Raw genomic sequence first — 124,791 nt, forward strand, 5'->3', positions numbered from 1 at the left:
TTGAACAGGACTCTCACTGCATACAATCATCATGCAGGCTGAGGTGAGGATTTCTTGATTTGCTGTATCCTCTTAGACATTAAAGATGTCTGTTTTGTCCACAGATTGGGACCTTTTCAAAGCCTTAAAGTCCAGCTTCATGTGTGGAGAAGCCCTCGCAGAATGAAAAGGTTTTTTGTCAAGCAATGAGGAACCACACCACCCAGTGAAGTGCCATGACACAATTTGTCACTCTTCGTGTTTCCCATCTTATCACTGCTTTGCCGCTTTGATAGACAGCATATAAGTAATGTTATTATTTACAGGCTGCAATATTTGAAAAGCAAATGGAATCTTAAAAATGCACGAATAACTGACACATTTTGTGCGTGTATTTTATTATGCATATTAAAACATTGCAGGGGCACATAAGACGTCTATTCCGTCGCACATTACATTTTCTGTAATAACAGCACGAATAATTCCGATTCTCCGATCGCAGCCCTTCTTTGCTTTGTCAGTAATGTCGGGCGCCGTACGGTCCAGTTCTGCTAAAAAACGAGTTCCGACTCCGGAATGAAAAAACAATGGATAGCGCCGTCCACGTGTATAGAGACAATGAGGCCAATCTGTTCATTTCATTTACCCACGGCATGCACGGAGCTCATGTTAAAATTGTATAAATGTCCATTTATTTCCATTATAGCATGCAAGACATGAATCGAAGGTTTTTTTTTCCGCAAGCCGCGCTGCGGGCCTATGTGCTTTTTTTTTATCGCCACCCTTTCGCAATACTGCAATTCCCAGGAAGCCCCGGACTGCCGGTTCGCTCCCATTTCCGGTGACGTCAGGCTGGCTATAACTACCCCGCTCCGAGCATTCCAAGCCCTATTGTTACATTGTAACAAATCGGGGCAGCTGGAGGGAGTCGGGCTTCGACCCGCTTTGCCTTTTCAGGTCGGGAGGGGAATTTTTTGTGCTACAGAAGCTGACTTGCACCGGGGAAGCATTGAAACGTCCATACAAAGAAAAGGAAAAAAAGGAAACCAAATCCAACACCCCGGCAACAGTCAGCAACGAAGCGGATCGCCCATTTTTTTTTAACTGAAACATCAAAGGCTTCGGGGAGAAAGAAAAATCTACAAAATATAAAAATTACAAAAATAAGCTTATACATAATGCATTGCGGAGCCGCCCCACTTTTATAAATCATCAAGTAAGGAATTCCACTAAAAAATTCCCCCCAGCGGCTCTCTCCTGTCTGCCCCCGGTTAATCGGCGCATTAGCATTACTTGTCCTAATAAACAAGCATACAACAACGGCTCCGTTTCTTAGAGAAATGTAATCTGTTTTTGTCTCACGTTGAAACATTTACATAATTATATATCTATAAATAAATATATATTTTATTGGGCGATCGTTCGAATATTTGCTGTGATTTTTTTCCCCTTTTTGTTGAAAGTCAAGCCTTTCGTAGCTAGCGACACGACTTCAACGCATATTTATTTTTTGTCCTATTTTTTCTTGCTTTTTCTTTTCTTTTTTTTTCTCTTGGGGAAATACTTCGTTCTCCAATCGGGAACACAAATCACCAAAACGAACCGGGAGAGAAGACTTCCAGGGACAGCCACTCTACAGACAACCGAAACCAGTAAGTACAATCGTTACGATCGAGGGGGGGTTGAGCGCCGGAGGGCCGATCGGCTGCACCGCCCGCTGAGTGGCCACAGGAATGAGGGGCACTCGCGGAGAATTATTTATAGGAGAAGACACCCCCGTTCTTCTCCTCTTTACGGCGTGACCCCCAAAAATTCCCCACTGGGTGAAGATCGCGAAAGCCTGTGCGGTGCGTGACCGCGAGATCCTGCACCGTCTGTCCCTTGGATCTGTCTGCGTGTGTGTGGGGAAGTGAGGGGAAAAAAAGTTCTCCAGGCGGCTGCTAAGGAGGCATTAACAGCACTTCGAGGACAGCGATAAAAAATGCATATTCATTTAGAAAGCTAATATGTTGCTTGCAAATCGAGAATACAAAAATTCATTTCGTGTGTAGAATGGAGAGGTCATCGTGTCAAAGTCTCTCCACAAAGGATGAACGGGGTAGCCCACCTGAATGGTTGGGCTTTGCTAACAATGAATCAGTAACTCGTTTTCCGTTTGCACGTTCGCTTAATAATTTCATTTTGCTTAAAGCTGTTTGTTAAATCCTAAATTAGATCTCACATGAGACAGAAGGGGAATGTAGGCCGGCAGATCTTTGGAGTGTCTGCGCAGCTAAATACCACCGACCGAACACTATAACATGTCTGGTTATCTGTTTTCTTACGTTTTATTAGTATTTTCTTTAATCTGCAATCTCAAAAATGTCTTGCCGATTAGAAAAAAAAATCTCTGGACAGTCTGTAGATGTGAAATATTGTGTTTTACAATTATGTGATTACATTAAAAAAAAATCACATTCTAGAATCTGTGTTGGGTCACACTGAGCGACTCCTCAAAGAACATGCCAATCAAATCTCATATATAGCGTCTTTCATATAAGCTTTACCCCAAATGGCTGAGCATGGACAGGTCAAAGGTTAGGGTTTGAAGCTTGCTGCTCCAGCCACTAGGTCAGAATGTTCATCATGGTTTATCTGTCCATCCTTTCCTTTGGAGACGTCTACGATGTCAGTCCGTATGTTGAGTCAGTAAAGTTGAAGTCGAAGGGAATGTCGGGTCAGCCGACTTGAGTCTTGGCTGCTGTCATAGCTGGTCAGACCACAAGTAAACTTCGTGAAGGCCACTCCAGCCGCTAGGTCAGAATGTCCATCACGGTTTATCTGTCCATCCTTTTCTTTGGAGACGTCTATGAGCAGTCCTTATATTGAGTCAGTAAAGTCGATGTCGCTTTACACGAGTTGAAGTCAAAGGGAATGCTGGGTCAGCCGACTTGAGTCTTGGCTGCTGTCATAGCTGGTCAGACCACAAGTAAACTTCGTGAAGGCCACTCCAGCCGCTAGGTCAGAATGTCTATCACGGTGTATCTGTCCATCCTTTCCTTTGAAGACATCTACGAGCAGTCCTTATATTGAGTCAGTAAAGTTGAAGTCGAAGGGAATGTCGGGTCAGCCGACTTGAGTCTTGGCTGCTGTCATAGCTGGTCAGACCACAAGTAAACTTCGTGAAGGCCACTCCAGCCGCTAGGTCAGAATGTCTATCACGGTGTATTTGTCCATCCTTTCCTTTGGAGACATCTACAAGCAGTCCTTATATTGAGTCAGTAAAGTCGATGTCGCATTACACGAGTTGAAGGGAATGTCGAGTCACCCTACTTGAGTCTTGGTTGCTCTTATAACTTCGTGAAGGCGTCTGCCTGCTATATAGAGTGAGGTGCAGCCACCTGATTGGCTGTTTGGCCTAACAAGCAGGTGGTCTTCATAAAATAGGCACACACACATAGTATGAAACCCTGTTACCCTTGCTGCCTGTTTCAGGGACTGTGGTCTGGATGATGTAGGGGAGCTTCTCCTTCAGCGTATCCAGCCAGAGCATCGTACTCCGAGGTAAAACCCTATCCCCGAGTTCCCCTATCCTATAGTTTACAGCAGGGAACGACACACAAGGCTTGAATCCTTCAAAAATGTCACTTTTTTTTTAACAGCTTACAAGGTGTTTCTTTCAACTTGACAGAGAACATAGCAAGCAACCAAATTGACCCAACAACTGCCTAGTACTGTATATACTGAACTCTCCAGCCCGTATGTACTGATAACTCCACCCACGTTCAGAATGATCTGCGGTTTTACACTCTCATCCCAACACTCCACCTCCCTCATCGCTCCGGCGATCGCACTCGATCCTCCAAGGAGGAGAAGCATCGGTGATCATGCTCGATTCATCCCCTCCAGCGCTCTGGCGGTCACACAACCACCCACTTTGATAATTGCGCTCAGCTCACAGTGAGGAAGGAGACCACCTCACTCCCTGTGCTTAGATGATCGCACTAAATTCATGGACCCCAGTGGGTCGCAAACACACTGGCCTGTTAGCAAAAAAAATAAAAAAACTGGGTCGTGTCACCACAAAGGCTGGGAAACGCTGTTTTTCAAAACAATGTGGGTGACTTTCTTAAGGACCACCTTCAAAGCCGATGTCACGTTACACGACTCCTCGTCGAAGGGTGCGTCACACTGGCTGACTACCATTGCTGATCTCTTCACCGGACTAATGGTAGTGTAACGTAGTGATTCTTCTTCTTTCGACTGCTCCCGTTAGGGGTTGCCACAGCGGATCATCTGTCCGAAAGCTTTAAAATTCAAACCTTGAGGTTGTAGGTTCCAATCCTACTACTGACACCATGTGGCTCTGATGCTGTCCTAATGTGCTCTCAAGTCCGAAATTCCACGTGGTGCTCTACCAACTTAGGAATACGAGTCGGAGAATTTGAACAAATCAAAGATGCCCCGAGTTGTGACGCAACACTGGCCTTTCACCTTACTCAGTTGTTTAAAATAAAACACGTACCGATGCCAGGCCGATGTGCCATTTTTTTTTGGTCAAATTGCATTCGGAATGAAGTGAAACACGTTTAGTACGTTTATTTTGCTCCTTGTGACCACGAAAAATTGCCATTAAGTATTACGACCCAGTAACAAATCAACAGCAACCTTGTGTTTCTCCGAATGGTCCGGATGAAATCCCACATCAACGCACTGAAGTGGGAAGGTGAAATCTCACAACTCGGGGGTCCGAATAATACGAAAGCGTGTGAAGGGACGCATGAGTGAGTCACTTCACCAGCCTGTGCGCCAACTGGAAAGCAAAACCAAAAGAAATCGAACCAACTGTATCTTAAATATTATCCAAAAATCACTTTGGATAAAGGCATCCGCCAAATGACATGGCAATAATAATAATAATAGTAATAATGTCAATTTACACAACAAAAGATTGATGGGCACGTCAGATTTTATTAAACGATTGCTGTCTTTTCAGCACGGATGTGCTCATCTCTTTTCTGATAGCAAACGGCTTGTTGTCCGACGGAGCCGGTGTTGTACGAAGGGTTAGCAGGTACGATGAGTTCAGCTTCAATTTCCGCCATTTTTTCTTTCTTTCTATTCAGTACATGGGACATAAAAAACAATCTGATAGGCTGGGACTCACCTTGACAACACCAAACAGGTTTGATTTTGTCTTCAGTTTTAGGGGCGGCTCTGTGTGCATAACAGGTGACAGCCAACAAGAGCTCATCTGGAAGTACAATGCATATAATGAAGGAATACGTTAATGCAGGTGTTTTGGACCTCAGAAACAGAAGAGAGCCTCGTATGTCTGAAGACTTGTGTTTAACATATCACGACAGAATCAGCAGTTGATGAACTCGCTCCCAGGCCGACTGAAAATCGTTGGGCATGTCAAAATGGCTGACCATCCAGTGCCCCTTTTTGTGCTGCCGGACAGAGCCGGTGCTGTATGAAGGGTTAACAGGTACGATGAAGTTTGGTCGCAGTCTCGGCCGACTTTCTATTCTGTCGTGACAAAGAAAACATGAGGTATCGGACTGATCGGCTTGAAGTCCAAAACACTTGTGTTCCTTGTTTCTGTGTCACTGCAATCTTTGGGTTGTACTTCAGGATGAACGTTTATTGGCTGTCCGGTCTCATGCACACAAAGCCAGAGCCTCCGACTAAAGACAAAATCAGAGCTTTTATTTGTTTAGCTAAGCTGTCCCGATATCTCATCCAGATACTTATTAAAGGTTTCGGTTTCAGCTCCGTGACTTGGTAGTTTGTTTCAGACTCCCACAGCTCTGTGCTTCCTGGCTTCAGTTTTAAATGCACTTGCCCTTAATTTCCATTGATGTCCATTTGGGGCGGTGATTCTTGATTAAGCTGAAAGAATGTTTTCCTGAATCTCCTTTATCGATGCCTTGGAGGATTTGAAATTCCTGGATTAGGTTCCAACGCAGTCTCCTCTGTTCGAGAGGTTTCATTCTTTGAGTCTGTCACAGTAGCACATGTCCCTAAGTCCCATGATGCACCTGGCTGCTCTCCTGTGCATGACTTCAAGTCCTGCTTTGTCTTTCTTGTACCAGAACTATACACACAACACTCCAGACATGGTCTCAGTAGCGTGTGACACAGTCTAACAGCCCTTGATTTATATTCAATACTTTTTATGATATAACCTAACATTTTGTAAGCCTTTTTAATCAGTTCTGCACATTGGTGATGAAAGCGTTGTATCAACATTACCCCATTAATCCTTTTTAGAGATCTCTTCCTGTAGCTCAGTGTCTCCCATCTTGTATTTATAATTGACGTTGCTTTGGCCCACGTGTAGCACTTTGCACATTTCTAAATTAAACTCCAAATGTTTTCTCATTTCTGAAGCTTGTCCACTTCTTCTTTATTTTCCTTTGCTGCCTCTTCAATGTCTGCCATCCCTCAGATTTTTGTGTCATTTTATATGTATATTATTAATCAAATAGATACACATCCTCCTATATGTTAACATGCTCAGAATATCAATGTGGCCATAAACGCATATAAAACATTTTAGTATTTTGTAGGTTTAGCGTCTTTCTAAAGGAGCCAGCATCAGGGTCACCGCTGAGGGGTAAAACCTGTAGGGGGCACGGCTGGGATCTGCACTGGCAATCGGAAGGTTGCCAGTTCAAATCCCATAAATGCCAATAGGGACTCTGCTCTGTTGGGCCCTTGAGCAAGGCCCTTAACCTGCAATCGCTTAGCGCTTTGAGTAGTGAGAAAAGTGCTATATAAATGCAAAGAATTATTATTATTATTATTATTATATGAAGTTGTGAGATGTGTCAGTTGAAAAGGAGCCATTGCAACGACCCCAGTGAAGGTCCAGCTAAAGACTGACGTACCCATGGATACCCCCTATGAAAATCTGGCATTAGAAAGTCAGTCTGAGCCTTTATTTAGTTTATATTTCATTATGCTATTAGTAACCCCTGCTCAGACAAAATGTCATCCAGTTGTATCTTTGACGTCCTGTCACATTCGTCTTCCTTAAAAAGTCAAGAGACCATGAAATGCTAAAGCAAAAAAAAAAATGCTACACATAGAATTGCCACAGCTATTGTATCTGGGAAGCTCAAGGTATTGTACTGTAAATGGAAAATCCACAGCTATTTAAATTAGGAAGTGCATGGCGCTGTATATGGAATATTCACAATTATAATAAGCTTAAGGTGTTGTATATGGAATATCCACAGCTATAGTAAGATGAAGGTGCTCTATTTGGGATATACACAATAATAATCAGCTCAAGGTGTCGTACAGTATATGGAATATCTACAATTATAATTAACTCGTAGTGCTGTATATGGAATATTCACAATAATGATAAGCTCATAGCTCTCTATATGGAATATTCACAATTATAATTAAGTCATGGTGCTGTATATGGAATATTCACAATAATAATGAGCTCACAGTGCTGTATATGAAATATTTACAATTATAAATAATAAGCTCACAGTGCTGTATATGGAATATTCACAATAATAATGAGCTCATGGCTCTCTATATGGAATATTTATAATTATAAATAATAAGCTCATGGTGCTGTATTTGGAATATTCACAATAATAATAAGTTCACAGTGCTGTATATGAAATATTTATAATTATAAATAATAAGCTCATAGTGCTGTATATGGAATATTCACAATAATAATAAGCTCTTGGCTCTCTATATGGAATATTTATAATTATAAATAATAAGCTCATGGTGCTGTATATGGAATATTCACAATAATAATAAGCTCACAGTGCTGTATATGGAATATTCACAATAATAATAAGTTCATGCTGCTTGCTATATGTGGAATATTTTCCGCCACTGTAATCCGTCAGGCTGTGTGACGTAGTTGTTTGGATGTTGGACTTCACACCCCGAGGCTGTGGGTTCAGATGCCCCTGCTGACGCTGTGTGACCACGAGCAGATCACTTCACCTGCCTGTGCTTCAATTGGACAAACAATAGAAATGGATCCAGTTGTATCTCTCAAATGTTTTAGGTATCCTTAGATAAAGGCATCAGCCAAATAAAAAAAAAAAAAAAAGTCCTAACAGTAAAAATTATTTGTAAGCTCAACACGCTGTATATGGAATGAAGAGAGCTGCTGGACTTTGGAAGATCAAGGCACCATATAATGGAGATCCACAGCCTTGTATGTTGACGCTCAATTCAGGTAGTAAACCCACAACACAACACAAACTCCAAATCAAATTCAAATCCCCTGTTCTGCGCTTCATCCCATAATCGATACGTGAATGGTGGGACTTGACCACACATGCTGCTGTTTTTATTCCCACTTGTAGCCTAAAATGCGGGGTGGAGTTGAAGTCGGTGACAACTGGAGGGCCGAGTGCTTATGTTGTGTGTGATGATGAAGGCTTTGTGTTGTTATCAGATCACTGACTTTGAGGGCAGAGGTGAAAAAGTGAAATGTGTTTAAAAATTCTAAACTGAAGGGGACGCAGTCTGATTGGACGCCCCTTTCCTTGGTGCCCGGCTTAACCAGTGTGCGTCATAAACTTATGGTTGTATTTATTCCTTTTGTATGTTTTCACCTCATTGCTAGCAGTCATTTGCCTCAAACGTTCAAGTGAACGATTTGTATCATAAAAAATGATGGCAGCAGACTTTGTCACATATGCAGTTTTTATTATTGTGCATACTAATGGTCGTGTGTGTGTGTGTGTGTGTGTGTTACAAGTGAACGTCGGGACCTTCACATGGCTGCACATCAGCGAGCATTTCCTTATTGGCCTGCGAGAGATGCAGAGCGGTCACACTCGGCCCACCATGTGGACGGCGATCTCTTTGTCCTTCAGGTTCTTGACGTCTTTTGCTGGTGAGTTGATAAGCACACGTCCGGTAAGTGACTGCGTTTAAAGTAAATATGAGAGGCCTGCAGCAGTCCAGCGGTTCATTTTAATGTTTTGTTAGAATGACTAAGAGGAGCTTTGAAAGCGGCCATTTGCAAACCACTCTGCTGAAGAGCTCTTTAAAGTCAGACAAGGCCCCTAAATGACCAGACAACGAGGGGTCTATGATCTCTGCAGGCTAAGGATGGAGTGAGTCGGGCCAAATCCATGAATGGTGAGTCATTCTGAGGAGTGCCTCTGGATTATCAAGGCCTTTTTACGCTGTTTCTGAGCACTCCAATAATTTTGAGGGTGCAATGAGCCTTAAGTCCAGATATTGAGAACGGCCAAAATGATTTTGAAAATGCTAAAGTGATACGGATGTCATATTAATTATAATCCAGAGAAGCAAACCAAGCGTGTGGTCATTTTTCATGGTGAAGACCAGAGGTGACAATGCAGCAACTAGAGAAATAATTGAAGAAATTCATCTAAAAGAAACCGCCGTGTGTGCAAAAACACAGCTTCACTGAAACACTGAATCGCAGCCCTCTGCTCCATTATTTGAGAACGTTCAGAGCAGGGGTGTCCAACTCTGGTCCTTGTGGGCCGCAGTGACTGCAAGTTTTCATTTTAACCATCTTCTTAATCAATGAGCCATTTTTGCTGCTGATTAACTCGTTTGGCCTTCATTTTAATTGATGTGACTCAGACCCCCTTAGTTGTTTCTTTTTCCTTAATGAGCAGCCAAACAATAATGAGAAACAAAACATGGACCAGCAAACCTGAAAATAAAGAGAGGTGAAGGTCTTGGTCAGGTTGGTCTGCTCAGGTCACCAAAACATCTTGACGGTGGTCTTAGAAAAACAGGAAATCAACAAGTCCTGATATTCAATAATGGCTTCAATTAACAGCAAGAATTGGCCTCTCATTACGAAACTGGTTGGAGTGAAATTGGTTGGAGTTTGATGTTCCAGTTTAGCTGGTCATCTGTCGGCTCGTTTCACATCTCATTTCTGTTTGGCTGCCGTTCAATGAAGAAACAAATCAATTCAGAGGACTGAATCCTTAAAAACACGGCTAGTAAAATGAAAGGGAAAAGGAGTTAATTAGCAGTGAAAAGGGTTAGAATGAAAACCTGCAGCCACTGCGGCCCACCAGGACCAGAGTTGGACACCCCTGGTTTAGAGCATTTAGTGAAAACGTGGAATGTAAATCCATTACCTCGATACTCACAGCTGCAGTGCTTCCATTTAAAGCAACTGAATGATCTAGCAAAGTTCAAAATTGTTTAGGGAGATGAACAAATGAGGTGAACAGTTTCTTTATTTCATCCGCTATCAGAACCTTCTTGCCACCCTGTCTGACTTTGGCATCAGTGGGACCACCCACAAGTAGTCAGAGTACTATCTCATGTGCAGATCCTGGTGCGGAGAGATGTCAGGGGTGCCCCATGGATTGGTTGCTGGGTCCTCTCCTCTTCTTTCTAAACACAACCTCACTGGGCTCCTTCATCCTGCCCACTGATATGAGGATGATGCACAGCTCTATCTGTTGTTCCTACCAGAAGACTCCACAGTATCGGCATATTGCTGTATTTCACTGATATTTCAATCCACACGATGGAGCATCATCTCCAACTTGGCCTGGCAAAGACGGACCTCCTTGCCATCTTGGCCAGCCTCCTATCTTTGTTCAGTTTGGCTCATTATTGCTAACATTTGTCAAGTCAGTATGTAGCCCTGAGGTGGTCATCAGTGACCGGCTGCCCTTCACAGACCATGTTGCTCCAGTCTTGTAGATTCATGCTATTCAACGTCTGCAACATCAGACCGTATCTGAGTGAGGATTGCGTACTAACCCCTAGTTTCTCTGCTGTTCTTTTTCTGTTTTTTTCTTTGGTGGTGATCTGCACCATCACCACCACCTGATGAGGGCACCATGCAGTTCCATTGATCGATTGAAGGCCAGATGTCCACATGACATACAATACAATACAATACAGTTTATTTTTGTATAGCCCAAAATCACACAGGAAGTGCCGCAATGGGCTTTAACAGGCCCTGCCTTTTGACAGCCCCCCAGCCTTGACTCTCTGAGAAGACAAGGAAAAACTCCCAATAAAAACCTTGTAGGGAAAAATGGAAGAAACCTCGGGAAAGGCAGTTCAAAGAGAGACCCCTTTCCAGGTAGGTTGGGCGTGCAGTAGGTGTCAAAAGTAGGGGGTCAATACAATACAATATACACAACAGAACAATTCCTTAAGACAGCATAATAAAAATTTTAGAATTACGGTTTAACAGTAGATGATATGACATAATTAGGTTTGGATATTTTTAGAGTCCTGGAGACCTCATCCATCTAGCTGCCTCCCCATTTGGCCATGCCACGGCTGAAACGTTGCTCCGATGAAAGGACCCCTCTTTCCCATGATTCCTGTGATCCTCCATCAGGGATGACTTTACCTTTGGCAGGCAAACAACTTGGCAGGTGGGCCGTGGCACCAATGGCCACATTTGGGTACCGAGAAAAGAAACAGAATAGGTGAGGGTTAGTATTCAAATATAATTATCACCATGTTATAGTGCTAATGACTAACAACAGAGATGCAGTATGTACAGTTAATCAGCAGCTCTAGTCAGGATATGCTAAACTGAAGTAGTGAGTCTTCAGCCGGGATTTAAAGGCTGAGACCGAGGGGGCATCTCTTATGGAAGCAGGAAGACCATTCCACAGTTTAGGGGCCCTGTAACTAAAAGCTCGACCTCCCACTGTTATTTTATTAATCCTTGGAATCCTAAGCAGACCGGCATCTTGAGATCTTAATGTGCGCTCAGGTTTGTAAGTCATGATAAGTTCAGACAAGTAAGCCGGACCTTGGCCGTTTAATGCTTTATATGTTAAAAGGAGGATTTTGAAATCTGCCCTAAATTTAACTGGGAGCCAGTGTAAAGATTTAAGAACTGGGGACATCATCATCAAATTCTTTCACGTGAAGCCTGAAAACCATGACGACTGATTGAGATCATTTATGTTAGGTAGATTGCCCACTCGGGTGGGCTTGGCAGGCTTGTGGTCTTGGAACCCCTGCAGATTTTGTTTTTTTTCTCCAGTCCATCTGGAGTTTTTTTTTTTTGTTTTGTTTTTTCTGACCTCCTGGCCATCAAACCCTACTTTATTCTTTATTTTTATATCTACATTTTTCTTTCTTCATCTTGTAAAACACTTTGGGCTACATCATTTGTATGAAAATGGGCTGTGTTGTTGTTGTTGTTGCAGCACAACTCCTGGTCCAGGTTCTGATCTTGTCACAGGTAGACTACTGCAGTTCTCTGCTGGCATGTGTCACCAAGCCACTGCAGAGCATTCAAAAGGCAGTGGCATGTCTGGTGTGAGGTGGGCACATGTCACTCCTCTTTTTAGATCACTTCATTGGCTTCCTGTAGTGGCACACAATAAGTTTCAGTCCTTGATGGTTGCCTACAGGTTAGTCAGTGGGTCTGCACCATATATATGGAGACACTTGTGAGATCCCAGGCTCCTCCTTGGCCACTCAGGTTTGGTGATACCACACACAAATCTCAGTCCAGACTCTTCCTGTGTAGCTCCTGGCTGGCAGAAGAAAATGGTCACCTCTGTCTGGACTGTTGACTCCCTTAATATGCTTGAAGACTCTTGTGAATTTCTGTCTAGTAGTTAATGGCTTTGATAGGCTCTTGTAACTAGTTTCCATTTTGCTCTCTTCATTTGTGAGGATCAGTTTTGTAACCTTGTCCTGTCACACTTGTGGGATGGTATACTGAAAAATCCCCAATTAAATATGGTACAGAAATAGCATTTTGGTATTTTCAGTACCAGCAATAACCACCAACCTTTCTCTCAGACCACCCTTACTGCTTGAACATGCCTCATGCCCCTCAAGGAACATCAAGATGTTTAAATAAACGGTACATGAATATTCTTTTTTCTTCTATATTTCACCCTATACAATCTCTTATATTAGGAGTTTGTTTGTTTTTGCATACCCCTTGGGGTCAGCCATTGTACAGCACCCCAGTGGCAATTGCAGGTTAAGGGTCAAGGGCCCAGCAGAGGAGGATCTTTTTTGGCAGTAACGTTAATTCGAAACGGGAGCCTTCCAGATACCGGTGCAGATCCTAAGCATCAGAGTCACTGCTTAAACATAAAATAAACAATAATACATTAAACATATTGACTAAATGATCAATGAGCAGAATAATATTAACAAAAGTAATCAGAATAAATAAGCCAAACTGAAAAACGAATAAGAGAGAGATAAGGAAAAGGAATTTAAACATAAGCCAGGGTGGAGCCCCGTCTGAAAGATAACAATAGTCAGTCATTGTGCCCCACAAAACACCGTTCTTGTAGAAAAATGTCCATAACTGATTTAGAGATATGCTTTGATTTCATACTTTTAAGAAATAAGTTTATTTTGTTTAAAATATACATTACGTTCATCCATTAACAATCTGATATCTGATATGTTTGTGGAGTTTCGAGCGTTCCATTATGAAAGGAATTGCACAATAATTTGTAAATAGAATATAGCAATTTAAAGCACTACATGTAAAACATTTCAATAACAGATCTGTCTCAGTATCCAGTTAAAGGTCACGGGATGCTGGTGTGCATCCTGGCAGCAAAGGAGCAAAGAAAGGAGCAGCTGTGGATCAGGAGCTAGTCTATCACAGCAGGCGCTCGCACACCGACACATTTTCATTAGAACAAAAAATAAAATACAGTAGATTGTTATGAATGGGTTCATTAATTATTATTAATTAATGTTGAGCCCTTGTTTAGGGGGGAGTTTGAGTCCCAGATTCTGAATCTTCCATTAGACTTTGATTTCAGATTTACTTTTATTGGTACTAATTATTTAGCATCGTTTTCGGCTGCCATTCTGATTATGTACGCTCACGTCTATTTTGTCTTCCCGTCGTTAGGGCAGCTCCTGTGTTGCTAGGGGGTGCGTCTTCAGAGGTCACAATCCACGTTAATGTTGTGTTGGGTTTCAAAGGTCACCCATTCTTGAGATCATTTCTCTGTCTGAGTTTACGGATTCCAAAAACCCTTTTGGATGTTCGATTTTGTGATTAGTTATTCTGTCTGCTTAGTTTCTTTTTGGTTTTGACTGTTACCTTTGATTTGTTTTGTTTTTAACATCGATTTTTGCTTCTCATTTTAGATTTGACACTGTACGGTGGATTTCATGGTACTGACCCTTTTCTGACCCTGACTTATGGCCCTTTTCCCAGTTTTTTTATAACGGGGACCCCGCTCACTCACAGCATGGAGATCTTCTAACATATTAAGAGTGTGAAAGGATTCAGACAACACAGGAGAAGGTTTGGGGGCTGCTGCCCGTATACTTGAAGTATGGCTGCCAAAGATGAAGGTTTGGTTCATAATAACTGGACTTAACATATCTCAGTCCACAAAATGAACAGACAGACAGGGAAACATGGCGGCTTTATAGTCAGGCAGAGGAAGTGACATCATCGGGAACAGAAACTGGAAGTGATGTCCTTGGGGGCAGGACCGTAAGTGATGCCCTCAGAGCTGGAACTGGAAGTGACGTCCTCAAATCCAGGCGAAAGTTCCCGTGGTCGGTCTGTCGATGAAAAGAGAAAGGGTGAGTGCATCCTGTCATCCCCTGATCTGGCGTGGAATTACCTTCAGTTGAGCCCTTTAGTTGCCTCTCATCTGCATGAGTGTGACCAAAACAAAATGTGTTCTGAGGCTTTTCAGGTAAAGATAGATGCTTGAGGTGAGGAAAGAATTGGAACGACACAGACAAAATGAATTGGACTTCCACCATGTCGCCACACACAGAACAGTAGTAGTGATGTCCACCATGGTTTTGGCAAAGCAAATCCCCTTTTTTCTTTAGAGAATATATTGCAGTTTCACACCATTTAGTAACAGCTTTGAGGGCTGCGAGTGATCCCTTAAGGTTTACGGACATTTCGCCCCCCACATTTTGCTCCTCACTTTTCACCCCTGGCACATCTCACTCCCAGCATGTTTCGCCCCCCACTACATTTTGCCTCCATGATATTTCTCCCCACCCCAGTAACTTCTAATACCCACACCCAGACGTTTTTGAGTGTTGGAAGTTTCTAGAAAAAATAAAGTGAATAATCGTTCTCAGCGTTCAAAACCGACTTTCTTAATTTAAACATTTTTGTAGCAAAATGATAAAAAAAAGTTAGCAATAGTGCATTACTTAAATGAAACGCTCTGTAAACATATATACATTATTGTTTTAATTAAACGAATCCAAACAATTTTACAGTGGAACACGTTGATCTGTGAGTCGTATAAGAGCACGACCTGAGTGAACTTTTTTTATTTTCGATGTTGGGTAAGGTTTATAAAATTTTTAATTGCAATTATAGATGTGTACTTAAATACCGGGGTAAAATATAGTGATGGTGAATTGGGGGGGTGGTTGGTGTGAAAATTACCAGGGGCGAAATGTGTTGGAGGTGACTTATCCGGATTGGTATGCTGTACATTTGTTACCTTTGTTAGATTATTTAATATTAGTGTTTAGGTTTCTTTTTAAATTTATTACTACATGTATCACTTACCTATTACTCATATTTATTTATTAATTTATCTGTTATAGTATAATATAGTTCTTTACCCGTCTTCCGCTTGTGAATATGCTGTTATTTCATGCCACTGTATGATACAATATGCTCAATGGATGGAATGACAATAAAGCTACTTGGCTCGACTAAAAATATAACACATTTTCCTGGAAACATTATAATGTGTCATCTCGATGCATGCCTAATAATCCAGGTATGGAAATTCTACAAAGTTGGTTCTGTTCATCTGGACATAGTTTTTTTTTTTTTTCCCCCGACATGTTTCACCACTCATCTAATGCGCTTTTCCACTGCATAGTACGGCACGACACGGTTCAGTTCAGCTCACTTTTGGGGGGTTTTCCACTGGGAACAGTACCTGGTACCTGGTCCTTTTTTTAGTACCACCTCAGCCGAGGTTCCAAGTGCGCCAAACCGTTACCAAAACGTGACGTGTAAACTCTGCTGGTCACTGATTGGCCGGAGAAAATCGTCATTACTGCGTCACTGGCTATTCTTTTCTTTAAAGGTACAAACACGCGGAAGTTTGTGTCCCGTCTCTCCATCGCTGGACGCAGTTTGTTGCATAAGTGGATGAATGTTTCTTCAGACATTCGAAAGTTCTCCAGCCACTGAGTGTTTGTAAAACTGGGAACAATCACATCCCACCACTCTGAAGCACGGTTAAATGTCCAAACAGATGGTCTGTTGCGGCGACTTTTTTGCAAAATGTGGAAGATCTGTAATATACAGAATCAGCATTTTAATGTTACACTGGCAGTTAAGTTCATTTTATGCTTTGCAACAGTGATAAAAGTTAGCTAGTGATGTGCTTTTTTTAGATGCTTACCCTTGCACGTCGTCGAGCTAAAGTGTTGTCGTTGTCTGCGTGTTGTTGTAAAAGTTCCACGATGTCACGGCAGTAGAGGCGGCGCAACTATAACGACACGTGAATAATCCCGCCCACTCTAAAGCGGTACTAAACTGCAGTCGAAACGCAAACCGAGCCGAACTGAGCTGTACTGAACCGTGCTGTGCCGTACTATGCAGTGGAAAAGCGCCATAAATGACTTCCTCAGTCTCAGTTGACTGCATGTTTCTCCAACCTTATAAACAGTACCTTGGCCTAATGACCAAACTAGCACCGTTCACTAACAATGACCCATGTGATCAATGATATGCAAATTGTCCATTGATCAATGGCCATGAGCACTATTCACAGAGAGCTGGGGAATGGCTGCAATCACCGCATTGTAAGATGGTGAAAGATGTACCTTTAGGCCCCCTCCTCGGTCCAGAGATGGTCGTTCCTTTTTCACGTAAATGGCCTCTTTGACTCCTCGCTCAAACCAGCATTCCTCCCTGTCCAGGATGTGCACATGTTTGTCACTGAAAGAGTGACCACTGTCCTGAAGATGTAAATAGACTGCGTAGTCCTGGCCTGACGAGGTAGCTCTTCTGTGTTGTGCCATCTGCTTCGCCAGTGGTTGTTTGGTTTCCCCGATGTATGATTCACAGCAATCCTCTTGGCACTTAACTGCATAAGCTATGTTACTCTGAACCAATTTTTGCCGTATCGTGTTTTGTGGTTTGAAAGCCACCGAGACCTGGTGTTTTGAAAAAAATGTGTCTCAGCTGTTCCGATACACCTGACACACAAGGGATCACCACAGGTTTTCACTTAGGCAGCTGTTGTCCTTCCTCTGTCCTGGATTGCTTAGAGCATTCTTTAGGTGTCTTCCCTGCTTTGACAAAAGTCCAGCTGGGATAACCACATTTACTCTGGGCCTTTTTGATATGATGTTCTTCTGCTTCCCTGGCCGCTGTGTCTGTGGGTATGGTGTTTGCTCTGTGTTGTAGAGTCCGGAAGATACCTATTTTGTGCTTTAGCGGATGGTGAGAGTCAAACCTTAAATACTGATCCGTATGTGTTGGTTTACGGTACACATCAACTTTCAAATGCCCCCCATTGCTGATGGAAATTTCACAATCTAAGAAAGCTAGCCTGTCAAGTTTCATCTCCTCCCTGGTGAATTGGATGTGTTTGTCCATTGAGTTGATGTGGTCAGTGAATTGTGGTACCTCCTGAGATTTGATTTTCACCCAGGTGTCGTCCACATACCTGAACCAATGGCTCGGAGGTGTCCCAAGATAGTATAATAGCACCCTCTTTTCCACTTCTTCCATATACAGATTGGCCACAACAGATGAAACTGAGGAACCCATGGCGCACCCATGTTTCTGCCTGTACTACTGGCCTTTGTATATGAAATATGTGGACTGAAGACACAGTTCCAAGAGCAGATACACTTGGTCGGTGCTGGGAGTGGTCCTTTTACTGAGTGTGGGGTCATCCTGTAATCTCTTACGGACCACCTCCACTGCTTCCGTAACTGAAATGCAAGTGAATAGAGATGTAACATCATACGAAACCATAGTGTCATCTGCCTTTATTATGACATCTCGGACCTTCTCCACGAAAAAAAACTATGTCTAGATGAAAAGAATCAACTTTCTAGAATTATAATGTGTCATGCCCATATTGTGGCACAGTAGGTAGTGCTGCAGCTGGTAGGATTATCACATGTAGAGAGTCTTCTGCAATTCTTACTTGTGTGTCTGACCATCATGCAGCATGTCAGCGCTGTCAGCACCATGATTAGTGAGAATAACAATTTCACCTTGAAGCGTCTTTCTTAGTTTACCTGAAAAATATTTTGGGCACTAACCCCAAGCGTCTGCCCAACTCGGAATTCTCTGTACTTACACTCACTCTGAGTGGGACTCAATCCGTTTTTGTTAAACGCTTTTTAAAATCCGTTTTTGCCGACCAAAAGTGACGACAGAGCCTCAAGATACATCAATAACCACATGACGTGATGTTTCTGGGCAGTTTCAGACAGAATACACTATTTCAAAACTTGTCCGCTTACATGAGAGACGGAGAGTATTGAGAAACGCCTTCCCTGCAACAGCGTCATCCAGCTTTTATCAGGAGTCTGCTGTTATGTTATATGTGCACCCTATGGGTGTTTCATTAATTAAAGCCCTCCACTACTACAACAAGCAAACAGGAACTATCAGGGCCGGTCCTAGCATGTTTGGTGCCCTGGGCGAATACCCCTCTGGCCCCATGAAAAAATACAGTGCAATAAAACAAACTATTGGAATGTGATGTCTAACAGAGACAAAATCAAATGTTACATTTTCAGTAATCCCTCCTCGATCGCGGGGGCTGCGTTCCAGAACCCCCCGCGATACAGTAGGTGAAAATCCGCGAAGTACAAACCATACGTTTGTATGGTTATTTTTATATATTTTAAGCCCTTATAAACTCTCCCACTCTGTTTATAAATATTCTCCGCACAGTTATACAGTAAACCCTCGTTTATCGCAGTTAATCCATTCCAGACTCTACCGCAATAAATGAATTTCCACGAAGTAGGATTCTTTATTTATAAATCTAGTATTTTTGCAGTTAGAGCATAGAAAACCTGTTTACGACCTTCTAAATACGTTTTTTAACATTATTAGAGCCCTCTAGACATGAAATAACACTCTTTAGTCAAAAGTTTAAACTGTGCTCCATGAAAAGACAGAGATGACAGTTCTTTCTCACAATTAAAAGAATGCAAACATATCTTCCTCTTCAAAGGAGTGCGAGTCAGGAGCAGAGAATTTCAGAGAGGGAGAGAAAAGTAAACAATCAAAAATCAATATGTGCTGTTCGGGCTTTTAAGTGGAAGCACCGCGATAAACGGCCGAAAAGGAAGGGAGCAATGTGAAGGTAGTTTTTCAGCATTTTTTAGAGGAGCATCCGTATCTTTTAAGCTAACAGCCTCTGTGCAAACAGCCCCTCTGCTCACACCCCCTCCGTCAGGCAGAGAGAGTGAGAGAGACAGAGAAAAGCAAACAATCAAAAATCAATACGGGCTGTTAGAGCTTTGAAGTGTGCGAAACACAGCGCTGGAAGCATATCGTATATCATTGAGGAGTTTTATTTAATACGTAATATGTGCTCTGATTGGTAGCTTCTCAGCCATCCGCCAATAGCGTCCCTTGTATGAAATGAACTGGGGAACCAAACAGAGGAAGCGTGTACCATAAATTAAAAGACCTATTGTCCGCAGAAATCTGCGAACCAGCGAAAAATCTGTGATATATATTTAGATATGCTTATATTTAAAACTGCAATGGAGTGAATCTGCGAAAGTCGAAGCGCGATATAGCGAGAGATCACTGTATACAGCACCAGAATATTTCGTTATCGTGTAAAGAATTTTCACTTTAGTACCATCTCCAGTCATCAGTTCACCAGGTCACTAACAACTACATAAACCTTTTCTTTCAGAGCTGCAGTCAGTTTATTATTTCAGGTTATTTTTCCCCGCCACCCACTCTCCACTACGCGAGTCATTTGCATTAGTAAGTTAGCACGCAAACATACAGTATAATATCCATACAAAAAAACTCTTACTAACTCAAATCATTTTATCAACATGTTCAAAATCTCATTGGCGATATTTTTCCGTTTTAAAGAATCTTAATGTGCACTCCAATTATGGCGAATTTACTAACCTATGATAAGGAATAAAGGGAGCACACGCATTGAGCTGGCGTCAGCTTCACACAGGAGGTTTTAATCTTCCTGTTTGCTGCACTCTGCTCTATGCTGCTCGTGCAAGAAGCGCCCGTCTAACGATTTCTGCGATTTTGCACAACCCAGGAAAAATTAATTGTAACATAATGGGTTTGGATTGACAATATTATGAATGAAATGTGCTTTATTTGGAAGCACTCCGCCCCCTCCCCTTTCGACAGGGTGTGTGTGAGTCTTCAGCACAGCAGCAGCAGCAAGCAGGCGCACCGGTGGCCCTCGCGCTCACTTCCTGCATATATGGGTGTGATAGAATTTAAAAAACACATCGGTGCAAATTATAAGTCTATATCATAATGTCTGGTGCTTTTGTGTTTGTTTTTATTAATTTTTATTTTGCGAGCTGGTTATTAGATGCCGCGCCAGCCATCCAGAGAATCCCCCGCTGCCGCCCCTCTCCTCCCTGTGCTGCAAGCAGCAGGCGCACCTCGCAAATGGAGGGTGCCCTTACTCCCCGCAAATGGGCAACAGAAAACCGATCGGTGCCCATGCAGTCCCAAAAATGCGCTGGCATGATGTTGGAGCAGCATGGGCGCGTGCAAAAAAAATTTTTTTTGTAGATGCCGCCCCCACCACGATGCCACCCTGGGCAACAGCCCATGTCGCCCATATCAAAAACCGCCACTGGTAACTATTATACGTACAAAAGAAACACTGATTGCATTCAAATTAAAAAACGTTAACAATAAGTAAAACAGAAGCATTTCAGTATTTAAAAAAAACATGTTTTTGAGAATGTTCACAAAAATCTATATACAGTATATAATTCACTAAGGCAAGACACCCATCGAAAGCATGCCGGAAGGGGCGTGGATTCACTAAGTCGCCGACAAGTAAGACACCTATGGCGCATGCAGGGAGGAGCCACGCCCACCAACTTCAAGACCATTGGATACGACGACAACTCGCAGAGCCACGCCCACCAACTCAGACGCGACGACATAGAAAGAACGGCGTCATTTATATTCGTCTGTCGTAGAGGCCTCATGTACCTCCGAGCCACCTTGACTGTTAAACGGTTTGCGAGGGGTATCCCATGGGATCCTTAAAACAATCCTTTACAACTGAGGTTAAAACACAATGAAGTAAGCAGTCTTTAAAAACCGAGTTTTCGGTTACAACGCACGACCGCGTGCACCACAGCAAACTGTTTTACACGCTACATGCGGCAATTTGCATCCGCGACAAACGTGCGTCTTCTTCGATGCTCCTGCACTTTGTACACACCGCCCTCCCACCTCGCTACCACCGTGGTCGGGTGTCTTGGTTGATTATATATAGAAAGGCAGCCAAAACCGCACAGAGCAATGAAAAGTCTACGTGAGTCACAGGTACATCTGGACTGTGCAAAGACGACGACTCAAGTGACGAGTTGAAGGTGGGCACATGAGCGGGCAGTGCATACTGAACGAGAAATCAGCAGACTAGCATGACGGAGGGAGCCGAGTGGACGTCCTTCTCCTTTCCTCTCCTCCCATTCCACCCTCCGCGCCTGAGCACCGCATGGACGATTGTGTGTTGGTTCGTTCCATGCATTGTTACAATGTTGCTTTTCTTGCTGATTTATTACATTGCAGATTTTTCAAATGTTAATTTTCTCCCTGTGCTTAAAAATCATTGGCTAGTAAAACATAATAAACTAACTCAGCCATGTACTCCAACTCATGAACTTCTCAAAGCACCCAGGGTAGGGTAATGGCAGAGTTCTGAATAACAGTAACGTAGCATGTCATTATTTTCTCACGGTACATCACAGTACTCTTATGTGCGACAAAACCGTCTCCCAACCAAAAGGGAAAGTGTCAAAAGGAAGCTGGCCAGAAATTCCAGTGTTCACTTGCGTAAGAAGGTGCCTTATACACAATCTCGTCCTATTGAGTAAATGACTGTTACTCCAACATTGAACTTACTTAAAAGGATTATACATACTATACACGTTGCTGATTAACTTTTATTGAACTATTTCAATAGCATAAATGACGGTTGTTCACAAAAGTTGTTGGCTAACCCACTAACACCACCATTAGCTTGTTTGTTTCTCTGCGTCATGTTCTGAATCAGTCTGTTAACTGGTTTTACTATCCTTCCTACTCTTGTTCTGATGTGCCCCACTGTGTTACTTGGAGCTCTATCGTGTCTCAAAGTGATCTCAGACATTGTTCCTCTAGCTACTTGGTCCTCAGGATGACTGTGGTTCAGTTCTGGCACTTGTGTACCATGCATACAATCTGTTTCATTGTTGTTGACCATGTTTGTCTCAACCCCAACACTGTGACTCTCAGCATGTGGTCCAGCATGACTGCTTACATCACTACTGTCTGGCACAGCATTGTCAGGGGATACTTCCGGAGGTTCAGATGATGCACGTCCTCTTTCTGGAGGAACCACTGAAGAAGTTGTCTCTGCTACCCAACTGGCGGTACGCTCTGTAGGGTCAAACTCCGATCCAGTTACTGAGGCAGTTCTATCCACATCACACTGGTGCCAACTTGGTTCAGAGTCACTGTCAAAAGATTCTTCATCTAATCAGGTACGGCTGACTATCTGTTTGCCGTTCTCCAGAGCAAAATGCGATGAGTACAGTAGCTACTAGTGCATCCATTTTGTTGGTTTTAATACTGCGAATTGTCTCACAAATGTAATGTTTTTTGTTGTCGGTGATGCCAATGAGTCTCGCACAAACGTATCAATGTGCACATGTGTGATGTTTCGGAGGACAGATCTGTTCTCATTATAGTTAGCTACAGCAGGTCACTCGTACTTATGGATGGGAACCGTCAAGACAGGCAAATTCAATCAGAATTGAGCAGTGAGGCTTGTAATGTGAACGTAGCCTAAGTGATGACAGAACAAATTGGCCATCAGACTACTGCATATGGCACGGTGCAACCAAACCGCCAATGATATGCCTGGTGATTTTGGTCACGTGAAGCTTCAGGGTAGTACAAGTAGCTGCAATCAAGTGGAAGGGCACGAAAGATGTCTGCCACCTAAACACTGTTCACACTACAGCAGCTGTGAATGTTTGTGTCAAAGGAAATGTGGAAGTCACTAAGCGCCGCGCGTTGGTAGTCCACAATAAAACAAGGGGCACGTTGATTGTGTGTGTCTGGCACTAATGTTCTTCCCTCATGTGCAGGCAACAGAAATAATGTAAGAAACCTGCGTCTACTGCCTCGATTACAACATCGGGCTGTGCATTGTGGCTGTCACATGAAGGACGTGTGCTGAATCTGCATCAGTACAGCCATGGACAGACATTTACTGCTTTATTTATGTTGCCATTTTGGCGTTTATACGTTTCATTTTTCATGTAATAACATTTTTTCCTGTTCAGTGTTTTTAGCTCATTTATCCAGGGATCGACAAAATGCTAAGGAAGTTAATATCTTAAAAGGTCATTCCAACCTGACCAATATCCAACACATCGGAAATTCCCAGCACCGTGATGAATAAGAATGTATTAAAATACAGAACTTCATTTTATTTAATAGAAAAGACCAATCTGTTCACCTGAGGCTTCTTCCGTGGCACTTCCCATTCCTAGTGTCTTGTGTTTGAATCCAATGACCAGTCGTGGTCAGTGTGGAGTTTGCACACCCTCAGAGCTTCCAGCATGTTAGAAAAACACTACGTCTCTATAGCTTTTCCTTCCACATCCCCAAAGACATGCTGGTTGAGCTGAGATTCTAAATTAGCCCCAAAAATGTTGACGAGAATGGGCCATTCAGCTGAACAAAGCTTGCCAATCCATTCCACCCAGTTACTCCAGACTATCAAGTCAAGATTTGAAGGTCCCTAATGTGTCCTGTGTATATTAAAAATAGCAGCGGCTCCAGCACTGCCCCTGCAGGTCACCACACTTAGCATCAGTGAGTTCTGATGAGGTTCCTCATAGCTATCACCCTCTGCTTCCTGTGTCTGAGCCAATTCTGCACCCATCTATTCCCTGAACTGCCCAACCTCTCTTGTGGCACCTTATCAAATGCTTTCTGAAAGTCCAGATAAATAATATCATCTGCTCCACTTTGATCGTCTCCTTTTGTTGCCTCCTCATAGAATTCCAGCATGTTAGTAAAACACAATCTCCCTCTTCTGAGCCCATGCTGACTGTTCAGAATAACTCCTGTCCTTGTCATGTGTTGCTCAATCTTATCCTTAATAATTCCTTCCATTAATTTTCCTGTGATGCATTTTAAGCTTACTGGCCTGTAGTTGCTTGGATCTGCTCAGTCACCGTTTTATATAATGGAATAATATTTGCCCCTTTCCAGTCCTTCATAATTTCCCCAGTACGCAGTGATTCCCTAAAAATGCGTGTCAAGGGATTATGTTTGTACTCACTAACCTCCTTAAGAACTTGAGGGTAAATATTATCTGGTCCTGGAGATTTGTTTGATTTCAGTCTATTTAATCTGATCAGCTCTTCTCTCTCTGCAATTTCCAAATCAGTTGTTAAGCTCCTTAGTAGTCCCTGTTACTGCTGGGAGATTCTCCACTTTTTCACCTTTTAAAAATTTTAGAGCACTTGGATCTTACTGTCTGTATTTTTTAATTCTCCCTTAGCATTCCTGATGATGCTTGAGGAGTCATGGCCACTTGCCATTCTTATGTATGTGGGCTTTGTGGTAAACTTGAGATCAGGTATCCTGGGGTATCTTATGAAAGGTGCCATAATGGGTTTACTGTTTTGTGCCATTTGCTCCCTATAGGGTGAGAGTTGTATTTATATACTCAGTGTTAAGTAGTAATAGTAGTAGCATTGTCACGTGTACAGATTACAGCAAAAGACTTCTGTGTCACGACTTTTCAATATCTGGTTTAGACTCTGCTAGGTGTGCATCTTCTCTCTTCTTCTCCTTATAGCTGTACAGCCAGGGTATCGAGGCACAACAGTGTTATGGCACATCTCCACTTTGAGAACTTAAGGGTTCAATTTCTACTGTCTACACATGACATTGTCCTTCTGGCCTTGTCGGACTGTGATGTCCGGTGTGCACGGGAATAGTTTGCAGTGTGATGTGGTTGGGGTCAGAATTAAGACCTCAGAATCTGAGATCTTGGATCTCTCCCAGAACAGAATGACTTATTCCCTTACAGGTAAGAGGTGTGTAGCGGCGCCAAGTGGAGAAATGACTCCTAGGGAAATGGAGACTGATTAAGTTATCAAGGCAGCAGCTTATGGAGTGTGTTAATAAAGCTCTCTGTTATCCTTTTAATGTTTATCTTCGCTTATGTTCTTGAACTCTGGGTATTATGATTTCTATACAATTGCAAAGTTCTGGAATACTGTTAAGCCTCATTGATAAATGGTTAAATCCCATTATGGGATTTTTTGAGGGACTAAATCTAATTGCAGCATTTATTTTTATTAAGGAAGTTGTTTGCAGTTACGAGAAAATATCACAGTTTTGGTTGCAATTTTATTTTTATGTGGGCACTGTTATTTAGTGTCACTAACATCATAACAAAACAATTGTTGATCGGGTAATCGGCCACAGAAGTTGCATTAGTTGACGTCGTCTGTGCACCACTATAAGAATCAGTGCATCAGTCGTGTCACCATCTGAGATTGTGGATAATGGAAAATAAATCTACTGTATGTTTGTGCAAAAGTTGGTTATGTTATTAAGATTTCCTGACTCGTCTCTTTTGTGTTCATTTCTCCTACTACGATTCTTAGGTATTGATGCTCGATAGGATTGATCTTTGGTTTCGACTTTCTGCTCGGTTGTGTTTCATCTCTTGGCCACCACCTTTAAACCTTTTAGGCCAACACTGGGTAGCTCACAAGTACAAGTGGCCAAAATGAGGTGCCTGCTCAGCATTGCAATGCTTCGCGCTCCTTGATAAGGTGAGGAGCTTTACATTAAAACCTTCTTCATTTCCACGTCCAGAGGATTCAGTTGAGGTGAATTGGCCATTTTTGTTCTAGAATAGTGGATTGGCGTCCGAAGTTTAAAAATCAGGCCATATTAATAGCAGATTTTAATTTTTGCCATCTAACTGAGGGTGATTATCCGGCTCTTCTGGTTGAGGTCATACATGATTTGACTGGTGAAAATTTGGTACAATATTGTGAACATCTAGAGCCTTCTCCCTGTTGTTGTCTTTTTATAATGTTTGCAGGACTCGGGGATCTCCTTAATTCTCCTCACCCACATCAACAGCTGGAAAGTGTTTTAAATGCCATGGCAAAAGCATTTCCGGGCTCTAAATTTGCTTTGACACAAATTCCGCCTGTTTCAAATTATGAACGTTCAGACCAGATAGACAGATACTTTAATAAGTCTATGGATCCTGTTACGGGATGGTGATTTATGTTTAACATCTCAGTTGGCTAACTTCTTATTGAAAGCATGGTGGGAGAGACTGATCAACTCGTAGGTTATGATGTCCTTAACTTAACATCAGTAAATATGGGCCCTAATGTTAATAATTTCCTTCAAGGGCCCTGATGTTAATCAGTGACTTCAGGGCCCTGAGGTTAACCCTAATATTAAATTTTTTTGATTTTACTTTTTTATATCCTTAATTTTTAAGTAAATATTTATAACCCTAATTATCCCTAGAATAATGTTTTTAGTAGATTTATTAAGTAAATATATTTTTGAATATTTAAATTGAGTGTTTTTATAAAACTGCAATATCGAGATTAGGCAGTCTGTTTGAACCCTTGCATGGCAAATCTGTTTTTTAAGCAGTTTTTTTTTTAGCCAATCTTAAATGTATTTAAAATATTTATTTATTTATTATAAACATAGTAAGGGATCTTTTTTAAGGATTTTATAGGGGTATGAGGTATTGATCATTAAAAATTTAATTTGATTACCAGACTAATATGCCAGAGCATGCCTTTATGGCCATATCCCCTACCCTAATCCTGACCATGTTGAGGTAAACACTCGGTGAAACTAATGTATTGCTGGAGAGTGCATTCACCTCGCCTTCAGGCAGGTAGGGGGATTATAAGGGAACTCACCCAGGGAGGTTTACATCCATAAATTCTCAAGGCTAGACATTCCTAACCCTGACCGTGCCTGGTTGTTCCACAAAACGTACTGGAAGAAGTTGCTGGGGATAGGAAGGACTGGTCAGACCAGCTCAGAGTGTTGCTACTGCAATCCTTGTCAAGAAAATCAAGTACAAAAATAATAATTGTAATGATAAACTGTCTGTTTGAAGAATTATTACTTTTGCTATTATCAACAAAATAGATTTGGAATTTTCTTAGGCAAGATAAATGATGCCGCCAGGGTCATTTACGAAGTTAGAAGTATTGACTTGAAGTTTACAGTGCAACGTCTTAGTCGCTAGGCCACATTGACTACGATGAAGGTAGTGTGTTGTTATATTTATTCATGTTGAATAAAAAACTTTATGTAGTGCTTTTCTGGGGAATAATAGATGCGATATACAGTGGAATCCATGTATATTGAGATCCTTGCACTTTCTGCACACTTTACTGTATTGTAGATTTAATTTTAAATGGATAAAGTTGCCATTTTTGCCCATCAGTCTGCATTCAATAGACAGATAGGTGTCTGGATAGACAAATAGAACCACCTTTGTCCTCAGGGGGCAAAATTTGGCTTTTTACAGAAGCTCAATAACTAAATAAAAGAATAAGATGGGTCAGAGCGAGATTTAGGGGTTTGAAGCAAAGCGGCGATTTGATCATTTCACAATGTTGAGGGGTCACATTCAATTCCCTTTGTCAACCTCTTGTCTCTAATGCTGCTTTCTTGTTCCATCGGACCGACGATAAATAATTTATATAATGTTCTAGAGCAAGGTGGCAAAAATACTACTTACTGAAATAACTTTTTTCAGTTTTAAAATGGAAGGCAGTTTTGGTTTCAATAAAAGAGATCAGAAAAAATAAAGTATTTTTCACTTTTGTTATTTGTTTATGGGCAAGTGAATTTAACTGGCGGACAAGTGGATTTTCTAAGTTTACTTGTCCATGGACAAGTAGAGAAAAATTTGATTTCCATACCCCTGACCGGTACGTTTTGTAACCAGTGGCAGTTTGTAATGTGGGGTGCCAACCCCCTCCAAATATTTTAAAAACTCTACTTAAATTAATTACATAATGCGAATTAATCATGAAATAAATTTGTTTATTGCAAAACGTGCCTGTTGTCAACACATGTCAACATTCATTAAAAAAATGGGTTCAATCTTGGATTTGTTTAATTTCTGTGTGAATTAAAAAAAAATTCTGTGTGAATACCTTTATATGTGGAGTGAAGGAGAGTCTATGTGAGTCCTTGATATTCTGGCCATCAGGTGACCTGAAGCAGCCCTTTAATTGGTTGCTTTCAGATTTTTCCGAGAATGCTGCTGTCTGCTTCCTGTACACGCCCACATTATTGGCAGCGAATTACTATTGGTTTAGGGTTTTTTTTTAATCTAATGTGATTGGACAGTCATAGACGCACTAATCCACATTCACGTCTGTGGTTCACAGTTCCTACCCACCATTGTAATTACGGATGAGCGAGGGCGAATTTAGGGAGATGGCATCTTCAAGTAGAAATCTGGTCATTTCTTTAATGAAACACCCCTTCATAAATCGTTCACTTGAAGAACAAAAGAAGATGAGCTTACACATGCACTTTTTCTCGCTCTTGTTATGACCCACGGAGTTAGCTAACTGGATTTGGTGTAAGTAAGGCCTTTTTTTTTTTTTTTTTTATGCTCTCCTGTTTCAAAGTGTCTGTACTTGAGCATTGAGGACAAAAATGCAAGCAGCACAAAAGTGGCCACAGTCATGTAGATCAGTGGTTTTCAACCAGTGTGCTGTGGCACAGTGGCGCACTGTGAGAGCTACTTAGGTGTGCCGTCGAAATAATAGCGTACTTCACCTGGGTTTCAACCTGAGAGGGGCAAGTTCCTCAGGAGGTCGAGACAGGACTATTTAGAGTAGTTGGCAGAAAAGCAGCTCCACGATCGCCATGTTACAGCAATTCGGACGTGTCTCCTGGCTGCTAGAGTCCATCTGCCCTGGGTGTGTGGTCACCAGTGAGCCCCACAGGGCTGGCAGACAGTGGGTATATGGGTTGCCTCAAAGGCAGAGAGGTGCGGGCAAAGGGGCGAAGCAGCTTGGAGATGCCACCCGAGCACTCACTAAGTGCCATGTCTGTGAACGCTAATCTTGGAGGTCTGTTTTGTTACTGGTTGCTCCGGGTGTCCCACCCTTTCGGGCAGTTGAGCACATGTATGAGATATAATGTATTTGTGTTTAGTAGAATACTGGTGTGCCTTGGGATGATTTTTGTTACAAAAATTGTGCCACTACAGAGAAAATGGTTAGATAACACCGATTTTTTTGGCAGGCTTAGTGAAATAACTCAGTTTAGGAAGAACGTAACTGAGAAATTTTCAGACCTGAAGGAAAGGGGGGCAACATTTATGTTCAAGGAAATCTGGTATCCTGATCATAAAGGCAGAATAAGATTTACTTTGGACTTGTCCTGTTGGTGTAGTACAAGACAGATTGGGGGGCGAGTTTTATTTTAAGATGTGAGGGGTCTGTGGATCTTACAGTGTGAATTTGTACCCAGGTGAGGTAAACCTGGCAAACTTGCATTGGACTGGGCAGACTGGCAGAAGTGTAGAATAGAATAAGGGTGGGAATGACTCTGTGGGTGTGCTAAATGATAAACTGGGATGAAAGACTTGAGAAAAAAAATCAGAGGTCTAGTGATTGTATGATGTGGATTTATGGAATACAATGGGAATGGCCAAGGACTGGGCACTTTATTAACAGAGGCAGAATAAGATTTGGATTGGACGTATGCTAATGGATCTCTTATAGTACACGTTATTGGAAGATTACGGAGATGGCAGTGCGGATGTTATGGTGTGGGTTTTGGCAGAATGGGGAACTGGGCAAGTTGTCAGAAGATTGGGCAATTTAGAGGCGGGTGTAATATACAAAATGTAGGTGTCATGTGCACATTGCTCCTTTTCACACCTATAGGGCAAGTTATGGGAAGAATAAGGGCACTGTGGATGTCACAGACTGTAGTTTTGGAGCACAGTAGAAATAGGAAAACTGGCATCAGATTGAGCAGTACAATGGAAAAGGTATAATACATTTTAGCCAGGGTCTAGTACGGGACAGGCCAAGATGTACACTGACACTATGATGAGGACCATGAGAACAAGTGGAATGACCAGATAGATAGACAGACAGATAGATGTGAAAGGTACAATATGATTGATAGATAGATAGATAGGAAAGGCACTTTATGATTAATAGATTGATAGATTGGAAAGGTGCTATATGATACCTTATACTAATTCATTGGAAATTATGGGATGGTGCTGAAGGGACTGAAGCCAGGCAGCACCTTTTTATGCAAAAAGTCATAGAGTCTGGATGAGGTACTGGGACAGCTTAGCAGTTAGCTGAACAGATGAGCTTGATGGGCTGAATGGTTTCTTCTCATATGTCATTTTTCTTAAGGCTTATTCATGCACTTGGCCAATTTATCATCTTTGATTTAAAAAACCCATAAGTCTTTGGGATGAAAAGCACCAAGAATGTACAAACTCCACACAGTGCCCAGGCTGGATTTTGAATATGGGCTGTCCTTTTGCGGAATTTGGTTTATCAATAAATCAATTACAATGTAAATGCAGATGTAAAATGTTAAAAATGTAAAATGTAACTCGGCTGCATGTTGCACCTTTGCAAACACGTCACCTTTCTGCTTACTCCCAGCAATCATTGCCCTGAAAGCTGCTGGCTGTGTGCTCGCTGTCATCCTTACCTCTGCACCTATTATGATTGACCGGCCCCTTCCCAGTTACCCATGGACAGATTTTATAGCACGACTACCACTGTTACATCTTTAAAAATTGACTTGAACTTTTGTGAGTCATTTCTTCATGTCCTTTCACTTCTGGCATGATTTACTGGTGTGAAGTTGCAAAAAAGTGTATTGGGATATATTACACAGATGAAAGAATGACGTCTGATCTCTAGCCTAAGCTCAGGACATTTTCAATTTACTGATCACTACAGAACATGATTGGTGTAGTTTGGGGGGATCTATGGGTGGGACGTACCAGAAAGGTATGTTATGCAGCCGAACAACTGAAGTTTCATCTACTATATCCAGAGTATTAGCTACTCTCGGTTCATAGAGCACCACAGAACAAAACTGGAGTAGTCAGCAGGATTTACTGCTGTGAAATTGTAAAGAGAGTATTGAACTGTGCTACATAGACCGTAGAATTTAGTTTTGTCTGTAATTTTATGAAACTTTCAATTCACAAATCACCACAGAACATGGTAGATATAGTTGGGAGGATTTACTGGTGTGACATACCAGAAAGTGTTTCAAGGTATACTATGTAGTGAAACAACTGACGTTTTATCTGTAGACAAAGACTGAGCTACCCTCGATTCACAGAGCACCACAAAACATTATTACAGTAGTCAGTAGAATTGGAAAATGAGTATTGACTAAAATGTACAAAACTCTAAAATTACTGACCACCAAAAGACATGATAGTTGTAGCAGGGAGGATGTACTGGTGTGATGTAGCAGAAGGTATATTGAGACATTCTCCATAGACGGAAGAATGAAATTTTATCCGTAGCTTTAGTTCTCTCTCAGCTACCACAACACAGGACAGGCGTAGTCGGCAGGATATAGAGATGTGATTTTATAGAAAGTGTATTGCGATCACTCTGGCAGCAGGCATAGAGATGAGAGCTAAAAGACACCCAGAGTGTTTTTTCATACATTTTTGATGATTTTGGAAGTCATCAGCATAGAAAGAAATCCCAAAGGTCCTTCAGGGCCACTTCTGGAAAGATAATGCAAAGGGAATTTTGTTTATCTCCAAGTTCCTGTTCTCCCTGCATCATTATCTGGTGCTTGAAGAAGTTGCTGTGATCGTCAGCATCAACAGAATTAGTGAAGTGGAAGCACAGAGGTAAACCATCATTGGCATTTAGGATGAGATCATAGAAAAGCAAATAAGCAGATTGTACGATAACACTGCAGTTCGTTTACTTTCACATTTTCTTCTCATGTTTGTTACCTTCTGACGAGATCCCATGGCAACTCAGTGTCGTGGCAGCCGCCAAAAAATTCCATCCTTCCCCGCAACTCAGTCGATGATTGTGTGTCTTAAGTTAGTGTCATGCAATGCTTCATGGGGGACCAGACCCACCAAACCCCGATTAAATATAACCATTTAGCATCTGTACGTAATGTTGTTCACACCTACTCAAAAGTAAAAAAAAAAATAAGTGGTGTCATGTTGGTGTAAAAAAAGTTTCAGATTTTCTAGCATTTTGGAATTTGGAATTTCAGATTAGGGACACTCAACCTGTACTTATTATGAAGATACTTTGGTGTTCTGCATTGATTCATTGAACGTTGTGTCTTCAATGCTAGATTAAGCATGCTATGGTCTTTGCTATGCAGCGCAGATTGGGTAGTGACAGGGATGCCCCAACCTCAGTATATATAACGTTGATCCCTTACATCACACACTTTTTACGGTTGTGTGTTAGTCATAGTAATTGAAGCTTGGGAGACACAGAGAGAGATAAGGACTCAGAGTACTGAGGACTTGAAGTATAACTTTATCTCAGAGAGGCACGGTGGGACAGTGGGAAGCAAGCCTCACAAGCTTGAATTAAATTTTCTTTCCACGTTAATCAGTCAAGCATAGTTGGCAGATGCTTCCCTAGCCCCCAGGCACACTTAAAAGACCACTACACCAATATGCTCCACTCAAAACTAGGTCAATTTTTCCATTACATTTCGCTGAGTTCACTGAAATTCCCAAACATGTCTGCATTTTCGCCGAACTTGAGGTGAAGTGAATTTAGCAGGGTTCGCTCCTCACTATTGAAGAACAGCAAACCTTATGAACACGTGCATGAAAAGAGTCTCAAGTTACTTGTGTCCACTGCCAGCTCTGGGTTACATCACCATGGTCTCGGTCCTACAGGGAGTTCTTGGACCCTCCTGATGGTGTATGAAATTGGCAAGTGGGGGAGATTGATACCCTTATGATCAGATATGAAATCAATGGCAACTGGAGTCCTCACAATTCCATAAGAAATCCACAAGCGTGAGAGGGCTTGAGTTTTCCGGCTGTATGCTCGTAACATTTTTTTTTCTATGTAAATACGTCCTGAAAATCACACACCTGAAAGTTAAGTGTGTTTAAACAGATTTGAGCTTTTGAGTGAAAGACAGGATTCTTGACCAATGAATTTGAGGAGATGGGCGGGGTCTTCAATTCATTTAATTCCAATGAAACCATGAGATTAAAGATTTTCCCAAGGCATCACTACAAACCATATGGTGTAAGAGATTCATTCCGTTACATTCTGCTATGTTTTGTTTAAATCCACAAAGAAGGTCCTCTAATGTGCTTGAGTACTCAGTTGAGGTCAACTGTCCTTCTGCAGGATGTCCACTTCAGTTTCTCGGCTGTAAATGGGTGTTGAGATACAGGGAGGTGATGTCTTTTGTTCTCAGTGGTCAATCTTTACCAACATTACTCTGTCTGGCTGTTTGCTGTTGTTGTTGTTTGTCTCCAGCATGGAACACCAATGGGTTAGAAGAAGAGAGAGAAGAGCGACAATACACACAGAGACAGCTTTGAAGGAGGCGTGCTTTGTGATCTCAGTGTTTCACAAAAGCATCAAGAGAGGGTGAGATGTTTCTGCAGCTGGGCGACAAACCTCTTCCAGCTCTTTTTGTCGTTTCCATTTGCGTAATTGTTACGTTCATCGAGCCAAGTGTCTCACAAAATCATGGGGCAGCCTTCGAGCCGCAGACAAGCATCTGGTTAATTACGCAGAAACGTGGCTATTTTTAGTTCCTCTGAATCAAGGAGAAATTTTTTTATTTTTTTTTTCAACTTATGTTTTATTTTGTGAGGCTTATGGCTTTTAACCTCAAGTATAGAGAGCAACATATGGAATGCAGTATTTCATTCTTTCATCAAAATAAAAATAATAGGCAGGAGACCTTCTGGTCAGGTTTAAATCAAAGAGCGCAGTGTCTGATCGCTCACAAATTCTGTGGTGAACTGAGATTGTGAAAATGGTGCCTCCCTAGCTTGGTCATCCGTGTCTCAGGTAGCTCCACCTGCGTGGCTACTGAGGGTACTGACTGCCAACTGCTGGCCCAGCAACACTGATGCAGCACTTGGGAGGGAAGATGCCCAACTGAAGATTGTCAAACAAACACTATGGTTGATTCAACAACAACAAGAACATTTATTTCTATAGCATATTTTTATGCAAACAATGTAGCTCAAAGTGTTTTACATGATGAAGAAAAAGAAAAAAGACAAAATAAATAATTAAAATTAGGGAACACTAATTAACATAGAATAAAAGTAGACCCCTTTAAAGGAATCAGCCATATAATAAATACAGTGGATTCAGGGTGTATTCGGACCCCTTCACTGCCTGCACACTTTATTGTATTTTAAATGGATACATTTGACATTTTTGCCCATCACTCTACACTCAGTAACCTGTAATGACAGTGGAGACATGTTCTCAGAAAGGTTTTTTACATTTACATTGACTTATTGGGCCGACGTCTTTATCCAAGGCGACTTACAACATTTGAGATATAATTGGTTCCGTTTCTTTTAGGTTTTCCAGTTAGAGCACAGGCAGGTCAAGTGACTTGCTCAAGGTCATTTATTGTCAGTAGTGGGGTTTGAAATCCAAACCCTAAACCAAAACACCACGTTTTTAGATTTATTAAAAATCAAAAACTGAAATCTCTCACTCATGGAAGTATCCTGACCCTTAATTCAGTACTTTGTGGAAGCCCCCTTCGCCTCGGTCAGTTTACTGTCTAATATATCCCAGGCAGGGTTGCCAGATGTGATTTGAGGGGGACTGTCCCGAGTTCAACAGATAAATCCCGCATTGCCCCTAAAAATCCCGACTGAACAAAAATTGTATGTCGAAAACAATTTTTTATTCAATTTTTATATTGAATATCTAGTTAAAGAGACTCACTACATTTTTATAGATAGCCTCGTGTACCACCGTTTTATAAATAAAATTTGTGACTGTCAGCTGAATCCGAGTTTTTGAATCATGTGTGCTCGTGTCATTATACGTTTCTCATGCTCATCATTCATTTTGAAAGTGAAGTGATACTGATGAAGACTTTTCGACTAACAAGGTAGGTCGTTCCTGCATATCTGCATTCTATTTGCATATATTGTGTCATATTATATGAAACGTAAAACATGTTACAAGTTATATCAAACATACCGGTACCTAAGTTTTGGATGAAAAAGAAATAATAAGTGAGGTTATATACAGAAGCATGCGAAATGTTTACCGTACATTCATATTTATGTTAGTTTAGTAATTAATTGAAATATTGCATTACTACTCATCAGTGGCATACAGAAAAGTAGGCCTGGCTGTTTCCAGGCCCAGCCTGATTGGCCATAGGCCCAGCCAATCAGTTCATTGTATATGAAATTTTCCGTTAAATTTTGTAATTGATTGGGTATTTGTCATTTTATCTTCCCTTTGGTTTTGAAGTGATATCTCAAATCCCATTGGTTTACTGAATTTTCAATAAATAAATAAATGGGGCGGAGTTACGGTATATACGAGGTGTGATCAAAAAATACGGTGAATGTTTTAAAAAAAGAAACGTTTATTGCAGTAAAAGATTTACAACTACTAGTCACCTTCAAAATGCTCTCCTCCACTTCGAATGCACCTACCCAATGCTTCTGCCACTTTGTGAAGCAGTTCTGGAAGTTTTCTTTCGAGAGTGTCTTTAGTTGGGCAGTCGTGGCTGCCTGGATGACCTCAATGGATTGAAATCGTTCACCTTTCATGGTCATTTTCAATTTAGGGAACAGCCAGAAGTTGCACGGTACCTGATCCGGCGAATAAGGTAGATTCGGACACAGAGTAACGTTTTTATTCAACAGAAATTGTCGTACTAGTAGGGATGTGTGACAAGGAGTGTTGTCATGATGAAGAATGGAACCCGCTCAACCTTTTCCTCGGTTATTGATGTTGAAGGATGTCCTGATCTTTTCTCGTCCTCAACTGAGCCAGATCCATTACAAAATCGATCAAACCACTTTGTAAACAGTCTTAATTGTTGGTGCAGTGTCACCATAAACCGATTTTAACATCTGATGGGTTTCCTTTACAGCTTGAAAAGAAATTTAATGTTAATGCGTTGCTCAATATCCATTATTAATAACAAACTTGAAAATCACACTTGAACTCAACAGTGGCTCACTAACGACTGACAGTATCAAACAAGTTGAAATTCGTCACAAACTCGGCTCTAGGATGGACCTGTCAGAACCGACATTGAATTGTTTTGGATGGTGCTCTGCATCAACATTCACTGTACTTTTTGATTGCATCTTGTATGTAACCTGATTGGTAGGAGTCATTAGACAGTTAAGATAACCTTGAATTGCTTAATTGAGTATTTTCGACGAACATCAAGAGAAGTTTCTTATATTCAGGGATTATTTCTGACAAGGCAAAACAAATGGAAATATCAAGGTTTTTCAAAAAGTTTCGTTTAGATGAAGAGGAACGCCCAAATGGGCACAAATGAAACACACAATATGCAACAGTGTGGGGCTGAGAGAATGACTGGAGCAAACATTTCAATCACATCTTCATCTAAGCAGACTCTGGCTTTAGCGGCGCCCAAAAGATAAGTAGGTTGAGACAGAACCAGTTAAAGATCTGTCAGCCATTGATGAACCAGCCACTCAGCCTAATTTGCAATCATTTCCGACAACTATGATAACGAGAAAGGCTCAATTGTTCTCTGCAAAATGGTAGGAACAATTCCAGTGGATCAATTACAGCATGGTATATTTGCTCAACTTTTGCCTGGTCCTAATAATTCAGTTATGTGAATGTACCACAGTATGAATAGTTGTGTTGTTTGGAAAATCCAATATATATAAAAGCCAAATACCACTGAGTCACTCATCACGAAATCTCCCGAACCATGAGGACTTGGGACTTGAAATTTGGAATGTAGGTTACCCTTGGCCCATAGGTCCTTGCTAAGAAACGGTTTTACTGCACCAAGCCTCAATACCTCTCCGAAATGTCCAAACCCGCAACATACAGTATGTATATTTTACAATACATTTTTCCTATTGCTATCCCGTAGTGAAGCATAGTTCTTTAACTAGCGTGTGTATATCTGCCTATCGGATGGCGGCAATTCACTACCTGCCTCTGGCCGCACACTCTTCGTTCTTGGTGAGCGGACGGCGCAGGAAGCATACTGTAGTGGAGGTGTCTGTGAGGTGGGCTGGTGATGAACTGCCCGTCGATGCCCCCATTCATTCTCAATGGCAAGTCTGCTTGTACTGTTACGCAAATTAGCAGGAAGTTGTCTCTTGTCAGTACATTGGACGTGTTGATGACGGGTGCCTTCCTGCTGTGATAGCGTGGACAGTGCTGTGCAGGAGAGCTCATCTTAACCTTCTGCCTTCACCCTTCAAGAATGTCTCTGAAACACAAATCTGATGCAAGTGCTGGTGATACAGTAAAGATGAGAAAAACCATCACCATTGAAAATAAAGTAGAAATAATAAAAAGGTCAGAGAGAGGCGAAACTCCATCATTCATTGGCAGAGCACTTAGTTACAGTCGGTCAACAATAGCATTTATTAAAATAATGTACGTGTTCTGACTTACATACAAATTCAGCTGAAGTACAAACCTACAGTCCCTATCTCGTACGTAACCCGGGGACTGCCTGTGTATATATATATATATATATATATATACTATATATAAAATCCAACGTCTGTCTGTCTGTCTGTCTACTTTCACGAGAGAACTGCTTAACGGATTTAGGTCAGTTTTTTTTTTTTTTTAATTTGCTTGAACATTCTGGTTGATTTTGCGACTTCTCTCATTGCAGCAAGTATTATAGTCCAGTTGCGGCACCAATTTATTCACATGAATCCGAGCGAGACGCAGCGGGCCGAGGGGAGGGGAAGGCGGCACCTCTGGAGTATTGAGCCGGGCAGGGCCCTACTCGCTCACGTGCCAGCCCTGGTTCGAGTCGCTGTACCTCTCACCAGCGTACCATGCCTCTGCTTAGCTAGCGATATCTGTTTGTTTATTGATTTTTAAAGTTTATCCTGTTTCAATGCTACGCGACTGAAGCCGCGGGGGACGGCTGGTATCCTGCTAAAAATGAGAACACCCATTTTTACACAGGCCCACCCTAAAATCTATTCCTGGCTACACCCCTAATTCTCATGCTAAGTGCTTGTGTAATTAAAATAAGCAAAAATCCAGATTTTTTTAATGTTATTATGATGATAAGCATTATTTCTTACGTTTCATCAAAAAGTACTTATATAATATTTGATTAAAAACAATAAAATATTTTAACATGTAAAAACTTTTCATCCTTATATTTAACTTTTTTTTTTTTGGTCGCTCGAAATGACGGCTGTCCCAATCTGTGATTTTTGGAAGTCATATCACCCCTGATCCCAGACCTTGACTTGTGCCGTTGTTATGAGGCGTCGTTTCCTTCATGTGGAAGCCCTTCAGTGTGTCAGGCATCAAGAAGTCGAAACCTGAAAAGTAAGGAAAGGAAGAGAGAGTCGAAAGGCATGCCTGAAGTGAACGCAGTTAAAATGCAATTTTAAAATGACATTTGGGAGCTGTGATTTCAAAGTTTTTCTCCTTGAAGTGTGGTAACAGTGACACTCTGCATGTGATACATTTGCCTGTCACATTTCAAGTCTGAGATAACACAGCAGCTTATAGAAAGGGAAATTCTGGGACTCCTGACACAACTGCATTTTTCCAAGGGTGCAAGAAATAATCTTGCATACAGAAGTAAAAAGAAAAATGAATAATGCTATTTGAAATATTAAACATGGAACTGTTTAACTTGTACATGAAAAGTTACTTTTGCCAAATAGAGAATTTGACAGTACAGTGTTTTTCGAATCTGTGGGCTTTGGTGGCATTGCAGATGGATAGCGGAGATGGGTCTACCTGCGGACCTCCGGATCTTTGTGATTTAGTAGCTCCACTGGGCAGCCAATTGGACTGCAGGATTTTGTCATCTGGTTTACTTAACTTGAGTCACATAACCCCTCCCCCAATCTTAACCCTAATGTAACCAGGTGTTATCACTGATTTGACCCTCTATCTGCAGCAGTCAGGTGTTATGTGGGCATCCCCTTGGCCTGGTCCAGCCACTCGGGTCCTCAACAATGAGTCAGATCACCCTCGGGGAATCGCGCCACATGGCTGTAGTGTTGTAACTGAAACTTCCTCACAATGCGGGTCATGCGCCTCATTCAGGACTCCGTGAGCAACACAAAGTCAAACCAGTTGTACCCAAGGATTCTCAGAAGAGACACAAGTTCAGTCTACATCTCAGGTCACTGGATAGCACCCATGTCTCACAAGACAGGAAGCACCAGGACTCTAAAGACTTGGACCTTCGTCCTTTTACATGGACATCAGGAGCACCACACACCCCTTTCTAATGACCTCATGACTTCCTCCATGCTCTCCCAATCTGACTACTGACTTCCTGTCTCTGGTGACTCTTCTATGAATGTCACTGCTGAGCTCAGTAAACCTCTTGACGAGGTCCCCGCCATCAAAGATAAATAATCCACAATAGGATTGTCAAAGGTATCAAAATATCGATAAGTGCTGATTGTAACATTTTAAAAATTCTTTCAATACTCATTTTTTTATGATATTGATCTTACAGCCTACGCTGCAATTGGACTTCTGGATCATTCTGGCTTTTGACAGTTGTGCCTTGTAGGCCATCACTGGACATGTCCTAAGTTGTAGCCCCATTTCTTATGGCATCTTATTTCAAAATTAGGGAAATATTAATAGGTGCTTTACTTCCACAGGGACGTTGTTTACAGGAACCAATGAGTTCCCATATAATGTGGGCCCTGGACATTTTTGTCGGTTGTGTTCCAACCACGCAACAGGAACGGTAACCTTTATGCAAAATATGTGAAGTGCAGTGCAATTGGGTGTTCATGGCATCCCCGCCTTATTACTTGGAAGTGATCTCGACTTCATATAGGAGATTATTGCGACCCATGGCGCTGCTCATTGAGGAGGTGGCTATGAAGAATACTGCAGTGCAAAGTTCTGCACAATTGGGAGGGTGGGATTTCAGGTGAGACCACCACACCTTATTACTTTGTAGCGATTGTTATTTCAAAGGAGAGATTACTGATTCAGTGCAGTGCATGGCCCAGTCTACCAGTGAGGCGACTATGAAGAGTGATGTGGGGTGCAATCAGGAGTTCACAGGAGACTCTCAGCTTATTACTTTCAAAGCGATCGTGACTTCATGAGGGAGGTTATTGATCGAATGCATTGCATGGTACAGTGATGAAGACTGATGTGGTGCAAAGTGGGGTGCGATCAGAAACTCACAGAGAAAATCTCTCCCCCATCTTATTGCATGGATGCAATGCATGGCACGGTGAACAATTGGGCTGGCTATGAAGAGGGGTGTAGTGCAAAATGGGGAACGATTGGGAGTTTTTGGGAGTTCACAAGGGCCGCTACATCTTATCGCTTCAAAGCGATTGCAACTTCACGGGGGAGATTATTGCTTCAATGTGGAGAACCAGGGAGGCAGCTATGACGAGTACGGTGCTCCATCTTCACTCATAACTCTCCAAAGTCCAAGCTACTAGCAGGTTTGTAATATGTCACCAGTGCTTCTGGTCAACCAGTCAGTACAATTCATTGTCTGAGCCCCACACACGATAGTTCCCGGATGAACGAAAAATACATACCCTAGAGTAGGCTCTAGAAGAGCTACCAGCAACTACAAACAGCCCAAGTTCCTGTGGTGGGAATGCTACAAAACTTCCTGAGTTTCTCAAATGTCCCAGGTTCCTTCAAAAAGTTCCTTCGGTGGGAAACTTCAAGTCAGTATACACCCATTAATTGTTGCATTTGAAGTATCAGTGTGAAGTTTGTTGTTTTTCTACCAGTTTAAATGTTTTTTTGTAGTCGGTTAAACGTTTAACACATTAAGATGGGGATTCCCAAGTATTTTTATCTGCAGGCCTTTATTTATTCTACGCTGATCATTAAGGGTCATCACTCTACTCTTTAGCACTGGGGCTCCATCGTTCCCTCAATTTTTACCCCTGTGCTGCCATAATGGGTTACTGTCTTTTAGAACATTAGAACAATCTGGACCAGAACAGGCCGTTCAGCCTAACAAAGCTCGCCAGTTCAATCCACTTAAATCTTCTAAAAAAAAAAGTCAAATCCAGTTTTGAAAGTCCCTAACGTCTTACTGTCTACCGTACTACTTGGCCTCTTATTCCAAGTGTCTATCGTTCTTTGTATAAAGAAAAACTTTCTAATGCTTGTGCGAAATTTCCCCTTTACAGGTTTCCAGCTGTGTCCCCGTGTTCTTGATGAACTTGTTTTAAAGTCACCGTCTCGATCCACTGGACTAATTCACTCCATCATTTTAAAAATTCAGTCAGGTCTCCTCTTCATCTCTGTAAAAGCTCAGCTCTTTTAATCTTTCCTCCTAACTCAACCCCTGTAGCCCTGAATCAGCCTAGTCGCTCTTCTCTGGACCTTCTCTAGTGCTGCTATGTCCTTTTTGTAGCCTGGAGCCCAAAACTGCACACAGGACTCCAGATGAGGCCTCACCAGTGTGTTATAAAGCTTGAGCAGAACCTCCTGTGACTTGTACTCCACACAACAAGGCGCTATATAACATCACATTCTGTTAGCCTTCTTAATGGCTTCTGAACACTGTTGGAAGTTGATAGCTTAGAGTCCACTATGACTCCTAAATCCTTCTCATAAGGTGGACTCTCGATTTTCCGACCGCCCATTGTGTATTCAAACCTAATATTTTTACTTCCTATGTGTAATTCTTTACATTTACTGACATTAAATTTCATCTGCCACAAATCTGCCCAAGCCTGTCTGTTGTCCAAGTCCTTCTGTAATGATATAACAGATTCCAAATTATCTGCTAATCCACCTATCTTGGTATCATCTGCAAACTTCACCAGCTTGTTACTTACATTCCTGTCCAAATCATTTTATTTTATTGCAAGCTATTTTAAAATGATATTTCATAAGTTTTACTATGTAATATAAGACGCTTTTCCAGGCTCACTTGCCTAAGCAGTGGCGCTGCTCCTCCTTGTGCTCATATTCTCAACCTGTTACATCAGAAATTGAATTATGGGGTGGCGACTAAAACGAAAGTTGGTTGGCGTTGGCTGGTTGTGGTGACCACATCAAAGATGGTGTCTGCATGAACGCAGTGGTGGTGGTGCATTTTCCTTTAAGCTGTATTATGAAAAGTGCTGCTCAGCACAGATTTAATGATTTTTTCTTTTTTTTTTTTTACTTTGATGGCAGCCCTTTTTTGTTGCAGTTTCCTTATACTTTTAGAAAAAGCAGCTTAAAATTAAAATCTGCATTTGTAGCCAATCCTCAACTATCACGCATTTATCTTTCATGACTTCAAGCATTTGCACAATTTTATTTGTAACTTCATTTTTCACTTTTGCGTTGGCAATGCCACACATGTTTGGGTTTGTGACTATGCACAGTAGAGAAAACAAAATGACAGATGCGTTGCATAGAAGTTTGGGGAACACCTACAGTAGTGTCCTAGGTGCGGTGGTAGCGCTGCTACTTTGCAGTAAGGAGATTGTGGGTTTGCTGCCCTGGTCCTCCATGCATAGAGAGCCCTTTGAGTAGTGAGTGCTTCACCCATCTTGTTCACCCTACCATCGTAGAGTAAAGAATTGTGTTGCAATTATGCCATCAAAGCGTAGTGCAAGTCCTGAACTCGAAACCCAAGTTAGGATTATGTTAATAAATACTGACACAAAACTAATTATTAACAAATAAAAAAAAGTGTTGGCTAATTTCGTTTTTTTCTATGATTTCTCCACATTTCAAACAAATCCAATAAGGCATTTTGAGATTTTGGGGTTTTTAGTTTTTCTGTTGTAGGGGAGGTTTTACACCTAAATATTAATATATTAAAATGTCCTTTCTTAGCGGATACCAACTGATTCAAATTTACCATCCTACCAAATTTCAGCTTTTTAACTAAATGGATATTGTATGTTTTTGATGAGTCAATCAACTTTACATTATATATTGTGGACGCTTGGGGTCGCTGTTGCCCCGTGAAACCCCACAAACAGACGTCCAGGACACACTTGTAAAAGTACCAAGAAGAATTTTAATATTATTTTTCTTCAAATACAGTGCATAAAACACCACACCTGTCACAATTCTTCAATAATAATATAATAATCAATAATCACAATAAATCCTTCTCTCCTCCCAGCAGCTCCATCACACTACCACCCAACTCCGGTTCAGCTTGCTGGGTCTGCACCAGTCCTTTAAATAGTCCTTGACCCAGAAGTGTTCCTTCTCTTTTTCTGGGTCAAATGCCACATCCTCAGTCCTCAAGTAGCCCGGAAGTATGGCAGGCTTCCGTCCTCGTGACTCCAAAGTACTTCCGGACTGTAGTAAGAGTAGGAGTCCCCGGGTTCTTTGTGAGCTCCCCCTGGTGGCACCCACGGTACCCAACAGGGCTGAGGAAAAGGACTCCATGTCCCAGCATGCCCTGAGGGAATCTGGGGAACCATTGCCATCCAGGGGAGCTGCCACCTAGCGTCCTGGGGGAAGCAGTGTCCTGAAAAGGCTGTTCTTCTCCCTACTTCCCGTTCTAGGATGTCCCAGCCAGACTGAACCTCCGGCCATCCATCACAATATATACTAGCCATCCCCCGCGGCTTTGCCCGTGTATTAGTGAAACAGGACAGCGAGTGGAGCCCCGCCCAGCTCTCTACTCCTGACGTCAGTCTTCCCTCTCTTTTTGGCCCGCAGCCTCTGTCCAGGATTAGTGCAGATATATCGCTATAGCAACCGAACTATGCCATGAGAGAAGTCGGAATCATCTTCTTCTTCCAGCTGCTCCCGTTAGGGGTCACCACAGCGGATCATCTTCTTCCATATCTTCCTGCCCTCTACATCTTGTTCTGTTACACCCATCACCTGCATTGCCTCTCTCACCACATCCATAAACCTTCTCTTAGAATTCCCTCTTTTCTTCTTGCCTGGCAGCTCTATCCTTAGCATCCTTCTCCCAACATACCCAGCATCTTTCCTCTGCACATGTCCAAGCCAACGCAATCTCGCCTCTCTGACTTTGTCTCCCAACCGTCCAACCTGAGCTGACCCTCTAATGTCCTCATTTCTAATCCTGTTCATCCTCGTCACACCCAATGCAAATCTTAGCATCTTTAACTCTGCCACCTCCAGCTCTGTCTCCTGCTTTCTGGTCAGTGCCACCGTCTCCAGCCCATATAACATAGCTGGTCTCACTACCATCCTGTAGACCTTCCCTTTCACTCTTGCTGATACCCATCTGTCACAAATCACTCCTGACACTCTTCTCCACCCATTCCACCCTGCCTGCACTCTTCTTCACTTCTCTTCCACAATCCCCTTTACTCTGTACTGTTGATCCCAAGTATTTAAACTCATCCACCTTCGCCAACTCGACTCCCTGCATCCTCACCATTCCACTGACCTCCCTCTCATTCGCTCCAAAAATCTTCTTTCTCACCCATTGTACACCCAGCTTGCGGTGCATATGCACTAACAACATTCATCATCACACCTCCAATTTCCAGCTTCATAATCATCACTCTGCCTGACACTTTTTTCACCTCCAAAGCACTCCTGATGTGCTGTTCCTTCAGAATAACTCCTACCCCATTTCTCCTCCCATCCACACCATGATAGAACAATTTGGATCCACCTGGCCTTACTCCCCTTCCATTTAGTCACTTGAACGCACAATATATCAACCTTCCTTCTCGCCATCATATCTGCTAACTCTCTCCCCTTACCAGTCATACTGCCAACATTCAAAGTTCCTACCCTCAGTTCCACTCTCTTTACTTTCCTCCTCTCCTCCTGCATCCAGACACGTCTCCCCCTCTTCTTCTCCTTCTTTGGCCAACAGTAGCCCAATTTCCTCCAGCACTATGTTGACTAACAGTACTGGTGGCGGTCGTTGTTAACCCGGGGCTCGACTGATCCGGTATGGAAATCTGTATTGTTATCCACATATTGATTTGGCAAAATTTTACACCGCATGCCCTTCCTGACATAACCCTCCCCATTTATCCTGGCTTGGGACTGGCACAAAGAAACACACTGGTTTGTGCATCCCCTGTGGCTGGGTTGCAAAATCAACCAGAATGTTCAAGCAAATTATTGAAAAAAAAAAGATCTAAATCCATTAAGTAGTTCTCCCATTCGTTAACTAAGCGGAGTTGAGCTGACGCCCCGAGGCAGACCCGTGAGTGAGGAGGGTCTCACCCCCCTCTCCACAGCCCGATGAGTCTCGCTCGGATTCACGCTAATAAATCGGTACCGCAAGCAAACTATGACACTTAGCGTGATGAGAATGTCGCAAAATCAACGGAATGTTCAAGGAAATTATAGAAAAAAAAATGATCTAAATCCGTTAACTAGTTCTCTCCTGAAAAATGGACAGACATCCAAACGGGTCTAAAAAACTATAAGAAAGTTTGTGCTTGGACCACAAAATTTTTAAAACCGTTTCTTAGCAAGCACCTATGGGCCAAGGGTAATCTACATTCCAAATTTCAACTCCCTCATGGCGCGGGAGATTTCGTGATGAGTGAGTCAGTGGTATTTGGCTTATATATATATATATATATATAGATATATATAGATATATATATATATATATATAGATATATATAGATATATCTCTATTATAAAAGAAAATCTTGAGATGAGACTTTTGCCAAGAGATTTTTTCAAGTCCTGCCCTCCTTTCCACCATTTACAACCACACTCGCAGTCCTCTTACCTCTCACTCGTGTGAATACTTTTGTCAGACACAGTTCCTGCACTCTCAGCTCTTATAAATTTTTATGTTTTTCTCACTTTAAGTTTCCAATAAAAGAAGACATATTATGTCCAAATCTTATTGAAAAATTTCAATAACTTGAAGGGTTATCAACAGAAGAAATGAGTACACGGGCAATTCTCGCACCGAGAAACGATGAAGTTAAACAAATTCATGTGAAAATTGTCGATACAAGTCAATATACAAGCTTTTTTTTTAATAAATAATAGGGAGATGTGAAGGATGTCACTTCCCACATTAAATGAGCACAGACCCCTGAGAAAAAAATGTTCTTTGCCATTTCGTCTATAGTTCTTCTGTGTTATAAGAGCAGTCCAAAGTGTCTTTGTCAAGCACTTGTAGCAGTGCACCAACTCCACATCCAGGCCTAGAGGCTCTTTGGTGTTGTGAAAGTCAATGAGCTGTTCCTTGGATTTGCTGATGTTAAGATGCAGACAGTACTTTCTATACCAAGGAACAAAGTTTTCCCCCCTGAATCTCCCTTATTAATATACCCCATAGGTGCAGAATCATCTGAGAATTGTGACCTGACCTGCTGTTATATTCATAGTCGGAAAAAAGAAGACAAGCCTGTTCCTAGTGGTGCTCCAGTGTTGCTCACACAGTCCTTGAGCCTCACAAACTGCGCTCTGCCTCACAAAGAGTCCGTAATCCAGGACCCCATAGGCTCATGCACCTGCATATCTCTGAGTTTGCTCCTTAACGGGGATGGCTGGATGGTACTGAAGGCACTAGAGAAATCCAAAACTGTCATCCTCACAGTGTATCCAGCTGCACACAAATACATTAACTGTTAACTAACCGAATTGCAAAGATTACTGGGGAAATACAGTAAAAGCATCAAGAGTAATCACTGGAGAAGCAAGCTGGGTGACCCCAGAACTCTGAGATGATCATGGTAGACACGGGTAGTTTAGTTCTTTCCATTTTCCTTTCTTTTGCTTTGCTCAAACTGGCTGTGTGTGACACGTGCAGCTGTTCACGCCGCATTATATAAATGGTGCTTTTCAGTTACCCTGGAAACCGCTGCAAGTATTGGGGTGGTGAGATAGCCTTGTGGAGGAGGAATATGGCCGAGTGAGAAGATGGTGTGGATGTCTGGCACACACCCGTCTCCAAGAACGTCTGCCTATGAATAACAAAGCAGTGGGTGCAGATCCCTGAAAACTTTCCCCATGAGGGTTTCTGTTTTGAATGGGGTGGTGACCTCCATTAGAGTCTGTCACTTTCAAGGGGTGTTATTGTTGTAGCTTAGTTTCTCATACAGGGGACAATTTGTTGCAATCTAACAAGAGGTTGAGGTCACCGTGTAGCATTTAATGCTACAACATCTAATCCAGGAAGCAGTGAGGGCAACAGTGAGAAAGAGAGGGATCTTGCAGAACAGTTGCAGTGAAACAACAAGGTACAAATATAAATATTTATTTATTTATATTTAAATAAATATAAAATCCAATGTCTGTCTGTATGTCTGCCTGTTTTTCCGAGAGAACTACTTAATGGATCGAGATCGGATATTTTTCTATAATTTGCTTGAACATTCCGGTTGATATCGCGACTTCTGACTTTGCACTAAGTATCATAGTTCGCTTGTGGTACCAATTTATTTGCACAAATCCGAGAGAGACACGGAGGGGCCCTCCTCACTCAGGCATCAGCCTCGGGGCGTATCTTACATCCGCTTAGCTAGCGAACTAGAGAATTACTGAACGGATTTAGATCAGGCTTTTTTCTATAATTTGCTTGAACATTCCGGTTGATTTTGCGACTTCTCTCATCACGCTAAGAATCATAGTTCACTTGCAGGAGCGATATATTCGCACTAATCCCAGACAGAGGCTGCAGGCCGAGTGGAGGGGGAAGTGTGACATCAGTAGTAGGGAGCCGGGCAGGGCCCTCCTCGCTGTCCTGTTTCACTTCTACGCGGGCAAAGCAGCGGGGGACGGCTATTAATTACTAAAATGACAGAAATGACATAAAAATACAACAATATGAGTAATAACTCATAAGTAACAAAACCAACAAAAAAACACAAAAATATACACAAACTCCCAACATTAGTAATTGAGAGTTAAGCTGAGCCGACATGGGGTGCTGAATAGGTGGACGAGCTGGGATAACAAGAAGTCCCATCTTTGACAGGTTGAGCTGGAGATGGTGTTCCTTCACCCATGTTTGCAAAATCAATTAAGACATTATAGCTGAAACTGCGTTGTCTTCTGGCAGGAACGATACCTTGAAGAAGTCTGGTGTTGTGCGTTATGAGCATAGCACTGATAGGAGGAACTATGTGACTGGATGAGGTGTATAAAAAGAAGAGGAGAGGGCCCAGCACCCATCCATGGGGCACCCTCATGCTTGTCCTGGTGCTCCCTTGACATCTATGCACCCCAGGAGACACGGTACAATTTGCTTAAGAGATTGGACTCAAGCTACCTGAGAGCAGTCCCAGTGATGCCATAGTCACAGAGGGCAACAAGGAGGATCAGGATTGGGCTGACTATATTGAGTTTGCTACATTTTATCAAAGTTTTGAGTTACTGTGGTCCGTTTATAACTAAATATTGGCTGAACAACGCCATTTGCGGGAGATGGGAAAGCCGTGTCCCATTTGCCCTGAATGGAAAGACACCATTGGTGGTAGGCATTGATGGACTGCACTGTCCAGGCCATTCCAAAGATTTTTGATGAGATTTAGGTCAGGGCTCTGACTTGGGTCACTCAAAGACTTTTTCCTTGATGTCCTCCAGCCGTTGTATGGTTGCTTTGTTATGTTGAAAGGTGGATCTTCTTTCTATCTTGAATTTCCTAAATAATGGCTGCAGGTTTTCTTAAAAGCTTTGCCCAAACACATTTCCTGAGGTAGTTGTCTCCAGCAAACATCTAGTGAGCTAATGAGGGCTGGTTCCATTGCAAATTGTAAAGTTCTGGCACAAATTTTCTTACATTCCAATTTGGGTCATTGGCTCAATGTTTTGTTGTTAAAAAGTGAAACAATCCATCAACCTCGACTAGTTAGACGTTGTGATTCTTAATCAGTGGTCTCTCTTTCAAGATAAATATTTTTGTTCTCCTCTCTTTTTTTTCTCAGGGACCAATGGATGCACTGTCAGTTGGTAGCCTAAAGAGGAAGTTTGAGGACGTGGATGTCGAGTCTCCGTACTCTACCCCTAAGGACTCCGATGACGATATCTCCAGCAGTGACAGCGCCGAGAGCTGCGATAGCCTCAATCCACCCTCCAGTACACCGTTTATACGTGAGCAACCAAAATGGACTATTCCTTCATTTTATTTTGTTACTATCTGGTTTTTGGTTTATCAGTTTTGATTTTTTTTTATTGTTTTGATAGTTGGAGTTTGACAATAATCTTAACTCCACCCATAATTACTTTAATTTAATGCAAAATAAAAAGTTGGGAGAGTTTACCATCTGATGAATGACATTCCTTTCTGGAGTAGGGCTGCTTCCAATTTGTAAAGATTAATCTACTGACAATATTAATAATATATTTGGTGGAGTGGTACCTCTGAGGCTAGGGATCTGCACCTGGCAATCGGAAGGTTGCTAGTTCAAATCCTGTAAATGCCAGAAGTGACTTTACGCCGTTGGGCCCCTCAGCAAGGCCCTTAACCTGCAATTGCTTCATCCTGAATGTGACGTTAATCTGCATCCAGTCCTGCAAGCAGGTCCTCCAAGTTACAGGGAAAACTTGGGGGTTGGTGGCGGTATTGGCAACTCAGCCACTATAAAAAACCTCACACTTGTTCCAGTGTGCTGAGGTGTCACCTGCTGCACTCTGGTCCCAGTCTAGGCGGTTCGTCGTGTGGTGAGTGCGGCAATGTGATTTCAGCACATGCTCCCAACCTCTGTCTCTCTCTGTATATACAGGGAGATTCACTCAAAATAGGCCCCGAATATTCTGTTGTAACTCACGTTAGGATGAAGCACTCCATACCTCGAAATAAGTGAAATTGATTGCATTACATGCGATGCTGGAAGTGGTTTCCGTTTTCTGCCAGACACATTTCGACACTGTGATCCATGTTCCAGAATGTATCGGCAAGCGTCTCGGGCCGTGGAGGGGATAGCAGCAATTTCACGTTGGATGTATTCCTTCAAATCTTCCACAGTGGGAGGCTTGTTCCGATAGACTTTTCCTTTGAGCAGACTCCAAAGCAAAAAGTCTGGTGGTGACAGATCTGGTGATCTTGGTGGCCAAAGCCCCTTTGAAATTACCCTGTTGCCGAAGAAGGACTCATTTTCTTCCATGCTCCTTGCCGATGTGCGACACATGTTGCTCCATCTTGCTGGAAGTAACCTTCACGATCATCCAGTCGATTCTAACATTGCTTAAAAAAAATTCGTACCCAATAGGTTCGCACCATGAAGACGTGCTGCCTAATACCGTACACCACCATCCTAATGAGAAGTCGAGTGAATGAGTGAAGTGATATGGGCGGTATGCACACAGAAGTTGCAACATCGCAACGGCTGTCCGACACCTACCTCATCGCTCTGATGCTGGGGCATCCCGGCTTGTTTGAAGCTCCATATACTGAGGAACACGTTGCACGTTGTTTTGTTCAGATTGCTTCATCCTAGCGAGAGTTATTTGAGTGAATCTCCCTGTATATATTAATCTAATGACTAGTTTTGTCCAAATAATCTAATCAGTCATATGAAAGTATGTTGTATTTGATTATATATCGAATAATTTTCTACATAGAGGTATCTATACTAATAAAAGGCAAAGCCCTCACTCACTCACTCACTCACTCACTCACTGACTCACTCACTCACTCACTCACTCATCACTAATTCTCCAACTTTCCGTGTAGGTAGAAGGCTGAAATTTGGCAGGCTTATTCCTTACAGCTTACTTACAAAAGTTGGGCAGGTTTCATTTCGAAATTCTACACGTAAGGGTCATAACTGGAACCTATTTTTCTACATATAATGTAATGGAGTTGAGTTGGACATGGCCGTGGGGGGCGGAGTTTCGTGTGACATCATCACGCCTCCTACGTAAGTACGTAGAGAACAAGGAAGAACTCCAAACAGCGATGAGCACAAAACGCCATTTCACAATTGAGAAGGCAGAAAAACATTATGAAGCAAATGATGCATACAAGCATATTCATAAGTACAGCTACTGCGGAAACAAAGCACGGCGTGAACCGTAAGTTTATATTAAATTAAGTTCATAGACAGGCTGCCACTAGCGTTTGTAATTTAGTGCCTGCCCATATAAGGCCATCCATCAGCGGCAATCCAATACAAACACTGCCGGTAAATATTCACGTGTGAAGGACTGTGCTTATGCAGAGGAAGATGAGATGGTCAGGGTGGTGTTTGGCACAAACTCATTGAAACTGCGAGAGAAACTTTTAAGTGGCGGGCCTTAGCTGACATTACACGAGATGGCACCAGCACAGCTGGGAACCTTCGATGCAAGAACACCAAGCGGCTCACGTGAACTGACGCAATGCACAGATAAAAAGCAACAGTTCCAAAGAGTGCTGAACAAAAACCGAATTACACAATTGAGAAGGCAGCAAAAAAATATGAAGCGTCTGATACATAGAATCATATTCATAAGTGCAGCTACTGCGGAAACAAAGCACACGGTGGAAAAAGTGAATGTCCGCTAAAGGAAGACAGTGTAAAAAAACCCGTGCATGCAGTTTGTCACATCTCAGATAAAGAGGAAGACGAGCTGTTTATTGATGCAGTAAGAAACTAATCGATGAATGAAACCTCTTATCTTTACAACGATTGACAAACACGGAATGTAACTTGAACACAACACATCGTACAAATACTGATTGAAAGAAATAATGATAATCAAATCCTTGATGACAGCAACACTCATAACACTCACAAAACAATTACTGTATATTGACAATCATGTTACGTTATTTTTAAAATGTTCCCTTTTTCATAACTTCTACTTCTCCACTGCGATACGGGTATATATATAAATGTATATATATACCCGATCTACAATACATACTCTAGCATAGACAAGCCACACGCTGTGGCTAATTGTAGAGTCTTAGCCTCTAATGCCGACATTCGAGGTTCGATTCGAGAGGGATGCACTGAGTATGTACGCGCTACCGATTCATTTTACCTTCACATCTCCTTGGTTTGGGACGTATGAAAAAATATTAGGTTAACGCAGAATCATGTTACGTTATTTTTAAAATGTTTCCCTTTATTAGCACAAGCACAGCTGAGAAGCTTCGATGCATGTACTCCATAACGCGTTAAAAAAATAACGCATTTAATCACACTTTCAATTCCAAGCAAGCGGAACTTTTGTCAATGCATGATTTCCTGGTACATCCATTACACTGATGCACACATCACAGCTACAAAAATGTTAGAGTCGGAATAAAGCGCGTTCCTACGACTGATCATTTCGACTACCCGAGCGAAGCCTTGATAAAAGCATGGTTTTGTGCACACTGAAAAGCAAGCAAAATTAGATGCATTACAGAAAGCGGACTTTGTGGCTCTTACTGGGGATCATTGGACTTCCGTGACCGTTAGTAATTCTAAATACATCTAATTACAAAATGTTCAATGATCACACTGTTTTAGCCTAATGTACAAAATAATTTTGGCTAATGTTACTCAGAGTTTAAAGATTAAGTTGGTCAAATTACCTTTTATGTTTCTGACTTATTTTTTAAGAAGAAAAACTGCACTTTATGTTGAAATTTTGGTTATTATTATTTAAAGACAATACTATTCTGAAAATCTACTTAAAGTACTTAAACTACCACTTTATTTTTAAGTCTGCCCAATTTTAACCAGGGATGATATTTTTGTTTCTGTTTTGAATTCAAATGCAGTTTAAAGGCTTTTTTTCAGAAATTAAAACAGCTTCAGTTTACAATATTCATGTCCATGTCTATTATTTGATTCTGTCGCCCACTAAAACACTTTTAAATTAAAAAAAAACATTTGCGATTTGGGGCAAATTTACGTGCGATTACATACGATTAATCAAGATTAATTCTTACACAGCCTCTAATTAATTGGATTAATTTTTTTAATCGAGTCCCACCCCTAATATATATATATATATATATATATATAGATTTGTATATATATATATGTGTATATACAGTATGTGTATATATGTATATGTATATATATGTATGTGTGTGTATATATATATATATATATATATATATATATATATATGCCAGCAACACTCATGACAATGACAAAACAATTACATTGTCAATCATGTTACGTTATTATTAAAATGTTTCCTTTTCTTTTTACTTCTCTGCTGCCAATCGCAGGTATTTTGCTATATATATATATATATATATATATACACAGATATATATAAAAATATATATATATATAAATAGATAGATATGACAACAACACTCATATCAATAACAAAACAATTACATTAACAATCATCTTACGTTATTTTTAAAATGTTTGCTTTTCTTTTTCATAACTTCTTTAACACACTACTTCTCCACTGCGAAGCGCGGGTATTTTGCTAGTTTGATTATATATCGAATAATTTTCTACATAGAGGTTAGTAGTACTAGGGTGTTGTACCGTGTTAGCCATTATGAATGTAGTGAAAAGTCAAGCAAAATGGCACCTTTTATTGGCTAACTAAAAAGATTACAATATGCAAGCTTTCAAGGCAACTCAGGCCCCTTCTTCAGGCAAGTTGTGAGTACATCTCGTCTGAAGAAGGGGCCCAAGTTGCCTCGAAAGCTTGCATATTGTAATCTTTTTAGTTTGCCAATAAAAGTTTCATTTTGCTTGACTTTTCACTATATAGAGGTTGAAAATTTAAGAATATCAAACAAAAAGCACTAAAATAACTCCCAACAAGAAGACAAACAAGACAACACTGTTAACAATAAAATATTCAAGTCACAATAAAAGTAAAATATGTTATTATTCATTCGTTATGGACTAGTGCTGATCGTTGAAATGTGGAAAAGTGTTTTTTTTTTTTTGCAATGAATAAGCTGTGTTCGCCGGTGACCTCGTTTCCCAAACATTTTCCTGGAAATTCGCTATGTGGCCAGCTTAGGCAAACATTTTTTTTTATTTTCACAAGCACCCTATGATGCTTTGCAAGGTCAGTGTGACATCCCAGAGCCACGGCAGCCACGCAAAGAACTTTCAGACATTCCTACGGTAAGATTTTTGCCGATTTGACCATAGCTCGGTCGCAAGCACAAAAGGGGAAAAAAATGCCATTTCGGCTACTGAGGTGCACAACCCCTTCCCACCGAGTTTTACTTCTCTGTAACTGCACTAGTGTCTTCCACATGTGGGCATCTCAGCTTCCAGGGATCTTCAATTGCTGCACGTGGGTTATCAGTGCACTTAAAAGGGTAAAAATGGGTCTCGCGAAGGTTGAGAAACATGGCCAGATATTAATCCAGCATTTTTTTTAAAGAAATAAATAAAAAAACTTGCAGCATTGTGAGTACTACCACCAGATATATAACACTCATCCCTGTGTGCTAACAGCAGCAGCAGCGCCACATGGCTAATTTTGCATGCATGTGCCCAGCAAACTCTCAAAACAAACCTTAAAGGAGTCGTCCTAATCCTAGCCCCCTGACCCCCAATCATCAGAAAACACAGGATACTACATGAAGTAATAAGAACAAAAGATTTATTAGCATTTACAAGGTGTTTCTTCTTGATGGAAAGAGAATGTGCGAGGAATCTGCACAGATACATGTAAAGCAAAAAAGACGTTCCCGTTATACTGGAGCCGTGTTTTGAAGCAGCGGGACAAGCTTGTCACGTGCTGCGGCTTGGTGGTATGACCAATGAGTATCCCAAGATTGGCCAAAGATTTATCATTTATTTACTTATTGCCATTTTGTGGGCATTTGTTATCTTTTATTTGTAGTATTCATTCCATCCATGTCTTTTGTTTCTTGAGGCATGGTGATGTAGTGGTTAGCACTGCTGCCTCACAGCTTAGATCACATGTTTGGCCACAATAATTGGTCCAGTATCATTGGCAGACCTTTTCCAAGCCCTCAGGGACACTTAAAAGACCATTGCACTATCAGTTCCTCCTACACCATTCACTTCAATGCATTTTACGTAGTTCGGCAAAATTCCAGAACATTACTTTGATTTTGCTGAAGTTGAGGCAAGTGAACTCTGCAGATGTGACCTGCCGCAGACAATTTATTTTCTGCCATTTACACACAGCTGTGACATGTGATATGAATGACCAATCGTCGACAACTACACATGATTTGAATGCTCTGATCCTCAACTATGCAGTAGTAATGAGACTTTCGATGTTCGTGGCTCGACTTTGGTGGGATCTTTAATAAAAGCAGGTTAACTCAGCTGTGACTCGGCAAGTATGTGTGCAAATCACAAATTTTATTAATGCAAGAGAATAGATGATAAGGAAACTTAAGATTTATTTGAAAGAAGGTATCCTTGAGTATGTAAACACACCATTATTGCTTTTGATTGACTTGTGGGTTTATTGCAGCGTACAAAAAAAACCAACTGTGTAATATGGCGGGACACCTCGTGCATAAGTGGCAGCCAAAACAATCCATCTTAAATTGAAATGGACGTAAGTCATAGACCTCATGAATTTAGCGGCTAGGTGTATTTGGCATAAAGCAGCTTAAGAATGTTTGTAAAGTATAAATGATAAAAGCCAAAATTGTATTGTGGGAGATGAGCGGCCTCTCGTACCTTTGTAGTCAAACCAATGCAGCGTTCCTGCCACAGAGCATGAAATAATTATGAGTTAAACTTTCCAGTACTTTGGAACAGATTCACACTTAATTCAGAAGGGGCAATAACAGGAAAACTAGCATTTTTTTTTAAATTCCCACTGCTTGTTATTGCTCTCATCACATTTCAGCATTTATGTTTTATTTATAACAATGGTGAGGAGCAAGACTGATAATACGCACATAAATCCGTTTGTTCAACTTAAATTCTTCACTCTTTCAAAAGTAACCTCCTAGATATCTTTAGGTTACCGCATAAATGCGCATTAATAATCCATCAAGAATTCTGTGCAACACACCAATGAATTCACTTGGAACATCTTCTGCTAAAATAAAAAAAAATGAGCTCTTTGTTTCAGACATTGGAGGCTAAATGAGAAAGTGCGAGAAAACCTTTACACCGTTAGACGCCATTCAGTATACAGTAACTCTGTTTTAGATTAGATCCTGAGGGGATATTCAGCTACATAGAACAGCAGAAACACAACAAAACAAGAACACAGACTCACAGGACAGATAACACATCCAATCATTTCAATAAATAAATAAAAATAAACCTAACTACTACATTTGGTAGAAGCATTGAATTGGCTGATAGCCGTGGGCAGAAAAGACCCCCAGAGGCTTATCTTAGCAGACCGTACTGGAATGAGCTTGTGGCTAAAAGTGTTTCACGAGAGAGCACCTCCTGGAGGGGATTTTTTTTTGATGGCATCCAATTTTGCCATCAAAAAATATTAATGAAAGGCACTTAGATCTCTAAGATTGTTTTATTAATGGTGGACTATTCAATACTGGAAATGCCTAAATTATTAAGCTTGTTGTATGTATATAATACTTACATCTTTTAAACTCCACTCATCACTGATGTCAACACAACAGTGGCCATAAGTCTGTCACTGTCCCTGCCAGGTTACAGGTGAAATATGAAGCCTGAAGAAATGCCAGGTGCCTGTCGCTGCCTCTGCCACAGATATGGCAATGTGAACTCGGGGCACCTCACGTGAAAGAGCTACACTTCAGGATACCTTAGCAAAGGCCAGAAACTTCCTCAATGCCTGCACTGCTGCCGACATTCAAAGATGGCGTTCCACACTCATCTTTGAAAGAGTAGCACAACTATTCTAGATACAGTAGATATGAAAGACACTGTAAGATAGATAGGAATGGCACTATATGATAGATAGATAGATAGATAGATACAGTAGATATGAAAGACACTATAAGATAGATAGGAATGGTACTATATGATAGATAGATAGATAGAACTTTATATCCAAAGAAGGCCTTTAAATAAATGAATGCATAAATGAATCAACTCAGTTGATTGAGCTGCCCTGTGGGACATCCTGTGACTTTGCGGGATTCCCTCAAGGTTTGCTGGATATCGTGGCCGGCTTGTACACTGGTACCTCAGGGTTGTGTTTTAGCTCCTACTCTGTTCAGTGCTTGCATGGACTGGGTGTTGGTTATGATCGTGGGGTCCAGCGGCTGTGGGGCATCTGTTGGTGAAGAGAGATTCACTGATCTTGACTTTGCTGACGATTCTGTGATCTTCACGGAGTCAATGGAGGCTCTGATCAGGGCTCACAAGAGACTGACCGAGGAGTCTGAGGGTCCTGGATAAAAACCAAGAGCCAAAAACCATCAATGTGTCTGTCTGCAAAGAGAGTGGCGACCTCATTGAGAGTTTTACTTACCCTGGCAGTGACATTCATGTCTCTGGTGACTCTTCCTATGACGTCAGTAGACGGATTGGGAGTGCTTGGGGGGTCATGAGGTCGCTCGAAAGGGGTGTGTGGCGCTCCTGATATCTTTGCAAAAAAACAGAAGGTCCGAGGCTTTAGAGTCCTGGTGCTTCCTGTTTTGCAGTATGGTTGTGAGACATGGCCTCTATCCAGTAATCTGAGATGAAGACTGGACCTCTTCAGTACTGTGTCTCTTCAGAGAATCCTTGGGTGCCGCTGGTATGACTTTGTGTTGCTCATGGAGTCCCGAATGTGGCACATTACCTGCATTGTGAGGGAGCGTCAGTTACGGCACGACAGCCACGTGGTGTGATTCCCCAAGAGTGATCTGACTTATTGTTGAGGACCAGAGTGGCTGGACCAGGCCAAGGGGATGCCCACCTAACACCTGGCTGCAGCTGATAGATGGTCACTTCCAGTGGGTGGGACTGGACCGTGTGTCTGCCTGGAGGGTTGCCAACCGCGACCCCAACATGTTTTGTCGTGTGGTGGGTGCGGCAATGTGCCGTACCAGTATATGTTCCCCAACCTGACCTGAGCTAACCTGATACGTACAAACACTATGGTCTGAACACACACCAGAATGACTAAAAAGACAGAAAATTTAAAACAAAGGAAAACGTCTGCATTGGCAGTCCCAGTCCTAGTGAGGTACTATGCAGGTATATTTCTGTTGGTATAAAGGAGCCCCCATTGCATTTCCTGATGTACTTCTGCTGAATGATTTGTTGGCTGAAAGTCCTCAGTGTTGGTGTGTCAGAGAGAGGATGTGCAGCCTTGTTCATAATGACACTCAGGTTTTTTTAATTCTCTACTACCTCCAGGGAGTCCAGAATGCATACCATAGCTGACTCTGCTTTTTTTTAACTAGCTTGTTGATTTGGTGGTCCTCTCTTGAAGTGATGTTACCAGCCCAGCACACCCCATTGGCCATCACAGAGTTGAAGAAGATGTGAAGGATGTCACTACCCACATTAAAGAACGTAGTCTCCTAAGGAAGAAGAGTCTACATTGCCCTTTTCTTTATAGTTCCTCTGTGTTATAAAACCAGTCCAACCTGTCATTGATGTTTTTCCTTGTCTTCTTAGAGAGTTAAGGCTGGGGGGCTGTCAAGAGGCAGGGCCTGTTAAAGCCCATTGCAGCACTTCTTGTGTGATTTTGGGCTACACAAAAATAAATTGTATTGTATTGTATTGATGTGGACCCCCAGGTATTGTAGAATCACACCACTACTACATCCAGGCATAGAGGCTCTTTGGTGTTGTGAAAGTCAATAACCAGTTTCTTGATTTGGCTGATGTTGAGTTGCCAACAATTCTTTCAGCACCAAGAAGCGAAGTTCTCTACCTGACTCCTCTCCTTTGTCTCATCCCCCCCTTATCAATAAACCCCATAAGTGCAGAATCATCTGAGAATTTCTGCAAGTGACATGACCTGCATTTATATTTCTAGTCGGAGGTGTACGGAGGAAAGACAAAAGGAGACAGGCCTGTTCCTGCTCACATCTGTATCAGAGACACAGTCCTTGAGTCTCACAAACTGCGGTCTGAACAACAGATAGTCCAGGACACTACAGGCTCATTTTGCTGATGTTAAGATGCAGACAATTCTCTTTGCACCAAGAAAACAAGTTCTCCTTTGTCTCATCCCCTTTATCAATACACCCCATAAGTGCAGAATCATCTGAGAATTTCTGTACGCGACCTGACCTGCTGTTATATTTATAGTCTGAGGTATATGGAGTGAAGAGAACAGAAGACAGGTCTGTTTCTTGTGGTGCTCCAGTGTTGCTCACGTAGTCCTTGAGTCTCACAAACTGCAGTCTACCCGACAGAGAGTCCATCATCTGGAACACCTTAGGTTCCTCCACCTATTTGTTTTTACTGATGCCAAGATGAAGACAATTCTCTTTACACAGAACCAAAGTTCTCCACCTGACTCCTCTCCTCTGTCTCATTATCAGTACACCCTATAAAGTAATCACGGTAGCCCTAGTAGGAGTGACTCCTATTCTGGACTTTATAAAGCTAGACTCTTGCGTGTGGTATAAAAAATTTTGATTATTTCTTAGAAGACAGTTTGTTATCAAGAAAACCAGTGTTGAATTAAAGGCAACGATGGAGATGAATTTTATTGATTCAGTGGCATAACGACCATGGAGTGCACAATTTATATACAGTAATATTGCCTTTTATTCATAGTTTGATCCAAATAAACTGTAATAGTAATGTCTTACAGCTTCTCAGGTGGTTTGTTTGCAAATATATTCTTGCATGAAGTTGTAAGGGCAAAAAAGGTTTTCTAGTTGGCACAAGGTGGACAAGGTCAGGTCAGGTTAGGGAGCATACACTGGTACAGCACATTGCCACACCACCACATGACGAAACAGCTTGGGATCCTGATTGGCAAAGGCAGACACACGGTCCAGTCCTATGTTCTGGAAATTACCCTCTATCTGCCATAGCCAGGTGTTATGTGAGCGTCCCCTTGGCCTGGTCCAGCCACTTGGGTCCTCAACAATGAGGATCCTGCACACCAGATCACCCTTGGGAAATCGCCCCACATGGTTGTGGTGCCGTAACTGACCCTACCTCAAAGTGCAGTTAATGTGCCTCATTTAGGACCCCGTGAGCAGCACAAAGTTAGATCAGTGGTACCCAAGGATTCTCTGAAGAGATGCAGTACCAAAGGAGTCCAGTCTTTGCCTCAGGTCACTGGATAGCGTCCATGTCTCACAACCCTATAGCAAGACAGGAAGCACTACAACTCTAAAGACTTGGACCGTCGTCCTTTTGTAGAGATATCAGGAGCACCACACACCCCCGGCCAGTGACCTCATGACCCCCCCATGCTCTCCCAATTCGTCTGCTGACTTTATAGGAAGAGTCACCAGAGACATGAATGTCACTGTTGAGCTAAATTAACAAACAACTTAAAAAATGATGTTCTACATAAGTACTTGTTTGGTCAGCAGCGGGTGTTCTTGTTCAGAGACTGAACAAGGAGAAAAGATGGTTATAAGCAGGATGATGCAATGAAATACGTTCAAAAGTGGGTCACTACCGAGAGGAAAAATAGATCAAAATCCCCAAAGCCTGAACAGCAACATAAACTAAATGTGAGTAGAGAGAGAAGAATATTTATGAGATCCAAATAGGCAAAAAGCAAAACCTAAAAAATGTTTATCGAGTTTTATCGAAATCATGGATGAGGAGAAGAACGTCATGCCGGCCTTTAACATGTCACACTGAAAACATCAGACATTTTGCCACCTGTGACCACGCCCCCTGGCAACCGGGATGCTTCCTAGAAACAGACTCCAACAAAATGATGACGGTAAAATAATAACAAACATTTCACCTGAGAGAGAAAAAAAGATCAAACCCAGCCAGTAATGTTCTACAAGAACTAAAATTCCCATGCAAGGTTTCTTCATGGAACCTTAGAATAACAAGAAATTAATTTAATACGGAAACAATTCAGACCAGCAGGAGTCTGTGCTTCTTTGAAACAGGAGCCTCAGACTGCTGGCTTGTGTTCCATGAAGCGGACACAGGTGTCTTTGGTGGCTTTTTCAAATTTAGTGCAGTTCATGTCAATAATGAGTGAGAGTCAAGATGCAGCGTAATGTTTTGTGAACGATACATTCACAATACTGATCTCCTATGGCTATCTTTAAGGAAGTGTACGCTCCTTGATTTTTCTGAATGTCAAACGTATCGGCATTATGATTGTGTGCTTGGCAATGAGTGCCAATACTGCAAACAACGCGGTTACACCAAAGGTGAAAAGCAGCCAAAATAGCGACGATAGCAATAAAAGCCAAGCCACAAAATAGTAATGCAATGACGCTGCCATCAGAATATTAAGAATTAATAACGATGGGAAAAATAAATCAAACCTGCACTAAAAATGTATATAAATTTTTGAGGTCAAAAGCTTCTGATGCTGTAAATTGTCTTCTTACAATAGAACACATTCTTGGTCTCCTTAAATATGTTCGCTCTACCAATATTCTCGTTCCTTCTCTCATCTTAGCTCAGTCTCTCTGTTCGGTTTCAGCTTGTGAAGATATCGTATTCTCGGATCTTTGCCACCAATGTTTGACCACAATTTCCTTCTCCTTGTTTTGTAGCTGCATCCATTCTGAGACGGCAAAAGTCATTGGGCCGGAAGAGTGTCCGTTTTGATGCTGTGACGGTGTACTACTTCTCTCGCCGGCAAGGATTCACCAGTGTGCCCAGCCAAGGGGGAAGCTCTCTTGGCATGGCTCGTCACCATAGTGCTATTCGGCGATACACCCTGGGAGAATTTGCACGGGAACAAGAGAGCAGCCACAGGCAGGTTCTGCGACAGCATCTGCGAGAGGAGAAACTCAATGCCCGGAAAATGAAGGTGCGTATGAGGCAGGCTAATGCATGATTAGGTGGGCATCACATGTTGTCTTTCAGTTTGTATCTTTTGACGTCTTCCATTCCCAAAGGCATGCACCTTTTCTTCCTACCTTTGCTACGGTCTGGAGCTGTTTGATGCTGTTTTGGACACCTTTTTGTTATATTTATATGGTAATTATTATCACAGCCGTCCATCCATCCATTATCCAACCCACTATATCCTAACACAGGGTCACGGGGGTCTGCTGGAGCCAATCCCAGCCAACACAGGGCAAGGCAGGAAACAAACCCCGGGCAGGGCCCACCGCTGGACACACACACATACACACACACTAAGGACAATTTAGGATCGCCAGTGCACCTAACCTGCATGTCTTTTGGCTGTGAGAGGAAACCGGAGCACCCGGAGAAAACCCACGCAGACACGGGGAGAACATGCAAACTCCATGCATTGAGGACTGGGGAAGCTAACCCTGGTCTCCTAACTGTGAGGCAGCAGCGCTAACACTGTGCCACCCAATTATTATCACATGCACTATATAAATAAATTATATTATTATTATGTACAGAGAATGATGAAATTCCTTCTTGTATGTGTTAAATTAACTTATTTAGAGTGGATTCAGAGCCCTTCTGTTAAATCTGCCACTTTTGCCCATCAAGACATTTAATAAACCATAGTGGCACAGTGAAAAACCTCTTTTCAGAATGGTCTGCAAATTTATTAAAAATCAAAAATTGAAATCTAATTTTTTGCTTTACTATTGAATTATTTATTTAATGTAACCAATAAAATCAAATAGTTAATTAGTTTATTGTCTGGGTCAGGGTTTTGCTGGTTTCCCTTCCCCTTTTCAGGCACTTGGCCTTAATCAGTTAAGGTACCTTAATCATAATTAATTTTCCAATTCTTCTGGACTTCTAGATTAACAGTCTGGATAATCTTTGCTGCTCACAGTGAAATAGGCAAAGCAGTAAGCGTTTTTTTGTGTTCATAAGAATTTTATTATCTGGCACCTCCTGACTTACCGGTATGAGAAATCTTCCACATATGGTATACTGTTCGACTTGTCTTGATGTCCAGTATGGAATTTTAAATCTATATAGATATAAAGGCCAAATACCACTGACTCACTCATCACAAAATCTCCAGAACCATGAGGACTTGGGAATTGAAATTTGGAATGTAGGTTACCCTTGGCCTTATAGGTGCTCGCTAAGAAACGGTTTTAAAAATTTCGTGGTCCAAGCGCAAAATTTCTTATAGTTTTTTAGACCATTTTGTTTGTCTGTCCACTTTTCACGTGAGAACTACTTAACGGATTTAGATCAGGTTTTTTTCTATAATTTGCTTGAACATTCCGTTGATTTTGCGACTTTCTCATTGCGGTAAGTATCATAGTTCACTTGCGGTACCGATTTATTAGCGCGAATCTGAGAGAGATTCATCAGGCTGTGGGGAGGGGGGCATGGCCCTCCTCACTCACGCGTCTGCCTCGTGGCTTAACCTTAATTCCGCTTAGTTAGTGAACGAGAGAACAACTTAATGGATTTAGATTGTTTTTTTTTTCCTAGAATTTGCTTGAACATTCCGGTTGATGTTGTGACTTCTCTCATTATGCTAAAAATTGTAGTTCGCTTGCAGGAGCGATATATTCGCACTAGTCCGAGACAGAGGCTGCGGTTCAAGGGGATGGGGAAGAGTGACGTCAGGAGTAGAGAACTGGGCGGGGCCTCCTCACTGAACCTTTTTGGATCACATATTGTGCAGGAAATTACACTCTTATGATGAAGAGTAAAGCAATAGATGCTTTTAGCAAAAATGATCACAAGGCCTTGAAGTTATGCAGGCCACATCAAACAAACCCCATTTAATGGGATATGAAGGGGTCAAAGTCACTCCTTTTAACAAACGCTTTATTAGTAGGGTGTTGTACCATGTTAGCCATTATGAATGCAATGAGAAGTCAGGCAAAATAACACCTTTTATTGGCTAACAGCAATATGCAGGACCCTCAGATTCTTGCCTGAAGACCATATTGTGATCTCTTTAGTTAGCCAATAAAAAGTGTCATTTTGCTTGACCTCTCACTACAACAAAAATAATAACAATATACCATAGTTTCTTGGACATTTTCATTAATCAGTATTACAGTAATTTCTAATAAATGTCTGTATACTAAATAAAACATCAACCTGGGTATTGTTAAGCAAAGTTTAAACACTAAAGTGCAAATCTTCACTGATACCAGAAACAGATTCATATTGTTTTCTAATTAAAAGCTTTGTACATAAAGACAATATATATCTACATTTGACTTGGCATGTGTACGCGGCAACACATTAATAAGCAGCAGGGACGGATTGACCATTAGGGCATTTGGGCAATGCCCAGTGGGCCGCGGACTCTGGTCTGGTCATGGGCTGGCCGTTTCATGAAATAAATTTTATGTACTGGTTACTGTTTGACATTAAAATTAATTTTCTAAACTACTAAAGATTATCTGTCCGGTTCTGCGATTTATATAGTCCTATATAATATACCGTATTATGTCATCAAGTTGTTTTAGTTGTCAGTACTCAACGGTGCAGTGAAACATTTGGTCAAAACTGCCTTTTGCCGATTTCTGTTTCAATTCTGCTACATTTCGGTTAACATATACATTATTGCAATTTATTTATCTCATATTTAAATTCTTTGGTACTAATAATTACATTATGTATTGTGCATTTTATTGTTCTCTGGTCGTTGGCATGAGTGATAATTAGTGGTTTTCAGCTGCGATTATTAGTATGATGAAATAAACTAATAAGCACAGGACAGGAATTTTTCATATCAGGACGGAACATTTCTAGTTTATCGTTAAGTTAATGGAACATTTCAATCATGTGAGGCTTTCAGTCTAACCTCGGTTATAATATATTAAATTGTAAATGAGCAGCTACTAGCCTATAGGGTACTGGCACTTGAACATGACATTGGCACTTGACATGTACTCTAATAACGTGTAAGCCGTGTTCCTAATTTTTTTTATTTCTAAGCATGTCGTCAAATTTTAAGTTGTGTCTAAACGAGTGTACAGATTAAACAGTTTCGATAGAGTTCATATCATAGGCTCATAGCAATAGCGAGCCGCGTACTCATCACAAATTTTAAGAATAATGGGCCGACATCGTCACCTCACTCATTGAAGGATGTCCGGGCCAGTTTTGTGACCCAGTCCGCTCCTGTTAAGCAGAAACAGTTTGGTTTTATTAAGTTCAGTGAAGAGATACAAAAGTGAATAAAAGAGTCCACTGCAGTTTCAGTTGATTAAGGACGTAGATGGAATTCTGTGTGATGTAAGGACTTTCTTATGAATTAAGGTGGCTTACACTAATTCAGAATTTTTATTTTGTATGATATACCCAGCGGTGTTGTGACAATGTCGGCTTTCCTCATTTTCTTTCCTGCTTCCTCTCTGTTTCTCTCCCATAGTTAACCAAGAATGGCACCGTGGAGTCTGCTGAGGCAGAAAGCCTTACTCTGGAGGATGTGTCTGATGAGGACATTGACGTGGACAGTGTGGATGTGGACGACTACTTTTTCCTGCAGCCCCTGCCCACCAAACGGCGACGCGCTTTACTGCGAGCCTCTGGCATTTCCCGGATCGATGGAGAAGAAAAGACCGAGCTGCGAGCTATCCGCCTCTCGCGTGAGGAGTGTGGTTGCGATTGCCGCTTTTACTGCGATCCACAAAGTTGTGGTTGCAGTCAGGCTGGCATCAAGTGCCAGGTAGACTCTTTGAAAAAGATGGCGACTGCGTGGACGGGTTTGTGGGATATATCTTGCTTGTTTTATGTATTTTCAATATCTTTCTTCCTACCCTCAGGTAGACAGGATGTCATTCCCCTGTGGCTGTTCCCGGGATGGCTGCCGGAATGCCGCTGGTCGTATCGAGTTCAACCCTGTTCGCGTGAGGACGCACTACCTACATACTATTATGAAGCTGGAACTGGAGAAGAATAGGCAACTGGCAACCTCTGCAGCAGAAGTGACCATCGCTACTACCGCTGCTTCTTCATCTCACGCTTCACCACAGACTGATGTTGCTGAAACGGTGACCTCAGGGGTTGATGCCGATGAACTTCCATCTAGTCCACAGTCAGAGCTGCCTCAGGACTTGGGCAAGGAGTACTCTTTACAACGGGACGGCTATGGGACTGACAGCTTTGACATGGAGAACGAAACTGCGGTGCTCCATCTTCAAAGTGCGGAGGAGTTTGACCGTCGAAGGGTTGAGGAAGAAGGCCAGGCAGGAGACATGTCGGCGTCCAATGGCTTAGGCGTATGCCTTCTTGAAGGACCCGGGTCACCTGATGACACGCAGGAAGTCATCAGTGAGGCTGCTACCACAGAGACTGAATTAGGAGCTCCAGTTATCATCCAAGGGGAGCTGCCCCCTGGGGCGTCAGTGCTGTGTTTTACGGAAAACTTGAATGGGTCCACCCAGGTGCTGGGAGAGCATCCCCAAGATTACTTGAAAGATACCTCGGTTCTCTTTTATCAGATCGACCAAGGCACAGTTCTTGGCTTTGAAGGCGGACCACTAGATGCAGGCTTGCCTGCTGGATACACCAAGGCTGAGGGTGCAGAAGGTGAGACAGCGGTGGTGGTCCACTGTGGGTCACCCACAGTGGAACTGGAAGGGAACTCCTCACTAGAAATGTATGCTCCTTTGGACAGCTGCTTAAGCGTCGACATGGGCGCCTTACCCAATGGGAGTATTGCATCTGATGAAGACCACTCAGAGCTGCTAAGTAACACGCTGGAGTCTCCGTCATGCTGCCAAGACCTGCCTTCAAAGAGCACTCACATTCTGGTCGGCTCAGAAGAGGACAGAGCCCCGTCCCCCACTGACATTTAAAATTCATATTTTGCAGAAAATTTGCACAGTAGCCTAAAAAAGCTTGTTGCCTAATAATAATAATAAGATGAAGAATGGTAATAATAATAATAATAATAATATTTATTATAGATGGGTTTTTATCTTAAAGAGAAAAATTCAGACTAGTAATATTTCAAACGAAGAAATCCTCCGTGCCAGTTCAGTGGCTTGTTGTTTCAGTCAAAGCTTCGGACATTTTACATTTCCAGTGAGAAAGTGAGACAAACTCGCTTTATTTTAGTGCTCTGTGATTGGAGCCATTTGTGAGTGTGTGTGCGTGCGTGTGTGTGTGTGTGCGTGTAAACGTGAGGCAGCATGTTGGGAGCAATCCAAAGATGTGCTAAATTTTAAACTTTGGCTCATATCCATCTTGGAGTATTTCGACATCGGCAGACATCCATGGTCTGTGTCGGAGTTTGTTTCAGTTACGACAAATTAAATTCAGTTTATTTTAACTCGGTTCAGTTTAGTATATTTCAGTTCACTCCTGCTTAACTCAAGTGCGATTCAGTTTAGTCTAAAGCAGTTTCATTCAGTTTAACTCGGTGTAATCTGCTGCCATCCAACTCACTTCTGTTTTTCACTCAGCCGTCCATTCCTTTCTGAACAGCTCTGTTCAGGTAATTCATTTTCATTTTTCTTCCCTTCAGTTACATTCACTTAATTTCAAATTACCCCAATTCCATTCTGTTTAAATCGATTCTGTTTAAGTTCATGGAGGAATGTCTCAGACACAATAAATAAATAAATACACAAATGAACAAGTGTATTGTGAAATGAGGCAATAATATATGTGAGCATAAATTATGAAATGTGTCATGAATTGTTTTTGTTGCTTATTTCCTTATGTACCAGCTGTGCTCCACGTCTTAAGGGAGTTGAAATCTAAGTAATCCACATGGACCTCAGTGTTAACATTTGAAGGGCACCAGCTATTGAAATGCATTTTGTAATACATATAGTAACAAAATGTATTGCATTTGTCATTTCAACAGATGGCACCTCACAACATTTGTAGTGATAAAACGCATTGTATTTGGTTTTCTAACAGATGGTGCATCACAAACATCTCTAGTAATCAAGTGCATTGCATTTGTCATTCTAACAGATACACATCACAATCATTTGTAGCAGTAAAATGCATTGCTTTTCTCATTCCAACAGTTGGTGCTTCACAGGCATCTGTAGTAATAAAATGCATTACATTTGTTATTCCAACAGATGGCGCTTCACAGGCATCTGTAGTAATAAAATGCATTACATTTGTTTTCTAACAGATGGCACATCACAAACATCTATAGTAATCAAATGCACTGTGTTTTTCTTTTTTTTTTAATTTTCTTTATTTTATTTAAGAAAAATAACTTATACAACAAATGACTTCATATTCAAACTAGAAAATCAAGAAGAAAAGAAAAAACCAGAAAGTTAAAAAAAAAAAAAGAAAGCAGGAACAAAAAGAGAAAAAGCATTTGTCTTTCTAACAGATGATGCATCACAAACATTGGTAGTAATAAAATGAACTGCATTTTTCATTTCAACAGATGGCACACCACAGACATTTGTAGTAATAAAATGCATTATATTTGTCTTTCTAACAGATGGTGCATAACAAATATTATAATTTTTGCCATACCAAATGGCATATAACAGAGACATAGCAAAAGATTCACAAACTCTTATCCGTTTATTAAGGTTGATTTATTTAGTATTTCTTCTAGTATTTATTTTGTTTCAGCGACCACACATAAATTAATAATGTATATCTCATCAAAAAATGAATCAATACATTGCAATGTGCTTCAAAGCGGAAACTGTCCTTTACACTGATCAAAGGTAAGAGGGCGGGCTCTAGCGAGTACTGCATTTTAATTGGTGAATCGTCGGTAGGTTCACATGAATCATTGGTCATCCATCAAGTGCTACATTGATAGGCAGACACCACATGTCAGATTCAGACTCTGGAGTGAATTTGGGGGCTCCTTGAATTAAAGTAGCTTCTTTGCGCGGTAATTCTGGCCCAACATTTTCTTGCACTTGCGTCCTCATGGCTTTAAGCATGCGCTGTGCTGGCCTTGCGAATCCTGTGGCTTTTAGTTGTGTGGGAGTGTCCCCTCTACCGACTATTCACCAATCAAAACACAGCCTTTGCTAGAGCCTACCCTCTCATCTTGAACAGATGAAAATGGCAGGCAGAGCGGCGTAGTGGCTAAGATTTTATACTTCAAACCCTGAGGTTGTGGGTTCAGATCCTGCTACTGACGCTGTGTGACCCTGAACAAGTCACTTCATCAGTCTGTGCTCCAAACAAAAGAAAGGTAACTAATTCTAGTTTACTTGGCTAATGGTATGAACTAAATAAGTACATGTAAATGAATATTTTAGGGCTCATGTTATGTGTGGTGTCAGTGAAATGAGTAAATACATACTGTACATAAAGAAATAAGCAACAAAATGAATGCAAGACACATTTAATTATGCTGACATCTCATTGTGTTACCATGTATTGTCACATTTCATGATACGATTATTTATTTGCATATTTATTTCATTTAGTCAGAAATATTCCTCCACTTAGAGTAATTCATTTTAATTTAATTAAACTCATAGATTCAATAAGAGTACTTTCAGTACAGTTTGAACTGATTCACTCTTTTTAAATCGATTCAGCTAAGTTTAACTAAACCCAATTGTTTCGTTTTACATTCTGTTTAATTCAAGTCACTGCAGTCCAGTTGATGTTTTACTCAATTTAAATCTTTTTATCTTTGCTATATTCAGTTCAGTTCAGGTTAACGTCACTCTGTACCATTTAACTAAATTCAGTTCACTTTAGTCTGGTATTTTACTCGGCTCACCTCAGTTGAACTTGTATAAAATCGCTCTCCTGGTTTCATTTGATTGTGTTATTTTCACATAATTTAATGAAACTTGACTTGTTTGAATTCAGTTTTATTAAAGTCGAATCAGGGTGGCACAATGAATAGAACTGTTGCCTTATGGATCCTGTACCCACTCACCATCCATGTGGGCTTTGCACATTCTTCCAGGGTCTCTGTAGGCTTTTCCCCATACAACAAGTACCGATGGCATTAACTAAATATGATGAGTGGGCCCTCCCATGGACTGGCACCCGTATTAAAGGGTTGTTTCCCACCTTGTGCTCAGTGCTACTGGGATAGGCTCTGACCCCCCGGGACTCTCATCTGATATAATCTTAAGTAAGTACATGTATGCAAGAAAATCTTTCAGTCAAGTCAATTAAGTTTAAGTTGATTCAATTGAGGTCAGCTTAAAGTAACTTTCTTAAAATCAGTTCGTATTGCAATGTAACTTAATTCACTACCTTTAAGTAAATTCAATTAAGCTAACCTTGACTGAATTTACTTAATTTCAGCCAAGTTCAATTTAACGTCCTGAAAAATGTATTATGTTCATTTTCAGTTGACAGGGATTCAGATCTTTGTGACTCAGTTCACTCCAGTTCAGCGTGATTCGGTTGAGTTTGTTCACTTCAGTTTACCGTGGATAACCTCATTCAGACTCAATTCGTGCAATGCATTTAAAATTTGTTACATTCGATTCCAATTGATTTAACTCCGTTAGCCTCAGTCTCATTCTATTCAGTTCAGTATAACTTGGCGCTCTTTAGGTCGGCCATTTTAGCTTTGTTCACTTCAGAATGACTTGGTTTAATTGACTTTAATTCAACTGACTCCAGTTCAGCTTGATTCACTTCAGTTTAACTTGCCTGTTTTTAGGTGATCTTGGTTTAGTTCAGTTTCATTTTGTTTAGTTACTTTGATTCTGTTATTTTTGACTAATTCTGATTGATTTAACTTGGTTAACACGTGCCCCTTTCTATTCCCTTGAGGTTGACTTGATTTAATTCAGTTTATTCAGTTCAACTTGATTCAGGTCAGTTTAATTTGGCTGTTTTCAAGGTGCTCTTGGTTAAATTCAATTTCATTATTTGGATTATGTTATTTTCAACTAATTTAATGTGTTTAAGCTTAGTCCTATTCGATTCCGATTGATTTGACTTGCATTATGTGAGTCGATTTCTATTGAGTTCAGTTTAACTCTGTTCTCTTTAGGCGATTTTGGTTTAGTTCAGTTTTATTCTGTTCTTTTTCACTATCTGATTGATTTAATTTGGTTACAATCAGCCACACTCTCTTCGCTTGAGGAAGATTACTTGAGGTCGGTCATTTTAGCTTGGTTCACTTAAGGTGATCCTGGTTTAATTCACTTTACTTCAGTTTACTCCAGTTAAACTTGATTCAGTTCAGTTTAACTCTGTTTCCTTTGGGTTTAATTCAGTTTCGTTCACTTCAGTTATTTTGATTCTGTTATTTTTAATTCTGATTGATATAACTGTTTTAAGGACAGTCCTATTTGATTCAGTTCACTTTAAGTTGCTCCAGTTATCTTCAGTTGATCAAGTTTTCCTTAGTTGCATTTACATTTACTGAATTCAGTTTGTTTTAACTTTCCTCAATTTGAATTCACTTTCAGATTTACTCAATTCCGTTGAGTTTAACTCAATCTGTGGCATTTGAATTGGATTAAATTCAAATGAAATTCAGTTTAGATAGAGTTGAAACCCATTCTTTCTCCGTTCACTTCAATTTAATTTGGGCGAATTCCATTTCATTCAGTGCAGTTGAGTCTGCGTTGATTCAAGACGCTTTACTGCGATTACAGTCCGGATGTTCAGACTCCCTAGACTTGTTTAAATGAGTTCAGTTGACTTTTCTACAGCACTGTAAACAGTAGATCAGTGCAATGCACAATAAGGCAACCGAAAGTAAATAACATAGAAAGATGTAATGGTGGAGTTATTAAATTACCAATATGAGGTCAGCTGATGGAGTCCAGCAGTATGTCACCCCAATAACAAGGTCCGCCTGACTTGTACTGATGCTTTCTCTTTCTGGCCCACGACTCGTGTATTTGTTTCTTTTCTTACACTGAATTCTGAGCTCTAACATCCCCTTATCTTTTGGAGGTATACTCTGAGGGTCTCATACCCATCTCCACATACTCTTTTCCAGATTGTCTCCCAGCTGCTCTCTGTAACAGTGACCTCTGTCATTACCGAAATCCGAGCTTTTGGCAAGCGTTTATCTGAGACAGCTTAGCATTGTGGAGAGACAGAGGCTTACTTATTGAAACCTTTTTAAGAATTATAGAGTATAGTTTACTTTTTTTTTTTTTCGGTCAAGAAAATGGAAGGTTATGTAAAATAAGAAATATCGAAACACTATGAGTATGACTATATAGACTGTGCAATATACTTAGTGTATGATTATGGCGTACAGATCCTAAGAGCTGTAAGCAACCCTACAGAATAACTGAATCCCACAAGTCTATAATAATAATAATAATAATTTATTGTGTTTGGACATCAAGTGCAGTAAGAAGAGAACTGAAAGAAACATTTGAAATGCAGTTAACAAAGAAGAATTCTGACAATTTGCAAATTAAGCAGCAGTTCCTGCCAAATGCGGGCCTAGAATGAAACACAAGCTTTTAAAGCAAATGTCGACTTCTGTCCAATCAGAAAAAGGTAGGAGCCGATCGGATCTTGGCAGCGTTGTAGGAGTTTGCCTTCAAAGTGGGCTTCCTTGGAAGGTGTGTGTTGACGAGTCCGTATTTAACATTTTTGGTTAGTGAGTCTAAGAAAAGTGGTCAGATCCAATTCACCAGGATGACGTGCTCCTTTAAAAAAAATCGACTATTTATGTTATTTGTATGGATGAAGGTGAGCAAGCACATGGTGTTGAACGTGAGGTGCTTTTTGTGCCAGCATTTGTGTGTTAACATTTCCTCAAATCTTCCTTTTCTCTTATCTCTTGCGGCCCAATGTAAATTTTAAATGTTTTTTAAAAGAGCAGGGATCACAACTTAAAAAAAAAAACATCATTGTTGATCCTTGTCCTCTCTTTCAGAACTACACAATTTTAACGCTTGTAAATCGATCCATTCCACCTCCTCCAAAGAGCAGAATGAAAGTTTTACTAAAGAAGTCAGTTTAAGTGCCATCTTGGCAAGTAAGTGCCATCTACCACCTCAAAGCCGATTCTCCCGCCAGCTCCCGATGAGCAAATCTCCACCTTACTGATTGAATCCCAATGAGCGACATTGCTGGTTACTGTGAGCTGAAACCATTTCATCCCTACAACCCCATCCATTCATCTTCTAACCTGCTAATCCACTTCTGTTGGCATGTATCCCAGCAGCCTTGGGTACAAGGCGGAAACCAGTCCTGGGTGGTTCTACGGAAAACCTACGGAAACTGCCCATTCAGTCCATCACACCCGTTTGGTTAGCTGATAGCTAACCTGTCCCCTCAGTCTCCTGCAGATCATTCTGAAAGGATGTCAAGGTTTCTGCTTCACCTCCATGTCTCGGTAGTTTGTTCCTGACTGCCGTAGCTCTTTGTCTAAAGAAGTGCCTCCTGGCTTCACTCCTAAAAGCATTTACTGTACAACTCATTTGAATTTTCTTCTTTGCTCTAATTTTTGGAGGTCAGCATATTTGCAATTATAAATAATTTGCTTATTTCTTTTGTAGCCGAATCTGTGGCCCAGTATATAAAAGTGCTAGCTGTGCTGCCAGTCTAAGATGGCTTAATATCGAACTGATCAAAGCAGACCTCGGTGTTAACGTCTGCAGTGCAGTGTGTCCGTCTGACTGCATTGTCTCCGTTTGGTACCTCATTTTATTAAAGCAGTGCTAATGTTTGTGATGCGCCATCGGTTGGAGAGTAGAGACAAAGCAACTGGTCAGACACTCATCCATTTATGAAGGTGAATATTTATTTCCATCTTTGTGGAGGGTCTTCATCTTTTTCAGTCCTGCCCACTGACATTGCAGAATCTCACATAAAGCAATCTCTCTTTCTCTGTCTCTCCCAACCCTCCAATCTTCATCTCGTTCTTCTTGATGGGTCTCCGTCCCCCTCACCCAGCCAGTCGGTCCTCAAACGCAAGTCCTGGAGGGCCGCAATGGCTGCAGGTTTTCATTCTAACCTTTTTTCTTAATGAGTGACCTGTTCTTGCTCCTAATTCACTTCTTTTAAATTCATTGTAATTGACTTGTTCTTGAAGACTCAGACCCCTTAATTGTTTCATTTTCCATAGTGAGCAGTCACACAATAATGAGAGCTAAAGCATGAGCAGCGAACTGTGTCCATCACACAATATCTGAACATAAAGAAAGGTGAAGGTCTCAGGAATGCTGATCTGCTCAGGTCTACAAAACATTTTATCAGTGCTCTTAGGAAAGAGAAAATCAATAAATTTTTGGAAATGTCTGCTATTGTACAATGAGAGCAGCAACAAGCCATGAAATGAAAGAACGGCGAATGAGCTCCTAATTAAAAAACTGGTTGGAGTGAAATTGGTTGGAGTTTGAGGCCCTGACTTAGTTGGTCTTCTGTCGGCTCACTCACTTCACATTTAATTTCTGTTTGGGTGTCATTTAAGGAAAGTAATGAAGAAATTCAGAGGAATGATGAAGAGATTCAGGGGAACAAACCTTAAAAACAAGTCAGTTAAAATGAAAGTAAAAGGAATTAATTAGCAGCAAAAACTGGTCCCCAATTAAGAAAGGGGTTAGAATGAAAACCTGCAGCCACTGCGGCCCTCCAGGACAGGAGTTTGTGACCGCTGCTCTTACCCTTGGTTTTCATGGAATGGAAGTCCTGAAGCTCCCCCACTTCATACCCTCAACAGGATATGAATATCAAAGCCCAGCTTCACTCTTCAAAATGCTGATTCTTTAATGGCACTTTATGGTTCTTTACCAGGTTGTGTGGTTCCTTGCAGCTCCATTGCTTGACTGGGCACTGTTTCATTCTGGGAAGGCATCTTTGCATATGAAGGTAGTTCTTGGTGCTTTCATAAATTCCCTAATATGTAGAATATCTGAAATCTTTAATATATGGTTGTCTCCCTAGAAGACGCTAATTAAGAAGATTAAGAAAGCCTGGACTTTGCTTGTGTGATTGTATGCAGCAAAAGTCCTTCACAATCATGAGCCATTGGCATTTTACAAATCTGTTACTATCTAGTTATGGTTATTCACTGTATGGAGCCTAATAAATAAATAAAGGGTCTTTCTGGAACCATCATGTGGATGGGTCTTTTGGGAACCAAAAATGGTTCCCCTATGGCATTGCTCTAAAAAACCGCTTTGGCGCCTTTATGTTTGGAGTATGGTATATTTCAAAAGCAAAAGTCTGTTTAATATCTGGAATATTTTATTTATGTTCTAAAGTGGCATTTTGGAGGAGCTTAGCTGATTGCCATGGGGGTTGTGTGAGCCCCCCGTTTTTTAAACTCGCTTTTCACATTTCATGTATTTGTCACTGTGATGAGTGCAGTAGCTTCCCGTTTGTATTGGAGTTCAAGGAGCCGATTTTTCAGAATTGGGTTTTTAGTGTCCAGAAAGGTGATTTACTTCTGCCCCCCCCCCACCCCGACCCAAATGTAATCCAAATGCTGGGCAAGTCCATTCATTATAGTAACCCATATTACAGATGGCTTATGAGAATTTTGGGCGGGGGTGGCAGATATTTAGAAGTTTTATGTCTGTTTATTTATTTATTATTTATTGTCACATCACAGGCATGGAGCAAACTTTGCACAGCTCCGCCTGTCTTGTGGAAAACAGTGGCTTACAAAAGATGGGGCATTTTCATCTTTTAAGATCTTTGAAGGACCAATTTGGCCCAAGGTTATTTTGTGGGTCGTCGCCTGCAGAGGGCGCCGTCTGGCTTGCCTGTTTGGCAGAACTGCTGCTTCTGCTACTGCTTACGTCACCATTTTAAGTGCTGCCTGTTGCTCTGACTATATTTCTGTGAGTGACCTTTGTTTCTGTAAAGATCTACTAAGTGAATTTTCCTTGTTGAAGAGTATCCTCATAATTTTTTTTCTCATTGATGAATTGTGCTTTCTTATTTTTTTTTTTTTATAATTTGACAGCATAATACTAACATGGGAGGCACGGTGGCACAGTGGGTAGCGCTGCCGCTTCGCAGTTAGGAGACCCGCTTCCTGGGTCCTCCCTGTGTGGAGTTTGCATGTTCTCCCCATGTCTGCGTGGGTTTCCTCCCACAGTCCAAAGACATGCAGGTTAGGGGCATTGGCAATTCTAAATTGTCTCTAGTGTGTGCTTGGTGTGTGTGCCCTGCGGTGGGCTGGCGCCCTGCCCGGGGTTTGTTTCCTGCCTTGTGCCATGTGTTGGCTGGGATTGGCTCCAGCAGACCCCCGTGACCCTGTGGTTAGGATATAGCAGGTTGGTTATTGGATGGATGGATACTAACATGTGGGCGGCACGGTGGCTCAGTGGATAGTGCTGCTGCCTCACAGTTTGGAGACCCGGGTTCCGGGTTCCTTTCCAGGTCCTCCCTGCGTGGAGTTTGCATGTTCTCTCCGTGTCTGCATGAGTTTCCTCCGGGTACTCCGGCGTCCTCCCACACTAGTCCAAAGACATGCAGGTTAGGGGCATTGGCAATTCTAAATTGTCCCTAGTGTGTGCTTGGTATGTCTGTGTGTGCCCTGCGGTGGGCCGGCGCCCTGCCCGGGATTTGTTTCCTGCCTTGTGCCATGTGTTGGCTGGGATTGGCTCCAGCAGACACCCGTGACACTGTGGTTAGGATATAGCAGGTTGGTTAATGGATGGATGGATATTAACATGTGGGTGGCGCAGTGGGTAGTGCTGCTGCCTCACAGTTTGGAGACCCGGGTTCCTTTCCAGGTCCTCCCTGCGTGGAGTTTGCATGTTCTCCCTGTGTCTGCGTGGGTTTCCTCCCACACTAGTCCAAAGACATGCAGGTTAGGGGCATTGGCAATTCTAAATTGTCCCTAGTGTGTGCTTGGTGTGCATGTGTGTGTGTGTGTGTGTGGGCTGGCGCCCTGCCTGGGGTTTTTGATTCCTGCCTTGCGCCCTGTGTTGGCTGGGATTGGCTCCAGCAGACCCCCGTGACCCTGTAGTTAGGATATAGCAGGTTGGATGATGGATGGATGCTAACATGTTGCTGCTCTAGAATTTATTCTCCTAACCTAAACCTCCCAATTATCATGGAAGAGGAGAAGTTGGTCCCGCTTAACAATGTAGTAATTTCCCGATGCCGGACACCACCACCTTCCCCCTATTCATGTGTCCATCTCAATATGTCTTCTGATTCAAATCTTCATCTAGCATATTGCCGCTTAAGCTTCCCTCTAACATTATTTATTGCTACCGGGTTCTATTTTTGATTCACAATCTCAAAGCTTCCTGAAAGACGTGCACCACCGTGACACAGTCTCCATAGCGTGTCACCATACTGGAGCGTCCTGCTTAAAAAAGTTTTATTATTTTATGGCCGTCTGTTTACTGTTTATCCTGAGTTTGAGCCCCCCTCTTTAATTACCATGACCTTTGTGTCTCGCTGTAATCGTGTAACCTTCAGGGATGACAACGTTTGACAATTTGTATGGTCATGTTCTAATTTTCTAGTAATCACCCCTTAGTATTTCTTGATTTCAGAACCCCTCCGTCCATTGGTAACTGATAGTCGAGGTCAGCCCAAGGGTACATTGCGCCCCTAAGCACTATTGGTTGCAACTATCAAAAATAAGAGTCCCTGTGTGGTCAGATCTGTAACTGAAATCGATGAAGGACCGAGGGGGGATACCCATTGGAGATCAACACCCTCATGATGGCAGTCAAAATCAATGAGTGGGTTAGACTGGCATGCATCTCCTGAACTGGGTGCACTCAAAGAAAGGGTTTTTGTGATCCTAAGAGCATAGCGCCCCCTAGGCTGGTGCCTACTTGGCCTATGTCTAGAGCCGGCCCTGCCGATAATATGAGGTGTCATTTGAGGCCTGTAGTGTTTCCGTTTTCAAATATCTGTTTTAGGATCACACTGTCATTGTTGTACTGTTATGATTGTAATGTCTGGTGCTGTCCAATGACCAGGTAGTAGTGTTTCATCGGTTGAATGTCCCTTTAGTGGTCACTGTATCCAAGTCATCCATATTGTTTTTCGTGATGCCTCTAGTCATCACTGCTCCAAGTCTCCTCTAGTGTTTCTTCATGGATGAAACCCTCCCTCCATTGCTCCTGTGGTTAGTATCACTGTTTAGTATTTTCTTTCATCTGAGCCCCGAATGCTTTTAAACACTAGGAGTTTCTGTTTTATGATCGCATTTCTAAATTTCCCTTTTCCTTGTCTTCCTCTAGTCACAAGAGTTTCGAAGTCTGCCTCCCGCTATCAATGTCTGACTCTCCCGGTTGTGATTGCGAAGGTCTCCCTCTAGAATTTCACTCATCCTGATACTTTATTGTTCACAATTTCAGAAGTTCTTACCAATGGTTCCCTTTCGTATGAGTGTTTCACGAGATATCATGGGAATACCGTGAACGCACCGTGATCTCAATATCCCAAAGTGTTGTATGATATTTGACTTTTTTCTAGCAATGTCCAAGCCTCTCTTGATGTCCTATTCAGTGAATCCCCTTGTTTCTTAATGACTAATTAATCCCCTTATACTTTCTTGGTACCTGAAACCCTCATTCTAAGGATTACGGTATCCTTATTATTTTCTGGTCCAGTTTCTTGCCATGGAGTCTCCCTTTAGTGACTCTGATGTCCATGTTCCCTTCACTTCTTCCCACATTCTGAATCTTCCCAGGGGGTTTAATAATATTGAAGTCTTAGGCTATGTCCATACCACTTTGTTTTCGTTTAAAACTGTTTTGCCTTTCCTTCCAACTGCCAATGCGTTTTCAACCCCGAACAATGGAGAGTTTTGAAAGTGTTGTCCAGAATCGAATACTTCTGGAAACACCGAGGCAGCGTTTTAGTGTGGATGGATGAAAACAGAGAGTTTTGAAAATGCAGAGTCTAATCGCGCTCTGATTGCTTTGTGTTTATTACATGGCCAATCTGTGATTGGATCCTGCTCATTAGAACGTCTTCTCCCCTGATTGGTCACCCATCTTCCAACAGACCGGATATAGAGGAGTGAGATGCTTTTCATGACGCTTGTGGTGTTGCTTACCTGGACGCATCTAAATTGTGTCCTGTAAAATTTGAATGCTGCACACATGAGCAGAAAGCAAATAATTTACTGGGTCGCTACAGTTTTGCGATAAATTCTCCGGCTGGCACGGTTACTGTCCCTTGAAGGAGGATCCTTTCCCTACCTGTTTCCGCTGTGGTGTGTATGCCTAGTGTAGGAAAATGACTACGTTATACGTATTTTCGGTCGTTTTATTGTGGATGAAGATCCTTTCATTAAGGCAGTGAAAATGAGATCGTTTTCATTTAAAATCACGCAGCCTTATTCTAGTGCTTCACAGTATCCAAATCTACTGCCGGTGATTATGATTCCTTCTAGTGGTCTCCCTCTATTAACCACTAATTTATCATTAATTAATTAATTAGTAATTGTTTATTTCACTCGTTTATTTCCTAGTGTGGTGTATCTTATTGCATTTCACTGTCTGATTCAGAGAATTAAGTGCTAAAATGTCGGATGTTTCTTGCTGACTAATTCTCCCAGGATTTCTTGATGTCTGAACCTTTCCTTCAAGTGGTTAAAACGTTTGTACGCATAAATTGGGCTACTTTGTTGTTTTAGTTTTGTTATCCAGTTTTTTTAATTTTTGAGCTTAAATTTTCAATTCATTTTGAAAATGTCTTGTTTTTCATTGCTAAGTTTCCGTTGCGTCACGTGACCGTGTAGGTTATCCCTCAGTGGATAAACCAAATCTTGAAGGATCTCTAGCTTAGAGACAGTTTAAAAGCAAAGTAGGTCCTATCATCAAATTTTCATTTTGGCTTTGACTTTCACTTCTCATTTTGCTTGCTTAATTCCTGGTTACCTAGTTATTCTCGTTTTCATGATCCGACTAAGATTAAGCCTCTGTGTCATCTCTCACGGTCTTTTTCTTATTTATCACAATAACCCTCGTACACTTATCTCTTAGCACCTTCGCTGTTCGTGATATCCTAGTTTTCCCCTCCTAAAGTTTTGTATCATCAAAAGTCAGTTTTATTGGTTATGATCTCCAAATTTTCGTTTACTGTCTTCCGCAATCAGAATCTTCCCACAGTGTTTCACATTATTTAGTTGTTCTACTGATCTTTGTCCACTGACCACAATATCTAAGTCTCCCCCTACTGTTTTTGATGGCTGACAAACCCCAGAGTTCATGACATCTTAGCCTTCCTTTATGTATGATACCATAGTCCTCATTTAGAAAATGAGCTGTTCAGGTTTTCCTTTGAAAATTTCTTTGCACAATTTGAATTGCCCGGCTGTGTTTGACGATATTTGACGATACTGTGGGAGTCTCCAGTCAATGTTATACAAGTTTCTAGTGTTCCACTTATTCTTAGTCTCTCTTAGTCTCTGCTTTATAAAACAATCAATATTTCCGTCCTAATGTTGAGTGTTCTACTAGCGACCACAATGTGTAAGTCTACAAAATAATTTCACATCATCTGATAATTCCTCCAGCGATCACAATTTCAGTATTTCTACTCATCGATTCTAAGAACAGCCCCAATGTTTATTAATAACAGAATTCTTGATTTGATGTTGCTTCATGGTGTCTAGATCTTCATCTGGTGATCACATCTGTTTTTGACCTTACCTTGCATGCTCACAATATCTGAGCCTTCCATTGTTTATGATATTGTAGTTTCCTCTTTAGTGATTGTGATATCCTCCCATTGTTAGCTCTCACAATCGGAATCCTCTCATGGTTTTCATGATATTTAATTCCTACTCTAGTAAGACCTCTATCACAATGTCTCTTGTTGTTTTCTTAGTTTTTTTGTCCAAGTCTCCGTCTAGTGATCATGATATTGGAGCCCTTCATCAATCACATCATATCAAGTCTACATTTAGTGATTAACAATTAGAATTTTCCTCACAGTGTTTCATAATATTTATGTCTTTTTCTAGTAAGATCGCCATCATATCTTGACAATGTCTGAGTCCCCTTTTTTTTTTCTGGCCTAGAATTTTTTTTTCCTAATGTCCAAGTCTCTTATCTAGTTCCCACGATCTTCAAGACCTCCATTGTTGACTGTACCATATCGAGTGTACTCTTAGTGACTGAGATGTTCAGGTTTTTCTTTTAATGTCTCCAACAATCTGAATCGTCTCACAATGTTTCAGGACATTTGAGTCTTTCTTCTGTAATTCATGCTGTCCTACTCTCTCTCATGAAATCCTAGTCTCTCCTTAAGGTCTCCCCAAGGCTTTAAGCCTTGTTGTATTCCACAAAGTCTCAAGTCTACATGTACGTCTGAACCCTCTAGTCCGTCATTGATCCTCCCAGAGCTATCTTGTGATGTTCATCTTGACACTCTTAATAATTTGAATGTTGGTCGAGTGTCCTAGTAACATACTGTTTTTTTTTGATCCATGAGTTTACTTTATTATTTTTCAATATGCCTGAAGGTCACTTTCAAGCTCTTATACACAGAAGTGCCCTGTAGTGTTTCACAATGTCCAATTTTCTCTCTAACTGCAGGTCTGTTGGACAATCCCCTAGTGTCCTGTTCTTCTAGGACATCACTGATTGAATGGTATGTTGACTTAGGAAGCCTTCTGCCACTGTTTTAGAAAATTCTCTTTCTTGTGGGTTTCATTTATATCTTCTAATATTTTCTTGGTCTGTTCTGCTGGTCACATCCATGTCACTTGTAACAACTGTCAGCACTTAAAATAGCACATCCAAAATGTTGCTTGGTCCCGTCCAGAATAAAATTTTAAGGAAATTAAAGATACTGTGCTGCCATTTCACACACTGTTGCTCATGTTCTTGTTCTTGTTTGTTATAATTAACAACACAAAGCTGCTCTTATGTTTTTTGTCATGTTTTTCTTGGTCAAAAGACAACCTTGAGAATGTGCGCTCCAGAGGTGTACAAAATAAAATCTGTCAAACTCAAGAACTGTGCAAAATTTTTTTTTTATTGAAACAAGGCTGAATTTATTCAAACTTAAAAGTAGATTTAGGAGCTCAGTCGATTTCTGTGCCCTGACGTGCCTTTAAAATCCATCCTGCAGTCATTTCTGGGGCTAAAGGAAGCCAGTCTTTGGTTACAGGAACACCACAATACAGCTGGAACCTATTGGAACCTGGTGACCCTACACCTTAAAGTGACAACAACAACAACATTTATTTATATAGCACATTTTCATACAAGAAAAAATGTAGCTCAAAGTGCTTTACAAAATGAAGAATAGAAAAATAGAAGACGATAAAAAATAAAAATAAGTCAACATTAATTAACATAGAATAAGTAAGTTCCGATGGCCAGGGTGGACAGAAAAAACAAAACAAAAAAAAAACTTCAGATGGCTGGAGAAAAAAAATAAAATCTGTAGGGGTTCCAGACCATTAGACTGCCCAGTCCCCTCTGGGCAATCTACCTAACATAAGTCAAACAGTCCTCTTTGTATTTAGGGTTTTCATGGAAGGACTTGATGATGATGGTCATGTAGACTTCTGGCTTTCAGTCCATCAATGTTGGTGCATCCTGATGCTTTGAGTAGGTGGTGGTGGTGCAGGCCGCCACCACAAAGAAACCGGAAAAAGAAACAGAAGAGAGAGTAGGGGTCAGTACGGATTTTGGAGCCACTATGAATAGTTATTATGATGAATTGAACATACAGAGTATCAGGATTAAATTAGAGTGAAGTTATGAGAAGGCCATGTTAAAGTAATGTGTTTTCAGCAGTGTTTTGAAGTGCTCTACTGTATTAGCCTGGTGAATTCCTATTGGCAGGCTATTCCAGATTTTAGGTGCATAGCAGCAGAAGGCCGCCTCACCACTTCTTTTAAGTTTAGCTTTTGGAATTATAAGGAGACACTCATTTGAGGATCTAAGGTTACGATTTGGAATATAACGTGTCAGGCATTCCGATATATAAGATGGGGCGAGATTATTTAAGGCTTTATAAACCATAAGCAGAATTTTAAAGTCAATCCTGAATGACACAGGTAACCAGTGTAGTGACATTAAAACTGGAGAAATGTGTTCGGATTTTCTTTTCCTAGTTAGGATTCTAGCAGTTGCATTCTGCACTCGTTGCAAACGATTTATGTCTTTTTTGGGTAGTCCTGAGAGGAGTGCGTTACAGTAATCTAGTCGACTGAAAACAAACGCGTGAATTAATTTCTCAGCATCTTTTAATGATATAAGAGGTCTAACTTTTGCTATGTTTCTTAAGTGAAAAAATGCTGTCCTAGTGGTCTGATGAATATGCAATTTAAAACTCAGATTACAGTCAACGGTTTACTTCCGTCTTAACTTTTAATCCTAATGCATCAAGTTTATATCTGATAACCTCATTGAATCCATTATTGCCAATTGCTAAAATTTCAGTTTTCTCTTTATTTAGTTTGAGAAAATGACTATTCATCCATTCAGAACTACCAGTAAGACATTGTGTTAGTGTATCGAAAGAGTCGGAGTCATCAGGTGCTATTCATAAGTACAGCTGTGTGTCATCAGCATAGCTGTGGTAGCTCACGTTGTGCCCTGAGATAATCTGACCTAACGGAAGCATGTAGATTGAGAAGAGCAGCGGACCCAGGATAGAGCCTTTTGACAACATGGTCACAGTCTTCAAAATCAAGGAACATGTTCTGACCCAAAAGGTTGAACAGTTATCACTGGCCTCATGCCAACCTGGTCTTACCTTACTATTAAAAAGTTAAAACATACAACAAGCTGAGCTACAAATCATTTCAAGGTTGGATTCTGGGATGGTAAAAAGGAAAAGCAAGAGTTCTACACATTTTAAATAACTTATAATAAAGACAAAAATATTAAGAATTGATATTCAGATGGCAAACAGATAAACATACAGGAATATCTAAGTAAAAGAATATATTGAATAAACAAAAGAAAAACAAGTCCGTTATTTCTAAAATCAAGAGGTAGGGTTGATCTCACCTCACAATCGAATGGGACTTTTTCTTCATAACAATGCTGGTTTACAGAAACAATCATAGGTGTCATGTGAGAGGTGTCTCTTGTTAAGGGGCTCATGCTCCAGACACAGAGGGTGATTCCCTTCCCACAGGTCATCGAAGTGTAATAATATCGACTACCCGCTATGGACAATGAAGGGTGACATCCATCCACCCCACCAAATGGACTTCTACAGACACTGGCTGGTTGCTTTTCCTTGTTGAAAAATCTGAGAACATCCAGTGAACTTAGTTCTTAGTTTCTTCACTCCAACTCAATCCACAATCGTGTTGTAACCCTAAATAAAAGTCCAAAAAGTTTACATCCTCATGGTTTTCAAATAATACATATACAGTACGTTTAGAACTACTTTGGATTTTCAAGACAGCAATGTATGCCAGATTTGTCTACAAATTACAGGCCTGTTCACAAGGGAAATAAATCCACCCTCTGCTCCCCAGTGGCTTCTTCTTAAAAGGTTTTTACCCGTTGTCTTCATGTAAAAAGTTTATTTCACAGTAAAAGTCCTTCACATTTTACCAGATAGTCCTTTCAAAATAAAATCTAAACTAGGAATCCAGGACACCTTCACCCAAAAAACCTTCTAACATAAAAAATAATCATTACAAATAAAAAAAAATCATTATTTTACTGTGATGTTGTCAAAATATACTGAAGTGCATGTACTCTGTAGTGAATCATTTACACTACAGTGGATTCAGAAAGTATTCAGACCCCTTCACTTTTTATTTTAAATAGGTCAATTTGCAACCTACACTCATTAACCCATAACAAAGTGAAAACTTGTTTTCAGAAAGTTTGCAAAAAAACTGAAATCTCTCATCCATAGAAGTATCCAGACCCTCAATTCAGTACTTTGCAGAAGCCCCTTTGGCAGCTGGTACAGTGACATCTGAATTTGGCTAATTGATCCCATTCTTCTTGGCAGATCCTTTCCAGCCCTGTTACATTGGATGGGAGGCATCTGTAAACAGTCGTCTTCCGGTCTCTCCACAGACGTTCTGTGAGATTCAAGTCTGGGCTTTACCTGGGCCACTCAAGGACACTCCGACAATTGTCCTGAAGCCCCTCCAGTATTGTCTTGGCTGTAAGCTTCAAACCATTGTATTGCTAAAAGAGCTGAGGTGGCATGAACTCTGAAACAGATTTTCTTCAAGGACCTCTTTGTATTTGACTGCATTCATCCTTCTCTCAATTCTGACCAGTCCCCCTGTCCCTGCATCCCCATAGCATACTTCACCGTATTGATGGTATTAGGCTGGTGATGAGCAGTGCCTGGTCTTCACCAGACCGATTGCTTGCAGTTGTGCCTCATCAGACCAGAGGATGTTTTTCCTAATTTTTTCAAAATTATTTGAACTTTCAGATGCCTTTTACTCGAGTGGCATTATTCTAGAACCTCTACCAGAAAACCTCATTAATGGAGCACTATTGAGATGGTTCTCATTTCAATAGGTTCTCCCATCTCAAGAGAGACCTTCTGAACCTGTATCAGAGTGACCAATGGGTTTTGGTAACCTCCCAAAAAGACAACCTTGAGAATGTGTTCTCCAGAGGTGTACAAAATAAAATCTGTCAAACTCAAGAACTGTGCAATTTTTTTTTTTATTGAAACAAGGCTGAATTTATTCAAACTTAAGCGTAGGTTTAGGAGCTCAGTCGATTTCTGTGCCCTGACGTGCCTTTAAAATCCATCCTGCAGTCATTTCTGGGGCTAAAGGAAGCCAGTCTTTGGATACAGGAATACCACAATACAGCTCCATCTATTGGAACCTGGTGACCCTACACCTTAAAGGATCTCTCCAGCTCCTCTATTAAAGTGACAACACAGTCACAGTCTTCAAAATCAAGGAACATGTTCTGACTCAAAAGGTTGAACCTCCCTGACTACAACAACAACAACATTTATTTATATAGCACATCTTCATACAAAAAGTAGCTCAAAGTGCTTTACATACTGAAGGATAGAAAAATAAAAGACAAAATAAGAAATTAAAATAAGTCAACATTAATTAACATAGAATAAGAAGAGTAAGGTCCAATGGCCAGGGTGGACAGAAAAAAACAAACAAAAAAAAAAAAAAAAAAATAAAATCTGTAGGGATTCCAGACCATTAGACTGCCCAGTCCCCTCTGGGAATTCTACCTAACATAAATGAAACAGTCCTCTTTGGATTTAGGGTTCTCATGGAAGGACTTGATGATGATGGTCACGTAGACTTCTGCCTTTTAATCCATCCATCATTGTTGGAGCATCTGCACCACCACCACAAAGAAACTGGAAAAAGAAACAGAAGAGAGAGTTGGGGTCAGTACGGATTTTAGAGCCACTATGAATAGTTATTGTGATGAATTGAACATACAGAGTATCAGGATTAAGTTAAAGTGAAGTTATAAAAAGGCCATGTTAAAGTAATGTGTTTTCAGCAGTGTTTTAAAGTGCTCTACTGTATCAGCCTGGTGAATTCCTATTGGCAGGCAATTCCAGATTTTAGGTGCATAGCATCAGAAGGCCGCCTCACCACTTCTTTTAAGTTTTGTTCTTGGAATTACAATACAATACAATACAGTTTATTTTTGTATAGCCCAAAATCACACAGGAAGTGCCACAATGGGCTTTAACAGGCCCTGCCTTTTGACAGCCCCCCAGCCTTGACTCTCTGAGAAGACAAGGAAAAACTCCCAATAAAAACCTTGTAGGGAAAAATGGAAGAAACCTTGGGAAAGGCAGTTCAAAGAGAGACCCCTTCCAGGTAGGTTGGGCATGCAGTGGGTGTCAAAAGTAGGGGGTCAATACAATACAATACACAGAACAGAACAAATCCTTAATACAGCATAAAAATAAAAATTTTAGAAGTACGGTTTAACAGTTGATGATATGACATAATTAGGTTTGGATATTTTTAGAGTCCTGGAGACCTCATCCATCTAGCTGCCTCCCCATTTGGCCATGCCATGGCTGAAACGTTGCTCCGATGAAAGGACCCCTCTTTCCCATGATTCCTGTGATCCTCCATCAGGGATGACTTTACCATAGGCAGGCAAACAACTTGGAAGGTGGGCTGTGGCACCAATTGCCACATTTGTGTTCCGAGAAAAGAAACAGAATAGTTGAGGGTTAGTATTCAATTCTAACTATCATGTTACTGATGTTATAGTGCTAATGACTAACAACAGAGATGCAGTCTGTACAGTTAATCAGCAGCTCTAGTCAGGATATGCTAAACTGAAGTAGTGAGTCTTCAGCCGAGATTTAAAGGCTGAGACTGAAGGGGCATCTCCTATGGAAGCAGGAAGACCATTCCACAGTTTAGGGGCCCTGTAACTAAAAGCTCGACCTCCCACTGTTATTTTATTAATCCTTGGAATCCTAAGCAGACTGGCATCTTGAGATCTTAATGTGCGCTCAGGTTTGGAAGTCATGATAAGTTCAGACAAGTAAGCCGTACCTCAGCCATTTAATGCTTTATATGTTAAAAGGAGGATTTTGAAATCTGCCCTAAACTTAACCCGGGAGCCAGTGTAAGGATTTAAGAACTGGAGTTATGTGTTCGTATTTTCTTGTTCTTGTAATAATTCTTGCAGCTGCATTTTGGATTAACTGGAGGCTGTATAGAGAACAGAGAGAGAATTCTAAGGAGACACTCATTTGAGGATCTGAGGTTACGATTTGGAATATAAGGTGTCAGACATTCCGATATATAAGATAGAGCGAGATTATTTAAGGCTTTATAAACCATAAGTAGAATTTTAAAGTCAATCCTGAATGACACAGGTAACCAGTGTAGTGACATTAAAACTGGAGAAATGTGTTTGGATTTTCTTTTCCTAGTTAGGATTCAAGCAGCTGCATTCTGCACTCGTTGCAAACGATTTATGTCTTTTTCGGGTAGTCCTGAGAGGAGTGCGTTACAGTAATCTAGTCGACTGAAAACAAACGCGTGAACTAATTTCTCAGCATCTTTCAGTGATATAAGAGGTCTAATTTTACTTATGTTTCTTAAGTGAAAAAATGCTGTCCTAGTGATCTGATTAATATGCGATTTAAAATTCAGACTAAGGCTCTTCTTGCCTGGTTGCTCAGTTCGACTACTCTAGGAGGAGTCCTAGTGGTTCCAAACGTCTCCCATTTCAAAATTATTGAGGACACTGTGCTCCTAGAAACATTCAAAGCTTTAAAAATGGTGTTGTCCCCATGTCCTGATCTATGTCTCATCACAATTTCATCAGGAGGTCTGCAAGAGAGGTCCTTGGATTTCATACCTTAATTTTTGTCCTGATTTGGTCACAATCATGTTTTAAATGGAAAAAAGTATTCTCCCACTTCTCAGGCCTAAATGCTAAAATAGTATTTATACAGTAGACTAACTTAACAAGTAAAGATCAGTTTTGATTTTTGAAGAGATTGAATTGGTCAAATGTTTCACTCCAGCTATATAAAAAAACAGATGTGGGAATTTTAATACACAAAACATTTGTAGCATTAGACATAGTATCTGATCCTGAATTTCACTATGCCATGGTGATGGGTAATTTATTTAATTCTAAAGTAATTTTGATAAATATTTATTCATCTAATGTGGATGATAGAAATCTTATCCAAAATATATATATATATATATATATATATATATATATATATATATATATATATATATATATATATATATATATAATGTACGTCCCAATATAATCACTCATAAAATTATAATGACTGGAAACTTTAATAGTGTTTTAAATCCAGACGTGGATAGATCATCATCAACAGTGATGATAACATTTAAGACTGCAAAGACAATTACACAACTTGTAATGGATTATAACTTTTCAGATCCATGGAGACTTTTAAATCCAAATTCAAGAGAATACTTCTTCTCATCAGTACATCTTACTTACTCAAGAACTGATTATTTCTTCATCGATAAAAATGTATTGCCCGCTATCAGATCTTGTAAGTATGATGCTATTGTTATCTCTAATCGTGTCCCTCTGATCTTGGCTCTTGAATCATTATGACCTACACACTCACTTTATAGCTGGCGTCTTAACCCCCTGACATTTCCTGATGTGAACTTTACAGAGTTTACCTCCTAAGAAATCATTTTTTAAAGGCTAACACATTGGCAGAGGTTTCCGTTTTTTTAAGAGGACACATTATTTCATATCTTTTCCATAACAGTAAATTGGACACCAAGAAGGTGTCAAGAGTTAGTCAGCAAGATCTCCTGAATAGATCAAAAATATGCCAGGTCTCCAAATGAGGGTCAGACTGGGAAGGATATGCAGGACCAAGTTCTAAATCAGTCCGGTCCCAGTGCTTTAGTGACACGTTCTACCATCACAATTTAACTTCTTGACAACAAAAGAAATGGAACAACTCATCTTTAACCTGCAAGATTATTATTATTCTGAACATGGAAAGAAGTCTAATAGAACTTTAGCTCAACAAATCCTCAAGATGGAAGTTTGCAATGTAAAGATGGAAATTACCAACACAACAGGAGATAAAATCATTGACCATAAAAATGTTACCCACAAATTTATGGAATACTATAAGTCCTTATTCTTTACTTAGCTTAAAGAAGATGGGAGAGACTCAAAGGAAGTTTTTGATACAATTTAAATGCAGCAGTATACTCTAAATGCAATAGAACTGGACAAACCTCTGACACTCTCAGAACTACTGGATGTGATAAAGCAGCAGGGTCTGATGGCTACCCAGTGGAATTTAATAATACATTTCAGATAAATTAGCTCCAGTATTATTAGTGACATTTACAGAATGCTGGAGACAACAAAAAATGTTACCACAAACATTAGTTATCATTTTTTCCAAAGAAAAAATGCCTAGAATACACTCCAGCACCATAAATGCAAATCATTCAGACTGGTCTACAAAAAAATATTTTTTGTTTGCTACTGGGAACTTCAGAGCAGCTCTTTGTTACAGTTTTTACACTGATTTCATATATGAAATCGGAATTAAGCTAGCACGTCAGGTTTCTGAAATACACATCATTGACATTTTCACACTTTTGAATATCAATATATCAAGACAATATCTGGAGTTTGGACTGTGTCTCACCAAAATTGTTTTGATGTGTTTATTCTGAAAACAAACCAGAAGACGATACCAGAGACACGTTAAAGCATGTTTATGTCACTTTACCTCAATATAAAAGTGACGTCAGCGTGCTCAAAAATGTTGGAGGCACTCGCTTTTGCGCTTGTACTGCACATCCGTCTCTCTTTGCAATAACCAACAGTAGTCACCCATCATGCTCGGAGTGAATTGTCCCCAATATCAGTTTTCCATCACCTTTTATCTTGATGAAATTTTTCCCTATACTCATCGTTGACATTACCCAGATTTGGTGGAAAAAAGTCGAGATGACAATGTAAAAAATGCATCTTCAATGACGTTCTGGCTCCCATAAGCTGATACACTTTCAGCAGGTTCTCCACAAGCTCAGCATAATCCTCTGCTCTGTGACTGCCAAGAAAATTCTGGACAACCCGCACAAATGCTTCCCATGCTGCTGATTCAGTGAGCTTCAGTTTCCTTTTGAACTCCTTGTCAAGCATCAGTTCACGGATTTTAGGAACAACAAAAACACCTTCCTTAATTTTGGCTTCACTTTTCTCGATATCAAACTTATTTCTTAATCTTCTTGATCGCTGTTTCTGTCCATTGCCTTGACAAAATTTTCAAAGTAATGGTGAATCTAACAAACAAAATGTCCTGAAATGCAATGTTATGTTTAACAGTAAAACCGACTACCTGCTGCACCGTCATGTCAGAATTGTGTCATTATGCTTTAGAGTCATATAAGACTTGGTAATCAGTAACAAATATTTTTTCTGCTAATTAAAAATGAATAATTTCAAAGTAAACAACTCACAGCTGTTAGTAATGTGTGGCCAAATCATTTATCTCAATGGCATCCCTAGTGGAATTACTGGTATTTATCAAAATGGTTATCCGCCTTTACAGTCCTGTCACCCTAGTTGTCCAAGACCTGGAACATCATAACTAAAAAATGGGAAACGGTTTTCAGATTTGAAATCAGCAAGTGAAGCCTGTTAAAGTAAAAAGTGAAAGACTCCTAGTAGCAAAATGCTTGTTGACCAGTGAATTCAACTTATAATCTTTTCTTCAATCGCATTCATCTAATTTAGATTTGTCCAAAATATATCCAGGGCAAGATCCAACCTTCCAGCATTACAATCTACCTCCAGCCTCACTGGGCCACATGTTTTGGGACTGCACCACATTAACATAAAAATCTTTAAATATGTATCAGACAGCCTTGGTGTTCCTATAACTCGTAACCATTAACAGCTGTGTTTGGTGGGTTTAAAGTGTAGGAGGACACATTGACTGTAATGTTCTACACCACACTACCAACATGTAGACTTATCCTACTTAACTGGGAGAATCCTAACCCACAGTTTTTAATTCAGTGGGTAACTGTTGTTGAATACTATTCTTCTTCTTCTTCATTTTCATCATTTCCCACTTCCGTGTGGGGTCGAGGTGCTTGATCAACCTTCTCCAAACAGCTCGGTCCTACACTTCCTACCAGGGCCGTTCATAGGATGTTGGGGGCCCTGGGCATAATTAGACTGTGGGGGCCCTAATGCGTGTAATATTAGCTACAGTTCAGCCAGATTTGACCTGTTTCCACTGGGCACCGCGTAAAGTTATGTAGCTAAGCCCAGCGTGTGCAAAATGTGCAGTGCAGTGGTGCATATTTTTATACATTTTAGAGCATTTTATTTTTTTTTTGTCACAATTAAAAAGTGTGTTTTTTATACCGTTTTCCATTTTTTTCTACCAAATTAAAACTTGGGCTAAAGAACATTCCAGAATAAAGCTCAAGAAACGAAATCAACTTTTTGCGCTTTAACATTTGTAAAATCTTTAATTAATGCCGAGTAATCAAGCGATTGGACAATGTCTCACTCAATGGACATTAATGCTAAAGCATTCAATCGTTCTTGTAACATGGTTGTCCTGAGGTAATTCTTGATTATCTTTAGCTTAGAAAAGCTGCGTTCCCCAGGAGTGACAGTAACTGGTATGGTCAAGGCGATACGTAGCGCTATTGCGACGTTTGGAACAGAAACATGCAAGCTGTTCTGGTATATAAACTGCAATGGTTCAAGAGCAGAAGAATTTGGAGGCACTACATTTGCCAAAATACGCAATTCAGAGAACAAGTCCTGAGCATCAATATCGGAATCAGTCATTTCATCTCTTAATATCGCATTGAGATCCTGACAGGATTTAATCAAATCCGCAACACTCAGACATTTTATTCTCTCATAATAATAAAGAAAACCAAAGTAATCATAATGACCTTTCATTTGGTCAAAGTGCTCAGTCATTGACGATATCGCTTGGTCAAGGAATACATTGAAAAACTCAATGCGATATTTATCCTTTGGATCAAGTATTGGTTGATCTTGCACTTCGTAGTCAAAATTTGACTCAAATTGTCTGCACACTTTTCGTCTGCGCAACCTTTCTGGTGCAGGAAAGCTAATCAATACCATCCAACCTCTGCTCCTTAGGGACAAGCTGACTGAGATGGAAGTAGACTCACACCTGGTAGCATGGATCGTGGACTATCTTACAGACAGACCTCGGAGTCTCGGGAACTGCAGGTCTGATGTTGTGGTCAGCAACACAGGAGCGCCGCAGAGGACTGTGTTTTCTCTGGTCCAGTTCAGCCTATATACAGTACATTGGACTTCCAATACAACTCGGAGTCCTGCCATGTGCAAAGGTTCACTGCTATAGTGGACTGCATCAGGAGTGGGCAGGAGGAGGAGGAGGAGTATAGGAACCTAATCAAGGACTTTGTTAAATGGTGCGTCTCAAACCACTTACACCTGAACACCAGCAAGACCAAGGAACTGGTGGTGGATTTTAGGAGGCCCAGGCCCCTCATGGACCCCGTGATCATCAGAGGTGACTGTGTGCAGAGGGTACAGACCTATAAATACCTGGGAGTACAGCTGGATGACAAATTGGACTGGACTGCCAATACTGATGCTCTGTGCAAGAAAGGTCAGAGCCGACTATACTTCCTTAGAAGGCTGGCGTCTTTCAACATCTTCAATAAGATTCTGCAGATGTTCTATCAGACGGTTGTGGCGACGCCCTCTTCTACATGGTGGTGTGCTGGGGATGTAGCATAAAGAAGAAGGACGTCTCATGCCTGGACAAACTGGTGCGGAAGGCAGGCTCTATTGTAGGAATAAAGCTGGACAGTTTGACATCGGTGGCAGAGCGACGGGCGCTGAGCAGGCTCCTGTCAATCATGGAGAATCCACTGCATCCACTGAACAGGATCATCTCCACATAGAGGAGCAGCTTCAGCGACAGACAGACTGCTGTCAACGTTCTGCTCCACTGACAGACTGAGGAGACCCCACACTATGCGACTCTTCAATTACACCCAGGGGGAGTAAATGCTAACATTACTCAAAGTTATTGTCTGTTTTTACATGCATTTTTATTACTCTATAATTTAATATTGTTCTTTATCAGTATGCTGCTGCTGGATTATGTGAATTTTTCCTTGGAATTAATAAAGTTTCATCTATCTATCTATCTATCTATCTATCTATCTATCTATCTATCTATCTATCTATCTATCTATCTATCTATCTATCTAATAGTGCCTTTCATATCTATCTATCTATCTATCTATCTATCTATCTATCTATCTATCTATCTATCTATCTATCTATTATATAGTGCCTGTCATATCTATCTATCTATCTATCTATCTATCTATCTATCTATCTATCTATCTATCTATCTATCTATCTATATTTCTTGTGGATTCATTTCCAATTCATCCCTGCCCCGGGAAAGGGCAGTAAGCTTAGCATTAAACTTCGTAGTGCAGATACGTAGCTTGTGTCGATCATCGAATGATGGGACCCCTTTTGTCTCGGGGCCCCGGGCGACTGCCCTGCTCACCCATGCCTAAGGACAGCCCTGTTCCTACACCCAGTCAGGCCCTTTATCCTTCTGATCTTCTTGTATTTTATCCATGAATCTCCACTATTGGTCTCCCTCACTTTCTCTTCTCCATTCCCATCACTCTTTTGCCCACATATTCCTTGTCTCTCCTCATCACATGTCAGTACCACTTCAGTCTACATTCCTGTCCTTACTTAGATATCTCCCCCACTCTTGTTGTACCTCTGATTCTCTCATTTCTTATTCTGTCCTTTTTTGGATCTCCACACATCCATCTCAACATTCTTATTTCTGCCATATCTAACTTCTCCTTCTTCCTCTGTGCTCCCTTTACTGCCCATGTCTCAGCTCCATACACCATTGGCTGGTCTTACCACTGTCTTACCTTTAACCTTCGTTTTAATTTTTTGATCACACAACACTCCTGATACCTTCTTTCAATGACTCTCTCTAATTATCTGAGCTTGGGACTGTCACCATGTTGGGCAGGTCTCCCAAGTGGCTAGATTATGTTCTATCCTATTTGAAATGAGAAAAAGTCAAATTCTTGCTTAGAGGATCTGTCCAAAACGTTTTAGAAGCAGGATGAGATTAAATTCAAACATTTTAGAATAGGTTTTGTTCTGATATCAGGGATGGGATTTTTGACACTGAGACTTTGAAGCTTGTGTTGCTTTAATGAGACACAATGGGTCGAAACAGTGAATCAAAGATTCATCACTATGTGCCTGATGACATCTGAAATGTCAAACGTCAGTAAAGCACCGGGAGCGGACTGACTTAGAAGTGCTTAGAATTTTTAGAAACCCCACATGGTATTAAATGGGATGTGAAACAATGTGATGTGAGGAGAAGATCACCGCTTATCCAGTCTTTCCAGTGAGGCCCACGTATCCCCTTTCCCCAACCACACTTGCCAAATGACACTGTGGGATCCCCGGGCGTTCCCAGGCCATCTAGGAGATATAATCCTTGCAGCAAGCCCTGGATCTTCCCCAGGGTCTTCTCCCAGGTGGTCGTGCCTGTAAAACCTCCACAGTGAGACGTCCATGAGGCATCTGTATCAGATGCCCAAGCCACTTCAGTTGGCTCCTCTCAATGTGCAAGGTCAACACCTCTATTCTGAGCAGCTCTCTGATGTCGGTGCTTTGCACCCTATCTCTAAGGGACCACTCTGAGGAGAAAGATTATTTTGGCCACTTGTACCCATGATCTCATTCTTTCTGTCATTGCCCAAAGCTTAGGGAAGATGTTGAAGTAAATATGGAGTCAAGAAGTGTGGCTCTTGTTACTGACAATAAAGTAAATACCGTGCTGTTCTGGAGAAGTTTCTAACATGTCATTAATTCTCCAGCCTACCGCAGGCCCATTTGCTAAGCCCCCTTATATGTGCCCAGTTCCACAAGCACAATCCCTAAAGCCTGTTAGAATTCTCTGTGCCCCTCATCTAAACACTGATGGAAAAATATGAATCTTTCACATTGCCTCACAGAAAATAAAGCGCCGATGTGATCATTATAAATGAGTGGTGGTTTATATCGTACGGTAGCGTTGTGCCAGTGCTCGCCAGTTCTCTAGTTATGATGTAACACTGCTGAAAACTTGTATCAGTTTTGGAATAAATTGCCAACAGAATGAGCTGGCATCCCATCAGCAACTTCTGAGCCAGCGGCTGGGGAGCCTTGTAGTAGTGCCACATAACGTTTGTTGTAGTATTTTATACCTGTGTGCTTTGCATTGCACGTTGTCTGTCTTTTGTGCGCTGCTCGTCACTACCTATGCTTCCACAGTTTTTCTCTGGACAGGACTGTGAGCTGCAAGGTGGCGATTGACAGCATCACCCTTCATGGGTGAGATCTTGAAGCATCCATCAGAAACTGTTCTGGTCATTACTAATTACAGGTCTGACTGCTAAAGTAATCTGATGAGGAGCGAATGGCTGATCTACATCTGGGCATTATTTGCAGTTAAAGAAAGAAATAAAGAAATGGATTTGCCCACGGTTGGCATGGGTGAGGTTAGTAAGGTGGCCACCTGCACACCTTTTTAAGACTGTCCTAGCCAATCATCACAGGACGGTGACATCTGAACCTTTCTTGCCTTCAGGAAAGCATCACCTTCTTATCTTCCTTCTTTTGCAAAATCTGCCTTTTCATCTTCTGATGTTCTCCCCACCACACATGGACAATACATCTGTGGACTATTGTGTCTGGAGTCTTGTGGTGATAAAGTCCACATTGAGTCATTCTGTGCATATTCATGTATATATATGTGGGGTTCCCTGTATGGGTGCGTCCTTTGTAATTCGGATTTGCAGTTTATTTATCTACGTAGGGGTGGGAAACTCACTGAGGCGGCAGCTCAATGTAACTTTATAGAATTTGTGCTCTCCGTAAATCATGTATGGGAACGAACTTGCATGATATTTGGGGAGGCTGAACCTGTTATTAACATGACTGTGAGATTTGGGAGGTGAATGGGAGAATTGCCTGGGTCTGCTGTTACAGAAAGAATTTCATTCAAAATTTAACAGACAGTGTAGTACAGGGGTGACCAACTCCAGTCCTGGTGGGTCGCAGTGACTGCAGGTTTTCATTCTAACCATCTTCTTAATTAGTGAACTGTTTTTGCTGCTCATCTTTGAGATGCACCATCTGTTGGAACGATAAATGCAATGCATATGTCTCTGTTACATGCAATTTGACATGGGATTTGTAAAATCAGTGCTAATCTTTGGGAATGCCCCACTTGTTGAAAAGATAAATGCAATGCATATATTTCTGTTACGTGCCTGAAAACACCTGAAACTAAAGAAAGGGGAAGGTCTCGGTCAGGTTGGTCTGCTCAGGTCACCAGAACATCTTGATGGTGGTCTTCAAAAAAACAGAAAATCAACAGTCTGCAATGGCAGAATGAGAGCAGCAACAAATTATAACATTCAGTAATGGCTTTCATTAACTGCAAAAATCGGCTTCTCATTAAGAAACTGGCTGGAGATTGAAGCCCCAGTTTAGCTGGTCATCTGTTGGCTCGTCTCACGTCTCATTTCTGTTTGGCTGTCATTTAAATGAAGAAACAAATCAATTCATACGACCGAATCCTTAAAAACGGGGCTATTAAAAGGAAGGGAAAAGAAGTTAATTATCAGTGAAAACTGGACACTGATTAGGAAAAGGGTGAGAATGAAAACCTGCAGCCACTGCGGCCCTCCAGGACCAGAGTTGGACACCTCTGATGTAGTACATCTTACATTGAGTTTAGGGGGATTGTTACAGCCTAGAAAAATAGAAAGAATGCATTAAAAGTAGTGTGGTAACAGTGAGCCATTCTTCTAAGGAGAGCGAATTGCCTAAAATGAGGGTCCTGAAGACACCCGGTGGCTGCAGGTTTTTGTTCCATCCAGATTCACAATAAGTTATAATAACTTATAATACAGTAATTTATCTCATTTAGTTAGCTGATCTTTTTTGTCTCTTCTCTTATTCTGTACTCAGAAAAGCACAACAGTGCGATTTTTACATTTAGGAATATTTCTAATTTTTGCTATAACTTTAAATGCTTAACTTGTTTTTTTGTGTTTTTTCCTTTTATTTTTCCCATATTCTGTGTAATCTGCTCCCTTCATTGTATCCTAACAGTAACAATTAAAAACAAGAAAGCACTCCAGTCTTTCTTTGGTATTTCAAGACCTGGGTGAGCAACACTAAATGATCAAAGGCTGCAACTGCTTCAGCGTCAGACACCTAATTAGGCAAAAATGGAAAGGCAGAATGGAAATCAGGATGACCATAAATAAAAAGTAAAATAAAAAAAGCATTATCCACATCTAACTGTTTAGTTTATTAAAATATATTAATGCATTTACTTTTGTAATTTCTTCATTGACCCCAAAACAATGGGAAATAACTCACCTAATTAGGCTAAGAGTCTATTTAAAAACAGAAGTTGGTTTGAAGGCTGCACGGTGGCGCAGTGGGTAGCGCTGCTGCCTCGCAGTCAGGAGACCACCCGGGTTCGCTTCCCATGTCCTCCCTGTGTGGAGTATGCATGTTCTCCTCACTCTGCATGGGTTTCTTCCCACAGCCCAAAGACCTGCAGGTTAGGTGTGTGTGCCCTGCGGTGGGCTGGTGCCCTGGGTTAGCTGGGATTGGCTCCAGCAGACCCCCGTGACCCTGTGGTTAGGATATAACAGGTTGGATAATGGATGGATGGAAGTTGGTTTGAACAAAAACCTACAGCCACGGGTGGTCTCCAGGACTGAGACTGGGAGCCACTGACCTAAAAGAATCCAAGGATGCTCCACTAGCACAGTGCTGCAATATTCATAACAACAACAGATTACATTTTACGGACAACACTTTTGAACATTATTTTATGCTAGAAAACGTCGCCCATACTAACGTGTAGCAGTGCTACTATTAGTTAAAACCGCATCTCCCAGCAGTCCCTGCAGGGGCTGTTGGGGTCAAAGGTGGTCAGAGGGGCTTAAAAGAAGGGCAGGTGTCCAAAGAGAAAAATGATGTTTTTTTTGTTGTTGTATTTTGTGTTCCGTTTACCTGTCGGACTGCCTTCTGTTGATTAAGCCGTATTTAGTCTTTGTGTCCTGGGTTGTTACGTTGTGGGGTTGTGGATCGTCTTCTGTCTACCTGTGTGCTGGGGGCTGATAGTGGATTCATTGGCTTGCCCGCAAGAAAAGGAGCGCTCCCGAACCAGCCATCCGTCTTCTTCACCCTTCCAGTGTCTACCGGTAGGACTGATTTTTCATTCCCTTTCAGCGTGCCGATCTCTGGACTTACTGTCGTCATCTTTCATTGCATGAAATGTGTTGTTTTCCATGGACTTTGCTTTGTGGAGCTGTCTGTGTTTATATGTTTAATGTAATATCGCCGTAGGGGTATTATTGTTTTCATTGATATTATTTAATTTCATTATATTCTGTAATTGTTGTTAGTTCGCAGTGTGCTTTATTTTGTCTCTGTTTGTGAGTGTGTACGGGTCAGGCCAAGGCTGGGAGCATCCCTGGGATCTCCTCTATAAAAAATAAATAAATCACCGTCATATCGACGGGGTGAATCTTAGCGGTACCGGACAGCTATAAACGTGTACATTCACTGCGGCATTTTAATGACAACGTGCTTATCAAAAGGTCAGAATAATCACGCGGAGCGCTCTTACGTTTTTACGGAACCTGTCAGATTGAAACTACGCGACCAGCGTGGGCTTGTGTCACGTGCCTCCTCTGCCGCCTGTCTCGAGCTCATGGGTGCTATGATTTCTGTTCACCACCAGATGTCACTATTATCAAACATTTGGGTTCCTTTTGCTGCACAATCAAGAAAACACTTTGAAAGCTTCACTCTATGGAGGAATATTTCGGACAAAATGAAATAAATAAATAAATGCGTAAATAAATAAAAGTACTGTAAAATGTGAGCATAAATAAATAAATGTGTCATGAAATGAGAGCCTTAATAAATAAATATGTCATGAAATGAGAGCATAAATAAATAAATGTGTCACGAAATATGTTTTTCGTTGCTTATTTATTTATTTCATTTTGTCCGTAACATTCCCGCAAACCGTCATGAAATACGGCTTGAAATGAAACACGCCCTCTAGTTACTGATTGGTGAATCGATAGCACAAGAATTAATTAGAAAAATGCTTACTACTGCCGATGAAATGGATTCTGCCGAAGATATTACGCATTTCACAGAGAGAATTGAAGATTTATCGGAAGAAATTACAATGTTGTCGGCCCTTTTAGAACTGAGTATTTGACCCTTGTTTTACGAGTAGAAAGTCAGGTGCATATTCACAGCTACTTTTTCAAACAACTGTACAGCTCTGATCAGTGGCAAAGTTGTTCAGTTCAAAATATTAGGTGGAGCTGCTTTAGGAATTCCATGTCAAAGTACCTAAACTAAGACAGCCGTATATCAAACTGGCTCATTCGCCTTGTGATCGTCTTCTCCAATACACCATATAGATCTGTAATCTGTCGTACTTTTAAACCGCATAACAGAAGGTGTTCTATTGACTCAGCTGGAATGTCAAAGGATGGACGTCCAGAGCAGGGAACTGCGTCACCTGAACTGGAGTGCAGTAGAGTCCGTTCCACCTGTTCTTCGATAATTTCAAAAACAGTTTCATCTATATCGGAGTCTAAAAGGGCCGGCAACATTCCGATAAATCTTCAATTCTCTCTCTGAGATACGTAATATCTTCGGCAGAATCCATTTCATCGGCAGTAGTAAGCATTTTTCTAATTAACTCTTGTGCTATCGATTCACCAATCAGTAACTACAGGGCGTGTTAGAGCCCACCCTCTCAACTTTGACGAATGAAGGTGACAGTTTTATTTCAAGCCGTATTTCATGACGGTTTGCAGGAATGTCACGGACAAAATGAAATAAATAAATAAGCAACGAAAAACATATTTCGTGACACATTTATTTATTTATGCTCTGATTTCATGACATATTTATTTATTAAGGCTCTCATTTCATGACACATTTATTTATTTATGCTCACATTTCACAGTACTTTTATTTATTTACGCATTTATTTATTTATTTCATTTTGTCCGAAATATTCCTCCATATCACTGGGCTTTGACCACCCATCACTACCTGACATGCAGTGTGAATTGTGGACCTCCTATACTCGGGTACACGTGTGCCTTTCTAAATGACGTCCAGTCGTTTCATTGTGCCACCCAAATCTCAAGGAGAACTAAAGCAAACACGATGGACCTGAGCTCAATTTGGAGTTCAATTTTTGATTTTTAATATCAAAAAAAAGATTTACAAATCTTTCTGAAAACATGTTCTCACTTTGTCATTATAGGTAATTGAGTGTAGATTGATTGCCAAAAATGTCAATGTAATCCTTTTCAAATTAAATCTGCATTAGTGGTAAAGTGTGCCTAAAGTCAAGTGGTCTGAATATGCATCGAACCAACTGTATATTTTGCTCCTATGGGCACATGTAGTGGTTCTGTGGCAAAGGATCTACGCTGGTATCTGCAGGGTTACCGGTTCAAATTCTGTTACTGCCAGAAAGGATCCTTCTCTGTTGGGCCCTTGAGCAAGACTATTACCTTGGGGTATTGTACAATGGCTGACCCCTATACTCTGACCCCCCAAAGGTCTTGCAAAAAGATAGTTAATCTCGGAGGGGAAACTAAGTATATCAATTCAAAGCTAAAGATGTACCCCAGAGTACTGCATGCCCATCAATGTGACAGACAACACATTTTTGCTGTTGATAGTGAAGAACCACAAGGAAGGCCGATTTCTGTAGTCAATACAACACCCGGAACAGTAAATGTGCTCAATGACTCCGATACCAGCAGGGCCATGGCATCCAAGTTCTGACTGCACATCTAAATGAATTACTAGAGGAAGTTAAAACTCCTACTAATCATGCCATAGCAGAATATAAACAGACCACAATACAAAATCTAATGATATCTGATTTGAAACATTATGGACTCTGAACTAAATTTTAAACCAGATTACAGAAGACTGCATTTTCCATTTAAGTAACTTTGCAAAAGTTAGACTTCTTAAAACACTGCAATATGCTGAAAAGTTCATTCTTGCTTTGTTGTTATAGTCAACTACATTACTGTAATGCACTCCAAACTGGACAACCTAAAAAGAAGACTTCACTTAGTGACAGTTAGGTCAAAGTACAGCAGAAAGAATCTCACCAGTCTTAGCATCATTTTATTGGTTACCTGGGCCCTTCAGAATTGACTTTAAAACAGTAGTAATCCGCCTTAATAAAAGGATAAGTGTTTGTGTCCATCCAGTTTCCACATCTGTCATTTTAACAGATGGTACGTCATGAACATTTGAAGTAGAGAAATGCATTTACATTTGTCATTCCAGCAGATGGTGCATCCCAAACATTAACACTGCTTTAACAAATCCGTTACCAAATGGCATATAACACAAATATATGCATTGCATTTATCATTCCAACAGAAGGTGCATCCCAAACATTAACACTGTTTTTACAAATCCCATACCAAATGGCACATAACAGAGACATACAGTTAGGTCCATAAATATTTGGACAGAGACAGCTTTTTTCTAATTTTGGTTCTGTACATTAATTACCACAATGAATTTTAAATGAAACAACTCAGATGCAGTTGAAGTGCAGACTTTCAGCTTTAATTCAGTGGGTTGAACAAAACGATTGCATAAAAATGTGAGGCAACTAAAGTATTTTTTAAACACAATCCCTTCATTTCAGGGGCTCAAAAGTAATTGGACAATTGACTCAAAGGCTATTTCATGGGCAGGTGTGTTCAAGTCCGTCGTTATGTCTTATCAGTTAAGCAGATAAAAGGCCTGGAGTTGATTTGAGGTGTGGTGCTCGCATGTGGAAGATTTTGCTGTGAACAGACAACATGCGGTCAAAGGAGCTCTCCATGCAGGTGAAAGAAGCCATCATCCGAGAAACTGCTACAATATTACGAGTGGCAAAATCTACAGTTTGGTACATCCTGAGAAAGACAGCAAGCACTGATGAACTCAGCAAGGCAAAAAGACCTGGACGTCCATGGAAGACAACAGTGGTGGATGATCGCAGAATCATTTCCATGGTGAAGAGAAACCCCTTCACAACAGCCAGCCAAGTGAACAACACTCTCCAGGGGGTCGGGTATCGATATCCAAGTCTACCATAAAGAGAAGACTGCATGAAAGTAAATACAGAGGGTGCACTGCAAGGTGCAAGCCACTCATAAGCCTCAAGAATAGAAAGGCTAGATTGGACTTTGCTAAAGAACATCTAAAAAAGCCAGCACAGTTCTGGAGAAACATTCTTTGGACAGATGAGACCAAGATCAACCTCTACCAGAATGATGGCAAGAAAAAAGTATGGAGAAGGCGTGGAACAGCTCATTATCCAAAGCATAGCACATCATCTGTAAAACACGGTGGAGTCAGGCAGTGTGATGGCTGCCAGTGGCACTGGGACACTAGTGTTTATTGATGATGTGACACAGGACAGAAGCAGCCGAATGAATTCTGAGGTGTTCAGAGACATACTGTCTGCTCAAATCCAGCTAAATGACGTCAAATTGATTGGGTGGCGGGTGTTTCATGATACAGATGGACAATGACCCAAAACATACAGCCAAAGCAACCCAGGAGTTTATTAAAGCAAAGAAGTGGAAAATTCTTGAATGGCCAAGTCAGTCACCTGATCTTAGCTCAACTGACCAGACATTTCACTCGTTGAAGACTAAACTTCAGACAGAAAGGCCCACAAACAAACAGCAACTGAAAGTAAAGGCCTGGCAGAGCATTAAAAAGGAGGAAACCCAGCATCTGGTGATGTCCAGGAGTTCAAGACTTCAGGCTGTCATTGCCAGCAAAGGGTTTTCAACCAAGAATTAGAAATGAACATTTTAATCCCAGTTAATTATTTTGTCCAATTACTTTTGAGCCCCTGAAATGAAGGGATTGTGTTAAAAAATACTTTAGTTGCCTCACATTTTTATGCAATCGTTTTGTTCAACTCACTGAATTAAAGCTGAAAGTCTGCACTTCAACTGCATCTGAGTTGTTTTATTTAAAATTCATTGTGGTAATTAATGTACAGAACCAAATATTTATGGACCTAACTGTATGCATTGCATTTATCAGTCCAACAGATGGTGCATCTCAAAAGTTAACACTGCTTCTACATATCCTGTTTCAAATGGCATACAACAGAGGCATATACAGTTTGAATTACATTTGTCATTGCATTTTAAAAATGACCCAAAATTTACGCGCTGTAATGAAAAACAATAGATCATTTGGTTGATATGTTTTTAATTAAAACCGTGCCAATGTTAAATGTTCCACTTGCATATGTTTTTCATTTCAACGTAGTTAACATGTTGAATTACATGTCATTTTGTCACTAATGATCTTCCATAGACAAAGACATGTCCAACCAAGATGAAATCGTGCATATAAGCAGGCACAGGACAAGAACATAAATCCAGAGAAACTGTAATCCAAGATGGTTGTATTTGTAATCTGATTGAAGGTGAAATGTTGAAACATACAGACACAGATGATCAGGATTTCTTTCTCAGTGTGTTTTGGCTCCTTTTTTAAAGGTACACTCTTAAAAATGCTGGTTCTCTAATGGCTCATTGCTGGACTGTGTGGTTCCCAGTGCTTGACAAAAAACCATTTCATTCTGGGAACCGGTTTCAGCATTTGAAGTTTGTTCTAATATGTAGAAAGAAATTCTTTAATGTATGGTAGGCTACCTTGCAGGACACTAAAAGGTTAAGAAAATCTGAACTTAGCATGTGAGTCCTCTTAAAGTCAGCAGCCTTTGGTGTTTCACAGATTCATTATGGAGTCTGTCATGTGTCTAATAAAGGGGTCTTTCTGGAACCTTTATATGGACGGGTCTTTTGCTAACTTAATATGGTTCCCCTATGGCATCGCTCTGAAGAACCACTCGGGCACCTTCATTTTTAAGAGTGCAGCACTCATTTATGTTTCTTCCCAGCAAACGCTTGCAGCTCTGAAGCCACCCAATGGTGTAGTACTCCAGGGGATGCTGGGAATTGCAGTCCATCTACATAGCGCCGCTATTGGCTAATTCCCTTGTCAAGTTCTCCACGCGGCTCTCCACCTGTTCACTCGTGGGGTTTGAGCTGCTCCACTGTTCTTAAAAACCAAGCACCTCCACGGACCCCTGTCGCACTTCACCACGATTATTCTTATCTATTTCTACTTGTTTTTCTTACTCGTAAATTTATCTTTGACATCTTGTAAAGCACTTTGAGCTACGGTACAGCCTGTGTATGAAATAAGTGTTGTAAGATTTTGCTAGCCATCGAGACGTTGCTTTGCCTGTCTTTTTTAGATGTACCCCAATGTTTGCTGTGCATGGACTGGTGGAAGTTGAGGTGGGCTTTCAGAATGAACCTCTGTGGGTGTCACTGGGGCAGTTCTACTGTGAAACTAATGAAGCTTAAGGTTCAGAGCCCCTAATCCCAGAGGGGTGCCAGGATTGACTGTAGTGCACGTTGCTAAAAAAAATTTGGGGTTTCTAATATATGAGAAGGGTTTTTTAAAAAAATCTAATATAGTGTAATTCAATACAAAATAACAGTTAAAATAAACATTAAAGGATTATTAAAGTATCAAGTAGGCTAGCCGTAAATGAAAAAAACATTCAAATTAAGCATGTTTCTAAATATATAGGGGCAGAGAGGCCACCATAACAGTTCAAACTTCAGGGTCCTAAAAATGTATGTCTGCCACAGACTGAGGAGCATCCAGAGCTTCGCAGTGAAAGATGACCGGAAATCAAAGAGCACCACTTGTGTAGATCTTAACTTCAGATGATGAAAGGAGCTTTTTGATTGACAGCTCACCGCATAGGACCCCCTTCGTGATAAAGTGTGCAGAAGGTGAAAGGCTCAGAATACTTTTTTAAAGTCCACTGTGTACTAAAATTAAACAATACTGAAGAGGGTTAAAAATTACTTTGAGTGATTTAGAGGCAGAGGCGTAAGTGGAATTCAATAGGAAATTGTTGATGAATAATAAATTAGACCCCCTTGTGTGAAATTCAATTAAATCAATTTGCTGCTACTATCAATGTGATCGGGTGGCACGGTGGCGCAGTGGTAGCGCTGCTGCCTATCAGTTAGGAGACCCGGGTTCCCTTCCTGGGTCCTCCCTGCATGGAGTTTGCATGTTCTCCCCGTATCTGCATGGGCTTCCTCCCACAGTCCAAAGACATGCAGGTTAGGTGCATTGGCGATCCTAAATTGTCCCGTGTGTGTGCTTGGTGTGTATGTGTGCACCCTGCCCAGGGTTTGTTTCCTGCCTTGCACCCTGTGTTGGTTGGGATTGGCTCCAGCAGACCCCCATGACCCTGTAGTTAGGATATAGCGGGTTGGATAATGGATGGATGGTTGGACCAATGAGATCCATCAAGCACATAAAGCTACCTAAAAGGGCACTTGTCACAATTAAGGTTTATAAAGTTGTAGGGATGATAAGTCCATTAAACTTTTCATTCTGAATTTAAGTAGACAAGCATATGATTAATAATAAAACCTTGTAAAGCAACAGCCACATAGTCACTACAGGCCCCCCAGCCTCGGGACCCTTATACACCCGCCCTGCCTGACACTGCTTAGGATGTTCAAATGAAGAGGCTGGTAGTTAACTTTAGAAACAGTTATACAGAATCATAGAGAAATTAAATGAAAGGATGAATGAACCCCCGTGGCCACAATAATAATATCCAACTGCAAAACCAGAGCACCATACATCACTAACAGCAGTTATAGGATTGAAGTTAAGGATAAGGTATTGGTTAGCAAGGTTAGCGTTGAGGATAAATGGTTAAGGTTAGGGGTTAGTTTTGTTAAGGTTAGGGTTTGGTGTGGTTAGTGTGTCAATCAATTTGATTTGTGACGACCTATAAACATTTAGATAGATAGATAGATAGATACTTTATTAATCCCAAGGGGAAAGAAAAATGCAAGGTGTGTATAACAGTCTATAATCTTGTGTAGCATTAACGTCTAAGGGGTGGAAATGAAGAGTCACATAGTGTGGGGTCTCCTCAGTCTGTCAGTGGAGCAGGAAGGTGACAGCAGTCTGTCGCTGAAGCTGCTCCTCTGTCTGGAGATGATCCTGCTCAGTGGATGCAGTTGATTCTCCATGACTGACAGGAGTCTGCTCAGCGCCCATCACTCTGCCATGGATGTCAAACTGTCCAGCTCCGTGCCTACAATAGAGCCTGCCTTCCTCACCAGTTTGTTCAGGCTTGAGACGTCCTTCTTCTTTATGCTGCCTCCCCAGCACACCACCGTGTAGAACAGGGCACTCACCACAACCGTCTGATAGAACATCTGCAGCATCTTATTGCAGATGTTGAAAGACACCAGCCTTCTAATGAAGTATAGTCGGCTCTGTCCTTTCTTACACAGAGCATCAGTATTGGCAGTCCAGTCCAATTTATCATCCAGCTGCACTCCCAGATATTTAAAGATCTGTACCCTCTGCACACAGTCACCTCTGATGATCACAGGGTCCATGAGGGGCCTGGGTCTCTTAAAACCCACCACCAGTTCCTTGGTTTTGCTGGTGTTCAGTTGTAGGTGGTTTGAGTTGCACCATTTAACAAAGTCCTTGATTAGGTTCCTGTACTCCTCCTCTTGCCCACTCCAGGAGGAGGGATGTAAACAATAACAACAATCACGCATCCAAACTCTCTGGGCAAGTAATACGGACGCAGACTTACGGCCAACAGTTCGATGTCCCTGCAGCAAGTGGAGATTTTGACATTTACATGTCCAGAGTTGCACCACCTTGTGTTGACATAGAGAGCGAGTCCTCCTCCTTTCCGCTTCCCGCAGGTATTTGCGTCTTCTTGTCCGCTCTAACTGTGCTAAACCCGGGTAGCTCCATGTTAGTATCTGGGATGTTAGTTGTTTGCCACGTTTCACAAAAACACAACAAACTGCATTCTCTGTAGGTCCTGACATTTTTCACCAGCACAGCCAGTTCATCGATTTTATTTGGTAGTGAGTTCACATTTTCCAGGAGCACAGAAGGCACCGAAGGCTTGTATTGACACTTTCTCACAAGCCTCTTAGCTTTTAGCTTAGCACTGGCTCTGCTGCCACGATACGACCTTCTTACCTTGTCGGGTGAATAGGGAACCACACCGGCACGGGCCTTTGTTCTCAGCGCTTGAAGTTGACTACCTGAATAGATAAGTCTCGGCGTGTAAAAATGCATGTCCAAGTAGTAAAACGTACTAAAAAGTGTCCAGGGAACAAGTCCACATAAAAAAAGTGGTAGGAGTGATCAGAAAAATAGAGAAAAAGGTAGAAAGATAAAGTAATTCATAGAGCTGCTGGAAAGGCTGCCACTCGCGGCGGCGCTTGAGTCATTAATTTATTTATTTTTTACCAAACTGCTGGACTGGACATGCGCTGATTTTCAGTTCCGCCCTGAAACTTCTGGACCTGCAGGTCGACACATTTCTTGGCCAATGTGAAATCTCTCAAAAAAATGAAAACGCGGAGCATTTCCTAGACTGACCGCTAGATGGCGAAACAACCCCGTCATATCAGCGAAGCAGTGACAGGAAATTCAAAAGGAGACGCTTCGCGGAAAGAGCAGCAGCAGCCCGTTATGCCCATCATCCATCTTCCGTTCATTTGTTATATTTATTTAATCTGGAACATTGAAACTCCTTTGTGAGTTCAATCAAATCAATACTTTTTAGTGCATTTCCTATGGCATAATGTTATAGAAAGAAAAATATAAGAAAGCAACACAATAGAGTCTGAAAATGAGCCGTCTGCTTTCCCTGCGGCATCAGTGAACTTTAACGGCGTTGAAGAAAAAGCGGACAAGATACGAGTGTTGCACAGTGGCAGAGCTGTAAAACGGGAGCCTTGTCTACTAATTGATTATGACTATAAAGCGTGGCACAGATGTTGGCTCCCTTACCGCACAGATAATTGAGTACAATCTGCATCGTACCGCCAGCTTCGCTGTTTTTGTTGACCTAAAGATATCACTACTCGTCTTATCATTGTGGTGGCATTGAGATATGACTGAATCAAGCCCATGAGCCGCAGTATTTCTATTTTAAGAATTCTTTCAAACGTTTTTCAGAATAGCGCATTTTATAATGCCCAGATGGTGAAGGGCCATTGCGCTTCCTGCCAGGTGCTTTAAGTTATTTAGGATTTGCCAGACCTGCTTGTAGCTGCACACCAGAGTGGGCCCTTAGATGAACCATAACTATGACCGTGACTGTTTCCTGGCTATTGTCCTTAGTTCTGAGATAGACGCCCTGAAGTAGACTTTGGGAGTCCAAGAGTGCTGTGTTGTGTTATGTAATGCCACAATGCCATTGACACACATGTGCCCTTGTTATGGACTGCCATCCCGCTTCAAGGTGACTTCTGCCCTTTCTCTGAGTTGCTGGGGTGGGCTCTGTCAGCAAACAGGTGACTGACTGTGCCACACGTACACAGCGAGTTATCAGTAAAATAGAGCAAATGGTGCATTACTGTTTAACGCTTGTCCTAATATTATACAACTGCGCTACCCATCTAAGACAGGTTGAAATCTTCCTATTCAATGTAGAGCTCAGCGTTTACATTTAAAGTGCACAGTCTACTGGAATGTAATGCTTTTGTAATGCATGTAGTAATAAAATGCATCACATTCATCATCCCAATAGATGGTGCATCTCTAATATTTGAAGTAAAAAATGCATTCCTACAAATGCTTGTGATGCCCCCATCTGCTGGAATTAAAAATGTAATGCATGTGTCTGTGTTATATGCCATTTGATATAAGATTTGTAAAAGCAGTGTTAATGTTTTTGATGCACCATCTTTTGGAAAGAAAAATACAATACATTTTATTATTTTAAAATGTTTGTGATCTGCGGTGGGTTGGCACCCTGCCCAGGATTGGTTCCTGCCTTGTGCCCTGTGTTGGCTGGGATTGGCTCCAGCAGACCCCTGTGACCCTGTATTTGGATTCAGCGGGTTAGAAGATGGATGGATGGATGTTTGTGACGCACCATTTGTTGGAATTAAAGATACAATGCATATATCTTTGCTGTATGCCATTTGGTATAGGAATTGTAAAAACAGTGTTAATGTTTGTGATGCACCATCTGTTGGAATTAAAAATGCAATTTATATGTCTGTGTTATATGCCATTTGGTAGAAGATATGTAAAAGCAGTGTTAATGTTTTTGATGCACCATCTGTTGGAATTAAAAATGCAATTTATATGTCTGTGTTATATGCCATTTGGTAGAAGATATGTAAAAGCAGTGTTAATGTTTTTGATGCACCATCTGTTGGAATTAAAAATGCAATTTATATGTCTGTGTTATATGCCATTTGGTAGAAGATATGTAAAAGCAGTGTTAATGTTTGTGATGCACCATCTGTTGAAAAGACAAATGAAATGCATTTTTACTGCAAATATTTGTGATGCCCCATCTGTTGGAATTAAAGATACAATGCATATATCTGTGCTATATGCCATTTGGTATAGGATTTGCAAAAGCAGTGTTAACATTTGTGATGCAAAATCTGTTGAAATGACAGAGACTTAGCAACTGCATGAACGCACAGACACTTATCCTCTTTTTAAGGTGGATAGTATGTTGTAATTAGCAAATAATAATAGTTATGCTGTTAATGCCAGAACAGAACATCAATCACCATAGCAGAAAAATCATGTAAGTAAAGTATAAGCAGTGCAAACACTATAGTGGGTGTAGGATGCACATACATGCAGCAAAGCAGAGAGAGACAAAAATGATAACTTAGTGGGAATGGAGCTCCCTCAGTGTGTACACAGCATAATTTATTTAGGATGGTCTTTGCCCATGCCATTCATAGTTTGCAAAAGTGGCACTTGTGATTTAGTCTGACTCTGCTTGGCGACTCTTTCAAAGCTAATACTAGTACAAGCCCTGCTCTTAGCACTTATTAGCTGTATTCTGTCCCTAGCCGCCATCAATGTGGAGGGTCTTCTGATATAATAACAGAATGGGAGGCAGAGTCTTTTCCATTCTAATCCATAAAAAAAGTTGTGGGTGTCACTTTATGCAGTTTTATAAAATTCTCGAAATGCTCTCAGATTTCTGTGCAATTACAATGGTCTGCTCTAAAATCCTTCAGAAAAGGAAATTGGTGTACTGTACAGGTTTAGGTGTGCACTGATTCAATTTCCGAAACTGAAATTTCTCTACCAAAAAGAGATACCTGAAAAGCATGATTTTGAAAAAAGGTGTATTTTTACATTTCTTTTATGGCATCGGAGTCATTTCTTACTATATGCGGTCTATGCAGATGTGTTGGGCCCCCAAAGCCAATAGGGGCCCCCGGAGCTGCAAGTTCGGCCTCAATATATTTGGGGAGTATTAACATTACCTCTCTGTCACCAGCTAAGCTCCATCATGTACTTTTATGCTTAACAATTAAATGAAAGCTATACACAAAACTAAGCTGCAATAATAGGAAGGTTTTACCTTGAGTTTGTGAGGTAATCAATTCAAAATCAATGATTATCACAAGGGTGTCGTGTCGCGTAGAGAGTGACGTCTACCGACAGGTATGATGAGATGTCTCACGGACAGCCATACATCATGTGAGGAGGAAACTCACGGTAGCCAAAGCCACATTGGTACCCAAGATGGCATCAAAAAGGCTCTCTCCCTCTGGTGCTGAAACACGTAAAAAGACGAAACTTGAAGAAGAAAAATGTGCACAGAATAAGCATTTGTTAACGATATTGCATTGGATAAGAGGTGAGAAGTAATGAAGTAAAACAACTGTGTTACTGTTCTTAAGTAGAATTTTCATGTAGGCTGCCTGTATCGTTACTTGAGTATTTTGTTTGTTTGAGACTTTTTACTTTAACACAGTACTGGGCTGTTGTACCGTGTAATGAGAAGGCAAGCAAATGTTTTATTAGCTAACCAAAGAGATTACAATGTGCACGCTTTCGAGGTAACAACTTGCCTGATAAAAGAGCCCGAGTTGCCTCGAAAGCGTGCACATTGTAATCTTTTTAGTTAGCCAATAAAAGCTGACTTCTCACTACTTTAACTCACTAGATTTGAAAGGAAAAAAATAACCTGTGCTCCCTACAATAAAAAAATACCTATAACTCACGGTGTTGCCAACAAGTTTCTGCGTCCGAAAAACTGTATCTATGGGAAATTGTGGGACTCTCCACTTATATGTTTATTTGCGCATTTTAGAGTCTTTGATTTATTCGTATATAAAATATTAAGCGCGTGGGAGAGAAGCAAAAGGAACAGCACAGGCAGAAACAGTGGTGACTTATTAATGAGATCGAAGATACAAGTAGGTCAGAAAATATGTCCCATACAGTGGTTGGCATAAAATCGAGCATTGGAAAATGAGTTGGCTTTTGTGCCAGCCATAAAAACACGAGATGACAGCGTTCAAAATTCACCCTCCGGTCTAGAAAAACACACACAGAGGTAAGCGTGCGCACGTGAACCTTTGTTTGACTTGGCGTTTGGATATATTGATTATTAAAACGATAACTAACAATCAGTTACAAAAAAAACTATGAATATTAGGGAAATATGATTTTTCAATGACAATATTGGGATAGGCTACTAAGTTCATGTAAAAATGGTGAGCGCCTGAGCGTGCGGAACAGATTTTTATTTACGTTGATTACGCATATAGATATATAGGTCTGAGTCGCTATCTAATAACACGTGGTTGGCCGGCCAGTCCCGCCACATCCACTCAGCTGCAAAAAGCAGAGGACAGGCATGCCATCAGAGTACCTGTCAAATCATACAAAGAGAACATGACACGTGTTTCGCCCTTACTGGGACTCCTCAGGTGTACGCACCTCAACTTCCTCTTAAGGGAGCCAAACCTCTGACGTCAGCGCCTGAGGCAAAACCTCTGATTGGGCCCCACGGCGATAACCAGCCCAACAGAGGCGGACTTAGGGCTGGGGATGGTGCAAACGCTGTTATCCCTATGTGTGGACTGTATTTAATAAAAATAATGTTAACATACACCGGATTTTCTCATTACAGTGTTCAGCTACATTTGTACAATATAACACAGACCTTATCAAAATATAACGATATAATCCATTAAAAAACTGCAATTCATAATTCATGGCAATACCACGACAATGTGGGCGAAATTTAATGCGGTGTCATATGGAAATTAGCAAGGCATCTTCTAGAAAAGCACCCACATTGCAAGGATACTCTGACATGTACGAAATTTCTCCCTGAAGAGGGATTTTAAAAGGTTTCCTCTTAGAAGCATCTCAAATATATATTATGTCAATTAGTCATTATCCAACCCACTATATCCTAACACAGGGATTTTTGTCAGAGTTAAAGATGCTAAGATTTGCATTGGGTGTGACGAGGTTGGACAGGATTAGAAATGAGTACATTAGAGGGTCAGCTCAGGTGGGACAGTTGGGAGATAAAGTCAGAGAGGCAAGATTGTGTTGGTTTGGTCATGTGCAGAGGAGAGACGCTGGGTATATTGGGAAAGGATGCGGAGGATAGAGCTGCCAGGCAAGAAGAGAAGAGGAAGGCCTAAGAGCAGGTTTGTGGATGTGCTGAGAGAGGACATGCAGGTGATGGGGCTGACAGAGGAAGATGGAGAGGGCAGAAAGATATGGAAGCCAAAAGAAGAAGATTTAGTAATTTTTGTCAATAGATAAATACACATCTTCCTTATATGGTAATATCGATAATCCAACCCCACCTATATCTGGCTCCACCTCATTCCATGATCTGCTCTGGAGGTGCATTTGCTTTTGCGCGCACGATTACAGGCATTTCATATTTTTGCCATCAGGAGTGGCTATGTAATGAGAAAAAGGAAAAAATATACAAAACATACAAGTTGAAGTCTTAGTCTTAGAAATTTTGAAATACTTTTTTGTTTTTTCACAACTTCTATCCATCCATCCATCCATTATATCCTAACTAGGGTGCAAGGCAAGAAACAAATCCCGGGCAGGGCGCCAGCCCACCACAGGGTGCGCACACACCCACACCAAGCACAATTTAGAATCGCCAATACACCTAACCTGCATGTCTTTGGACTGTGGGAGGAAACCCACACAGACACGGGGAGAACATGCAAACTCCATGCAGGGAGGACCCGGGAAGCGAACCCAGGCCTCCTTACAGTGAGGCAGCAGCGCTACCCACTGCGCCACCGTGCCGCCCTTTCCCACAACTTAAATTGCTTACGTTTTTTTTCTTGAATTTTCCCTTTTCACCTACTGCAATAGCCATGTCTGTCTGTCTGTCTGTCTGTCTGCAACTTGGCTCCAGGTAGACTGTTTGTTTTTTTTTTCTTGAGACTTGGCACACTTGTTCTTCAATTTAATTTGTCAGGACAGTTCACTTTTGTTGAGATATCTTGAACACAGCAGATTGTGCATATTTTGCTTTCATTTCAAAATCTCCCATTGAGAAGAGTTGGTCATTTTTGCAAAGCTGTCCATCTTAAAAAAGAAAAAGGGTCTGTGTGACTTCAACTACAAATTAATTTCCTGTTTCAGTTTTACTTTGAGAGCAGTAACTTCAGCATGTATATTTAACATATGTTTTCCTTTTCTCATTCAATAGCCACTGCTGATGGCACAGTGAAATGCCTATAATTGTGCGCGCAGAAGTAAATGCACCTCAGGGGCAGGGCATAGGATGGGGCGGAGCCAGATGTAGGTGGGGTTGGATTACCGAAATGACCATATAAGGAAGGTGTGATGTAAAATGTGTATTTCTCTATTGACAAAAATGAGTAAACATACTTAAAATTTCCATTACGCTAAAAAAATAACCTCATGGCTGCATTATCTGAAGATCTTGATGACTATGAATATTTCCCTATTTCCCAATCACCAAAGAAACTGTGGAAGAAAATTATGAATACAGATACCCCCCACTTTAATGCACAATATAAGTGATAAAACACAGGCAGGAGAAAGCGTCAATCGTTATTCTTTATCTAAATCTCGCAAGAGGCAAAAAACTTTTCATGTCAGTGTTTCTGCGCTCAATTTATACAATCCATTGATTAGGTCACTACTCAAAAATAGGAATTCATTACATAATCAGAAAACCCTTAACCCCTTGCAGGCGATTGTCGCAAAATCGATACAAACCGCTTCCAGCCTGAATGCAGCCGAGGTGGCATATGTATCCCGCTAATGCCAATCGATACGTATTCAGTATGTACCAAGGATCATATTGGAAGTACTGGTCACGCCATCTAGTAGTCGTAGTGGAAACTAAATCCACCTGATGGAAGCGAAGTGTTGGTGTGGCCGTGCATGTGGATTTTGGCAACAAATTTTGAGAAATTGTTCAAATTTGAGGAAAGTTGTGCTAAGATAAAAATACATGCCAGCTTATTGTTCACTTGTGTGCTATATTCAAATTAACAATCTCCCCTTAATTTAGCATCTGCTTGACAGCAAAAATACACATTTCTTTTTTATATAATTGTAAATAAAGTTAGGCAACAAGGGGTTAACATGATTGGTTACATGCAGTTGCTAGCGGGACATGGCAGATGTTGACACCTCAGATGACCACAATTTGATTGATAGTCCTGATTGCTTAGGATGTACATAACATTATAAACATATTGTTTATATTCTTATAAAAGGAGATGTGTGAGTTTCTCCATGTACTCCCTGTTTCTCATGGTTTAAAAGAAAAGAACAATGGCCTAATTTTATTATGATCCTGCAGGGAACAAAAAACAGGAAACTTGGTACTATAGAAGAATGGTTATGCCATAAATATAACATTTTTCTCTTAAGGGGTTATATAAAATTACAAGAAATATATTTATCATAGTGAATAATAAAATAACAGGGTCAGCTTTTAAGCATAAGCTCAGAAGTATATGAGACTCCGACACATGCCAGGTGCACATTGGACCAGGGTTCAAATTCAACTCTTACACAGCACAATGATTCGCTATCCATCATGTCAATCAATTGCTTTAAGAAAAACAAGGGAAATAACAATAGGAAGACAAGACAAAAATAATGAAAAACGTCCTCTCCACATCACACAGGCCTGCCTGAACAAGAGCCGAATGAAGAAAAAATGAAAATGTAGAATTCTGAAGTGCCAGACAAGCATGTGATAAGCTGAGTCCAGAGACAATTTAAAAGTGGCGATTAGTGTAGCTATTTATAGCTTATCTTGAACAAATCAACAGTTGTAGAGATGAACGTTACAGTGGCACTGACGAAAAGACGGAGCTGGAAGTGGCAGAGTTGAAGATGCTATGGTATTTGTTTGGAGTAATGAGGATAATAATAATAATAATATCCATCCATCCATTTTCCAACCCGCTGAATCCAAATACAGGGTCACGGGGGTCTGCTGGAGCCAATCCCAGCCAACACAGGGCACAAGGCAGGAACCAATCCTGGGCAGGGTGCCAACCCACTGCAGGACACACACAAACACACCCACACACCAAGCCCAATTTAGAATCGCCAATCCACCTAACCTGCATGTCTTTGGATTGTGGGAGGAAACCCACGCAGACACGGGGAGAACATGCAAACTCCACGCAGGGAGGACCCGGGAAGCAAACCCAGGTCTCCTAACTGCGAGGCAGCAGTGCTACCACTGCGCCACCGTGCCGCCCAATAATAATAATAATTAATAATTCATTTTATTTATAAGGCACTTTACATTTGTAGTAAATCCCAAAGTGCTACTTAAAAAAAATGAAACAAAGACACAACAAGATAAAACAATAATTAGAGGCAATTTTGTTAATATGGTTTCCTAAATAGAAAAGTCTTCAACTGTTTTTTACAACAGCCCACAATCTGCTGCGTTTTCAGGCTCTCCGGTAGGCCATTTCAGAGCTGTGGAGCAGCGACTGCAAAGGCTCGGTCATCCATTGTACGAAGTTTGTTCATAGGGGGCGAAGGCGGTAGGTATTTGCAAGACAAATGTTTCTTGTAGTGGATTGTAATATAAGGAGTTTATTAAGGTGTGGTGGAGCATTTCCATGAATACACTGGTGAGTGTTTATTCAATACAGAGGTGAATCAGAATCAGATCAGCATCAGAATCAGGTTTATTGGCCAAGTATATATACACATACAAGGAATTGGACTCCGGTTTTACCTAGTATTGTCCCTGATGCTGTGAGATTGATTTAAGTGTTCATGAAAGTGATGGCCTGAGGGAAGAAACTGTTCATATGCCTGATAATTTTGGCGTACAGCGCTCTGTAGCGCCTACCAGAGGGAAGTAATTGAAAAAGGTTGTGACCAGGGTGTGATGGATCTGCAATGATGTTTTCTGCCCGTTTCCTGACTCCTGAATGGAGGGCAGATCAGCACCAATGATTTTTTTTGCAGTCCTGACTGTCCGTTGTAATCTGTTCCTGTCCTGTTTAGTGGTTGAACCAAACCAGACTGTAATAGCTGAACAGAGAACAGACTGGATTACTGCAGAGTAAAACTGGATGAGCAGCTCCTGAGGCAGGTTGAACTTCCTGAGCTGACGCAGAAAGTACAACCTCTGCTAGGCCTTTTTGACAATTGTCTCTATGTTTGATGCCCACTTCAGGTCCTAGGAAATTATGGATCCCAGAAACCTAAAGTTTTCCACGGCAGGGAGCCAATGAAGTGACCAAAGGATTGGTGAAATGTGGTCATATTTCCGCACCCTCATTAGGATCCTTGCAGCACTATTTTGGATTTGTTGGAGCTTTTGAAGGCTCTTGTTGGATATCCTGATGAGGAGTGCATTACAACAGTCCAGCCTGAAGGAGACAAAGGCATGAACCAGCTTTTTAGCATGACAAAGGGAAAGGCAGGGACGGAGTTTGTCTCTGTTTTGAAGATGCAGTTTTACAGAGGTGATGGACATGTGTATCAAATGACAGATGGGAGTCTAATTTGACAGCCAAATTAGTAACAGAAGGGGAGAAAGTAATGGTATAACCAGTGTAAGAAAGACGCTATATAGCGCCCGACCCAACACAGATTTGACACGGGAGACACGTGTAAAATTAAATAAACTTTTATTTTCGTCTTCCCCGTACCCACAGACACAACACTGTCCCAAGCACACAATAACCACAAATGTCTCTTCTTCTTTCTCCACCACTCCTCACCAAGCTTCGTCCTCCTCCCACCCGACTCTAGCCACTGAGTGGTGGTCGCTGGCTCCCTTTATAGTTCACCCAGAAATGCTTCAGGTGCTTGATCCCTGATTTCCGGCTGCACTTCCAGGTGTGACGAATTGGTTGCCCGCACGGGCTCAGGAGTCCCAAATACAGCACCCCCTGGCAGTACCTGCGGGACACAACAGGGCTGTAACAACAACAACAACAACATTTATTTATATAGCACATTTTCATACAAACAGTAGCTCAAAGTGCTTTACATAATACAGAATAGAAAAATTAAAGACACAGTAAGAAAATAAAATAAGTCAACATTAATTAACATCGAATAAGAGTAAGGTTCAATGGCCAGGGGGGACAGAAAAAACAAAAAAAACCTCAACAGGCTGGAGAAAAAATAAAATCTGTAGGGATTCCAGACCATGAGACCACCCAGTCCCCTCTGGACATTCTACCTAACATAAATGAAACAGTCCTCTTTGGATTTAGGATTCTCACGGAAGGACTTGATGATGATGGTCACGTAGACTTCTGCCTTTTAATCCATCCATCATTGTTGGAGCATCATGATGCTTTGAGTAGGTGGTGGTGGCGCAGGCCAACACCACAAAGAAACCGGAAAAGAAACAGAAAAGAGAGTAGGGGTCAGTACTGATTTTAGAGCCACCATGAATAGTTATTATGATGAACTGAACATAAAGAGTATCAGGATCAAGTTAAAGTGAAGTTAAGTTCACTTTAAGTTTTGTTCTTGGAATTCTAAGGAGACACTCATTTGAGGATCTGAGGTTACGATTTGGAATGTAAGGTGTCAGACATTCTGATATATAAGATGGGACGAGATTATTTAAGGCTTTATAAACCATAAGCAGAATTTTGGTTTATAACAACAATTACCACAACAACATTTATTTATATAGCACATTTTTATACAAAAAATGCATCCAACTCCAATTCCCAGGATGCCCTGCGGGAACCCGATTCACTGTTCCACCCCAGGGAGGCAGCCAACTAGCGTTCATGGGGAGGTATTGCAATGTCCGTGGCTGCTCCCCGTGAATATAGTGTGCAGGGGTGTCCCGGCTGGGTAAGGACGCCAAGCCCCTGTCACACCAGAAAAAGAAAATAGAATTCACGGAGGAACGAAGTTGATGAGGGGTACCAATTAAAAGAGCTTCAGTTTTGGCGCTGTTCAGCTTAAGGAAGTTCTTGGACATCCAGGCCTCAATGTCATCCAAGCAGGAGGATAGGGTTGATGGAGGTGTAAGAGAAGTTGAATCCAGTCTCACATAGAGCTGCGTATCATCGGCATAGCAATGGCATGAAACTCCATTAGACAGGATTAGGAATGGGAATATCAGAGGGACAACACTAGAATGACAGTCTGGTGACCATGTGACAGAGGCTCGATTGATTGGATCGGTTTGGGCACATGCAGAGGAGAGATGAGGAGTACATCGGGAAAAGAATGTTGCGAATGGAACTGCCAGGCAAGAAGAAAAGAGGGAGGCCAAAGAGGAGGTTTATGGATGTGTTGAGGGAGGACATGAAGGCAGTCGGTGTGTCAGAAAATTATTTAAAAAACAGGGAGACAGATGATCTGCTGTGGGAACCCCTAAATGGGAGCAGCTGCAAGAAGAAGAAGAACGAGAAGAGATAAAAGTTACTTTAGCACTTTTGTGAATGGGCAAAGTCACACTGGCGTTTGGTGTCCCCTTGAAAGTCGCCCCACTGACTTGAAGGCCTGTGTGACGATGCAGGTTCTGCTCCAGGCTCCCGTCTCCATTTTGGGAGCTCGTGAACCTAACACCGTCGGTAATGTCACCAGATGAGCTCCACAGTGAAGAAACAATGAAGCAAGGGGATGGTGCAAAGAGTGTAAAAGTGCTTTTATTTAAAAAAAAAAAAGTGTCCAAATAATTAGTGCAGTGCAGTCAAATGTTCATTAAATAAATAATCCAATAAAAAGATTAAAATCCCAAAAGGTTAAAATAGCGTTTCTCAACCTTTAAGTATTTGCGACCCGAGTTTTCATAACAGTTTTAATCGCGCCCCCCCTAACATTTTTTTTAAAATGTAGATGCCTATTTTATTATACCTACTTAACTTTTATCGACATTTATCTAAGTCTATATTTATTTTTCTAGTATCAGAATGTAGTTTAAGTTAATTTGTTTTGGTTTCAATAGATGTTTTTTTTCATATTTTTGATTCTTGTTTTCTTTTTTTCACATCTTCGCACCCCCTTTTTGTTACTTCGCGCCCCCCTGGGGGTTGAGAACCACTGGGTTAAAACAAGGCTATAACGCGAGAATTAAAACCATTGGGGCTACACCAGTCAGACACTGCTCCTTCCCAGCCTCTTCAGCTCACCCAAAGTTTGCTCAGCCAACGTGGTCCTGTCTCTACTGACCCCCGTCTTAGCTGCCTTTCGCCGACGTCTGCTAGACCGCTCAGGGTCGGTTGTCCTCTCGTCTTCCTCCTCGCACAAGTAGTCAACCCTCAGATCCCTAGGGTGGACTCCTCCTTGATCGTACCAACTCTCCCATTCAGAGGGCACGATCCCGCCGATCACTCGCTCTATCCGAGACCCCCTGACCGTGCTGACCCTCCTTTTTCCTCAGCTGGCTGGCTCGTCCACTCTCTTGCATTACCCCAGTTCTGCTCTCTCGCTTTCCAAGTCTTTCATTCTTCCATCTTTTACCAGTCTCTTCTCCCCCATCCGCCTCGCGCTTCTCCTGTTTATTATAGGGACGTGGCTCAGGTGTGGCGATTATCAGCTCCCGGCATCAATTACGAATGCAGACGACTCCTCACCTGTGCACTTAAGCGAGGACCGCCCGCAACCGCTCTGGCCACACTACCACGTCCCCTCTTTAAGCTGCGAGTGTGGCGATTATCTATTTAAAAAAATGGCCTTTTTGATCGGAGCTGTGGACTTGCTATACCACATTCCGCAAGACAGAGGGCTTGTACTAGCATTATGCCAAGGTACGTGTCCAGGTGCGCTTTCAAACTGGAGTGGCCCAACAGCAAAGCACGTGACCAAAGCTGCTGTGAGAAGAACAGATCAGAGAACTGAGTTTAGGAGGTTGTGGGGCAGAGAGAATATGTACGTAGAGAAAGAAAGGATAGAGTGAAGTAGGTGAAAGTTCACTGTAATTTACCTGCATGGGTGAACAAAGCTGATGGCACATCATGGTTGCAAACACCCATGTACGGATGGGGAAAGATGGAGGCTTACAATAGTGACACCGCACCAGATCAGAGGAAAACGTAGGGTGTGTGGCCCTGATGTTGTTTGCAACTGGGGGACCCTGGAAGATGTGAGTAGTGATTGACTATGTTAGAGGGCTAGTGATATGTTAAAAATTAAGGCGCTTTCTATATAAACAGGATTCTGAGAAATTAATTCATACATTTATTTCTAGTAGGATTGACTACTGCAATGCGATGTTCACTGGATGTTCAAACTGTTCTTTATACAGCTTCCTGTTAATCCAAAATGCTGCGGCAAGAATTATTACAAGAACAAGAAAATACGAACACATAACTCCAGTTCTTAAATCCTTACACTGGCTCCCGGGTTAAGTTTAGGGCAGATTTCAAAATCCTCCTTTAAACATATAAAGCATTAAATGGCCAAGGTCCAGCTTACTGGTCTGAACTTATCATGACTTACAAACCAGACCGTTTATTAAAATCTCAAGATGCAAGTCTGCTTATGATTCCAAGAATTAATAAAATAACAGTGGGAGGTCAAGCTTTTAGTTACAGGGCCCCCAAAATGTGGGATGGTCTTCCTGCTACTATAAGAGATGCCCCTTCGGTCTCAGCTTTTAAATCCCGGCTGAAGACTCACTACTTCAGTTTAGCACACCCTGACTAGAGCTGCTGATTAACTGTGCAGACTGAATCTCTGTTGTCAGTCATTAGCACTAAAACATAAGTAACATGAGAGTTATAATTTGATTCTAACCCTCACCTATTCTGTTTCTCTTCTCAGTACTCAAATGTGGCACTTGGTGCCATTGCCCACCTGCCATGTTGTTGTGCCTGCCTAAGGTAAAGTCGTCCCTGTGGGAGGATCACAGGAATCATGGGAAAGAGGGATCCTTTCATCAGATTGGCTGGCCCAGCACTGTTTCAGCTGTGGAATGGCCAAATGGGGGAGGCAGCTTGATGGATGAGGTCTCCAGGACTATAAACAAATCCAAATCATATTATGGGATATCATCTACTGTTAAATTCAGTTACGTACTTCTAAAATTTTTATTTGTATACTGTATTGAGGATTTGTTCTGTTCTATGTGTATTGTATTGTATTGTATTGATCCCCTTCTTTTTGACACCCACTGCACGTCCAACCTACCTGGAAAGGGGTCTCTTTGAACTGCCTTTCCCAAGGTTTCTTCCATTTTTTTCCCTACTGGGGTTTTTTTGGGAGTTTTTCCTTGTCTTCTTAGAGAGTCAAGGCTGGGGGGCTGTCAAGAGGCAGGACCTGTTAAAGCCCATTGCGGCACTCTTTGTGTGATTTTGGGCAATACAAAAATAAATTGCATTGTATTGTATTGTATTGTATATAAAATCACAGTCAAAACCACCAGGGGTCGTCTTTTGATTCATCATTGGGCTTCCAGACACTTCTTTACTGCTGAGTTGGTAGAGCAAGAGAGAAGTCTGTAAATAATGTTGAGGACCGTTAACTTCCGATTTGTATATATTTTGTTGGTATCCTCAGGGGTACCATAGCCCAGGGACACTGCCACCTAATGTGTGAGTGGAGATAATGACCTGACTACATTGCCTTCCCCTGTCCTTCTGTGATACTGGTGTCCTGGCTTAGTAAGGCTGATTCATCTTTGGGCTTCCAGACACTTGCTGAGTTGGTAGAGCAAGAGAGAAGTTTGGAAATAATGGTGAGGACCGTTTACTTCTGATTTGTATATATTTTGGGTGGAAGTAAACTGTGTTTGTGGGTGCTCATTTTTTCACTATTTGTGCACAATGCTTCACTTTTTGTTTTTGATTATTTTTTTCATCTTTCATGAACTGTCTGTAGAAAGGAGAAGAAGGAAGTTTATCTTATTTATGTTTTTGTTGGATTTCTTTTCTCATCACTTCTTGCTTTGGGGTCAAGGTAATTATTGTATATAGCACCTACGCTTATTTTTCTTGTTTTTCTTAATGTTCCTGTATTGTATACATTAGCAAGACATTACTGTTGTGACCACCAGGGGGTGTTGCAACACCCACCACAACATCACAGACACAAGTTCCAGTGAGGACAAAAGGTTTTATTGTGTGAAACTCTTACACACACACACACACACACATTTCCACTATACACAAAATATAAATGAAACTCGCAGTAATCCTTCCATCTCCCCTCCACTCCTCCTGTCTTCCTCCTCCCAACTCTGGCTCCCCTTCCTGACGCAGCCTGCTCCTTTTTTAGAAAACTCTGGAGCACTTTCGGTGTCCTGAGACTATGGCTCAGGAGTACTTCAGGGTACATTTGAAGCACCACAAAGTAGTGTTCTCTAGTCCCTTCAGCGCCCCCTGGTGGCACCTGTGGAATCCAACAGGGCTGACCCAAAGAACCAGAATTCCCCACTATGCCCTAATGGTATCCTCAGGGGCACCATAGCCCAGGGACACTGCCATCTAATGTGTGAATGGAGATAATGACCTGACTACATTGCCTTCCCCTGTCCTAATGTGATAATGGTGTTCAGGCTTAGTAAGGATCCTGGATCAACTCCGGCTGGAATGCTAGTCCCAACATGCCGTTCCTCACCCTATAAATAGTTATTGGCACAACTGCAATAAACCAAAATTCGTTTTTTTGGAAAAGACATCACCATCTGTGCCTCAATTCTCACATCCCCTGGTTGTTCGGTAATGGCTGCAGGTACCCAGAGGCACCACACAGCATCTCCAGTGAAGCTTAGACAATTTTGTGACACTCATCTTGGCTAATTGATAGAAAGAGAAGAAGATAAAAGTGGTTTACAAAAGACAGTGTCAAGCCGAATACAAATATATTTTCATATTTGACTGTATCATGTAGGGATTTGGAGAAATGTAAAATTAACTTTTATTGAATTTAGTGTGTTTAACCACTTAATGATGTCGGCACACCGCATGAGTTCAATTGAGCTAAAGATGTTTTGCTGTTGATTTTCATTTGTACTTGGCATCTGATGCTTCTTGTTTCAGTGTCTAAAATTAGTCGGCCAGCATTCCATCAGGTCTCCAGCATGGATCATCTTCTTCCATATCTTCCTGTCCTCTGCGTCTTGCTTTGTCACACCCATCACCTTCATGTCCTCTCTCACCACATCCATAAACTTCCTCTTATGCCTTCCTCTTTTCCTCTTACCTGGCAGCTCTATCCTTAGCACCCTTCTCCTAATATAACCAGCATCTCTCCTCTGCACATGTCCAAACCAACGCAATCTCGCCTTTCTGACTTTTTCTCCCAACCGTCCCAACCGAACTGACCCTCTAATGTCCTCATTTCTAATTCTGACCATCCTCGTCACACCCAATGCAAATCTTAACATCTTTAACTCTGCTACCTCCAGCTCTGCCTCCTGCTTTCTGGTCAGTGCCACCGTCTCTAACCCATATAACACAGCTGATCTCACTACCGCCCTGTAGACCTTTCCTTTCACTCTTGCTGATATTTGTCTGTCACAAATCACTCCTGACACTCTTCTCCACCCACTCCACCCTGCCTGCACTCTCTTTTTCACCTCTCTTCCACAATCCCCATTACTCTGTATTGTTGATCCTAAGTATTTAAACTCATCCACCTTCACCAACTGTACTTCCTGCATCCTCATCGACATTCTTCTCCAAATATCTCCTGTAACTACTTATAAGACCTGCAAAACAATCAAGATGAATTTTGGACCATTCCCCCTTTCAAATCTGCTTTAGGTCATCAGTAATTTGGGTTGTTTTGATTGCACAGCCAATTGTTTTGCTACTGAT

General features: G+C 41.2%; 1 protein-coding gene across 1 annotated transcript; it reads left to right on the top strand.

The window, feature by feature from the left end:
- The first annotated feature begins 861 nt into the window (after positions 1 to 861).
- On the top strand, positions 862 to 67,944 carry csrnp2 (cysteine-serine-rich nuclear protein 2). Its single transcript, XM_039746796.1, has 5 exons — positions 862 to 1,631; positions 49,263 to 49,428; positions 61,835 to 62,094; positions 65,572 to 65,868; positions 65,966 to 67,944. Exons 2-5 carry the CDS (start codon positions 49,269 to 49,271, stop codon positions 66,998 to 67,000), a joined length of 1,752 nt encoding a protein of 583 aa, XP_039602730.1. The 5' UTR covers positions 862 to 1,631; positions 49,263 to 49,268; the 3' UTR covers positions 67,001 to 67,944.
- The last annotated feature ends 56,847 nt before the right edge of the window (positions 67,945 to 124,791 follow it).

The sequence above is a fragment of the Polypterus senegalus genome, chromosome 3 (genome assembly GCF_016835505.1).
Source record: "Polypterus senegalus isolate Bchr_013 chromosome 3, ASM1683550v1, whole genome shotgun sequence".
NCBI classification, from domain to species: Eukaryota; Metazoa; Chordata; class Cladistia; order Polypteriformes; family Polypteridae; genus Polypterus; species Polypterus senegalus.

Bases quoted from the DNA above. Each gene is read 5' to 3' on its own strand.
- csrnp2 (XM_039746796.1), top strand. From the start codon at position 49,269: ATGGATGCACTGTCAGTTGGTAGCCTAAAGAGGAAGTTTGAGGACGTG. The intron at 49,429-61,834 runs GTGAGCAACCAA...CTTGTTTTGTAG, and splicing joins CTCCAGTACACCGTTTATAC to CTGCATCCATTCTGAGACGG. The intron at 62,095-65,571 runs GTGCGTATGAGG...TCTCTCCCATAG, and splicing joins TCAATGCCCGGAAAATGAAG to TTAACCAAGAATGGCACCGT.